The 141,191-nt window shown below is 49.9% G+C and overlaps 4 protein-coding genes and 2 long non-coding RNA genes across 6 annotated transcripts; all 6 read left to right on the top strand.

Moving 5' to 3' along the window:
* The first annotated feature begins 88,612 nt into the window (after window positions 1-88,612).
* On the top strand, window positions 88,613-93,616 carry LOC144247051 (uncharacterized). The gene is made up of 3 exons (XR_013340746.1): window positions 88,613-88,895; window positions 90,428-90,593; window positions 93,590-93,616. It is a non-coding gene; the product is annotated as an uncharacterized LOC144247051 (long non-coding RNA).
* Window positions 91,143-93,077, top strand: LOC144247083 (hydrocephalus-inducing protein-like). Its single transcript, XM_077786420.1, has 3 exons — window positions 91,143-91,185; window positions 91,882-92,091; window positions 93,048-93,077. Exons 1-3 carry the CDS (start codon window positions 91,150-91,152, stop codon window positions 93,075-93,077), a joined length of 276 nt encoding a protein of 91 aa, XP_077642546.1. The 5' UTR covers window positions 91,143-91,149.
* Window positions 93,617-100,684: 7,068 nt separating the features above from the next.
* Window positions 100,685-103,671, top strand: LOC144247092 (hydrocephalus-inducing protein-like). The gene is made up of 4 exons (XM_077786431.1): window positions 100,685-100,718; window positions 100,967-101,229; window positions 102,281-102,520; window positions 103,439-103,671. The coding sequence occupies exons 1-4, from the start codon at window positions 100,685-100,687 to the stop codon at window positions 103,478-103,480; spliced, it is 579 nt and encodes a 192-aa protein (XP_077642557.1). The 3' UTR covers window positions 103,481-103,671.
* Window positions 103,672-108,732: 5,061 nt separating this feature from the next.
* Window positions 108,733-118,317, top strand: LOC144247091 (hydrocephalus-inducing protein homolog). The gene is given in 16 exon segments (XM_077786430.1): window positions 108,733-109,110; window positions 109,593-109,751; window positions 110,157-110,326; window positions 110,923-111,042; window positions 112,295-112,454; window positions 112,560-112,732; window positions 112,889-113,087; window positions 113,783-113,882; window positions 114,468-114,567; window positions 115,050-115,096; window positions 115,099-115,217; window positions 115,494-115,732; window positions 116,045-116,117; window positions 116,745-116,949; window positions 117,302-117,534; window positions 118,162-118,317. Coding segments are annotated over 16 exon segments (2,631 nt in total).
* Window positions 118,318-119,820: 1,503 nt separating this feature from the next.
* LOC144247050 (uncharacterized) lies at window positions 119,821-121,207 on the top strand. Its single transcript, XR_013340745.1, has 3 exons — window positions 119,821-119,840; window positions 120,415-120,505; window positions 121,095-121,207. It is a non-coding gene; the product is annotated as an uncharacterized LOC144247050 (long non-coding RNA).
* An 18-nt stretch (window positions 121,208-121,225) lies between these two features.
* LOC116184065 (hydrocephalus-inducing protein-like) lies at window positions 121,226-122,997 on the top strand. The gene is made up of 3 exons (XM_031505893.2): window positions 121,226-121,343; window positions 121,688-121,830; window positions 122,482-122,997. Exons 1-3 carry the CDS (start codon window positions 121,226-121,228, stop codon window positions 122,815-122,817), a joined length of 597 nt encoding a protein of 198 aa, XP_031361753.2. The 3' UTR covers window positions 122,818-122,997.
* Window positions 122,998-141,191: the final 18,194 nt, after the last annotated feature.

Genomic DNA, 141,191 nt, shown 5'->3' with positions numbered 1-141,191 from the left:
TATTAGTAAAATTGTTTATAAATAGGATGTAGAATGTGCTGTACTATCCACTAAAAGTCTTGTTCATTATAATGTCCCTAGTGCTTTACTCAATTAAACCTTTGTTTTGCTTTAATGTTTGCAAGTTGTAGTTTTTAAAGATGTTAGAATCTGTAAATAAATACATTTGCCTTGTTTCACAAGTGGCGTACTCTTTGGAATTTTGTCCTGTACCCCAGCGGTGTAAGACATTTTTATAGGAAACAAAGGAAGCAATACAATTTCTTCCTTGCACCGAGAGCTGGTTTATTGGAAGAGGTGTTCAGCAGTAGCACGCAGAGCCCGTTGTCACGGAGCCGCCCCTCACGCCGTGAAGGGATGCGCTCTCCAAGGGCCCGAGGCTGCGCTCTCCCACCTTTCCCTCGGGCCGGCAGAGCCGCGGCAGCACGAGGCGCGCACTTGTCCGGCTCCTGCCTGAGAGGGGCCGGCTCCGGGCACGTTTCCGACGGCAGCAGCGGCGGCAGCGGCCCGGGAAGCCGCGTTCCCTCAGGCCAGGTGTCGGAGGGTGCCTTTGCCGAGGCCTGCGGGCAGCACGGGCCCGGAGCTGGCTGGGGCCCGTCTGGGGAGAGCGTTTGAGGCCGCGCAGCCCGGCGGCTCCGGAACGGCCGCGCGGCAGCGGCGGAGGCGGCGCGGGGCGGGAGAGGCGGCGGAGGCCGCGCTGAGCCCGCGCCGGCACCGCCGCGGCTCCGGGCGGGCGGGGAGGCTCCCGGCGAGGGGCCGCAGCTCCCGGGCAGTGCCCGAGATTCCCACCTGCGGCCAGAGCTGCTCCACGAGCTCCCGCCCTGCCGGGCTTCTCTTCTGGGCAAAGGCTGAGCCCAGCGGGGTTTGGCCGCCGCTCCCCCTCTGCCTCCCCACAGGCGGGGCCATCGCGGGAGGGGCTTGGGCCGGGCTTGTTCTCCTGGATCCGGGCAGGCCGCCGCGTTCAGCAGCTTTGTACCTGCTGATTATCGTTATTTAATGCCTGCTGCTCTTTCCTTTCCTTTCTTTTTCTTTTTTTTTTGTTTTTTGTTTTTTGTTATTTTTCCCTTGTGCCTACTCACATTCGCCTCTCCTTGTTGATAAAAAAAGATTGGATAAAATTGAAAGGGGAGCAAACCTCTTTTGGAGTGTCCGGCTCTTAAATTAAAGCAAGAGAGCAGATGAAATAATTTGTACTTTTCCCAAGTCCTGCAGTGAAGTCACAGAGTGCTAATATTGAAATGAATGTCTGCTTCTAGCACTAGAAACAGTTTTGGACTTGATACTATAAAATTGTGAGCAACTGCCCCCACAGTGCAATGAAGATGAATTTAAGGTTATAAATAAATATTACAGTATTCCTAGGTATTACCGCCAATCATGAGCAGGACTGTTGGATCAGAATCAGGTTGCACAAAAAGCATTTGCAGCTTCTGCTGCATTTTGGTTAGGACCATCTGCTGGTTTGGCTGGTGAGAAATGCAAATTGATGAATTTGGGTAGGAATTTTTCATAGCCTTTTTTCATGATGGGTAGAAGCTAGATCGTCATGTATAACGTTTGGGGAGGATTGGAGCAAACCTTTTCCACTTTGATGTCCTTTTTTCTCCCCTGTACTATATAATGCCCAACTTCTGCTTATCCTTTCTATGTTAAATGCATTATGTGCTTCTGAGCTATGTTTTATTTTTGGCTGTTGTGGTTTGACACGGAAAGAGAATTTTTTCCAGAAGGAAGAGGTCAATTTAGATATTGACCAATTAAAGGTGGACACGCCTCTGAGAACACAGAGGGTTAAAAGCAGAATTCCCAGGGGAACTCGCTCTCTTTGGTTCCGGTCAGCGTGCAGTGTGGGCTCTCCCCTGCCCAGCAACGAGCTGGGCGGGGCAGGGGAAAGCCCCATGGCCTGATAAAGGTAAGGCCGAAGGGTGGAAGGACTGGAACCGGGCTGGCCCCTGCAGATGGAAGGGTGGAAGAAATCTGGGATGTCTCCATTCCCCCCCAGCGGGAAGACAGCGGCAGTTTGTCAGCAATTCCACCGCGAGGAAGGAGGAGCGGGGTGGGGGGGGAAGCTGCAAGGTGCCCAGTCGCGTGGGAGTTGCTGGATGTCTGGGCATCGAGCCGTCCTGGGAGTTTGGACTTTTAACCCTTCCTTGAGAAATGAAAGCTTTGTGAATTTTCCTTTCCCCTCCTCGAATTGAAAGAGAGGAAAGAGGGACACCTTGGACCCTGGGATGTTAGAAGGAGGAATTCTAGATGGAAGGGGGACAAGGAGTGGCTTTGGCTGGACTTTTCCGTGTTAGCCACAACCTGAACCAATCTTCTCCTCCAAGAGGGACTGTGTTTTGGGAGGATGCCAGTGAGTCAAGAGACCTGCTTCAGCTGGGAAAAAAGACAAAATTGGAGTGAACAGAGAAAAGGTTAGGGGGTTTGTGGTGGCACCCCCTTGTCCTGGAAAGGAAAGAGAAGAGAAGAAGATCTCTGTTCTTGAGCCCTCGGCCCCAGGGGAAAATGGGGGGGACTGTGGTCCCAAACAATGAAAAACTGAACTGTTGTTTTCTCCCTTCTTGGCAGGGCATCCTTGAAAGGAAAAATCCTAAAAGCAGTCGGTCCATCCATGCATTTTCTGGTGAGAGCACTGTGCATGGAAAGGAGAAGGGTCACCATGGCAAACTTTTCCTCCGGGCGGTGCCATGTGTGACATGGAAGCACAGGATGTGGAGCTGTGTTTCCTTGGGGGGTCTGTGGCACAGGAGAGACTCTGTTCCCTCGATGGACTGAGTATTGATTGTTTGGGGGGTGGAAACATGATTGGGGTCAAGGATGAAAATTGGGAACAGTACAAGGTTAGGCAGGAGCAGGGGAAGGGACGCCCAGGCGAGTACCGCTGTTGCCGAGAAGATAATTCACCTCGCGGCTTGAAGCACCCGAGTCGGCGAGCGAGGCAGAGGGGAAAAAGCCAGGTCCCCCCCAATGGAATAATGCTAAAATGCTCCAACTATTGCCAACCGAGTACTAGGTTCCCCCAGATGACCAGTCTGATTGCTTCTGAAACACCAAAAAGGCAACAAACCCAAAAAGGGAAAACAGGATATTATGCAGTAAAAACAAGGTCAGGACCCCACCCTTATTGGCAGATTATAAGTATTTTAATGCTTTGTATCATACATAAAGGGGAGGGTTCCTCGGCTCTGCACCAGCCCTTTAAGTGGACGCTAACCAGAATAAATGGCAGGGTAATTCGGAGTCAGATAACATCCGGACCCCCTAGTTTCACCCCACAGTTATGTGAACTAGCCCCTGTAGAGCCCTGTTTTAATACCGCAGGATTTTACATGTGTCCAGCATCAAACCCAGGGAAAGGGTATTGCAATTACCCTGGAGAATATTTCTGTGGGTACTGGGGGTGTGAAACAATAACCTCAGACTGGAAAGCAGCAGGAGATAAATTTCTTAAAGTATCATGGGGACCCTATGGGTGTACACCTCCACAAAAAGATTCTAGTGGCGCCTTCTTGGGCGGGTGGAAAGGGACTTGCCAATTTGTGCATTTAAACATAACTGAGCCCATAGACCCAGGATGGATGGTGGGAAGATCATGGGGCTTTCGATACTGGGAACCTGGAAAAGACAGAGGGAGCGTATTTACCATAAAAAAAAAGGGCCTGTACCAGCAGACACACAGGCAGTGGGCTCTAATCCTGTAATAGTTGGGGATTTAACAGCTAGGAACCTGATAACGGATAACCAAACTACAACTCCTACAACACCGCCAAGTGGGGATTCCCAGTTTAACACTCTCTGGAAGTTAGTTGAGGGAGTATATAAAGTCTTAAATGCTACTCAGCCAGAATTAACAGAACACTGTTGGCTCTGCTTTGATATTAGGCCTCCATTTTACGAAGCTGTAGGGATATCTGAAAAGGCGAGACGTCTTAACGGTAGCAATCCCCCACAATGTAATTGGAAAGATTCCCGGGGTAAAGGAATGACTTTGGCTTCAATAACAGGAAGGGGACAATGTATTGGCAGAGTACCCACACACCTGGAGTATTTATGTGAGACTGTTACTAAAGCTAAACGGGAAGATACTCCAGCTAAATGGCTAGTTCCTGCTAAAAACACCAAGTGGATCTGCTCAAAAGGAGAATTCACCCCCTGTATTTCCCTAGAAATATTTAACAAAACCTCTTTCTATTGTATACAGGTAGCTGTGATTCCCAAAATTATCTATCACCCCAACGAATATATGTATAATGTAAAAAACATCCCAGAACACCACATAGGAAAACTAGAGCCTTTCACCGCACTTACAGTGGCAGTTTTAATGCTTGCAGGGGGAGCAGGTATCAGTACGGGAGTAGCCTCCCTAGTAAAACAAACAAAGGAGTTTAATTCCCTGAGAATTGCTGTAGATGAGGATTTGGAATGTATAGAACAATCAATATCAGCATTGGAAAAATCAGTAAGGTCTTTATCAGAAGTAGTTCTGCAGAATAGAAGAGGACTAGATCTGCTATTCTTACAACAGGGAGGACTGTGTGTGGCTCTCCGGGAAGAATGTTGTGTGTATGCAGATCACACTGGGGTGGTACGAGACACCATGACAAAACTAAAAGCAGGACTTGAGAAAAGGAAAAGGGAAAGAGAGGCCCAGCAGAGCTGGTATGAGACCTGGTTTAATCACTCCCCTTGGTTAACTACCTTGCTATCTACAATTGCGGGTCCTTTAATATTATTAGTGTTAGGATTAACATTTGGCCCATGTATATTCAACAAGGTAATTGAAATAGTAAAAAGAAGATTGGAAGCAGCACACCTGATGCTAATCAAAGCCAAATATGAAACTCTCCCTGGAGATCCTGAAGTAGAAGAGACTTTGATTCTAGCCCACCAAGAAATAAAACGATTTGATGAACAAAATGATAAATGAGAAAATGGGGGACTGTGAAAAACTGCATTGACTTGTTTGTTCATCAAAAGTATGAAATTAGGATAAAAGGGGTTGGGGGGGGGGGGGCGGTCAGGGCATGGAATTTGCAGGCTTGGGCAAGGCTGGTAACCACAAACAAAGATTGTGAAAGATCTTGCAGGACTGGCTGGAACTGATAACCACAGCGGAAGGAGACCCACCACCCCGACTTGTGAAACCAATTGCTGCTGGAACTGATAACCACAGTGGAAGGAAACCCATCACCCCCACTTGTGCTGGCTAAAAAGGGACTGAAGAGAAGGAAAGGTTGTCAGCTTTTGGTGGAGCCAGACTCCCCAGCTGCACCTAGCGCTGTTTGCTTGCTATCTCTTGCTGTAATTAATAAAATTATTAATTGATCTTAAAAGGCTGAATCAAATTATTTGCCTCAATTTATAACAACATGGAGCCCAAAGGGAGCGACCCAGAACGGGACTGGGGCAGTTCCAGGCCCGGCTGGAGGAAGGAGGTGTTCCTGTGGCATTCCCATGCCAGAGCCGGTGCAGGAGGGGCACGGTCAAGACGAGGGCATTCCTTCCCACATCCCCAGGGTGACACAGACAGAGAGGGGGCGAATCCAGGCTGTGTATGCATTTGCAAGAGTGATGGCGAACGCAGGAGTAGCTGAGAATGAGGGCGCTGGAGTCGGAGAGGCAAATGCCAGGCAAGAGCTCAGCACAGCGGACACCGGGCGTGAGCGAGGAGGGGGCGAGCAAGAAAGAGGCGCAGCCATGCCGAGGCAGGCGGAAGCGGGGCGTGACTGCACCAGAGACGCTCCTCTCCACACCCTCACGCCAGTGCAGACTGGGCCTGAACAGAGCCAGGGCAGGGATTCCCTTTGGTCACCGCCTCTCCACAGCGGGTGCGAGCGACGCACCGCCCATTTCCTTCCATCAGCGGCGGCGGGAAAACAAGAGAACTGCGTCGTGGCAGCGGCAGAGCAGCGATGCTGGGATTTTTCCACAGCATCGGTGAGTCTGCAGTCGCATGGTTCAGCTGCAGCGCACATCCAAAAATTAACAACAAATACACAGCAGTGCCCAGAAACCACAGCAGCCAAAGCAAACAACTTTTTACAAGCGCAGTCATTGCATCAAATACCCTGCGGCAACGCTGAGGGATTGGACCTCAGCATTCACCCTGAAATGAGATTCAATCAGTCGCCTTTTGAAACCAGTGCAACACAAGGCCTTTCCCAAACTTCTCCAATGTTTCTAACATCAACCCCAGACCCTTCAGTTAGGTTGACACGACCTGGCCAGCAGCCACACTCAGCAGGTGGGGCCGACAGCGTCATCCAATGACAGAACAGCCAAATCACAATGGTTGTTTCATATCATTAATAATGAACATATTTCCAGAGACACTCATCTGCCACATTTTCAGGAATAACACCAACGGAAAGACATGCAGAACTCATTACACTTCTTCTCAAGAGCAACAACAACCTGTGTCATCTGAGATTCCACCAGAATCTTTTCCATTTACAAGAGACTTTTTGCTACAATCTTTCCTCTGGTTAACAGGCTGTGCTCTGGAACTGTGTTTGCATTTGGCAATGCATTTTCCCCAATTGTTCCTTCCAGCAGAAGGTAGCCATACCCTTCCCATATCATATGTAAATATTCCTTCTTCATCAGCACCCAGGCTACCTGCTGGACCGACAGCAGTTTCAGCTGTGGTTTCCCCTGACTGTGCTGCACAGGGACTGTGTGCTTTAAGTAGTTTTAGCAGGCTTTGGTGGAAGCTCCTCTCAGACCCTCACATTTCACAGAAGAAAAGTCAATTTGCCTTTTGACCTCAGATTTGCCAGGGAAAGAATCAAAGCCACTCAGCTGCCTCAGCTTAGACAGCAGGTCTGTGCTGCATTCCTGACCTCAGCTCCTACAACAAGACCTCTGGGATTAAGTAACCCTCAATTCACCACCAGCCAACTGAACTGGTTTCCTTGCAGATACGGTGTAAAAATGCATTGCCCTCTCCAGTTCAGCCAACAGGAGAAACACTGATTTTTCTTCTGAGACTGACAGGACAGCACAGGCTGTCCACAGCACAGCTGACATGAGGCATCTCATGAGAGGACCACTGGAAAGCCACGTGCCTGTGGCCTCCCAGAGAATGGGTCTATTTGGCTGACAGTGGTGAGTAAGCATTTCAGAAGCTGCTTGTGCTCAGGAGGGTGCAAGCCAGCTACTAACATGTTCCAGCACCCTGGAGGAAATCTGGGACAGAGAAAGCTCAAAGGCTGCATGCTGCTTAAAACATAAGAAGCAACAGCAAACCCCACACATCCTGCCCATTTCCAGTCAGGGCTGCAGGGCAGTAGCTGTGATGCTCTGGTTCCTTTTGTTGCTCTTTCCCAGCCCTGTTATCATCCAAAGGTGTTTTGGACTGCCTCACCTCTGGGTGCTCAGCTGGAAATGAGCTGCCCAGTTACTGACATTGCAAACCAGCAGGGTCTTCTGGCTGCTGTACTTGGTTGGAAACACTGGGAAGTCCAGCTGGTCAGGGAAGTCCAAGATAGCTTGGGCACCAATGGCTCAAATTGGCACAGTGAAGTCTTCCCTTTTGGTGGTGCAGAGAAGCTGGTGGAAATAATCCTGCAATAAAATAAACTGTATAAGCACAGAGCATTTATGCCCATCTTTTGCATGGGCAAAGAGTATCTCCCAGTTCCAGATCCAGAGCAACTCCAACAAAACCAGCAGAGGTCCTCAAAACACAGGCCAGATGCCCTGAATCCAGCCTTACAGGTTCATGTTCCCCTGAAGTCACCAATCTCTTGGGACCTCCAGACTCACCTTGTTCTGCCCAGGGGTGAAAAGGATGCAGACAGTTGTATAGTAGCCCGGTGTTGGGGCGGAAAGGCCCACTGGTGAAGGGCCGAAAGGCCCAGTGGTGAAAGGGTTACAGCCCTCCCTTGGAGAGCCAGTCCTTAAGCCACTGACTTCCAGTTATGGTGAGAAGTGCTCACACCCAAAGTGCCTTGCACCTTACGTGGTAATTCTTTGTTACTCATTGGCTCAGCTTCTCTCATCCCACCTCCTAAGTTAGACCTGATTCACTACTGTGTTTTCCCCACCCGTGCCTTTCCCTATAAATACCCCATTCCCTTTGTGCTCGGGGAGCTGGCTGTCAGTGGCCCTTCACAGAGGTGCCCCTGCACTCAGTAAAGGCTTTCTCTGTGGAAGGCCACACAATGCTGTAGTCTCTTACTCCTCGTCGCCCCACAAAGAGCTGAAAATCACCAGCCGGGCTGGAACACGTGCCTGTGCAGCTGGGCAGTCCTTTTCAGGACAGCTTCTTCAGGGATTGGCGCGGCACTCCACCGTCAAACCCCGCCGTGGCAGCCCAGTGGCACCTTGCGATATACACCACTGGGGCCCACCAGCCAGAAACAAGGTGAGTTCTCCAAGGTGACCTTCACCAGCTGAGGAACTTGCGAGAAAGACCTGGTATGATGGTTTTGCCACTTGTGGAGACAGGTGGACATGCTCTGTTGCCATCCTTTGTGGAGTTGTGTTTTTATACTTTATTGTATTTCTTACTGTGTTTCAATTTTAAAATGGTTTGTCCCTTTGTACCCCCTGTGCCCCTTTGGTTTGTCCCTAGTTTTCCCTCCTCTCCTCATGTGTCCATCACCCTAAAAGTGCCAAGTCATTCCCCTGTCTCCACCCAGGTGCCTTGTCCGTCACTCGATGTCCCTTCCCTTACATCTGGAAGCTTCCATCCAGGGCGTTGGGTGACTGGATGAGGGCCTGGGGCCCCTCCCCTGTTCCTCTCTCATTGGATACCCTGTTTGTCAGTTCGTACAAGAGCCACGCCCTATTGTTCTCCCGTTGGCTAGTCGTTTCCCCTCCCTCTCCGTATTAATCTGTGGTTTGCACCTCTCTGGTGCTCTTGTCAGCAGGCTATGTTCGGGTGCAGTTGGGCTCTTTGGAGCTTCAATAAAGCTTTGGATTTCTACCCCTGTCAAGAGACTCTCCGTCATTCGCCAGTAGGGTCAGCTACGCCTCGGGACCCACGGAGGCACTCCCTAAAGCCCATCTGGGTCTAGCAGGGAGTGCTTCTTGCTGCCCTACTCACCCTTTGACTGAGTGGATTTGGGATCTTTGGTTGGGGTGAGGATGTGGCAATCCTTAACCACCCTTCTCTGCTCTCCTCTTCCAGCATAGTGTTAAGCCTCCACATCCTGGCACTTACCTTGTCCCTGTTCCTCAGAACCACCAGCACTTCACAGACCTCACCAGGAGTGTAGTTCCGAAACACCACCTCGGGTGGGCAAGGTTGAAATGAGCTCTGCTCTGGGTCAGGTGCTGAGAGCTGCAAGGAGAGGCAAGAGAGAGCAGGGAGAGCTGGTCAGCTGCTGGGAGGAAGGTTCACGAAGGAAAATCTTACACTGATCCCCAGTGAAGTACAGACTCTGGGTGAGTACATCTGCCCAGCCCACACTGGGCAAACAGCAGCTGATCAAACACTCCTGGACCACACTGAGCAGGCTCAAGCCAAGCTGCTCTTTCGGCACCCTCCTCAATGATCACGTCAAACAGCAAGGGCAGGGAAAGGCTACCTTGTGATGGGAGATCTCATGCTTGTCTTGAGGCTGGACAATCTGAGGCAGACTCAGCTTCTTAGCTCTGGCCAGCCTCTGCTTGGTAGTGAGAGACATCTTCTGGAAGGCAGAGGAAGTCAGCCTCAAAAAAAACCAAACCAAACCAAACCAAACCAAACCAAACCAAACCAAACCAAACCAGCAAGAGCCTCAGAAATGCCCTTGTTCCTAGAGGCTTTTCTTGTTCACTTGCCACTGATGAGTAATTTTATGATCACAGGCACTAAGACAGTCCTGGAAGCCCTGGAAGTTATCTGCTGAAATACTTAGCATCAGTAAATTGATAATACAGAGTGGAATACAAATGCTCCAACCACATGGCTCTGTCCTATTAGCTTGTTTGTGATCTGATGTGACATGTTTGGGGTTTTCTGCTCTTTGGTCAATTGTTTCCTCTTATGTTTCACTGGATTGAGGCAGTTGTTGCAGATAGGTTTTATGGGTAATTTTTTTTCTCCATAGGGAGAGTAGAAAAGAATACAGCAGCATGCTTAGTTGGTTTATTAAAATCAATGAGTTAGAAAGTAGTAAGCAGCTATGGAACTGAGGAAAAGAGAATATTAATAGACCATGACAAAACACTGTGGATGTGACAGCCTGGTCAGAGAGCAAGAAAACTAGATAAATTTCCCCACAATTGGTCTGAGAGACTTTAGGGAGTTAAAGAGAAACAATGATAGCTTATTATCATAAACAAGCTGCAGGTGGTGTTTTCCTACTCTCTGTTTCCTTGTTTTCCTCAAAGATGGTTTATAAGAAAGGCATCTTGTTAATTAGCCAATCAGGCAAAATGTATTGATTAATTGACCAACCAAGTCTATCTGTATTGGAACAAGGTATAAAAAGAGGATCCAAAGTAAAGACACACTCTTTGTGCAAGCCAGCCTTCTGGAGAGTCTGTGTCATTTCTCACTCGGAAGCGAAATCTGGTGACCAAGCCACGTGTCATCGGTCTGCCCTTAGTGGATCGCGGGACGGACGAAGAGACGCCCTGGAGCCCCGCCAGAACTCTGCCAAGACCCTGCGGCACCCACGTAGCCTGCCTCCATCTGGACACCCTCTGTTCCTCCAGAGAGGTGACAACCTTTCCCTGCATCCTACTAGAATGGACTGGGGTTGCGGTTTTGCCCTGATAGCTTGGAAGCACAGATGGGAACGAATTCCCCAGCAAAGCAAACAGTCCATACTTTTTGCTGGAGGTTGCGGGCCAGTGTTTTCATGATAGGGAGTCAGGCTTCTAAAGAAGAATGAGGAATTGTTTCTGTGTGGAATGACATGATTTCCTTAATGGGAGTTTCTGTGTCGAATGATTCGCTCTGCACTCTGTTAGCCTGGGCCAAATCTCATGACTTTCCACTAGATGTGGAAAGTCCACATCTCACCTTCCATGCTTGTGGGAGGCATTGGGCCACCAGCTCTTGGAAGAAATTTCTAAAGGGAATTCCACCATGCCTCGACTTATGCTTGTATGGGGACTCCTCTCCCATGTCTTCCAAGGCCACACCCAGGGGGACAACAAGTCGGAAATTGGGACCTTGGAGGGTGAAGATGCCGCCTATGGGGGCACCAACACCCTGGGGGAAGGATTGCCAGACTGAGTGACTGCCGGCTTTTTTTTGGCTCCATATGGACTGACAGGGGACATGGGGACCCACTGTGGAACCTATCTCTTGCCTAGAAATTATGTTCCGTGGCATATCCTTATCCCTACGACTCTGAGAGGCCGATGTCTCCTCCTCCCACAAAACCAACACCACCGAGAGCCATAGCTGCATCTTGGCTGCACCCAGGAGACAGCCCCTCCCCATTTGCACCACTTTTAGCCCCTTCATCACCACTGGCAGCACCAAAACTATTGCTGCTGTGGCTGGTGGGTCGGTCTTCTCCTGCCCTGCAAAACCAGCTGGCGAGCCGCTGCGACAGCTGGCTCCGCTCATGCCTGCCTCCATTTGGCAGGGGGCAGGGGGGTGGTCTTGTGCTTCCCAGAAGCTTCTTGGCCCTGCCGGCCAGTCCCACCTTTGCCCCCCCAACACAGTGGGGACCTACCCTTTCACGGCTGGCAGGGCTGTTATTCCTGACTCAAATTCCTTCTGCCACATCGCAGGTGAGGGTGGAGCCATCTCCATCGTTGGTGGCTGTCATGACTGTGGGTCTCAGATTCAGTCAAAGAGAGAAATGGAGAGTTTCTAACCAGGCAGAAGCCTGGGAAAGAGTTGGAGAAGAATGTAAATAATTTTTATGTCTCTTGTTCACATTGTTTATAGTGAAGTTCTATCACTGTGTGTCAGGCACTCTGCACCAATGGGGTGAGTTGTTTCCATTTCAGGACCAATGGAATTTGTCATAACAGAGCTCTGTATAAAAGAGCGGTTTATTTTGAATAAACGAGAGTTTCACTCTCAGCAGCCTTCTGAGTCAGTCTTCTCATTCCTGTCCTGCCTCAACAGTGACACATGACCACACTGGTCACTCTGTGATCTCCCTTCTTTTCAGCCTCAGAGCCTGCGCAGATGTCCCTGCCATGCCCATTGTCAGCACCTGCTGGTGGGTTTTTGTTCCAGCTGACGTCACAACCCTGCTGGCTTCCCCCTCCTTTTCCATGGTGCCTGCAGATGACAGCAGTTGTCATTGCAACATCAGCACTATCTCTCCGAGTGGTAAATTACACAACAGGAGCTGTGTCCCCTTTTGCCCCCCACCTTTAACTGCGGAACAACTGCCTTCTCCTCCTCCCTGTGTGGTGGCTGACTTGGTTGACTTAATGCCTTTTGCATCTTTGCCATGGCAGCGCACAGCGTCGCTGGCCATGGCTGTGTTGCCCACTGCTGCGCCTCCAGCCGGGTCATCTGCAGCTGGGCCCCCAGCCACCCCCACGTCTGGGCTTGTAACCAGCCCCTCAGCTCCGCAGTCGGCCCCTCAACTTCGGAGCCTTCGGGCAGCCCACCACTCCCTGCTGCCTGCAGGCTGTTCTCCCCATCCCTGCATGGGGACGGTGACAGTGATGAATGCCAACAGCCAGCCCCCCGGCAGGGGTGTGCCCTGGTGGCAGAATGCCAGCACTGACAGGCAGCATCATCGTCCCCAAGTAATCTCTGGACTTTGCCCCCCTGTTGGGTGACCGTATGACCCGAGAACCCTTGATGCTTTTGGGAAGCAGTTAAGACGCGAGCTTCAGAAACTGGGGGTGGCGACCTGTTGGACAGGGTGGGGATGCTGAAGTGTGAAGCTGACAGCACACTATGTCCGACAGAAGGAGCCACGTATGCCTGTCAGGCAGTTAATCTAGCATCAGTGGAGGAGACACAGGTGGTTCAGGAAGACAGTTCTGCCACAGGGAGAGGTTCACGCTTATCCCATGTATAAAGCTGTCCCAAACTCTGGACACGCTGACAGGCATGATGTGATTGCCTGGCGGGTGATCCAAGATCTGCAAGACAAGGTTGCAGAATATGGCCTTGGCTTTGTTATGCACATTCTCAAGAGTGCTAAACACAGACCTGTTTGCTTCATTTGATATTAGACGTATAGCTCAGGCACTGTTCCAGCCTGTGCAGTTTAGGGTTTTTCTAGATAACTGGGAGCAGGCTGCTGAAAGGGTTGCAGCAGGCTACAGGCATTTGCCTCAAGGAGGATCCTAGGTTTTGTGTGGGGGTGGACACTCTCCACGGAGAACAGGCCTTTTCCAATCCTGATTTTCAGGCTACCTGGTGCCACCATGCCCACCTGAAGCCCCCTGGCTTTGCCTGACCAGCTCGGGCATGGCTGGCTGCAGGTGACACTCTCCTGTGCCTTCACGAGGTTCAGGGAGCAGCTAAGGCTGAGCGCTAACGCAGTCAGCCCTGATGAGGAGGAGATGAGGCGATGATCTGTAGAATAAAGGAGCGGACTCACCGTCGAGGTAACAGTCCAGAGTTTATTACAGGGCTCTGAGGAGTCCTGCACTTCAGAGAATACAACTGGTGAAGAGCCCTCAACTAGCTCTTACCACAACTTATAAAGGGGGGGTGTAAACAGGGGGAAGGGATCACCCACCGACCAGTAAGGGGATTTAGGGGACTGGAAGATGGGGGAACAGACAGCTACAGAATCCAATGGGAAAGGTTTAAGGCAGGGACTCCTGGCCCTCACCCAATCACTTGATACCCAGGGTAAAAGTTCTGGAGAAGTGGGATGGTGAGCCAAGTGATGGACAAGGCACCAGGGAGGGGACAGGGGGGTGACTTGGCACTTTTAGGGTGATTGACATTAAGGGAAGAGGCGGGACATTTAGGGTACAACCACTGGGGAAAGCTGAGGGGTAAAGGGACAAACCACATACATAAAACATGGAATGTAAAAACACAATATAACATCCTGGGACTCTGCCGTTCTTGAGCAGACTCAAAGGGTAGCATTTATTATATTGTTAAGAACTATTGAAATGGCCTCCCCCAAGCCATGATATATATCAATAACTCAAGGAGCAGTTGAACATTTTTTGCCATTTGTCGAGAAGCTTACAGCTGCCCTGGAGAAACACGTTGACGATGATGACTTGAGACAGGTTTTATGCAAGCAGTTAGCTCAGGACAATGCAAACAATAAGTGCCGGAGGATCATAGATGTTCTTCCAGGTGACCCAGGCATGGTTTCAACGCATGTGCCAAAATAGGTGCTGTAGACCAAAAGTGTCTGCTCTGACAGTTGCTTTACATCCAGGCCAGAAATCCTCAGGAGGCGGACAACAGAAGAAGAGCAAAAATAAGGGCAAGAAAAAGCAAGGAATGCACAAGCAAACAGACCCAAGTACCAATTCCTTGTGCTCTAGATGCCTAAAGGCAGGTCATTATGCAAACCAATGTAAGTCTTAATATCATACTAATGGCTAATCTCTGGTAGGCCTGGGGAAATGGGAGGATGAGCACACAGAAGAATTGTGTTCTGACACAAGTGATTCCTCAGGGCATGGCACCGGCTCAGGCCCAGCAGCTCGGAGGCTCTGCCAGGGTAGATGTATGCACTATGACCACGGTCACCTTAGAATCCTATCGTGAACATAAGGTTCCTTTGGACGTGTTTGGACCTTTGGGACAAGGACTGGGTGCACTCCTTGTGGGAAGATCTAGTGTCACCCACCAAGGAATCTTTGTTCACTCAGGTGTCATTGACTCTGGCTTTTCAGGTCAAATTTATGCTACGGTTTCCACTCCCGCTCCCCCCGTCACTATTCCAGCAGGGACTCGGATTGCTCAACTTGTGCATTTTCAGTCGTGTCCCCAGGACTGGCCAGCAGATTCATGGGAATGGTGGCTTCGAATCCACGGGACTGCCACAAGTCTTCTGGTCTGCAGATGTTTCTGCTCAGCAACCACAGATGACGTGTACCCTGATTCTTCTGGGTGGCAGCCCACCTCAGATCCAGCTCCGAGGTTTGCTTGACACAGGGGCAGATGTGACAGTCATCTCCCTCTCTGCATGGCCTCCTAAGTGGCCTTAGGATCCCTTAGGGTTGGCCATCGAAGGGGTGGGAGGTGCAGCACATACCTTGGTAAGCCAGTGGTCTGTGAATGGGCAGAGAGCTGCAGTTCTGCCCTCTGTCACTCCAGCTCTGTCACTCCAGTTCCACTCAGTCTTTGGGGGCAGGATGTATTGGCAGTCTGGGAGGTATAAATTGGGACAGATTTTTAATTGGGGCCACTGCGTTGAATGGCAGAAGATATCTTACACTGCCTTTACGGTGGCTGGTGGACAAACTCATTTGTGTTCACCAGTGGCCCCTGACAAAAGAAAAACTGGTTGCCCTTCATGATTTGGTTCTGGAGCAACTTCAACAGGGATACATTGAGCCTTCTACTAGAATACTCCTATATTTGTGATAAAGAAAAAATCTGGGAAATGGAGGCTCTTATAGGACCTCTGAAAAATTAATGCAGTGATGGAAAGCATGGGGGCACTGTAGCCTAGTATGCTCACCCACCATGATCCCCGTGGGATGGGAGATCTTGATCATGATTTGAACGATTGTTTTTTTTACAAATCCTTTGCATCCTGATGACAAGCCAAAATTTGCCTTCACAGTGCTTTCAATCAACAATGCCAAACCTGTGCAGAGTGTCCTGGGTTGTAAGATAAGCTTGTATTCTATTTGCCATCTGTCGAAGGTTGGGCAGGTTTGTTATCTCTCCCAAAGACAATGGTTTGCCCCGTAGAGGTAATGGTTTGTTTATGCACCATTGACTGACTCACTGCAGGGCTGGTAAATGTAACACCATCCCATTGTGAGGGGTCCCACCCAGAGGGGGAAGCCAAGCACTCTATTATTGTATAAAGGGGTAACTTTTTGGGGAGATGAGGCAGCTCTCTCTTTGTGGGATTCCCAGAGAAGCAGCTCGCTCTCTCTTTACGGGACTCCCAGAGAAGCAGCTCTCTCTGTGGGGGGATTGCCAGAGAAGCAGCTCCTTCAGCGGCACTCGCAGAGAAGCGGCCGGAGCGCGGTGAGGCAGCGGCGGCAGAGCTCAGAGGCAGCTCCGGCGCAGAGGAAGACCGACCCGACTGCCACCAGATCTTCAGAAAAAAACTATACCCTTAAAAAGATCACCACTGCAGCTGCAATTCATCAGCCACTGCAAGAGGAGCAGCTATCATTTCCACAGGACTGCCACCACCACCCCGAATCCTCAGGTTGTGGACTTTTTCACTAGTTTTGTTTGTACTGATTGCATTTGCCTTTTTAAATTGTTATCTAGTTTTCTCCTAGTAAAGAATTGTTACTCCCATTCCCATATCTTTGCCTGAGAGCCTTTTAATTTAAAGATCCTGGTAATTCGGAGGGAGGGGGGTTTGCCTTCTCCATTGCACAGGAGGCTTTGCCCTCTTTCACAGACTCCTGTCTTGTCAAACCAAGACAGATTTTGGCGCATCAATGTGGGGCACAAGGGCATTGAGAGGGAAGAAGGATTAACAGTTCTTAAGTAATTTGGTTTTGTTTTTTGTTGTTGTTGTGTGTAGAAACATCTTAAGCATCACCATGTGGTCTAGTTTACCTTGGTTTGGGTGGCATGTGATCGTAGCTATACTTTTCCCATTTGCAGACCCTTATCTAAAAATGGGTCCTATAACTAAGGCTACGGTGTCTGTTATCAAGTTTGGCTTCTGGGTTAATTGGGTGAGGAATTCATGGATCTTTAATTTCCTCTGGAAGGCAGGTACATGGATTCATAGCTATCACACATTAACTGTATGTTTTTGGGGTTACTTTAATAACGGTACCTACTGCGAGGAAATAGCACATGGGCAAACTTTCTCCCAACCTTTTAACCATCTTTTTGGGTCTGCTCCACCAGTTCTCAAAGGGTTAAGATCCTTTATAAGTGCTAATGATACCATACAATGGGTGGTGTTGCTGATAGTCCTGTTATATTTAGCATTCAGAGATAAGGGAAGATTAACCTGGATAACTACCCTCACACCTACACCAGAGACTCGAGATGCTGCTGCTCCAGAGCCTGACCCTGCCCCACAGCCGACCTCAAAGATGAACCGCCCAGATTGGGTGAGGGTTCTGGTTAAGGAGATACGAGAGATGCTGAAGGAGTGCATTTCCCCAGCTGGTGAGAAACTGGCCCTTTGCCTTGAGGAGGGACAGTCTAATAGTACAGCTGTGGAACCCACAGATGTTACAACTGTCCAGGTTCCAGCTGAACCACAAAGGCAGTCACGGTCAGCAGCAGTTGCCCCGGTAGAAACAAGGAAGTCTAAGGTGAAAGCAGAGCACCCTGCAGATAGGGACAGGAATGGAGGAACCTCACAACCCACAGGGGAGCCAGAGATTGCTATCATCACCGAGTCCCTGACGTACGAAAGTCTTCGTAATCTGCATAAAGACATTGTGCGACGAGGGCGTTGGGCTTATGCTACCTGGCTACTCCGGATTTGGGATCTTATGGGTACAGGCGTGCAGCTGGACGGTGGTGAGGCAAGGAACTTGGGACCCTTGACCCAGGACTCGGGTATAAATCAGGTTTTTGTAAGGGAACCAGGGTCCCTTTCTCTCTGGGAGCGGCTCTTAATGAGTGTCAGGGAGAGGTTTGTCCACAGAGATAGAATGCAAGAGCACCATCATAGAATGCGCTGGAAGACCCTCGAGGAAGGGATCCAACAGCTGAGGGAAGTGGCAGTATTGGAGGTACTCTTTGGGAGGGATGGACGACACAATAATGACCCCGACAAGGTCAGGTGTACGGGACAAATGCTGTGGAGTCTAGCAAATCTCGAGCCATCTCAATACACCACCTTCATTGCAACAATCAATGCTGACGCTCACTGGGAGACAGTGGGTTCTGTTGCCAACAAACTTAGGAATTATGAGAGTATGATTAATGGTCCAATGCAAGCTCATATCTCAGCTGTGATTAAGGAGTTTAAAGAGAAGATGAGGGAGGAGATAAGGAAGGTTAATACAGCACCCGTGAGAGTCACAGGCCCCAGAATCAGCGCCCAACAATCCCCAGCTAGAGAGAGAGGATACACCCCAAGGGCTAATCTGTGGTTCTTCCTGCGTGACCATGGGGAAGACATGGGGAGGTGGGATGGGAAACCCACTTCTGTCCTGGCAGCACGGGTCCGTCAACTTAAGGAGGGAAACTCTAACTGGGGGAGTTCCACCAAAGTGAAGGTAGCCTCAACATCCCATGACCAAGCTTGTGGGTACGATCTGTCAGACCCCCTTGAAGGGACCTCTAGTATGTATGCCCAGGAAAGGAATGATAACCAGTGTTAGAAGGGCCCTGTCTCTAGCCAGGGAGAGTCACGGGAAAACCGGATCTTCTGGACAGTGTGGATCCGATGGCCTGGCACATCAGAGCCACAAAAATATGATGCTTTAGTTGATACTGGTGCACAGTGTACTCTGATACCATCGGGACATGTGGGGGCAGAGCCTGTTTCCATTGCTGGTGTGACAGGGGGATCACAACAATTGACTCTGGTGGAAGCCGAGGTGAGCCTGACTGGGAAGGAGTGGAAGAAACATCCTGTAGTGACTGGCCCAGATGCTCCGTGTATCCTAGGCATAGACTTCCTCCGGAACGGATATTACAAAGACCCAAAGGGACTCAGGTGGGCTTTTGGAATAGCCGCTGTAGAGGCAGAAGACATTAAGCAATTGAACACCTTGCCTGGACTGTCAGAAAACCCCTCTGCAGTAGGACTCCTAAGGGTGGAAGAACAACGTGTGCCAATTGCGACCTTGACAGTGCACCGCCGGCAGTATCGGACGGATCGAGATGCCGTGATCCCCATCCACAAAATGATTCGGGAGCTGGAGAGCCAAGGGGTGGTCAGCAAAACCCACTCACCCTTCAACAGCCCCATCTGGCCTGTGCGCAAATCTGACAAAGAATGGAGATTGACTGTGGTCTATCGCGGCTTAAATGAAGTGACTCCACCGCTGAGCGCTGCTGTACTGGATATGCTGGAAGTCCAGTACGAGCTGGAGTCCAAGGCAGCAAAGTGGTATGCCACCATTGATATTGCTAATGCGTTTTTCTCCATTCCTCTGGCAGCAGAATGCAGGCCTCATTTTGCTTTCACCTGGAGGGGCATGCAGTACACCTGGAACCGACTGCCCCAGGGATGGAAACACAGCCCCACCATCTGCCATGGACTGATCCAGACTGCACTAGAAAAGGGTGAGGCTCCAGAACACCTGCAATACATTGATGACATCATTGTGTGGGGGAGTACAGCGGCAGAAGTGTTTGAGAAAGGTGAGAGGATCATCCAGATACTACTAGAAGCTGGCTTCACCATCAAGAAGAGCAAAGTCAAGGGACCTGCCCGAGAGATCCAGTTCCTGGGAGTGAAATGGCAGGACGGACAGCGCCAGATTCCCACTGAGGTCATCAACAAGATCACAGCTATGTCCCCACCAACCAGCAAAAAGGAAACGCAAGCTTTCCTGGGTGCCATAGGTTTCTGGAGAATGCACATTCCTGAGTATAGCCAGATTGTGAGCCCTCTTTATCTGGTTACCTGAAAGAAGAATGATTTCCACTGGGGCCCTGAGCAGCAACAAGCCTTCACCCAGATCAAGCAGGAGATCGCTCATGCTGTAGCCCTTGGACCGGTCAGGGCGGGACCAGAGGTCAAGAATGTGCTCTACTCTGCAGCCGGGAACCATGGGTTGTCCTGGAGCCTTTGGCAGAAAGTCCCTGGGGAGACTCGAGGCCGACCACTGGGATTCTGGAGCCGAAGTTACAGAGGGTCTGAAGCCAACTACACTCCCACAGAGAAGGAAATCTTGGCTGCCTTTGAAGGAGTTCAAGCCGCCTCGGAGGTAATTGGCACAGAAGCACAACTCCTCCTGGCACCCCGACTACCGGTGCTGGGGTGGATGTTTAAAGGAAAAGTTCCCTCTACCCACCATGCCACTGATGCCACATGGAGCAAATGGATTGCCCTCATCACTCAGCGCGCTCGTATTGGAAACCTGAATCACCCTGGGATTTTGGAGATAATTACGAACTGGCCAGAAGGTGAAAACTTTGGTCTCACTGATGATGAGGAGCAGGTACAAGTGGCAAGGGCTGAAGAAGCTCCACCATACAACCAACTACCAGCAGAGGAGACCTGCTACGCTCTTTTCACTGACGGTTCCTGTCGCATTGTAGGGATGAACCGGAAGTGGAAAGCAGCCGTATGGAGCCCCACACGCCAAGTTGCACAAGCTACCGAAGGAGAAGGTGGATCGAGCCAACTCGCTGAACTCAAGGCCGTTCAGCTGGCTCTGGACATTGCTGAAAGGGAGAAGTGGCCAAAGCTCTACCTTTATACTGATTCGTGGATGGTAGCCAATGCTCTGTGGGGCTGGCTGGGAAGGTGCGGGAAGGCCAACTGGCAACGTAGAGGAAAGCCAATCTGGGCTGCTGATATATGGAAAGACATTGCCTCTCGGGTGGAAAAGCTAACGGTGAAAGTCCGTCATGTAGATGCCCATGTCCCCAAAAGTCGGGCTAATGAGGAGCACCGAAACAACGAGCAGGTAGATCAGGCAGCAAAAATAGAGGTGTCAAAGATAGACTTAGATTGGCACCATAAGGGGGAGTTGTTCCTGGCTCAATGGGCTCATGATGCCTCAGGTCATCAGGGCAGAGATGCCACCTACAAGTGGGCACGAGACCGAGGGGTGGATCTAACCATGGACAGTGTTTCCCAGGTTATCCATGACTGTGAGACGTGTGCTGCCATCAAACAGGCCAGGAGAGTGAAGCCCCTATGGTATGGTGGGTGGTGGTCCAAGTACAAGTATGGGGAGGCCTGGCAGATTGACTATATCACACTGCCCCAGACACGCCAAGGCAAGCGCTACGTGCTGATCATGGTAGAAGCCACCACTGGATGGCTGGAGACTTTCCCTGTACCTCATGCCACTGCCCGGAACACCATCTTAGGCTTGGAAAAGCAAGTCCTGTGGAGACACGGCCCCCCTGAGAGAATTGAGTCTGACAACGGCACCCATTTCAAGAACAGCCTTATGAACACCTGGGCTAGAGAACATGGTATCGAATGGATATATCATATTCCCTATCATGCTCCAGCTGCCGGCAAAGTTGAACGGTGCAACGGACTCCTTAAGACTGCCCTGAAGGCACTTGGTGGGGGAACATTTAGAAACTGGGAAATTAACATGGCAAAAGCAACCTGGATGGTCAACACCCGAGGGTCTGTCAATCGAGCTGGCCCTGCCCAGTCAGAACCCTTACACACAGTAGATGGAGATAAGGTCCCTGTAGTACATATGAAAGGTATTTTAAGGAAAACTTTGGATTAATCCCACCTCAGGCAAAGACCAACCCATTCGTGGGATTGTCTTTGCTCAATGACCTGGTTACACTTGGTGGGTAATGCAGAAAGATAGGGAGACCCGCTGTGTACCACAGGGAAACTTGGTCTTAAGTGAGAACTGGGTGTAAGATTTCATGGTGTGCAGATGGAAATAGAATAAGGGGTGGATAATGTCCTGAGTTGTAAGATAAGTTTGTATTCTATTTGCCATCTGTCGAAGGTTGGGCAGGTTTGTTATCTCTCCCAAAGACAATGGTTTGCCCCGTAGAGGCAATGGTTTGTTTATGCACCATTGACTGACTCACTGCAGGGCTGGTAAATGTAACACCATCCCATTGTGAGATGTCCCACCCAGAGGGGGAAGCCAAGCACTCTTTTATTGTATAAAGGGGTAACTTTTTGGGGAGACGAGGCAGCTCTCTCTTTGTGGGATTCCCAGAGAAGCAGCTCTCTCTTTGGGGGATTGCCAGAGAAGAAGCTCCTTCAGCAGCACTCGCAGAGAAGCGGCCGGAGCGCGGTGAGGCAGCGGCAGCAGAGCTCAGAGGCAGCTCCGGCGCAGAGGAAGACCGACCCGACTGCCACCAGATCTTCAGAAAAAAACTATACCCTTAAAAAGATCACCACTGCAGCTGCAATTCATCAGCCACTGCAAGAGGAGCAGCTATCATTTCCACAGGACTGCTACCAACACCCCGAATCCTCAGGTTGTGGACTTTTTCACTAGTTTTGTTTGTATTGATTGCATTTGCCTTTTTAAATTGTTATCTAGTTTTCTCCTAGTAAAGAATTGTTACTCCCATTCCCATATCTTTGCCTGAGAGCCTTTTAATTTAAAGATCCTGGTAATTCAGAGGGAGGGGGGTTTGCCTTCTCCATTGCACAGGAGGCTTTGCCCTCTTTCACAGACTCCTGTCTTGTCAAACCAAGACACAGAGATATCAATGGAAAGTTTTGCCACAGAGCTGTCAAAATAGCCTATTTGTCAATGGTATGTGGCTCAGGCCTTGTCTGGGGTCCGCAAGCAGTTTCCTGACACGTGTTGTTATCATTACATAGATGACATTCTGGTGGCAGCACCCACCCAGGATGAGTTGCTGCAAATGGCTCCAGAGTAGGTTCAACAGCACCCTCCTTGGAGATATCTGTGAGTCAGAATTTTTGACCAAACTATCCAGCATCAGAATGTGCAATTCTTGGATTCTATTAATATCTTGAATGATGCCCAGAAACTGATGGGTGTCATCAGTTGTTTGCATCCCTACTTGGGACTAACCAATAAACAACTGTCCCCACTGTATGATACTCTAAAGGGGGACCCTGACCTGAGATCACCTCAGGAATTGACTCCTGAGGAGCAATGAGTGCTTGGGGAGGTTCAAAAGGCTGTTTCCTCCCGTTGTCGAGTTCGTTGACTTGACCTTTCTATTGATATCACTGTCATTATTACCAATCCAGATTTTTATCCTATGGGGTATCATTGGCCAATTGAGTGACAAATGGTTTGATCCTTTGCACATTTTGGAACAGGTCTTCTTGCCCCATCAACTAAAAAAGACCACACCCTCATTATTTGAGCTGATCACTCATTTGATAATCAAATGCTGTCAACGGTGTTTGCAATTAATGGCAGCTGATCCCACAACAATCATTCTGCCGGTAAAATGAGAAGACTTTGAATGGAGCTTTGCTAACAGGGCTTCTTTGCAAAGTGTGCTTGTAAGAGGTCATCTGAAGCCTCCTTCATTCTCCTTTTGCCTTCTGATTGCCACGAGTAGGAGCCCCTTCCCCCACTGCGGTTCCAACTTGGAGGAGATGACAATGCAGGTGCAGCCACTGTACCGTCACGCTTGCTGTTCCAAACAAGGCCTGACAAGGACTTGGCAAGGAGTTGGCAAGGAATTGGCAAAGACCTGACATGGACCCAGCATGGGGCAGCCTGCTGCAATGCCTGCTTCACTCTCCACCTTTAAGCCAAATGAACTTTTGGGGTGACTCTGGTGGTCTCTCACTGAAGACCCCTCATCTACCTTGTTACCACATGACAGACCGAGATTGATGACCCTCCTCCTGAGGACTGAGACTGAGACCCCTACCACAGGGAATGAGGGAAATGGTAGTGTGACCACTATTGACATGACCTGTTCTTGTCCAGTAACTCCAATGGACTTATTCTTCATTGTGTTCGTCCTGCCTTGGTGGTTTCAGTGGACTCACCTGTTCCCCCGCAGCAATTTCAATAGACTCTCATTGTCCTGTATGTTCTCCCCTTTTTCCTTGGTGGACTATAACTAAACCAGTAGGTTGAGCAGGACTTTGGAGACTCTCCCTGACACAACAAGATGGATCCCCATCCCTCTGGACCAGTGAGGATCTTGCCTGTGTTGGTAGCTATTTCCATCCCCCTCTTTTCTCTCTCTTTATGCTTTTATCTCCTTTCTGACCCCACTATCACATTTATTGTTCTGGCTCCTAATAAAAGTGCATTTGTTGTGATTAAACTGATAGTCCCCTGCTGTTTGCCTTTTTGCACTTTTGGGATCGGTTAACGAACTATCACGACACCCCGCAACAAGCAGATCATGACAGTGCTGCAAAACTTTTCAGGGCAGATCTCCTATCATATGCCCAGTCACAAGTTGTTGAAGTTGGCAAAAAAGACCAATCTGTTGTTGCGGCCAAAACGCAGCTGGGTGCCAGTGCAAGGGCCCATTGTCTTCACTGATGGTTCTGGAAAAACAGTCAAAGGCATTGTTACCTGGAAGGATGAATCTGGATGGCAAATGCTGGAGGGCCATGAGCTTGGCCCAACTGGTTGAGTTAAAAGCCGTTGCCATGGCACTCCAGAAATTTTCTGACGTGCCTCTGAACTTGGCCACTGATTCTGCCTGTTTTGCAGACAGAACCAAGCGTTTGGATTGTTCACTTCTGAAGGAAGTAAATAATGCAGTTGTGTTTCAGTTATTGAGAGCTGTGTGGAGTGCTTTTCAGGCCTGAGTTCATTCATATTACATCTTGCACATTCGGAGTCACACCAAGTTGCCACATTTCGTAACAGAAGGTAATGCCAGGGCTGACAGGCTGGCTAACCCTGAGTAGGTAGCGCCTCAGCTGACAAGATTGTGCAAGCCAAAGCATCGCATGACTTTTTCCATCAAAGTGCACATACCTTGCAGAAACAATTTCACTTAATGCCAGCTGAGGCTCGTGACATTGTCAGTTCTTGTGCTAATTGTCATGGACTTGCTGCACCTTTACCAGCAGGGATGAACCCCAGAGACATAAAGGCCTTGCAGCTTTGGCCAACAGATGTTACTCACAGCCCTGAATTTGGCTGACTTAAGTATGTGCACGTGTCTATCAACACCTTCTCTGCCATGTGGGCCTCTGCTCACACTGGAGAAAAGGGTCACAATGTGACTGCCCATTGGAGGATGGCTTTTGCAATCTTGGGAATACCTTCTTCTGTGAAAACTGACAATGGCCCTGCCTATGTCTCACAGAAGATGCAGCAGTTTTTACGTTTATGGGGAGTGTCACACAAACTTGGTATTCTGCACTCTCCAACGGGCCAGGCCATTGTTGAAAGTGCTTGAAGCATGTTCTGTTCAAACAAAAATGGGGAATGCCTGGGGAAACCCCACATAGTCAATTCGAAAAAGCTTTATATACAATCAATCATCTTACAGTGCCACAGAATTCAGAGAATCCTGTTAGTCTAAATAATTTTCTCTCATTGCACTCTTCAGGTGAGATGCAGCTACCTTGAGTGAAAATCCAGATATGGTACCTAGTCACTAGTAAGTGGGAGGGCCTGTACGACATTATCACCTGGGGACGCAGGTATGCATGTGTTTCCACAGATACTGGAGTACACTGGGTACCTGCGAGGTGTGTCCACCCTGATTTGCTACACCAAAACCAGAATATGGCCAACAGGCAACCTCTGAACAATGATCGAGATGTTTGTCAATCATCAATCACATGGCCCCTCCACGAGTGGGGAGTGAACATTCCATCCTTTGTTTCTAAAAAGGACTGTTGACAGGCTAAGACTGTCAGTTCTTTGAACAAATTAATGATAAGTTGTTACTGTATTAGATTTAGTATTGAGATTGTATTAGAATAGGTAATATATTTTAAGATTAATAGTGTATTTCTTGTAAGAGGGAATCCCAAGATTTGATCTGTCCAACCATTTCAAAATGGTGTCCGATTGAGGTTCTGATTGGTAATTATCAACTGATAGAGGAACCTCTGGAGCTGTGTTTGTTTTGCTTTCTGAAAGGATCCTCACAGAGGATTACAAACACTGCCTCCTCCTTTAAACACAAAGTGGGACCTGTGGATGTGAGAGCCTGGTCAGAAAGCAAGAAAACTAGGTAAATTTTCCCAGAATCGGTCTGAGAGTCTTTAGGGAGTTGAAGAGAAACAATGATAGCTTATTATCATAAACAAGCTGCAGGTGGTGTTTTCCTGCTCTCTGTTTCCTTGTGTTTCTCAAAGATGGTTTATAAGAAAGGCATCTTGTTAATTAGCCAATCAGGCAAAATGTATTGATTAATTGACCAACAAAGTCTATCTGTATCAGAACAATGTATAAAGAGAGGATCCATAGTAAAGATTCGCACTTTGTGCAAGCCAGCCTTCTGGAGAGTCTGTGTCATTTCTCACTCAATAGGGACAAAACACTCCACAGAAAACACAATTATGCTAAAGAGTATCCTTCTCCTTTCTGCAAAAGGCCCATCACAGAGGGCATAACCAGGGTGGCACAGAAAGCTGCATCAAGAGCTTGTGGTGGGAAGGAGAATTCTTTGTTGAAAGGGACTTGTAATGTCTATGGAAATTCTGTGCAGTGACAGAGCTCTTGTAAGAGGTGCAAATTGGTACAATGCCTTCAGGTTTAAATTCAAGCTACAAGAATCCCTGCTCCCAGAGCAGCTACCTTTCTGTCACTGCTCTTGGACTGAAGCTTCAGAAATAGGCAAAACAGACCTTATCTTTGAAAACCTAAAAGCTCGTTTTGGGTTCCTCAAGCAGATTCAGGAACCACCTGAATTATACATGTAAATACTTAACATGAAAAGACAAGTGCCTCAAAAAGGCAAAACAGCTTGGTAATTTGTAGAACATAAATTTGATCAAAAAGAAAATGTGTTAATAGATCGTTCTGAAGATGACATTCACAATTTTCCTGGTGATATTGTGCACTGTACTGTAACAGTGGGTAACAATTGGACATGGCCAGTAGAATAACTGTATATGCTTTTCAAACTTATTCTTAGTATTCATTGAATTATTCATTGAATTCTCATCCTTTTGTACACTTGAGCTCTGCTGTAAATTTCAGAGACACTTTTTCACAAGCTTCTAACAAGTTACTCTGGATCCATAATTACTGAGACCAAACTGAGTCAAAATGCCAAGTGGGATTACTCTTTCTCAAAGCCTGGAGTCACACAGAATGAAGCAGTACTTAAATCCTTATGTGCATCCCATACACATAACAGTTCTGTTACTGATCATGTGCAGTAATTTTTTTACTTTTGCTACAAATGAAAGAATAAGCTACAAATAATATCTTGAACCTGTGTAAATTAAAGGATGGCTTTGCAATACTCTAAAATATTCCAAGGGCACCCAATGCTGGTGCAGTAATACAAGAGAACTGTAAATATGTATTATAGTTATTATTCATATTAGGTAAAAATGGCTCAACTCAGATTTACAAAGCAGGAAACAACTCATGGAGAGTTGAAATGATGGAGCTGGGACAATGTATCCAGTCTGCTTTTTGTGAGACATGCTCTAAAGCAGTGGCAGTAGCAATGTACTCATCTCCTGTAACTTTTCTCCTTGTGATCTACTATCCATCTCTCCAGATTTTCTGCTCTTTTTTTTCTTTATTTCTTCAGCTGAGTACCAAAAGAAAACACAGAACTGCAATGTTTCTACCAAAATGATATATATTTTTTTCAAACTAAAAAATACTCAGAGCTTTTAGAAAACACAACAGAAATCATAGAAAGTATAAACAGTACAAGATACTGAACGATATTTTTACATCATTCTACATTAGCCAAAAAATGGATAGTAGGGCTTGAGGAACAAGGATATAAATTAAGTTTTGTTAAAAGGGCTTTTTTTGGTCTCTGTGACAACTGTCATCACCATGATGTAAATACTTCACAGTCTATTTAAATATTCCTATGTTGTATTATTTCACGATCAGCTATGATTTATTTAATTTCTGTTGTGCCCATCACTGAATTATCTGAGCACAATCTCCAAACAAGACAAATGGTAAAGTAGCAAAGGGCTGCAATAACTGAGCAGCCAACAGGATAAGCCATATTGGCTTTGCTGAATCCTCTGTGAGTGCTTTCCTTCCTTTTCCTCTTTGGTTTAAAATGCAATACATTTTCATTACTTCTGATGACTCATTTCTGAAAGAAAAAGGCAGTAGCTGTTTTTGGCAGGGTAAGTTGCATTTACAAATTGGATCACCTTGTTGGCAGTAGAACTGCATTTTTTCTTATAAAAGCTGCTCATCAGCTTGAGTGGGGAGAAGGCGCAAAGGATGAGAGAGGCTGGTGGAGCTCTGATGGTCTGAGGATCCAATGGTGCAAAGAGCTGGAAGGTGAAATACCTTTCAATGAGTTCAGGGTCATTAGGGAAAGGGAGTGTGTGCCTGAAAGCTCAGTTCTGTCAGCCATATTCACCTAGTAAAAGGTTTTTTTCCTGCACCAGTGTGTGTGGCCAATGCCAAGGGATGGCAGCTCTTTCTGTTGTGGGGGCATTGCAGCCTCCAACTGCAAAGTACGCAAATGAGCTGCACTGAAATGTGTTCTCCAGTTTTGGGGCTGATCCTAGTTAACATCTTTATTGATGAACTGGGGGTGGGGATTGAGAGCACTCTCAGTAAATTTGCAGATGCTCAGTTGGTGGGAGTGTGGATCTGCTGGAGGACACGAAGACTCTGCAGTGAGACTTGGACAGACTCGATCAATGGGCCAAGGACAAGGGCGTGAGTTTCCACAAGGCCAAGTGGCACATCCTGCAGGTCACCAGCCGCCTCAGTGTGAGCCAAAGTGTGCCCAAGGGGGCAAGAGGCCAATGGCACCGGCCTGTCTCAGCAGCAGGGTGGGCAGCAGGACCAGGGCAGTGCCTGCCCCTCTGCGCTGGGCATCGCTGAGGCTGCACCTCGAGTGCTGTGCCCAGCCCTGGGCCCTGGTGGAAAAGGACATTGAGGGGCTGAGCGTGTCCAGAGAAGGGCAGCAGGGCTCACAAAGGGACTAGAAAACATGTCCCATGAGGAGTAGCTGAGGGAGCTGGTTTGTTCAGTCTGGAGAAGAGCGAGGGACCTCACCGCTCCCTCCCACTCCCTGACAGGAGCGTGCAGTGGGGGGAGGCCACTCTCTCCTGCTGGGCCTGCAGTGAGAACCAGAGGAAGTGGCCTCACATTGAGAGGAAATTCAGGTTAGATTTCACAAAAACAATTTTTCATTGTTCAGGTGTTCAGGCCTGGGAATAGGCTGCCCAGGGAGGTGGTGGAGTTGCCATCCCCGGAGGTGCTAAACAGGCCTCTGGATCTGACACCGGGAAATGGTTTTGGGTTTGCAGTGGCAGTGCTGGGCTGAGGTTGAACTGGATGATCTTAAAGATCTCTTTCACCCCTGCCGGTTCTACAATTCCGAGCGCTTCCCGCCTGGCTGAGGGGAATGCTCAGAGCTGTCCCAGCCCGGAGGCGCTCGGGCGGCGCTGCGGCTGCGGCGCCTCCTGAGGGGCCGGGCCGGGGGCTGCCCTCAGCCCCGCGGGATCCCAGCCCTCAGCCCGGCAGGGCCTCCGCTGTGCTCCAGCCTGGAGAGCCCGCTCCTCAGCCCGGGGATCCCAGCCCTCAGCCCGGCGGGGCCTCCGCTGTGCTCCAGCCTGGAGAGCCCGCTCCTCAGCCCGGGGATCCCAGCCCTCAGCCCGGCGGGGCCTCCACTGTCCCTCATCACGCAGATCCCAGCCCTCATCCCGCAGATCCCAGCCCTCATCCCGCAGATCCCACCCCTCATCCCGCAGATCCCAGCCCTCATCCTGCAGATCCCACCCCTCATCCCGCAGATCCCAGCCCTCATCCCGCAGATCCCACCCCTCATCCCGCAGATCCCAGCCCTCATCCCGCAGATCCCAGCCCTCATCCCGGCCATCCCAGCCCTCATCCCGCAGATCCCAGCCCTCATCCCGCAGATCCCACCCCTCATCCCGCAGATCCCACCCCTCATCCCGCAGATCCCACCCCTCATCCCGCAGATCCCAGCCCTCAGCCGGGCAGCGCTCGGCACTGAGTGCTCGCCTCGCCTCGGGGTCTGCCCCGAGCCGCCCGCGCCGCCGGGTCGCAGGTACCTGAGCTGTGCCCATTTCCCCCCTCGGGACTCCCCAGCCCTCTCACAGAAGAATGCAGCTGCTGTTTCATCTTTAGACTGTTGCCTCCCCCCACACCCCCCTTTTTATTTTCAATCTTCTATATGTTCTTTCCCTTTTGTATTTGGGCTGATCTGGAGTGGTTGCTAAGACTTCAGAGTGGAGCTCTGATAATGAGCTGTAAATCACACACGGCTCATCTGAGGGAGGAGGGTGCGAGGGAGCTGAAATAGGCCAGGACATTCCCGAGTCCTGTTGCACAGCGCAGCGTCCTCACGGCCTCCGCTGCTGCTGTGGGGTTTGGTTTCCACAGGACGCCAACAACCCGCACTTCTCCCCTCTGGGGTTTGGTCCCTGGGTTTCAAAGGACAAGTCCTGCCGAGGCTGGCTGGTCTACTGACCGTGCCAGCCATGTGCTCTAGGGCTACTGAGCACACAGACTGACAGATCTGCACTTCTCCAGGAGTGGTTTCTGCGGTTTGAAGCGATGTTACTGGGTTATTTTGCATAACTGATGGAGAAGAGTTTTATATGCAACATTTGTGCGATGTTTGTTGAAGCAAATTTACTTTCTTGTCTTTCTACCTAGCCCTGTGATGCAGCAACAGAGGGTGAGCTATTTGCATCTAATTAATGTAGGCTGGCTTATAAATACTATTTTGTGTACTTTCTGTATGTTGCAAAAGTAAAAACGATCCAGGTGAGGCCAGGATGTGTCCTTGTATACATTCAATTTTAAACCCTTTGTGCTTCCTAAATTGTATAATTGTATAAACATGTATTAAATTAAACTCTTCTGAAATGCAATTAGCTCCAGAGTGAACTCATTTTTACAGCCTTCCTTTTGTTTGGGTGGTTTTTGTTTTTTCTTAGGCTGGTGGGGTGGTGGCAGTAGGACAGAAAGAGGTGAGGAAGGCTTGCAAGCTTTTCCTTGATGTGGCAGGGTTGGATTTGCAGGAAAATGAAATGCATGTCTGTTCTCACTTCTGAAAGGCTGCGGGGAGATGAACTCTCTCAATTCTATGGGGGTGATCAGTAACTCTGAAGAGAAAGCAGGGCTGGCTGTCTTCTTTAAGATGACAATGATTCTGCTTTGAGCCTTTGCTCCACTTTGAGAAGGAAAACAAATCCATTCTTAAGCTGGATTCAGCATTGATTTAAAGTTCCTACCTGAACTAAGTAATTTTTTGAGAAATTGTAATAGGTTACTGTGATGCTTGCATCAACCTTCTGTGTTTGGGACTTGGGGCATGTTATGTATAGTAAATATAATTCGCGCCATTCCTTGTATGAAATATGTAATATTGGATGCTTGTTAAATCATGCCCGTTGTATTAGTTCCTCCCCCCTTCCCCCCCCTTTTTGTAGGTGAGACTTGAGTGTATACTGGAAACTGATTTACAAGTAAACAGATGTGGCTCGGCCAGGAGATGGGCCGTTGTCTGCTGATCGTCTGTGCTGATCGTCCAAGATGGATATCATGGAAATACTCAGACAGATCCATGTGAAAGAAGCCTTCCCGTAAACGCCCAACATTGAATTTTTCTCCTCATCACCAAAAAGAAATCCTTATTAACATATGGACTCCGAATAGAAGAAAGGACTGATTGCTAAAACCTTGGCCTCAGGCAGAATTTTCCCTATAAAAACCGCCTGTGCCAGGATGGAGGTGTGTGGGCATAGGGGAAAACCTCTGCTGAGGCTGACTCCTTGTTGCACACCCAGGGTCGACCCCGGGCTCGGCTCTGTCCTTTCTGTATGGCTGGCTAGATAGAATTTGACCGCTAATAAAATTATTTTTATTTTTTAATCTGGCTAAAATAAACTCTCGTTTATAACAATCTTGGTGACCCCGACATGATCTGGTTTGGGGGTATCCAGGAGTTCCCCTATCCTTGATCCAGGCGGTGCCCCGCTGATTTCAGCGGCCGGACAGGACTGAGAAACTCCACGGGACCAACCAGATTCCGAAAACAGCCGAAAAGCCACGTTAAGGAAAGGGTATAAACGGGCCCAGAGCTCTCGTAACTCGGAGCTAAATTTCCGAGGCTGCAGCAGGAAACTTTCACTCGTAAAATCAACATGCACGAAGAATCCACGCGGGAAAAGGAGCCGTGAGTATCGCGTGGTTGAGTGGGGTGTGAGTGGGTGTGTGTGAGACGTGACATAGTCATGGCGCGAGAGCGGACCCCAACGAGCCGCAGTTCCACTAGCCCGAGAGGGAGGTGGTTGGCCACGGGGGAAGCGAAAGTATTTCAGTATACTCACAACATGCATACGACCTGAAACTCAGGGAGTTACGGGGATCCACCCACGGACGGGTCGGGGGAGGGAAGGTACGTTCTCGTGGATTCGAGAAACTGGTAAACCTCACTGGCCCCGGGCTCGGGGAGCCCGACAAAAAGGTAAAAGAGAGCTCACTGTTCTTCCAACTGAAAACCCACGGATCGGTTCGCTGTGCAGTAACTAGGTTGGCAAGGTTCGGTCAGGAACAGACCGGTTTAAACACTTGGTAAGACTCGGTCCAGGACAGGACCAAAATACACATTTTAGCACGCGGATTGCTGACTTCTTGGAACGGCTGGCAGACACTGACTTGGAATACGGTAAGGAAAACTTTAATATGGGACAAAAAACCAGTAAGGTGCAGGGGGGACCAAAAGGAAAAAATCCTAAACCAGGAAAGGGTAAACACCTGACAGCAAGAAAAGGTAAGCACTCAAAACCAAGGAGAGGGGAAACAGAGGAATTCCCTGAGATTCCGAGAGAAAGTCCCCTGGGGTGGATGTTAGAACACTGGGAGGACTGCTCTGTGAGACGGAAAAGGTCCAAAGAAAAAATGGTACACTATTGTGTAGAAGTATGGGGAAATATGGAAATTGGAAAATACCAATACTGGCCCGTTTTTGGTACCTTCAAAAATAAGCTCTGCCAAGCACTCTCGGACCACTTGTACGAGGAGGAGGAGTGGGACGATGAGGAATTGGACTATGCCAGGCTATGGGAGTATGCCAGTGCATGACTGTTCCCTATTAAGACCTCTGGTAAAAGGGTAAGCTCGGAAAAAACCTGGGAACCCCTAGAAAACCTGCCCCCCCCATACCAGGTTCCCCCAGCTCAAGCACGGGTCCCGGCAGCTCCCCCATCAGCGCCCCCGGCTCAGCCTGCACCGCCACATAATGTACAAGTCCCGATGCAGGTGCTCTGGGACCTTCTCAGCCCCCAAACCTCCCTTCCACACAGCACGGGGACACACACACACACGCACACACACACACACCACAACGGGGAAAACACATCTCCTCCTGCCAGTAGGACCCGGCAGAAAACGAGGAGAGAAAGGGACAGACCTAATCTATACCCTTTAAGGGAAGTCCCCACAGCTCCCGGAATCATCGGGTTTGTAAATGTTCCCATCGACACCGGGGATGTAAGGGCTTTCAAAAAGGAAATGGGGAAATTAATGGATGACCCTTTGGGTGTGGCGGAGAGGTTAGATGAATTTTTGGGAAATAGTATATATTCATATGATGACATCTCGGCTATATTAAGATCTTTGTTTAATGCTGAAGAACGAGCTATCATAAGGCAGGCTGCCATAAAGGATTGGGAATTCAGAAACCCCCAGGGTGGGAGCGGGGTGGAAAAGTGGCCAGAACAAAGACCGTCATGGAACGCTCAGGCGGAGGCAGACCGAGCAAAAATGATCGGATTAAGGAACATGGTAATACAAGGTATTCGGGGAGCAGTCCCCAAGGGACAAAACATTAGCAAGGCATTAGGGGAATGCCAGGGGAAGGATGAAACTCCTACTGAGTGGCTGGAGAGGCTCAGGAAAAGCCTTCAAATGTATTCTGGTACAGACCCTGAATCCCCCGTGGGGGCGGTCCTTTTAAAAGCACAATTCGTGGCTAAATCATGGGAAGACATTCGGAGGAAGTTAGAAAAAATAGATAATTGGCAAGAAAGAAGTTTACAACAACTATTGAGTGAAGCACAAAAGGTATATATGAGGAGGGATGAGGAAAAACAAAAGACACAAGCCAGGGTGTTGGTGGCAGCAGTAAGGGAAGCACAAGCACACAAACGGCTGGGACGTCATCTCCAGCCCCGGGGCACCAGGGAAAGCCGGTGCACACACAAAAGACAAAGAAACGGGTAAGTGCTCCTGAATGTTTTTACTGTAAAAAGAAAGGACACCTCAAGAGGGATTGTAAGAAACGAATAAAGGATGAAATAGTCTTTCAAGAGGAATAGAGGTGTCAGGGGCTTTACAATCTGGGGCCAAGGACATCTAGAGAGCCCTTGATAAAATTAAAGGTTGGACCCCAAAAACAAGAACTAACCTTTTTAGTTGACTCTGGAGCAGAAAAAACCACAGTCAAACAACTACCTCCTGGGTGCATCAAAGGTAAAGATTTTATGACTGTGATCGGGGCAAAAGGAGAACCTTTTCAGGTCCCTATCCTAAAAAATGTAGAAATAGAATCGGATAATAAAATCTGTGTTGGAGATATTTTATTAGTGGAAGAAACAGAATACAATTTACTGGGAAGGGATTTTATGGTAACATTAGGAATAAGTATAATTGCAAAAGACTCACAACTCACAGTAAGTTTATACAACCTAACTACCGAAGATGAAAATAAAATTGATCCCAGGGTCTGGCACACTCCCGAGGAAGCTGGAAAATTAGACATGGAACCAATCCACATTGAAATTGAGAGACCAGAAGACCCCATATGTAAAGCAATATCCCATCCCTCTAGAGGGAAGAAAAGGATTAAAACAAATAATCGAAGATTTAATAAAAAGAGGCACCTTAGAGCCTTGCATGTCAAGACATAATTCACCTATCTTGGCAGTTCAAAAATCAGATGGTAATTATCGGCTAGTACAAGACTTAAGAGCAGTAAATCAAAGAACAGAAACCCTATTTCCCACGGTCTCTAATCCATATACTTTGCTGAACAATGTGTCCCCGGATGATAAATGGTATAGTGTGATCGACCTAAAAGATGCCTTCTGGACTTGTCCTCTAGCTGAGGAAAGTCGTGATTATTTTGCCTTCCAATGGGAGGATCCAGACACCCACAGAAAACAACAACTAAGATGGACTTCCCTCCCTCAAGGGTTTGTAGACTCACCAAATCTTTTCGGTCAGGCCCTTGAAAAGGTGCTCAGTGAATTTGTGCCAGTCCCCGGGACCAAACTATTGCAATATGTAGATGACTTATTGGTAGCCGGCTCTAAGGAGGAAGAAGTCAGGGCTGGAACCATAACTTTATTAAACTTCCTGGGAGGACAAGGGTTAAAGGTTTCAAAGTCTAAATTAAAATTCACTGAACCTGAAGTAAAATATTTGGGGCACTGGCTGACAAAAGGGAAAAAGAAATTAGATCCAGACCGGGTGGCAGGAATAATTGCATTACCCTCCCCTAAGACAAAAAGAGAAATCAGGCAATTGCTGGGACTTTTGGGCATTGCAGACAATAGATCGAAAGGTACAGTGAAATGGTAAGGTTTTTATATGACAAACTTACCACAGACAGACTTAAGTGGACTGAAAAAGACGAAGAGAGTTACCAAGGATTAAAAGAGACCCGCATAGCTGTGGAAAAATGACGGGAGACAAGTCCATTCTATAATGTCAACAAGTCTCAGTTTATTTCAAGCACACATGTATAGTTATACCCGTTATAATGAAGCTTATGCATATTGCAAAATTTAAGCTCATCCTTGGTGTATGAAAAACAGGTCAATCCTGCCTTTGGAGCTTTCTAAGCTTGCTTTGTTTTCCCTTACATTTATCTTTTTGCTGAACATTCTACTGTTGGGAACCAGCTTAGCCAAGGACATAAGATATTATTGCTACATCTGCTATTGCTGCACTGTGCAATTTTCAGCTACTGCTTCACTAACTGCACGTAGTCATGTCCTTTCTCACGAAGCCATTCATCCACAAAACTCTCCATATTTCCCCCGTTTTTGTTTTGGACCATTAAGTTAGTTGTCCACATCTTTTGAACCATGCGTTCTACCAGCTTCTGAAGACAGTTAAACAGGCAGGGCAAAATCAGCAAGAGTAGGAAAACAACAATCAAGATTCCTACTGCATACATGATAAAAGTTCTTAGCCAAGGACCGATCCCTAAACCTTTAAGCCATTCTTCTATCCCCAGACCATCTTCTTCTTTTAATTGATGAAGGCCCTGTTGTAGTTCTTTAATCTTAGCATGTATTGATACAGAATGATCAGAGAGATTCATGCAACACATTCCTTCAAATTCCTCACATCCATGTCCAATTGCTGCTCTGTTCTGTAGTACAGCATGCTTTACACTTTGTACATCCATAGCAAGCATAGCTAAAACCTCTGATGTTTTGTTAAGTTCATCTTTAGTCCAGCATCCCAATTGTTCAGCTAACACCATAGCCTTTTTGGCAGCTCCTCCTGGTAACAGGGTTGCCACTATTACCTGTTTTAAAGTACTCCAAAATTGAGGTTGTCCAACCTGATCACATTCTAAGTCATGCACATCACGTCTCTTCCTTGTCTTCCCTAGCCTGTCCCATTGCATTAGCAATGATATATTAGGATGGAACAGCGCTAGCTTTCCTAGGTAACAGGGTCCCCCTTGTGGTTTTACTGGTATTCCATTCCAAGCTCTATCTCCACAGATCAAAAATACACCCTTTGGCAACCTTAAGGGTTTCGTTATCTTGGAACCATCACAGTTAGAATATAACTGTGATGCTACCCTACCTGAGTCCAGTGAAGAGTCCAGAGAAGCCCATTTGTTTCTTGGGTTATTTACACTCTGCAAATTCAATGGAACAAAGCTAAACCATCCTCCTGTTGAAACATTCCCTAAACTAGCATTAGCACTTCCAAAGAGATCTAATTCTTCTGGTGGAGATTGCAATGTTTCTTTAAGTGACAGTACCAACAAACATTGCCTATAGCCATCTCGTTGAGCTTCTGTGTAACCAATATTCTTGTCTGGCCCTTTCACCTTTGCAAGATTTTTGCAAAGCATCTGATTCCTTATTAATCCACAAAATTCTTCTGGTCTCCAGACAGGAACACCTGTTAGGCAGGTACGAAATGGATTTGTCACTCCTCCCAAGCTAAGGCATAGCGAACTTTGATTAGTCATGTTAGCCAAGGTTACCCAAATATTTTCTCTGGGCTGATTAAATTGTATTAGTCCGTGACAAAGATTAGTCAAAAGAACAAGATAAATTATCCACCTTATCGCCCTCATGATTTCTTTTGCTTGAATTTTAATTTTAATGTCTGCGCATATTTAATAAGCTTATCTAATTCTATGTCTGGATTTCCTACTACTGGTTTTCCTAAATAAGATCTTATAGATACCTTCACTTGCTTTTGACACCTTGTTGATAAAACTTTTGAATTTGCTTGCTTAATTAATCTATCACAAGCGTGTTCTGCTTCCCACCTATAAAAAGCTAATATCTTTTGTTCTGGTGCTTCAAATAACTGTAAAGCTATAGCAACTCCTAAGCCTGTGTCTCGTATTAAATCTTTCTGCCAAGAATCTCCTCGTTTTCGAAAGTCACAATGTTTACACCAAAAAAGTCGTTTTAAAAATACTTGATCTTCCCAGTATGTTTTTCCACAACCCCCACAAACAAAAGCAATCCAACTGTTACAATTAAAATTCCCACAACTAAGACACTCAGGATTCTTTGGTCCTGGAATATGAACAGTCTGTAAAGCCTCAATAGCTGTAACAATTGCCGTAAAAGTTAACTCTGAAGGCAAAAATTGATCAATCACTGGGGAAAGTCCTCTTATCTCTTGAAGAATAGGTCCCACTGTGCGAATCAGCTTCTCTTCAATTCTCCTCTGGTCCTGATCCGTCAGGCGAGCTAAGAGACGACTCATCCAGAGCTGGTTTGGTCCACTTTGCTGGCACCCAGAGTGAACCTGTAGGGGTGGAAACACAAAGATATCCCCTTCCCCAATATAGGACCTTTGCTGGGTTCTGCCAAATACCTGTTTTAGGGTCCCTATACCTGACCCATACTTCTTTGCCCTTTTTGCTTATTTCTTTTTGTCCATAATGTACCATTGCAGGTGGTGCCTCTGAATCCCCAAATACACACAAATGATTAAGAACAAAGAGCACTTTCATTAATCTTTCCTGAACATCTCCAATCTCTCTATGTTTTTCCAGATATCTCTTCAAAGTTCCATTTGCCCTTTCTACAATTGCTTGTCCAGTGGGAGAATGTGCTATTCCTGTAATGTGCTTAATTCCCCATGATTTAAAAAATCTATTCACCCTGCCACCAATGTATGCAGGACCATTGTCTGTCTTAATCTGCTTTGGCACTCCCATTACTGCAAAACAACTACACAAATGCCTTATAACATGTAATGCTTTTTCTCCAGCTTGAGCTGTTGCCCAGATGTATTTACTATATGTATCTATAGTAACATGAACATATTTCAAGCGACCAAAACTATTTACATGAGTAACATCCATCTGCCAGAGTTCATTAGATGAAAGACCTCGTGGGTTAACTCCCCATCCCATGCCATGACCCCCATTATGATGACTACAGGTAGGACAAGCTCTCACTATAGCAGTAGCATCTGCATGGGATATTCCAAACTCCCGTTGTAACCCTTTTGCATTCTGATGAAACATAGAATGTGCCTCCATAGCAAGCATTTGCCCTGATAAAGGAGAAGTTTGAGTCACTGTGACGAGCTTATCTGCCCGGGCATTACCCTCTCCTAAGCCAATTTCCCATTTGTGACTTCTTATATGAATGATAGCATAAGGATGTTCTCGGATTTTTACTGCTTTTTGAAGTTGTATGAACAGTTCAAATAGTCTCTGATTTTGTACTTCCTTGATAGCAGCATCCTCTATTCTTTCCACAACACCAACTACATACAAGGAATCTGTAACAATATTCAAAGGCCCCTTCAGGACTGTTAGAGCCCAAACCACAGCTGCTAACTCCAAGGTCTGAAGGGTATCTGAGTCATTTGCAGTGAGAATTTCATGATTCCAAACTCCCTGCTCCTGCCATGTAATTGCTGCTGTTCTTGACCTCTTCCCTGCATCTGTGTATGCTGTTATTGCACCAGGAATTGGCTCCTTTTCTCGCTGTGGCCGAACCATCCAACTCAATTTTCCAATCCACTGTAATGGAGGATTTTTTAATACTTTCAGTTATGACAGCACCTCCTATTCCTAGCAGAGCTTCCTGCAGTTCTTCACTATTGAACAAATACCATTGTAAAGAGTCCTTTTTCATTGGAATCTGTATTAATTCAGGCTCTCGCCCATCAACCTGCAAAATTCTCGCACGACCTCGTTTTATCAAAGCTGCTAACAGTTCAATTTTTTGAATTAAAGTCTTTGTTTGCTGAAGTGGAGGGGATAGCCATTCCAACACCCTTATCTCCCCCGTTTTTGTGTCTAGCTGGGTTAAAGCTCCCAGCAAATGTTTTTCACCACACCATATAGTGAGATTAAGCGGGATTCCCAGTATTCGCCGATGTACACGACCCTGAACCACACAGTCTGTAATTTGCTGAAGAGTTCTTTTCTGCTGAGGATTAAGGGTCACTGGTGCTGTTGGGTCTGTGCCCTTCAATAAGGGTCTAAGAGAATCTAACAGTTCATTTGGAAGGCCCACTATAGGTTTAAGCCATTGTAAATCACCTAGTAATTTCTGAGCATCATTTAAAGTAACAATCTGTGTTTTCAGTTCTAATTTCTGAGGCGTTACCAAGCTTTGAGACAATGTCCATCCCAAGTATTTCCAAGGAGAAGTTAACTGTATTTTCTCTGGGGCCACAACAAGCTGAAAACGTCCCAGCAAGTTTTGTACATGTTTAACCTGTTGACTCGTAAATGATTTAGGCTGAGCAATCAAAATATCATCCATATAGTGATAAATGATAGCTTGTGGCCACTGTTGCCTCAATGGTTGTAATGCAGAATCTACGTAAAGCTGACATAAAGTAGGGCTGTTATGCATACCCTGAGGCAAAACCGTCCATTCAAATCTTTGATCTGGACCTTCTCTGTTCAGAGCTGGCAAAGTAGATGCAAAGCGCTTTGTATCCCTGTCATGCAAAGCTATTGTAAAAAAGCAATCTTTGAGATCTATTATCAATAGAGGCCATCCTTCAGGTAACATTGCTGGATTAGGCAGACCTGACTGTAGTGCACCCATTGGCTCCATCTGTTTATTAACCTCCCGCAAGTCATGTAACAAGCGATATTTCCCTGACTTTTTCTTTATTACAAAGATAGGGGTATTCCAAGGACTTGTAGACAATTTCAGATGCCCTTGTTGATATTGTTCAATGACCAAGGCATGAGCATGTTGCAGACTTTCCCTTTTTAAAGGCCATTGCTTTACCCATATAGGCTCATCACTTTTCCAAATTATGGGAATCGGGAAAGTCCAAGCAATGGCTATTATCCCAAAGGGTGCTCATTTGTCAGGACAACCCCTAACTGTGTTAAAATGTCTCGCCCAACTAGGCATTGCACCGTAGGTGGTAACTGAACAACAGAAAATATTGCCTTTATGACTTTACCATCTATTGAGACAGTAAGAGGTGGCGAGCGACTTGCAAGAGTTAAACCTCCAACTCCTGTTACTGCTGTAGCAGCTGGCTGTAAGGGCCAATGTGCAGGCCAACACTGGTGCAATAATACTTGAATCAGCACCCGTGTCCAGTAAACCTGTAAGCATGCATTTTTGTCCCTTATACTCCAACAAAACCTCTTTTCTTGGTCTGTCATTCAGATCCAAAGTTAATAGAGTCAAGCCTCCTGTAGATCCAAATCCATCTCCTCCACGGCTTTTCCGTGAGGATACAGCCTTAGTAACTTGCTCCAGAGGAACCAATTGAACGATCCTTTGTCCTTTATTAATCCCAATAGGAGGAAATGGAGTATGAACCATAATCATAATTTCACCAGTATAGTCTGCATCAATGACACCAGGCAGCACAAATAATCCAAGCATAGAGGCCGATGATCTTCCCAATAACAAAGCTCCCATTGTCCTGCCCTCTATTATAATAGGTCCATTAACTCCAGTGGGGACCTTCTGTGGCTGTGGTGTCATTAAAGTCACTTCTACTGCAGCTGCCAAGTCCATCCCGAGGCTCTCTCTTGTGGCTGGACGCAAGATGTCCTGTTGGAAAGGCTGGAGCAGCTATTTGTGTCGGAGCGCGGCTGCTCTTGTTCGCGCTGTTTCGGGCGTTTCCCGGTCTCCTCTTACAGGCAGCAATGTTATGAGTATCCGATTTGCACTTAGGACACCATATTCCAGCAGCAGAGCATTCTCGCCGAACATGTCCTGTCCCTCCACATCGGAAACATCTCATACGGCTGCCGTAAACATTTCCCTGGGTTGCTACTGATGCTTGGAGGGGTGCAAGAGCATCTAACACTTGTGTCTGTGAAGCTTTTGCCTGCTCTTTTAATCCCTCCCCCAGCTCTTTAATAGCCTCAACTAAAAATGCCTGCTGCCCCGTTGGTATAGTAGCCATCCTCTCTAGTGCATCTTCTATAGTCCAATTAGCTCCTAATGTGTTTAACACACTTCTTGTAGAAGCATTACAATTTTGCAAAGCACACTGCTTCAACAATGATCCACGCATAAACTCAGGCACTCCAGCTCTCTCTATTGCTGCCGCTGCCTTATCAATAAACGCTCCAAAAGTCTCATCCCTTCCTTGTTTAATTCCCATATACGCTGGCAAACCTCCCGGGTCTTTCACCTTATCTATAGCCCTTCGAGCCAGTCACATTGCCTCTCGACACTTCTCAGGTCCTAGCATAGCTTGTGCCTCAGTGCGAAAATATGGTCCTAAGCCCATCAATTCATCTACAGTTACTCCATGAAGAGGATCTCCAGGCTGCCTTTGTATAGCTACAGCTTCATTAACTTCTGCCTGCCAGTGTGCACCAAACAAAAGCCTCTGATGCGGCGAGAAAATAAGCTTAGCAAGACTTCTACAATCTCCTGGTAGCAATATATTAGTACTCCAAACATAATCCAATATCTGCCTAGCCGGTTCACTAGTAACTCCAAATTGACTCACTGTAGCTCGCAACTGTGACAACAACTTCCAATCTAACGGTGTAATCTGAGCTGTTAACCCTCCGCCTGCCTGCTGCTGAAAAATTACAGGACAAGCCAGTTCCGCTGCTAATTCCAAAGCCTGCCCATCTCCTTTGTCCAGCTCCTCTCTTGCCAAAGTCGCCCAAACTTCCCTCCGTTCCCTGGCCAGAGCCTCCGTTAGGTCAGACTCTGCCCTAGGGGTCGGCTTACTGACAGACAAACTTTGACAAACTGTCGATTTCTGTTCTGAGGGGGCTGGAGGAGCCGTGGGCTCACAACGTGACTCTGTTTCTGTGTCCTCAGAAACAGGTCGCAATGGAGGTAACTCCACTGTAGACACAGCAGGTAGCATGGAAACACCAGGCAACCAATCCTCCCTGCTAAAACCTCTATTTTTCTCTAGTGCTGAAGTTCTCTGCTCGGCAGCTTTCTTTTCTGACTGATGTTGTAATAACTCATTGTGAACTACCTTCCACCACTTTTCCAACTTTTTAGCTGTCTTATCATCATCTAAAACTTCCTCCCACACTTTATCCCCGAACTTATGCCACTCAGACAACTCATGTACTGTATGAGGATTTACAAAGAACCCCTTAGAATACCCATATGTTAATAACCCTGGCAGATCTTTTTGCAAATCAATGCCTTTAATCTGCCTTCTCTGCAAGAATGCAGTAAATAAATCATATGCTGCTTGCCTCTCCATACCTATATTGTCAGCGCTGTTGCAGCCCTCCGAGGTCGTCGGCAGCACGTATCGGCCAGGCTTGCCTCTGCAGTCACCTGGGGCACGGTGCACTCTATTTCAGTTCAGCACTTTTGCCGTCCTGGCTGCATCAGGACCCGAACCCTTTTTCGTCACTCCACCGTGGTGCCTATCACGTCGATCGGGTCACCATTTTGTGGAAAAATGACGGGAGACAAGTCCATTCTATAATGTCAACAAGTCTCAGTTTATTTCAAGCACACATGTATAGTTATACCCGTTATAATGAAGCTTATGCATATTGCAAAATTTAAGCTCATCATTGGTGTATGAAAAACAGGTCAATCCCGCCTTTGGAGCTTTCTAAGCTTGCTTTGTTTTCCCTTACATTTATCTTTTTGCTGAACATTCTACTGTTGGGAACCAGCTTAGCCAAGGACATAAGATATTATTGCTACATCTGCTATTGCTGCACTGTGCAATTTTCAGCTACTGCTTCACTAACTGCACGTAGTCATGTCCTTTCTCACGAAGCCATTCATCCACAAAACTCTCCATACATAGCAGCTCCAGTACTAAGTCTCCCTGACATAAAAAGGCCCTTTCAGCTCTTTGTGGCTGTTAGTAACCACACTGCCCACGGGGTTCTGACCCAGGACTGGGCAGGGGCCAAGAAACCAGTCGGATATCTATCCAAGCGCCTGGACCCTGTCAGCAGGGGGTGGCCCACTTGCTTACAAGCAATTGTGGCAGTAGCAATATTAGTGGAAGAAGCCAAAAAGGTAACGTTGGGGCTTCATTAACCATCTACTCCCCCCATAATGTAAGAAGCATCTTGCAGCAAAAAGCTGACAAGTGGCTGACAGATGCCAGGCTTCTGAAATATGAAGCCATCCTAATCCACTCCCAGGACCTGGAGCTAAAGACTACCCCGGCACAAAATCCTGCCCAATTCCTGTTTGGGGCAGTCCCAGGGGACCCCCTCCATAACTGTGCTGAGATAGTAGAATTACAGACCAAAATATGACCAGATTTGGAAGAAGAAGAACTCGAAGAATGGGAAAAATGGTTTGTGGACGGTTCTGCAAAAATTGTGGAAGGTAAAAGAAAGTCAGGATATGCAGTCATAGACGGGAAGACTGGAAGGGTGGTAGAATCCGGGCCCCTGAGTGCAGGGTGGTCGGCTCAGGCCTGTGAGCTGTATGCAGTATACAGGGCTCTGCTGGGACTTGAAGGGAAAAAGGGAACAATTTTCACTGACTCCAAATACGCATTTGGGGTAGTACACACCTTTGGAAAAATATGGGAAGAAAGGGGTCTGCTAAACACACGGGGAAAAGGGCTAATTCATGAAGAAATAATTAGACAAATCCTAAGAGCCATCAGGGGACCAGAAGCTACTGCTGTGGTCCATGTAAAGGGACATCAAACTGGGATGCAATTCAGGACTCGAGGAAACAATTTAGCCGACAAAGAGGCAAAGAGTGCTGCTTTGTTAAAACTGAGTACCCCAGAACTTGGGAAAGGAAAAGCTCAAGAATAATTCCCCCACCACCCCTCTGAAAAAGAGATAAAGGCTTATCAAGAGATGGGGGGACGGTTAGAAGAAGGTAAGTGGAAGCTATCAGACGGGCGGGAATTGTTATCAAAGGAATACACCAGGAAAATTTTAAAAAGATTACATCAACAAACACACTGGGGAGCCCGAGCTCTGGCAGAACAATTCCTAAGATTCTTTGGCTGTAGAGGTATTTATGAATTGGCTAAACAAGAGGTACAGGGGTGTATAATTTGCAGAAAAATAAATCGAGCAAACTCCCAAAAGTTAACAATGGGGAGTCGCCCAGCAGCTTACCGGCCCTTTGAAAGGGTCCAGGTAGATTTCACTGATCTACCTAAGGTCGGGAGATACAAATTCCTATTAGTCATAGTGGACAAACTAACCCACTGGGTAGAGGCTTTCCCAAGCTCTCGGGCTACAGCCCAAACAGTGTCAAGAATCTTATTGGAAGAAATTATACCACGATATGGGTTAGTAAGCTACATTGATTCAGACCAGGGAACACATTTCACATCAAAAATTATTAAGCAATTGGCATATGCTTTAGGCATTCGGTGGGAATACCACACCCCGTGGCACCCCCAGAGCTCAGGACAAGTTGAGAGGATGAATCAAACACTAAAAGCCCAATTAGCCAAACTGATGTTAGAAACAAGAATGTCATGGACAAAATGCCTCCCGTTGGCCTTATTAAATATAAGGACTATGCCTCACTCTGAAACAGGACTTTCACCTTTTGAAATGTTATATGGGATGCCTTATACCCACGGTATGCCTGTAGGGCATCCGAGATTAGAGGATACACAAATACAACCATACCTAATAGCATTAAATAAGAATCTTGAAGAATTGCGAAAGCAGGGGGTGATCATGCAGCACAGTCCTCTTAGCTTCTCGATACATAAAATACAACCTGGGGACAAAGTGCTTGTAAAAGCATGGAGGGAATCTCCATTAACGCCTCATTGGGAGGGACCCTTCATTGTTCTTTTGACCACAGATACTGCTATACGAACTGCAGAAAAGGGGTGGACACACGCATCAAGGATAAAGAAAGTCGAACTCCAGGATCAAGCACCAGAGTGGAAAATCACCTCCCGCCCTGGAGATATGAAGATAACCCTGCATGGCAAAGTAACTGACTGAAAACATCCCAATCAAACTTTCTGGGCCAGAGTGTAACTATTATCCTTTTTGTATGCTTCCCCTATGAATACTGTTAGACTGCTCCAACTAAGTGGGTTATGTGGGAGTGCTTTGAGCAGGAGTTAGAGCTGACTATCCGTTTTCTGGTAATAGCCACAAGGCTGAGATTGTTTCAAATTAAATTCAATAATCTGATGTTTTCCCATATTAGAACGGATTAAGGGAAAAATTACTTGGAAAATTAAAATTATTATTGTTGAGTCTCATAGGTTGAACAACACACAGGCTCTGCTGAACTACACCAGGGAGGCATTTCTAAACAGGTATGCAGCTCAGCCTGAACATGAAACCACAGACGAAGATTCCTGCTGCCAAGAAGATGGTTTGCCCCGCCGCTGGAAGCACCCCAGTGGGCGCCGGGAACGGCAGAGGGATCCTAGCAGTGGGAGTAGTCTTAGTGAGCCTGAGCCTAGCCACATGCCTCAAGGGGGAACTTAGAGATAAATACCCAGAGAAGTTATCCCTCACCTCATGGAACTGCAGCAGGGGTAAGCGTGATAAACCGTGTCTTGAGACAAACACTCAACAAGGGGTATACAAATTCAAGGGGAAATCAAAAACATACCGTGAAAACGGACAGTCAGCTCATCAACTGCATCGAAGGAGCACAGGGGAAATCTCAATTCCGGTTTGTAATGAATGTAACAGTACTGTATGGGTTGGGGGAAGACAGGAGTCTATCTTTGTTGCTTATTTCCAAGCTAACCCAGTGTGTTACAATCCGAATAAAATTAGTATGTGTATAATGGGGGGAAAGTCCTCACAGCAGGGCGGCTGAGGCTTTAGCAAAATTTGAAAGGCGAATAAAGGGAAAAGAACAAAACTACAAAAATTACCAAGATATCCCAAATGTAGACTAAAAGCCAGTCTCAAGAATGAACAGAGGTAGAAATTAGGGCGCAAATTAATTAATCAATATAAAAGGTGGGGGATTGTTATGTATAGTAAATATAATTCGTGCCATTCCTTGTATGAAATATGTAATATTGGATGCTTGTTAAATCATGCCCGTTGTATTAGTTCCTCCCCCCTTCCCCCACCTTTTTGTAGGTGAGACTTGAGTGTATACTGGAAACTGATTTACAAGTAAACAGATGTGGCTCGGCCGGGAGATGGGCCGTTGTCTGCTGATCGTCTGTGCTGATCGTCCAAGATGGATATCATGGAAATACTCAGACAGATCCATGTGAAAGAAGCCTTCCCGTAAACGCCCAACATTGAATTTTTCTCCTCATCACCAAAAAGAAATCCTTATTAACATATGGACTCCGAATAGAAGAAAGGACTGATTGCTAAAACCTTGGCCTCAGGCAGAATTTTCCCTATAAAAACCGCCTGTGCCAGGATGGAGGTGTGTGGGCATAGGGGAAAACCTCTGCTGAGGCTGACTCCTTGTTGCACACCCAGGGTCGACCCCGGGCTCGGCTCTGTCCTTTCTGTGTGGCTGGCTAGATAGAATTTGACCGCTAATAAAATTATTTTTATTTTTTAATCTGGCTAAAATAAACTCTCGTTTATAACAGGGCATGTTTGAGGGAGCATCTTTCTGCCTCCAAAGCTGAATGTCACTCTGCTGCTCTGCTCTCAGAGGCTGCCACGTTGGGTTTGTGTAGAATCAACGCTGTGGGGTTTTGTGGGTTACATGGTTCGTGTAAATGTGACAATGTCTTTGGTGAGTTTAATGAGTTCTCACTGTAAGGAATATGTCTCTGTGCTCATAGCCTTTGGTTTGATCAGTCCTGGCAGAACAATGCTGATGGTTTAGTGGCTCCTTGAGCAGCAGGAGGCTGACTGTTTTCTAGTGTTCACGCCCTAAGTAACATTACTTGGTCTTAGTGCCAGTTGTTGGCTGATGGCAAAGTTGGCCACTCTTGTAAGGAAAATTGGATCAGCTTTGTTGTGATCAGTGACACAGAGCAGGGGATATTCTTTCCTGACAGTGCCCCTCAATGGTAACATGGAATGACCTGATTTCTGCAGAATGTCCACTTTCAGATGATAACCTGGTAGTTAGAAATGCAGGGTTCTTATAAAATACTGTGATTCCAAAGGAAAACTTTGCCATACAAGAATACATGAAACTGTGTGTGTGAGATGCCAGAGTAAAAGCAGAAAACTGGAAAAAGTGCATTTTAGAAGAATGATGTCATTTATACTGCATATATCATCATTATTAACATAACACTGCTAATGTGAACAAAACTGAAAACACTTTTTCCTTGCTGTTGCAGAACAAGAACAGAGATAAAACAAAAATGAACACTCAAAATGTGCAGATAAATCAGTGTGGTAAGATAACCTAATATAAGTTGTCATTATAGTCTGCATCAGTTTTACAAAGTTTTAGTAGACTGTGATAGGCCTGTTGTGGGGTGGTGAGCAGTTGGGAAAATGTGCTTTTTCCTAGTTGCCACATTTTGGATACTGTGTTGGATATGCAAAGGGTAAATCAAATGACAAACCTACATATACAGTAAAGCACACCCCCATAAAGTCTTTTTTTATTTGCTAATATTTATCCACATTGTTATTGTATTTTAACTTCTCTAAGAACCCCCAAACCTTGTAAGGGTTTACAGACTAAGAAGCAGATTTTCCAAGTCTGTTTACCCGCCTAGGGTTGTATGAGGATATTTTGTGTTATGTCTCCAACTACCTGACTGAAGGCTCTGCTGCTGTGGTGCATGATTTATGTCTCCTGTAACTCAGTACTACGGAGCAGCCTTGTGCTCTTGGGCTCTTTCCTTACTACTCCATAGATTTTCAACTGTATTTGCACTCTGAATATTTTAATGGCTGTGTATTATTTACACTTAATGCACCTTGCAATTGTGAATTTACTATTTAGTAGTTGACATCTGACTTACTAAGAGTTACTAGTAAATAAAGGCCAGAAATGTTAAAAGGAGGCTGTTACTCTGCAAAGGAAATCATGCTCAACTAACAAACTATAGACAGAAATATTTCTTGGTTTGTTGTTTGTGGCTGAATAGAAGTGATGTAGCTCCATTTTGACTCCCTTTTCCCCCTTTTTTGAAATACATGTGCACACTACATTTGGGACAAGTTTGTTGTAGTACTGACTAGATTAACATATAGAAGATATAACAATTTTAATGAAGGTTTTTGTGTTTGCTCCTAGACATGAAAACGGATCTGAACTTACTGCTTGAATGCCTTAAATATCAGATGGACTGCCCTCTGTCTCAGAAGGAGGCTTTGATCACTATTCCATTTGCCAACAAAACAGTAAGGAAGGCTTTTCCTTAGAAACAATGCAGTCATTTGTGTTCACCATGTATGCTAAGAAACTGGTGGGCACTGTAAAAATGTCCAAAGGACATAAGGTTGGAGACGTTGGAAAATCTTAGAAGCCTTTCATTTTGCAGAGAAACAAAAGCAAAAGTTCCTGTTCTTTTTTCCTCTTGTAGGTGAAGCAAGTGAATACTTTCGAGAAATTGGTGGTTTGATGTTTATAAATGACCTTGCCAAGTCGAGTGCTCATTGCATCGTAAAGGAAGCAGCTTTGTTTACATTGGGGATTATTATAGAGAGTAATGGTAATACAAATAATAAAAATTAGTATTGTTAGTATTTCTGAGTGCACCACAGCCCCTGTCATTACTTGTGCTCATGCTTTGTCTCCATTTTCTTTTGGTCTCACAAAATGAGACTACAAGATTGTCAGTTGGAGCAAGGGCAATGAAGGTGTGCCAGTTGCCCTGTCCATCCCCAGATTTGATCAGTGCCTTGTTGACTTGTGCACACACGGTGTCTTCAAGTTTCCAGACACCTGCACTCCCCCTCTCCCTCAGCAGCAAGTGTTCAATGGCTGCAGGATTGTTGTAAAGCTTGCCAGGGTCCTGGTTGGTGTAGAGCTCACTGTGGGGGGAAGCCCTCAGTCACTTCATAGTCCTGCCTGCCTCCACTCCCCACATACTGGCCACAACTGAGACATAAAAATTTAGGATTATGAGTGGCTTACATAGGACTTAATGGTTTTCACTTTCTGTTTTCAGTGTATTGTCAACAGACTTTGTGTACTTCTGCATTGTTTGAAGACCTCATTTTATTTTTAATGAAAAAGGATTCTGGTGTGAACTTGAAAAGAATGTCTGTTTATGTCATCTTAGTACTGGTTTCAAATAATAGTAAGTTGGGTTTTTTTCTGTGTTACAACAGCACTCCTTTTCTGTTTTCCATTCTGCAGTACAAAATTTGGAACATTCAATAAGTAATGTTTTGGTGAAGTTAGTTTATAAAGATGAATGTTTGCATGTACCTGAACCTGAATTGTTGCAGTAGGTCATTGCTCACTGGGATTTCCTTAAACAGCAGAACGTGGTTTAGTTCTAAAAATATAGTTTGCCAATGCAGACCCATAATTTCTGAGAGTGTATAGAAAGAGAGAGACATAGAAAGGTTGTTTACCAATATGTTGATATGATTTTGTACTTCTTTCTAGGGAGGATATGTGCTTAGGAAAGGGAATGTATGTATGTAAATTAAACTTGATGTTAAGATTTTGTCTGCAATTGCAATTGTCTCTGGAGTCTTGTGTGTATTCTCTTTTAGAAAATGGGCAAACCTATGTCAGAGATACAGGCTGCATCAGCCTGCTGCTGCAGTTATTCAGGTAAAGAGGGTTGAAATTCAAACAGACAAATAATGGACTGGTTGGCAGCTATGTTTCCTTGACTCTCTGGGACTTGTTTGCATTGTCCTTAACAGAACAACTCTCTCCACCTCTGAGAAGAATGTGTCAGATGAAAACACTGATCCCTGCTATCAGCTCTGGTCCTCGGTGTGCAGCACTCTCTGTGCCTGTGTCAACAACCCCCAGAACGGTACGTGTTGCTCTGAACATTGTGAAAGAACTTCAAAGATATTCTCCTGTGGAGTTGTGTTATTATAAGTTTTATTATATAATGGTTTGCTCCTCTGTACCCCCATGTTCTATTTGGTTTACCCCCAGTTTTCCCGCCCTACCCCACGTGTCAATCCTCCCCTAAAGTGCCTACCCACTCCCTTGCCCCCTCCCAGGCGCCCTGTCAGTCACTCGGCATCCCCTCCCGGACACCTAGAAGCTTCTACCCTGGGTGCCGGGTGGTTGGACAGGGGTCTGGGGACCCCTCCTACGTCTGCCCCTCATTGGATCCCATACACATCACCCCACACCAGAGCCACTCCTGACCCCATCCCCATTGGTCAGCCGGTTCCCCTCCCTCCCCGGTTATAAGGCGCTGCAAGCACCTGTCAGCTGCTCTTGGCAGCAGGATTGTTTGGGTGTTGTGCGCCCCGGTTGGGCTGCAATAAATCTTGGCTATACCCCTGCCAGGAGCCTCTCTTCTCTCATCGCCGCGGGGTCCAGCAGCGCTCGGAAGACCCACGGAGCATTGTCCAAAGCCCCTGGGGGTCCAGCGGAGGGTGCTTCATTTGCCCCTCTCGCCCCACCGGACAGCTAGCCGGGGCAGGATCGGGGGGGAGCGCGGCAGCCCGGCGCCCAACTTGGGCTCCCCCCGCAGCGACGGACCCCACGGCAGAGGACCTTCTGAGTCTCCCCGACTCGAGGATTACAACCTCTTTTGGCTGTCGGGCTGCCCCGGTGGGAGCAGACCCTCGTGTTAGAGGGTGGCGCTCCCGGGGACAGGACCGGCAGCTCCGGACAGCACCCCCGGAGTCGGCTTCCTCCCGCGGCTGGATCTACTCCCGGGATTTTTTCGTTTCTGCCCCGACCTCACCGGACCCTCTTCGGTAAGTAAGGGGACCCCCGGGGCTTAGCCCTGTCCATTTTGGGTGTTTTCTTTCTCCCCGGGGTCTGGGGAAAAGATTCCTTTGGTGGGTGGGCATTTCTTTCTCCCGGGGTTTTGGGGAAAGATCCCACTTTCTTTTTTGGTGCTTCCTTTCCCGGGGTGTGGGGAGCATTTAGGACAATTTGGCTAAGCTGTCAGGGCAGTTTCCTATTTTTAGTTGGGTTTTTTCCCGGTGGTTGATTTTTGTGGCACACTTTTCCACTTGACAGCATGGGTGCTAAGCTGTCTGCGCCGGAGAAGAGATTGTTTTCCCAAGTTGTGGGTATCCTTGTTGTTGGGAAAAAAAAGTTTAAAAAATGGGACATTAAGAAGTCTGTCCGATGGCTGTCTCAGACCTTCCCTGAAATTTCGGCAGGTAAATTATATCAAGTCTCCTTTTTGGGACCAAGTGGGGAGGGAGATCCTTCGGCAGTCGGATCTCTCTCTCTCTAAATTGACTCACTTGGCTTTCCAAATTAGAGATATTGTTAAAAATAATTATGAAGGTCTGCCACAAGCATCTGCAGACAAACCCATCCCCAGTTCTAAAAATCCTACCCCTCTTTCCTCTCCCTCTCTCCCAAGGTCGGGTGTTCTCAGCTCGCAGGCAGATTCTGGCCCCTCTGTGAATTCCCTGGACCCCCGACAGGACAGTGCTGGCACTGTCCCGAATCCTCCCTGTACCCCTTCTTCCCCACAATGTTCCACCCCATGCCGAAAGCATTCTGTTGGGTTTAAGCTACCCCAGTTACATAGGAATCCCTTATCCCCTACTCCCTTAACCCCGAATCCCCAAAATGGCTTCCCTTCTCCCTCCTTCCCGAGGGCACAAAATGGCGGCCCGAGGACACAAAATGGCGGCGACCGCGTGGCTTTTCCCGCCAATTTTGCCTCTTCTTCCCATCCCCCCTCCTCCCGAAACCCCTTTCCGGACATTGTCCAACCCCTTCCTTTCCTGAGATTTCTCCGCCCCTCCCTCCTCTCCACCCCCTAACTCCTCCTCTAATTAATTATGCAGCACCCCGCCCCTCGGCTCCACCCCCGGGGAGGGGAGTTGCCCACACGCCACTCCCCTGATCCAGACCCCGCCCCTTCCGGCTCCTCCCCTGGTTCCCACGACCCAACTTCCGGTTCCCACGCTTTGGGTTCCGGGGCGGGGGGGAGCGTGGGAACTCCGGGCTGCCCCATTCCCTGCCTGCCTTCTCGGCTGCACCGGTCACCTTTACACCTCGGCGGGGGGCGGGCCCCTCGCACAGTGGTTCTCCATCCCACAGCAGACAAGCAAGGATCTCTGCAAATCCCGAAAATAATTCGGCTGCGAAAGTGAATATTTTAGAGGCATGTTGAAAGCAACCCTCTCCTCGGCCGAGTATGTTCCTGCTGCCTAATTACCCAAGCAGAGTTTTTAATTTGGGAATCCGAATGGAAGGGGGAAATCAGGGAGGTGTTGCCAGACTTATAGGCTGATGCAGAGATCTTGCGGGATGTGGATGGTGCAATTTTGTCCGTGGACCACCTGTGCGGGGAGGGGGATTGGCAATTGGGAACCAAGCAGGCAGATAAAGCAATGTCTCTGCTCCAGAAGCATTTGCTGCTGTTGTGTCATTCCAGACATGCCTCTATAATGGTATTAAATAAGATAGCAATAATTACAAGAAAACGCCCTTTTAAAGCACATGAAAAAAGAAGATACCAACTCTTATTCTACCAAAGTTGCCCAGAAAACCGCTGAATCTTACCCTCATTCAGCATTTACCTCATTTGTCTTTTTATTCTTGTTTTTCCCTCTGTTTGAAATGCACCATCTTTTAAGCACAATTAAACGGGACAAAATCATCCAAGCAAAAGAAAACTGTTTATTAGTACCGATTCAGCTGAGCTGGGCGTGTCTCCCATCCGCTGGAGACAAGCAAACACACCCTCGGAGAAAATGGCAATCTTTCTATCCCCTCTGTACCCAGCTGGGGCGGTCCCTGTCCCCTTTCCTATTGGATGGGTACTCAGGAGCTTCCATTCTCTACTGACCACCAACTTTCCTGTCCCCTCCCCTCTCATCCTACTTCCTTTTGGTCAGGTCTTCAACCCTGTTCTCACTGCAACACCCAACCTGAGCAGATCCAAACCATAAACAACACATAGAACCAACAAATTCCATTCTTTTGCTTAATAACCTTTTGGCTTTAGCAAGATATCGCCTCATTTCTCACACTTCCTCTGGTACTGTTTACTTCTTACTGATGTCTAAGCTCTAGAGCAAATTTATGTGGGCCTCGGTTTCCCTGTCTCAGAGTAAAGGACATCTCAGAATTGTTTCCCATGGAGACTCCTGTAAACCCATGGGTTTTTCTACTCCATGAGTGTCGCAGAGCTCTGTGACCACCTGGGCACAGGGCTGTGCTTAAGGTAAGTGCTACCTGGCATTGTGGAGAAGGAAACCTGGAGAAATACATGCCAAAAGAGCAGCTTGCCTTGCTTGCCTTGAACCTGCTCTGTGTTGCCCAGCAGTTCTTGATCAGCTCAGAGCTCAGTAGGTGAGCTACTGTTTGCCCAGTGTGGGCTGGGCAGACGTGTTTACCCAGAGCCTGGACTTCACTGGGGGTCAGTGTAAGATTCTCCTTCGTGAACCTTCTTCCCAGCAGCTGAACCTCTCTGTGTTCTCTCTTTCCTCTCTAGCTGCCATCAGCTCCCCTGAAACAGAGCTTGTTTCAGGTTTCCCCACCAGAGATGTTATTTCAGAACTTCGTTACCCATGAGGCCTGTGAAATGGTGGTGTCTCTCATTAATAACAGCAAGGTAAGTGCTGGGGTGTGAAGGTTTAACATCGTGCTGGAAGAGGAGGGTGGTGTAATTCCCCTAGTGTACAGCAAAGCAAGTTATCTACTGCAGGAGATACAGAAGAAAATATCTCAGCACCTTTGTTCTGCAAGATGGAGCCGAGGCATTTCCTGTGCAGAGAATTGTCCCCTGATTTTGGCCATGTATTGATGGTATTTATTCCAAAGGATTTTCCTTGTCTTGAAAGCTCTGGATTGATGGGAATGTTGAGTACTGTGCAGTTCTTACCTGCTCTCATGCTTTGCCTTGAGTCTGTACCACATCCTGTGTCTCCTTGGGTAATCTTGGCTCCTAAAATTTGTAGGAATCCCTGCCTTTCTCAGCTTGTTTGTCTCCCTTTGTGCAGCTCACAGTCAAAGCTCAGGGGCTGTAACTTCTCCACTTTATGCTAGAATCACTTATCATTAATGGCTTTGGCACTGCAGGAAATGCATTCTGAAACAGCCCTGGAATGAGACTGATATAGCAGAAGTAGGAGGAGGCCTTTAGGTGCCATTTCAGGCTCCTGCCAAACTTCATCCAGCTCTGCTCAGGTTTTCCAAAAGCAACATGGTGCTCTGCTGTTCCTTTGGAGAACCACAGCACATCCAAAGCCATGTGCTCCTGGAGGTTTTCTGTTCACTTGAAGAAATGGTGATTGTTTTGTAGTTTGCCAAGAGAGTTGAGAGAGAAAAAGTTGAAAAATGTCAGCAGTTGTGTTCCACTGTAAAGAGGACAACTGAGACCATTTGAATTCTAGTCAAGGAAACAGTTTCTCAAATAAGGCTTGTACCAAGAGTGGCCTGGTGGGAAGAGACAGGAGGGAATCAAAAGCATCTGGTTCAGACTTCTGGAGAGCATTTTGGTGCTCAGGGGTTGACATCTGTGTGCTAGAAAATGCATGTATGCTGTGTCTGTCTATCCCAGAGGGCAGAACCTGGCTTGCTGGCTGCAGGCAGGAATGCCCAACAGCCCAGCTTGCCTGCACAGGCAGCAAGAACCCCATGAGAGCCAAGATTGGCTTTAAGTGCTGGAACCACACTGTCAGTCACTGCTGGTCGTCTTTCTCCAGGCATAAAATGCTTTTGAAGCCCATAGTCGATAGGCACAGCCTGTCTGTGTTTCTGTCACTTTTGGCAAGTTGATTGCTGTCATAATTTTTTGATTCTTCCTTGCTGCTTTACTGCCCGTTTAAATTCTCTTTGTCATCTCCTTGGTTTAGGAATCGTCTTGCTGTGTTCCTTCCTTTGCTTTTATTCTCAGTAAGGGCACAGTGTTTGGTCTTCTCTCTTGCTGGTCTGTCTGCTTGTCTGTATCCCCAGAACTGCCCTACCCAAACCTGATCTGGTAGAAGAGATTTTCTTCCTTCCCACAGGATAATGTGCTGTTTTACTTTCAGGCAGCACCTTCCCCCTCTGGAACATGACTGCATGGCTGTGTGCTGGCAGAAGCCAGCAGGTTTTTTGATCTTGTTGAATATGCAGATGACTTGGTTCAGGTGCTGTGTCTCTATCCTAGTGCTGACCTGCTTGGCCCTTCCTTCCCACCAGGCACTGCCCTACTGCCCCTGGCCAAAATGCTGGACCCAGACAGAAAGGACTCAAGTTCACCCCTGTGAATTACGTGCCTGTACCTCCACAGCTGAAAGTGCTTTGGAAAAGGAGTCAAGGAGGGATGTCACAAGGGCACGGACAGGTCTTGTCTCATCCTGTTTCCACAAGTGGTAAAATCATCGTTTCATATCTTTCCTGCAGTTTCCTCAGCTGGTGAAGATCTACATGGAGAGCTCACCTTATTTCCAGCTCATGTGCTCCAACAACGTGTACCGTGTTGTGACGCCGGGTGTGCCTGCCCATGTGCGCATCCGCTTCACCCCTGACGAGAACAAGGTGAGACTGGAGGAGCCAAAACAGAATTATCTCCAAAGCCATTGTTCCCTGCACCCTGGGTACATCCCATTCCATGCTGTGAGCTTGGCTCCAGGCCATGGGCAGGCAGCTTGCTGCCAGTCACACCTTGGCATGTGCTGTCAGGCACTGCATCCAGGCCTGAGAGGCTCTGCTTCCCCTCCCTGCACATTCCTGAGCATTCCCAAGGGAAGGTGCACAGGGAACAGTATGAAAATGACAAAGGGGTGTTGACAGATGTTCAGTCATTTCTAGGTACAGTGAAAAGACCTGAATTACTATGGAAAATACTAGAGGAGTTAAGAGGTCAGAGAGCTTTCCTCCTTCCTGACTGGCAGCAGCTTCTCTGCCTCACCCGGGGCTGGAGCAAAGATGATGCTTTTTCACACCCTCTGTTCTCCAGCCTTGCAGCTGTGCTGTCCCAGAGCACAGCTGACCATGATACAGCTGCAGGGCCAGGGCAGAGGATGTGCTGGGCCTGTGAGCCCGGCCTGGCACAGGCACACTGGGCTCTAGGTGCCCTTAGTCAGCAGGAGGCTGGTGAGCTGCAGGGGACTTGGACACCTGCCTGAAAGAGCTCGTGTAGGGCAGGTACAACCTGCAGGCAGTCCCGTGAGCCCAGAGCCTGTGGCAGTGACGCTGCTGTGGCTCTGTCTTCATGCCTGTCACTGTGGTGGCTCTGTCAACTGGCACCCATTCCCTGCCAAACCTGCTTTTATGAGGATGTTTGAACACCAGTGCTGGGGCCCCGGCAAGTCTGATCTCAGTGCTGTGATCCAGAGGCTTGTTCATACAGAAGGGTTTAGGACATGGCATGGAAGGGAGGAAGCCTTGCAGGGAAACAAAGAGAGGCTCTTTCCAACAGCATCCTTCAACCTCTTAGCACTGTTCTTCTCCTGACTTGGTTGGAGAGGCAAAGTTAGAAGGGAGCCAACTAATGTTTCTACACCAGGTCAGAGGTGCAGGAGCTCTTTGGGTGCAGGAGCTCTTTGGGTGCAGCTGTTTTCTCATCTTCCTTTTGCTGCTTAGAGTCAGTTTAACACTTTGTCCTGTTCTCAGACAGCAGGAATATAGAAACCTAAAGAGGAATGTCCTGTGTTCCCTAGCTCCATGTTCCTTAGAAGGGACTTAGGAATTATTTAACATTATTAAAATGTAGAGTAAAAATTATGGTGGCCTAGGGTAGTTCTCTGTATGATCCAAGTGACACAAGAGCTTAATGCCACAGAGATCGGTTTTGCAAAGTGCCCTGGTGCCTTTAAGATGTGACATATTAGTAGGACTTAGTGTTCATTTTAGGGTGGGATAGGTAAATGGATGCCATTGATGAGTTACAGGAAATGGTTTTTCTTCTGCCATGGGGATGGCACTAAATATCCTGTGCCGAGCTAGTTTCTTTTCCTGCAGGATTATTTCCACGAGCTTGTGTGCAGCAGTGCAAGGGAAAGGATAGTTGTGCCAATTTGGGCAGTTGGTGCCCGAGCTATCTTGGACTTCCCTGACCAGCTGGACTTCCTGGTGTGTCCAGTCAAGTACAGCAGCCAGAAGACTCTGCTGGTTCGCAATGTCAGCAACCAGGCAGCTCGTTACCAGCTGAGCACCCAGAGGTGAGGCAGTCCAAAACACCTTTGGGTGGTAACAGGGCTGGGAAAGAGCAACAAAAGGAACCAGAGCATCGCAGCTGCTGCCCTGCAGCCTGGCTGGAAATGGGCAGGATGAATGGCATCTGCTCTTGCTTTCAGTGTTCTTAGCAGGATGCAGCCTTTGAGCTTTCTCTGTCCCAGATTTCCTCCAGGGTGCTGGAACATGTTAGTAGCTGGCTTGCACCCACCTGAGCGCAAGCAGCTTCTGAAATGCTTACTCACCACTGTCAGCCAAATAGACCCGTTCTCTGGGAGGCCACAGGCACGTGGCTTTCCAGTGGTCCCTGCATCAGATGCCCAGCTTGAGCTGTGCTGCAGGCATCTGGTGCATTCCTATTACTTAAAGCTGATCTGATTTCCCTTGTCAGCTGAGGACATCAGTCACCTCTTCTGTTCCATGATAAACCTTTGAAAGCCAGTTTAAAATTTCAAACAGATGATTTAAATCTCTGAATATGGTTGAGCCCCCTTTCACTGAGATTTATTTTTAAATATTCTGAAGTTCCTCTGTTTCTGCTGTTTTTTCTTTTTTGTTTTGTGTTAAATGTTTGCCAGAAGATCATGCATTCTTCATTGGGAGCTTCCATGAAGGTCGAGCTCCTCTAATGCCTATCAATATACCACATGCTCATAGCTACATGCACAGGTGTCTAGGAAATAAGAGATATTTGGGGAATATGTGAAAAGCAGTTGAGCTGATTTAGAAGTTAAAAGTATAGAATAACTTGCTGGAGGGGATCTCTGGAAATCATCTGAGCAGACACACTGCTCAAAGCAAGAGCAGTGTCTGGGGGTTGCAAGGTGCCATTGGGAGATCTGGACCTGTCTTTAGATGCCGTACAAGGAAACAAAGATACAAATGGACCTAGTTAAAAGGCAGAAGAAAGCAACCTGTTAAAACCCCCTCCATACCTTGTCTTTTTCTGCCTTTTGGGTACAGCAGGGATTCATTGAAAGGGCAGATCTAACAGGATGAGAACTGTCTTAAGGGAAAGCTCACAATTTACAGATAAAAGGCCAAGATTGAGCCTACCGGCCCCATCTCTTGGCAGTGGTTTTCATTTGGTTATTTCAGTGTCAGGGATGTCTTCTTCACAGCTCTTCTATCTGTGGGCTCGGGGAACAGCTTAATGATGTTGGCTGAAATTCAGAGAAGTTAAGTTTAGCTGTAGAGCTTGTGTCCTTGGGTCTTGGGGAGCCATGTCTGTGTGAGAGATGACTGCTACAGCAGTAACAGAGGAGTCTGCTGGGTACAGCCCAGGGTGGGATGTAGGAGATGCAGAGGCTGATTTGCACTCAGTTTTTCAGTCCTGAAACTGAATCCTGAACTTGGCTGGATACTCTTCTCCTGATAATTTGAAAATAAGAAGACACCTTCTTTCTCAGGCAACCCCTGAAGTCACCCCCCGGAGTGTTATTCCCATCCTGCCATCTGAGGGCACGAGCATGTAACATGTGGCAGCAGTGGGAAGGGAATGGCATGGAATGGAATGGCATGGAATGGAATGGAATGTAGTGCTGGAGTGTGGCCAGGGATTCCCTTAACTGGCAGCTTCTCTGTTCTGGTGAAATTCCTGGCAAAAGAATAGGAAAAAATCCCGTGCCTTGCCCACACCAGGCACTGATTGCCCCAAGCCCCAGCAGAGACCTGCAGCGGTCCTGGCATCACCCCTGGGGCAGATGCAGGAGCACGTACACTGGCCTGGCTTTGGGGAGGGTGGGGCCTTGTCTTTCCTCCCTTCCCTCCAAAGTCTCACATCCAGCACATAAACATTGCTGGCCCAAGGCTTCCCCATCAGCCAGTAGTGATGTTCTCACTAGTGGTAATGGGAATAGGTCAGGCCCATCATTGCAGCAATAGATCCTTAATGAGCAGAACCTGAAGCAAAGTTCATCAGCTGTCACTACTGACATGAAGTTCAGTTTGCCAGATGTTCTTTTTGTTTTTGTGTGTGATGCATTCATCACCCAACTCCCCAGAACGCACATTTTAAGTGACAGATTGGCCACCAGCAAAGCCCCACGGCCAGGAACTTTTGTTTTATCAGTGGGGCTGTAGAAGAGCACAAAGCCCAGCAGCTGCTGGGCAGAAGCACATTTCCCCTGAGCTCTCCCTGAGCATCAAAGCATGGAGTCCTGTGTTTGTCAGGCAAGAGCTGTTTACCTGGTGACCAATCCTAATTGCTCCTGTTAAATCCAAAGTGCACCAACACATAGCACAGAGTTTCTTTGCTGGGCCAAGCAAACAGTTACCAGCATGCATGACAACCCAGAGTGCCAGACTGCACTGCTGGTAAATACACCAAAACTTCCTGTTCCACTTCCTTGATGTGCTGCTGCTAATGGTGATTCATTTAGCTGGGATTGGATCCTTCAGTCTGCAAATGGCATCCTCCTTTTGGGTTTCCATGTCACTGTGTTGCTCTAATCTGCATTTGCACTCTTTCAGAGCTTTGATTGCTCCTTTTCTTAGCACAGCTTTCATCGAAATGCTGATAAAATGTGCCCTTTTTAGGCTAAATCAGCACATTTTCAAGGTAAAATAAACCAAAGAACCACACTGCAAATTGAGCAGTAATTATTCCTTGGTCTTCAAGGAGAAGTTCCCTCTCCCTGTCTGATTCCTAGGCTGTAATCTCAGAGGACAGGTAGTGCCTTAACATTTGCATCTCTTGAGATGAGGTTTATAGGCAGCAGGTAAAGAGAAATTCCTGAGGCAGTCAGTGTCAAGTTGTGCATGCAGATAGTTCTGAACCCTCTCTGTGCTTTTCACAAACCATGATGGGATTGCTGGCAGTCGGACCCTTGAGTCTCATTGCAGAGGGCTGAGTATGGGGGTCATGAAGTAATTTTATCCCACAGGATCTTGTGAGGGCTGGATCTTCTTAGAGGTGGGTCAGTGGCTGTTTCTGATTCAGTCTTTTCTGTCTGTTTTCTGCTGACTGTGGTTGGTTTTCTCCCTGCTTGCCCAAGTGAACTGAAGTGAGCTGCACTGCAGAAGGAATCTCATCCCCAGGTGTGCCCCCAGTCCTGATCCCTCTGTGTTGCAGTCTTTTCTCCGTGGTTCCAACCACAGGAATTCTGGGCGCTGGTGACAGCATGCAGGTGACAGTGAGATTTCACCCGCTGAAGACTGGTGACCATTCCGGGTCCCTGGTAGTGTGCTGCAACACAGGTGAGTGCTGGGCCCTGCACGGGGCATGGGACAGTTCTGCACCATCACTCCCTCTTGTCCCATCCCCCTCCATTCCCTCTAGAGGTCCCTCCCCTGTTCAGCTTTGCCCCAGAGAAAACTGAGAACTCCTTGGTGTTTAGGGAGTTGACAAAGTGGATCCCCTCTAACAGGGGTTTTTGGGAGTTGCTGAGTGGAAGAAGGAGGATCCCTAATTCTCCCCTGTCATGTGGTTATGCCTGGGTGAAGTTTTATTTTATTCCTGGGCAATGTGAGGTGTGAGGTTTCCATCAGACTCTCTCCCATAACAATGTGTTGCTTGCACACCTCTGTCCCATATGGTGCTTCTTCTCCACTGGCATGTCACAGACCCTTTTTCTTGTCACCCTCTACATATATATGTAGTTTTTGTCTAATAACATTTTCAAGCCCTCAAGTTCCTGATTGGTGACAAATCAAGACAGATTTTTCCTCATCTCCATTTCCTAGGCCATTCATGCTGTTGCAAACCTCTCACATCTATCTCCCATTTGATTTCTAGACTGAGGAATCCCATTCAGTGATCATACAGAAGCTGCTCTGTACTTACTAATCTTTCCCTTGTCCCTTTTTTATTCAATTTGCAATGCTCCAGCTTGGTTTTTGAGATCAGAACAATATAAAATATTTCAAGACTGATGTGGCTGTGGGTTTGGACAGGGAGATGATAATGATTTTCATGGTGTTCATTTTGTAGTGGTTTGTCATATTACAGAGCTGGGCTGCTTGTTTCCTCACCTGTGTCCCCTCCTGCTGTGGGCTGTCACTTCATTGGTTCCTCTGGGCCTCCTTTTGCTGCCCACATGCCCCCAGGTGCATTTATTTCTCAGTGTGTTTGTAGAGATTTGGCCCCTAGGTGACAGTATGTACACAGTGAGATTGGTCCGTGTGCTCCGATGACCCACTCAGATCACCAGGATTTCTGCATCAAAGTCCTTCAGGTGATGCTGAGGAGCCCTGTTCAGTCCTGGCCTGCCCAGGGTCTCCCCTGAGCATCCCATGAGACTCATGTCTCTCCTGATCCCTTGGATCCCTTATTGCTGACCAGCAAAGAGTTTAAGGAGATGCCCAGGACATCCTCACTCTGTACACCCAGAGCTGTCAGGATGTGCTAAACGTACTGATCCACAGAACTGCTCATTCAGCTAAAAGCTGTGACACCTTCTTCTGCGGCCTGTGGTTTGCTCTGTTCCTTCTTTCTGGCAGCCAGGAAGCTGAGCAAAGACTCCTTTGCTTTGTTCCAGGTGAAGAAAGTATCCAGACAAACCTCCATGGACAAGCTGTAGATCTCAAGATTGGATTGAGCACAAATTCCGTGGACGTTGGCAAGACTTTCATTGGCATGTCAAACCACACAACCGTGTTAATTGAAAACAGGAGTAACATCACAGCCCACTTCCAGTGGAAGACTTTGCCTACTGAGGAATACGAGAACGAAGAGAAGAGGAGGTTGGTTTGAAAGATGCATTTCAGTGAGAGACATGGCCCAAGACTGAAACTGGCGTGTGGCCGCAGGGGGGTGTTGGTGTTTTTGAATGGTTTAGGCCAAGTAAACCATCCCTGGCCCTAGGGTGTGTGTCCCTGGGCTTCTGGAGCTCAGCACTGAGCATTCCAGTTCCATTTATACTCCAGCCAAGGATGGCATTTTGGGAAGGAAAGGTTGATTGCAATGACTGGATTTCCTCAGGTTCTAATTGGGCTTTTGCCTCTCTAATCTTCTTCCTACATGACACAGCAATATCCTTAAACACTTCCTGAGTTGCCAGCCCCTCTTTCCAAAGGTGATGCACCCTCTTTTGTTCCCTTAGAAGCTCCATGCCCATCCAGGCTGGTTGTCTTCCCCATCAGCTCATCTTGCAGCACACAGGGACAGTTTGTTCCTGTGCCTTCAAGACTTCTTTCTTGAAGTCCATCCATCCATCCTGGACCCCTTTGTTTTTAAGGGCTGTTTCCCAAGGTACTCTCCAAATCCATCTCTTGAACAGGCTGAATCTGCCCTCCAGAAGTCCAGAGTGGAAGTTTTGTTGATGCCTGTCCTTATTTCACTGAATATTGAGAACTCTATTCTTTCACAGTCACTGTATGGTGAACAGATGAAGTTCATTTAGTCATTAGGGAATCTCCTGGTGATATCCAGTACCTGGACCCCAGGGAGGCAGCACGCTGCCCTGTGGAATGGATCCAGTCGATCTGCAGGGCCCTCAGCTCCCCTTAGAAGGGAGTCACCTACTACCACTACCCTTCTTCTTAATACTTGAGGCTGTGATGTGTCTGACAGACAAGTGCAACTGGGAGACTCTCCAGACAGAATTTTTTCTTTAGTGTCATCTGCCAGACACTCGAGAGCCAGGGCCTCATACCTATTCTCTCAGGGCACCTGGGAAGGTGATGGGCATCAGGACAGAATTTTATTACCTCCCCAGTAGAGACCCATTTCCATTCCCCACTTTCTCTTAGGTCTCCTCTTGCCTGATCACAAGAAGGGCAGGACTTCTGCTGAGCTTCTCTCAGGATTGGACAGGTGTAACTCCACCAGTTTATTTCTGTTTTGCTCTCCCTGATGCTCCTCAGCCTTCCCGCTTCTTCCTTAAGTTCTGACACTGGACAGAGCAGATCGTTCTCCTGCTGACACCACACACAGGTGTCTTTCACACTGTTCTCTGATATCAGTACCAGGGTCAGACCTCCCTGCAGCCAGGGGCCTGGACAGCTGCGTCCTTCTTGGGGGGTTCAGTATGAGTTAGTACATTCCTGCTGGCAGCAGCAGCAGCAGCAATGACTTTACATCGTTTGTAAGCCGTTTCTAGAGAAAAAAAAAAGGCAGGAAGAAGAAAGAAAAAAGGGGGAAAAAAAAGGCAAGCACCTCAAAACCAGCTAAAAGACACAACCCACTACACAAGGAGGGTGGGTGGCTGCACTCTTTCTGCTCAGCCACGCCAAAGCTGAAAAAACGCTGTGCCAAAACTGCCGTGGCAAGCCCCTGGTTGCTGCGGGCCAGGTTGCTCGCACTCCCCGGAGCTATTTTACTTTGCCTGCAATGGACCAGGAGATTGACCCTCGCCTGCTTGAATGGCTGGCGAGAGGGTCCTTAGGTGCCCTGGGCTTCTTGGTTTTCCTCTGTTCTCAATCTCCTTTCCTCCTTCTCTATCTCCTTAGTGTCTGATTTCCATACAAGCTCTGCGTGTTAAAGAAAACCCTTCTCTGGCTACTTCCCTGGGCTGTTATTTTCATGTTTTTCCCACTTGCCTGCCTCAGCCTGGACCCCAGGTGAGCCACTCTCCCCTCAGAAGCAACTATGTTTACCCAGAGTAAACTTCAACTTGGCTTTGGTTCTGTGGGGTTTGTTCCAATTACATGTGTTTTCATGCCAGTTTGTGTCCTAGAGTGCCACCAGGACATTTTGTTCTTCCTTACTTCTGGTCTTAGGGATGGTTTTAGCTCCAGGGCCACTGTCCTGCTGTCAGAGAAGCTTTTGAGATCTCAGAGCAGAGAGGACTTTTTATGAGAGGAGATAGTGCAGGACCCTTTCCCTCTCAGGACATTCTACTAGCATGCACTGGGATGGGACCCAAACAGCTCTGGATCATGAAAAGGCCTCTCCAGGAGTTTGCTGTTTCCTCCTGCACAACAAAGTCCCTTCCCCTTTCAGAGCCTCTGTTTTCATGCATATTGCATCTAAAACCTTGACTGTCACTGAAGGGATGAGGTGCCTGAATTCATCCATTTCCTTTGGAAGTGCTCTGGGATGCTCTTGTGAAAGCAGAGTAGGGAATAGGGCAGGTCCAAAATGGCAGAAAGGAAGAGTGATGCTGGTAACATGTAGCTGCAGCCCAGCTTCACCTCCCCTTCTGAGGAAAGTCCTGCTCCATGATTATTATCTGCCTCCCCCAGGCAGCTCAGTGGTAGGAAAAGCTAACTGAGGTGGCTGCTGGATTCTCCCTCAGCTGTGGCAGAGGCTTTGAGCCAGGAGGTTCTCTTGAGGGATACTGGCTTTGGAAACCTCTCCTGAGCTCGCAAGTGTGGAGTAAAACGACCTGCTGTGCCAGTGAACAGCAAGTTCTCCTCTGATCCATGTGGGACCCCCATGGCTTGGGGTCAGCCCTTGCTGGGGAGCTGCTGCTGCTCCTCCCCAAGTGCTTTCTCTCCTGCACTCACACTTTTCTCTGCAAATATGTGGCTTATTAAATGATCTGCTGGCCTTTTCTCTCCCTGTGGCTGCAGGCAGTACTTGCTCAGGCGCCGAAAAGCGGTGTGCCTGGAAAACTTCATGGAGGAGAGAAAAATGGAGAAGGGCTCTTGTAAAGATCATACTTCCCTCATGAGGAGTGTGGTCCAAGAGGAGATGGCAAAGATACAAGAAGACCCCATGCTGTTCTCCAGTGCCATTTTTTGCATTGAGCCATTGGTAAGTGATAGCTGAGAACCTCATTTTCCTCCTCTTCCTCCTCCCCGTTTTCCTCTTCTTTCTCCCACCCACCCTATCCCTGGCCCCTCAGCAGATCCTCAGCTGGCTGGGTGTGCTGAGAAGGAGGACATCAAGTTTCTGGTGCGGCTGCAGAGCTCCCTGCTGGAAGCATTTCTGCCCTGCAGGCTCAAGGCAGGGCTGGGAGCCTGACAGAGCCGAGCTCTGCTGCCAGGGCTCGAGCTCAAGGGCGCTCTGTGCTGTCATTGCAGTGTCCACAGGGAGCAGTTCTTGTAGGCAGGGGCTCCCCCGACATGTGGTGTGTGGGGCTCAGCAGAGGCTGTTGCAGCTCTGCCAGTTCACATACTGACCTCAAGCTTGCAATGGTTCGCTGGAGGCCCAATTCAGCCCAAGGTTAATTATAGAAATGCCAATTCCCATCCCCATGTCGTGCAGTATTTCTGAGTGTCCCTTCCAGTGTCATCTGAGAGCATGGACACAAGGGTGGAAGGTTGAAATGGGCCTTTTGAGTTCTCTTGCACACAGGGACAGAAAACCTTTTCCTTTTCTGTTTGTGCAAGCAAACTGCCAAGTCCTCCCACCAACCCGAGCCCTGATTCTGAGTACTGGCATTGTGAGAGATGATGAATGCCTGGTGTCTGCACAGTGCAAAATCCCTTCTCATTTTGGAGTAAACCCCAGAATAAGCCCAACCTCTGCATTCTTTCAAAACAGGTTAAACTAACATTTTTATTTCCAAGGAAGGGGATCATGTTCTCTTCTTGGTTACTCCTATGGCCTCTGTTGGCCTCCTATGGCCATCTAAGGCCAAGAGCCACCAGTGCACAGTGGCAGTTGCATCCATCCCACTGTAGGTGACAGCAGCATGATGTGACCAAGAGCTTGTGTCAGAGCAGTAGGAATATTGTGGAGAGTGGGAGCTGATCAGCTGAGCACTGAGAGCTTCCAGCGGTGTGCTGAGCTGGGTTTGGAGTGCTTCCTTGTGTTGTTCACTCATCGCTGATGCTCTAAATAAAGGCTTACAGGACTGTGGTTGAAAACAAGAAATGTGAAGTTTGAAGATAAGTGTTTTGCTGTCCCTTTTCTGTTCTAGGAGGGAGAAATTCAGCCATATAGTTGGGCTGAAATCAAGGTGACCTTCAAACCCTTAGAGGCACTGGAATACCAAATTATGGCTTACTGCAACATCTCAGGTACAGCTCCTTTCCCCTGCTGCTCTCAGCCACAGTGAAGCCACGGTGCAAGCCTGAGCCCACTGGGCTCCCCTGTAACTGCTGGGAAGAGTCCCTGGCCAGCAGGGCAGTGCTGGCATATCCCCACTGGCCCTGCAGCTTCCAGGGAGTCTCCTGTGCAAGGCCAGGGCTCAGAATCCTGTGTCTGGGTTACTGATCCCAGGACAACCCAGGCAGTGCAGGGAGAGGTTTTCCTGCCATGGCTTTGCCAGCATTCCCTCAAAGGCCAAAGAGCTGCAGAGCACAACAGCTTTAGTGAACAGGCACTGAGCCCCTCTAGGCCACTGACCTCCAGGATGGGTCCATTTGCCATGGCTCCATCATCAGGTGGTAGGAGCTGAGTTAGAAATGGGCTCCCTGACCCTGGATCGCTCCCACTGCCCAGGCACCACCAGACCAGAGTGGCTGAGCCCCACTGAGCCCAGGGTGTTTGTAGAAGGAGCACCCTTGGCCAGCACCTGCTTCTGTCCCTGTGTGGGAATTGTCACCTTGCAGCTCAGTCTGTGGAAGTAGAACACAATGCTGAGTGCCAGAAGTTGAGGATTTTGGCAACAAAGTTGTGTGCCACTGGGCCAGGTAGTTTGGTAATTGCCAAACTCTTGATGAGCTTTGTGCCTGCACTGAATGGATTTCTGAGCTCCTCTAAGTGCATGGGAAGGAAACCACAGAATCACAGTATGGTAAGGATGGAAGGGACCTTAAAGGTCATCTAGTCCCAAGGGCCCTGCCATGGGCAGGGACACCTCCCCCTAAACCAGGTCACTCCAAGCCCCATCCAGCCTGGCTCTGAACACTTTCGGGGCTGGAACCTCCACAACACTCCTGGGCAATATGCTTCAGTGTCTCACCACCCACACAGTAAAAAATTTCTTCCCAATATCTAACTTCCTAATATCTAATATTCCTAATATCTTCCTAATATGTAATAACCTAAATTTCCTTTCTTTCAATTTGTACCCATTACACCTTGGCCTATGACTACAGGACTTCAGAAACGTTTTTGACGCAGCAGACTGGTGGCTAAAATTGGAAACTAGCCCAAGGAATGGGTTAGAAATTGCAAGTCAGCCCCAAGGGATATCTCCTGAGGGAAGAGAAGGGTCCATATTTTCTCCTGCAGCATCAGGAGCTGGTTGCATCCAGCTCAGAGTCGGGGACTAGCACCTGAGGCAGCCTGGAAAATGCAGTGTAACAGATGGAATTATTGTACTGAAATGGACATCTCTCCCCAGGCCGTGAGAGCAGGCTGCCCCTGCACCTCAGAGGGGAAGGCCAAGGACCCTTGGTTGAACTCAGTTGTCCTTCAGGGAACCTTGGGAACATGCTTGCAACAACCCCCATATCTGTGAGGTGAGCAGCAGGGCTTGGGATGGATCCTGATAGCTCCTGAGGCAGCAGAAGCCTGGTGGAGCTGTGGAATTCCTGCCAACCTGGGCAGTTGTGAGCAGGGAATATTTGATATAATGGTCAAATCTGGTGGGGTCAGAAAAGTGTGTCAGTCGCTCATGAAGCCCCAGTCCCTGCTTTTGGGCAGCCTTCCTTAGGGATCAGCTGGGAGGCTTCCTGCAAAACAACCCCTTGGCACATGAGAGCAACAGCGGGTCAGACAGCTGCACCTTCAGAGGCTTTTGTGGCAGTGCCAGACACAAGGCACCTTTGTACTGGGCTGTTGAGAAGCAGCTGGAACAAACTGGCTGCGTTTGGACTCCAGTCCACTGCAAACAGCTTCCAGTCAAGTGTCTGCTGCTCATTCCTGGAAGCCACAGGAAAGCCATCCAGCCTCCTGGCTCAGTGCTGGCCCTTGCAAAGGGCTTGGGAATTCTTCCCCTTGCTGACCAATCCCTCACCACGCTTTGGCCTTAGTGTATTTCTGACTCCAGAAAGAGAAACGTGTTCTTGGGAATAAAGCAAAGGATTTTTCTACCTATTTTCCTCCCCTGACAATGGTATCAAGTTTACAAAAAAATCATGAGAGAGCAACTGAAAGAGGTAGAAAATGAAGCACTGCCTCATGGCGGACACTTTCAAAAGCCTGGCTGGGGAAGGCAAAGACACACAGATTTTTCTTACCAAAAGATGGTGCTGTCTATATATTTAGACACTGATGCCTCCTAATCAATGTATTGTTTTCATGGTGTGAGAAAAGGTGAATGAGTAGATGGTACTGTTGGAGCTGTGCTCGCTGGGGCAGCAGCAGCAGCTCTGTGGTGATTCACTACCCAGCTGCAGTCACCCCACGTTGCTGTCAGGGCCAGGTCTGAATGAGCTTGGTGGTGCTGACCAGAGGTGACTGCTCTGTGTCCATGGGATAACCCCAGGGTTCCAGCAGTTATGTGGAGTTACCACAGCTTTGCATGAAAACCTAAAGGCAGACCTTGTCCTGTTGTATCTTTTAACTTCTGCCATTCAGCAGCACATAGCACCTTCTGCCATTTCTGGGTCTTAATTGCATCATTAGAAAACAACTCTCACAAAAAGGCAAGATTCCATGTATATTTCCATTTTGCTTTCTTGCTGCTGCAGGTGAAGCTGATTAACCAAGGAGCTATTAATGCTCCCTTCACCTGTATTCCTTCAACTACAAATGTGGGCTTCTTCAAGTTTGCACCTGAGGAGGGCATCATTACACCAGGCGAGATCCAAACTATTCAGATCTCCTTCAGTGCCACCGTGCTGGGGAGGTTTGAGGAAGAAGTCCGGTTCAGTGTGGCTGGATCTCCTGTGCCTGCAATCCTGACCATCAAGTAAGGACTGTGGGAGCTTGGTGGGCACATCTGGGACATCCCCCACCTTCCTCATTTGGGGGCTGAGTAGAGAAAAAAGGTGTTTCCTGAGGTCTTAATCTCTGCTCTGATCCTGGCATTGCTTTAGTGTGAGGATGCTTCCTGTCCTGTGTGGTACCCAGGAGCTGGAATGACTCTTCCCTGCAGGGATCTCCCTCTGCCTTGGGCCATGGCAGGCAGTGGGATGGATCAGCTTTGGGCAGTAGCTGCTCTGGGATGTCCCCCTGAACAGCCAGCAAGGCCCCCAGGGCTTTGGAGGTGGGCCAGCCTGGGTGATTCTGCACCAGCAGCAGTGTTTGTAAAAACTTGTGTTAATAATCCATCCCAGATGGGCAGCAGCAGCAGCCTCACCTCACCTCTCACAGCCATGCTGTGGGGCACAAGCCGTGCTCCCAGCTCCTGTGCAGAGAGTGCCCTGGTAGCTCCTTTCCACAGCCAGGAAAGGGCCGATGTGGGAGACAGGGAACTGTGCAGCAGGAACTGTGCCAAGGACAGGGGCGTCATCCCATGGGCTGGTGCCAAGGCAAGAGATAATCCTGGCCCAGCAAAAGGGAGAAGGGCTGATAGCAGGGGAGGCAGAGCTCAGTCCTCAGCACCACAGCAGCATGAGGGCTTGTCCCTGCTAGCCTGAGCCATGTGCTGCTAGGATCATGTAGGGTAAGCCAGGAGAGTTGATGCTGGCTGCTCTGGAGCTTTGGAGCTGGGCTGCTGCTCTTGGGAGGCACTGGGTCAAGGCAGTAAAGAAATTAAAGCAATCTGCAGTCAATTATACCAATGAGATAAGGGAGATGGAAAAAAAAGAACAAGAAAGTTACTACTTAGCAAGAGAAAAGTGGTGAGTAAGTCTGCCTATAGTAGAGAAACAATCATGCTAGCTTTGTTTTTGGAGGAAAAGTGATGCTTTTTTATTTTGGAAATCAAGAGGGAACCTTTGACCATCACATAATTGATGCTCCTCTGTCCCTCCCCCAGATTGCTCATGGGATTTTATTACATAAGCAGCTTTCTCCTTGAGCAAGGGCAGGTGTCTCTTGTTGAGAGGTGTAGAGCAGAGCCAGTGGCAGTCCTATGAACACAATAGGAGGCACAGTTCACTGGTCCTTGATTTTTAACCAGAAGGCAGAGTGGGCATTGATTGGCATCTGCCATGAAATAAACTCGTGAGTGTTGTGCAGCTTCAAGTGCTGATTTTCAGTTGGTGACTTTTGGAGTCTGTCTGCTGAGGTCAAGGACAGGTGAGGTGCTGTGCTAGATGCAGGACACCCTTGTTTGGTTGTTGAAGCTATTGCTCTTGGCTGTGCCAGCTGGTGCACTGCTGACAAGCTGCTCCTTTCCTCTAGGATTCATCTGTCCACTGCGTAGAACTGTTGCTGCTCTTTTCAGAGGATGTTTGGGGCTCCCCTGGATTCATGTCTCAAAACTGTCTGTAATAATTGCATGGGTCAAACTCCTGAGAAAGCTCCTCCATGGGAGCAGCAGTTCCAGCTCAGAAGTAGCAAAGCAGGGAACCTGTGGCTGGAAAGGCTGGTTACAGAAGTTTGTGGAGGCACCTTTATGTCCATCACTTTACAGATGGGGAAACTGAGGCACAGGGCAATGTCTGGGTGTGTGTTCAGGGTCCTTCATGGGGCCACCAGCAACCATGGGGCTTTTCCTGCCTGCCCTGAGCCCAAAGCCCCATCAGTGGCTGTTGGCTGCTGGCCACTTGGCTTTAGCTGCCTCCTGTCCACAGGGGCCCTGTGCCGAGTACATGGTGGTGTGTTGATTTGAGCCCCGCAGTGCCCTGACACCAGGTTTTATGCCCCCAAGCCACAACACTGGACCTTTGCAATTCCCTTTAACCAAGCCATGTCCTCCTCTGTCCTCGCCATTGCAGGGGCAATGTGACTCGATCAACTTTACACTTCGACCTCGATGAGCTCAGCTTCGGGGACATCTCCTTTGGTGAGTGTTCCCTGGGCTGGGACACAGCGTGAGGGATCTGTGTGTTCCACAATGGAGCACTTGAACATCCAAAGCATCCCTCGCTCTTGTTCTGCCACAGCAGCCTCTTCAGGGTGTGAACTCCAGGGCTGGTGCCTCAGGTAGCATTCTGCCATTGTGAGATCAAATAGAACCAAGGTATAGAAAGTCAGTATTTTCTGGTGTCTCTGTCCTGCTTTAAAAGGCAGATGTCTGCCAAAGAAGGTGGGAATCCTCCTGGAATGGAAAGATGACCCCCCCCCCCCCCAAATTATTATACCTCTGAAATTACAGGGCTCACAGACAAAAACATGGGAAAAGGAATAGCAGTTCTTTACTAGAATATATCAGCACAAACAACAACACAATAAGCAGAAGTTTCCAACCTGTCAGTGTTTTTCTCCTTTGGTGTAATTATGATCACAGCAGGAGGAGGTGAAGGCTCTGGCAGGGCAGTGATCCCCTCCCAGCCGGCACTGGCAGGGAAGGAAGGAAGGAAATGGGAAATGCTCCTTTTGCAAACTCACGGGCAGAGGGAATCTGGGCACTGCCCAGCAGCAGCAGGCAGGAGCGGGGAAGGCAGGCAGGCTGGATCCCAGCGCTGAGCCGCAGCCCAGGGCAGTCCCGGGCCAAGCACACAACCTCCCGCAGCAGCAGCAGCCGACCTTCCATCCCGAGCGGGAGGAAGGGAAGCTCCGCTCCCTGCCGAACCTCGGCTCCGGCCTCACAGCCGCCCACGGCATCACGCCACAACTCCCAAAAACTCCGAACGGAGAAGCCCACCCCCAGAGCCAAAACCCCCCAAGACCCCTATCCCCCCTTTTCACTACAAAGCCTAAACCCGTAATAATGATTTTCATTAACTTTTTAAGAAAACTAATTGCCTTTCCTGAGCTGCTTCTTCTCCACCCTGCATCACCACTGAGGCACTTGTTAAGTTGCCTTTTGAATAAATGAAACAAGAAAGGCAACAGGTAGAAATATGGTTCTGAAACAAGAGCTTCATCCTGCTTAGTCCGATTTAATTCCTAAAGTCTCTTCAGCTAAGGCAGCTGTTGTATCTTTACTTCTTTTTAACTGCTGGCTGTTGTCTGCATGTGGTGACCTCAGTCTCATTTGAGGTTTTGACATCTATGTTTGTCCTTTTTGTGCCTCCCTTGCCTCCCTGCTGGAGTCATTGCTGGAGCTGGCAGTGGTCACTGTTGATGGGCACAGAGAAGCTCTGGGCTGTACCTGCAGTTGTTTTTTCTCCCCATCTGTGTTCCAGTGAGTCTGGGTGAGCAGGCCCAGGGAGAAGCCTCCTCCCCACAGGGCTGGCCAGCCCAGCCAGATGTCCACTGCAGAGCAGGTCGTGGCTGCTGTCCAGGCTCTGCAGGGCATCCCCACCATGCCTGGCTGGATCTGACTTTCCAGTACAGAAAGCAAATCTCAGAGCTAAAGTGGGGTAAGCCCTTGCAGGCAGCAATCACGGTGAGCAGCACGGGTGTGATGTCCCCGTTTGTTGGGTGAGGTGGGCCATGGTTCCCAATTGCTAATCTCAAAGCAAGGCTCAGGTTTGCCCCCAGCTGGGTGGGCTCTGAGCTGTCAAGTACTCAGTCTGTTTGGCCCAAACCAAGAGCTGCCTTAAGGGTCCTGCAAAGGAGAACTGCGTTAGGGTGCTTTGGATCACGTTCTAGTTCCTGACAGCATCCTCACTTTCTTTTGCTGTAGCCTCTTCTCAATGATGACTCACTGTTTATAGATCTTGAAAAGGGTGGGAGTGTTGGTAGCCTTAACAGGGAACTTTACAGCTTGAATTCTCAGTAAATCCTCGGTCTGGGTGCAGACCCATCACTGAGAAATAACTGGTGCTGGTTTGAGGCAGGTGAGGGAGCTCTTCCCCATCACAAAGAGAGAAGCTTGCAGTATTCAGCAGGGCTAGGAGTAGGCATTTTCAAGGCTGCAGTTTGGAATCAGTGTCAAAGGCAATTAAGTGATGATGAATTCTTCCTGCAGCTTCTCGGTGAGCTGTAGTTCAGACAATAAAGAGCTAAACTCCAGTCACACTTTCATCCTACCGGGATATTCACCCCAAGGGTTATGTCATAATTGGTGCCTAAATGGATATTTGTGTCCTTTCCTAGGCTTTCCCTACACCCAGAGCTGTCGCTTGACTAACACCTCCTCGGTGCCAGTGACGTTCAAGCTCCGCGTGTTGGATGATGGCACCCAGCCCGCTGTGAACGTCTTTGATCAGATACACAGCAACAGTGACCCGTCCTGGAGGGAGGGAATTCGTTTTTATGTGGAGCCAAAGGAGTTTACAATGAATCCCAGCCAAGGGACCATCCTGCCCCAGGGACACCAGGATATCGAGGTATGGGAAGAGCCCAGCCACAGACGCTTCAGCATCAGGGCTGAAGCTTCCCTGGAGTGTGGGAGGGCTTTAGCTCTGGTGCCAGCTTTGAGCACTTGGAGCCCTGTGTGAGAGATCTGCACTGGTGAAAGGCCTCTGCTGGCTGGCTTCCTTGGGATGTTCCTCAAGGAGCACCCTGTTGTTTCCAAAATCACAAGCTGAGATCACATACCATATGGTCAAGTACTGAAGCCATTCTTGTGCTTTTTGAGAGAGATTTCTTTGACTGCAAGTGGGCAGAGGGAGGATGAGGACAGAAGGTGGCTGTTAGAAGAATGTCATTGTAAAAAGCAGTTTGCTTCTCGGTCTCATTTCCCTTCTCCTGGGGAGCAGAATGATTTGTGCTCACTGCAGGGAACTCCAGTGGAGACAAAAAAATGCAGCCATGAACTGCCCAGCACCTGCTGGGCCCCACTTTGCCCTCAGCTTCCTGCTGTAGAGCTGAACTCATTCTGTTCAAGTCAGATTTCCTCTGCATTTATGTCATTGCAGTCAGATGAAAAATTGGCCTCTTAATTTGAATACAGTGGTCCATAGAGCTTTAGTCTAATGTTTTAATTTGGCTGACCTATGCCCTGATACCAAGGTGTGTTTAACAAATCTGGTCTTGCCAGAAGACTTTTGCTACTCTGAGACTGTGCTCTACACATGGGCCAGCAGAAGAATAAAGGCAAAATCTGCCCTTTCCTTACCATGAAACAAGAGCTGGAGGATATCACACGTGGGTAATGAGCTTTTGTAAGGAAGAATTCACTGCTCTTCCACCAAGTGACCCTGTGTTCCAACACAGTGATGGAATTCTGTCGGAGAATGCTGGTGGACCTGGAGGGTGTTGGCGAGGCAGTGGCATCACTGGTCATCACAGCCAGGTACCAGCCCTTCCCTGGCCTCCCCCAGCCGCTGCCTTGCACGGGGTTTGCCGGCTGCAGCTCCCAAGGAGAAGTGCTGTCTAATGACCTCCTGTTGTGCCCCGCTGGACATGAGAACAGCGGTGCTTGGACATCAGCCTGTGCTGAAAAGCACCCCTGCTCACTGCCCAGCACGGCTCTGGGCCCTTTCCTAAAGGGACCAGGAATGATAAATTTTATTGGTCTGGGTTTTGGTGCTTGAGCTGGAGCAAATTTCCTGAGGCCTCCTCTTCTTCTTCCTGCAAGAGGTGGAGTTGTGCTGGTTGTGACCACCCTGCACTGGTTTGGGACACACAAAGCAGCCTGCTGAGAGTCAGGGTCTGGTTCTGTCAATGAGGGCACATGGCAGGGGGAAGTGGCTCACAGCAAGAGTGGTGAGGGCAAGGTCTTAGGAGGGGAAAACAGCCCTTGATGAGGCAGGTCAGCTCTAGTTTTCCTCCTTCCTCTGCTTCCTGTTTTGAGCTTTAATGTTCTCAGACTCGACCCAAAAGTCGTTCTTGCTGCAGCAGACTTCCATCCTGCTATGCTGCTCTGGCTGTCATTTAAGGACAAGAGGGATGCAGTTCCCTGGTGCTGTTCCCTGTTCCAGGCAGAGCCAGTCAGTGCCTGGGCTGCCATTTTGTCAAGCAAGTGTAACTGGGGACAGTCAGTGCATGGAGCTGTGGAGTGAGGGACCGAGGGAGCTGTAGGACCTGGGAGGGGAGATCACCCACTCTGCAGGGCAGGGGGTGTCTCGTGCCCTCCAAGGCTGGGGCAAACAGCTGAGTTCTCAAGCAGGGCAGCAGCACCGTGGGAGAGAAGAGAATAATTTTTACTGAGATGCTAGAGTTGTGTGTTCCTTGAGCCCTAGTGAGCACTGATCCTTGTTGAGAAGGCTTCCCCAGAGATCACTGGGACTGTTACAGGAGTCCTTGCAAGCCCCCTTGGGAAAAGGAGGAGCTGAGGCAGCCCCTGCGGAACAAAGTGCTCTGCCTGGGGCAGTTGGCAGCCTCTGGCGCTGCCGCTCAGGGTTTGCCCCTCCTTTACAAGACATGTTTGAGCAGGAAGACTTTGAAGGCAATTTACCACTGTAGGGTTGTTAAATGTCCGTTTGACAGTGACAAATGTGTTATGCTCCATTTCACAATCTTTGGGGGTAAACATTCTCCATTCTCTCAGTGTCTCATTGCCCGAGGTCATCTTTTGCCCAGGTGTCTCGTTCCTGAGCTGCACGTGTACCCCCAAGTCCTGCTGTATGATGAGTGCCAGCCAAAGGTGCCATACCAGAGGAAGTTCCTCATTGCAAATAGCACCAATCTTCCTGGCTGCTACGGGCTTATTCCCCAGGTTTGGCATCGCATCCAACTCCTCCTCTCCTCCTCCTCCTCTCAAATATTATTGAGGAGACATTAGGGTAAAAAAGGGTTTGGATAAGGCCTTGCTGGTTTCTGTTCTGTCTTAAAGATCTGCTGAGAACAGGATCCTACCTGAATGTAAACTTCAGGATGTAGTTTAACTTCCTGAGGATAGTTGATGTTCCAGTCTTCAGGGTGTTTTCTTGTGGGCGATATTAGAGGGTTGTGAAAAGCTGCTGCATCCACAGACACCAGTGCCTGTGCTGGCAGCCTCCTTGCAGGAGCCCCTGAGAATGCTAAGCCTACAATTCTTGCATCTTGTTTGTGCCTTTTACCTTTGTCCTGGGGATGTTTAAAAATGTGTGTAAGTTGCTGTTGCGGTGGATGTTAAGGAGTGTAAAATTTCTTCAGAGGTCCCTCTGAAGCTGCATTTGATTCTGTCCCTGCCAGGAACACAAGGAGGACTCTCCTGTGTTCTACTCCAGCCACAAACCCTGTGGGATTGTCCAGCCTCACAGCATTGCAGAGATTCCAGTTACAATTGAAGTCCAAACAGTGGGCAAGCATCTTATCGGCGTGTTTGGGGATGAGAGAAACCCACTGGTGAGTGCAAGGGGAGATGTGTGCCTTTGTGCAACTGCTCCTGGCAGGGTGCAAGGGTACAGGGATTCTCCTGGGGAAAACAGGCACAGGCTGCTGAGGAGGACAGGAGGGATCGGTGGCACAAACAGCTCACACCTTAGATGTGGTAATCTCAGTGTCTGACACAGAAGGTAGTTCATCTAAGCAGCAATCAAGGATAATTTTAGTTAATTGTTCTTTAAAATGCTATTAACTTTGGAAATACCTGTTTTTAAATGTCATCTCTCTGAGCACAAAAGAGGATGTCAGACTTCTGGGAACCTTGAGCTTTCTGTAAAAGAAAAGAAAGCTGGCATTTGAAGAGTGGTTGCAAGGACTTAAACTTACATGTTTTAATATAAGACATGGAAATGATGGTGCCAAACATCTGAACCTGGGCCATTGTGGCGCTGCATGTAAATCAGCAGAAAGGACAGGCAGTGCAGGCTGTGCCAGGGAGCCTGAAGTTTGACAAAACAGTTGCTTTCAACTATCAGGCTGCTTACCTTAAAGAGGAGGGTTTCTCCCCACCAGAATAACCAGTTGTTTAACTGTCAGCCTGGTCTTAACTTGAGATTTCTTGCAAAGATTTTGCCTGTCGACCAACAATTTGTAGTTTAAAAGGTTCTCTTACTTTAATCCTTTTAAATTTGGAGGTGAATATGTATTTTTTTCCCCCAAAAAGCCCAGCATTTCAGGTGAAGAGTGGTAGCTGTCCCTAAAGAAATAACTTGAGTGGAGTTGAGCTGGTTAAGCTTTTTTAGCTGTCCCTGTTGTGGTTTGTTTTGTTTTTTTCAGGGTTTTTGGTGGGTTTTTTGTTTTTTGTTTTTTTTTTTTTTTTAATCTTTCTTGCCTGCTTCCTGGAATAGAGATCAGAATTACGGAGCTCTGGACAGCTGGCAAAAATCTACCCAAGTCCAAGGCTGATAGTGTTTGGCAGGATCCCAGCACTACAGCCTACTTCTCGAAATTTTACCCTCTTCAACAAAGGTCTCATCCCTAAAGACTTCAGGATAGACATTGTAAGCATCTGTGGGGCTGTTTTCCAGGGAAATAGACTGGTCAGTAGCAGCCATGACTTGGTTTTTAAATGTAAGATTTCCATATTGCCCTGTGTGAGAGGAGGCAAGATATTCCAATATTCTATCTGAGCGAGGCAAGAGGAACCTGGCTCTGGAGTGGTGTTAGCTGGGGCACCCCTCAATGAAATCAGTTGCAGAGATATTGGAGCAGAATCTAGTCTGGATTGTGTTGACAAGTTCTCCCTTAATTTTATCTTTTGTCTTTAGCTCTGATATCAAGAGAAACCTGTGGTCCTTTGCTCCCCAGAGAACATGGATTTCCCCATGGTTTCCCTGTTCCATCTTCACTTGCTTTGTGCCAGACTGCTGTTCATAGTAGAGAGCAGGGTGCGGGGTCTGTCCTCAGACTGCTCGTGGGGAGGCATTTTTCACACCTCCTGTGGGTCAGGCTAGCTGGGCTGTCCACACAAAGACATGTGGGGCTGTGCACCCCTGCAGCCTGTGATCTCTGTGCCATTGAAGAGCATCTTTGGGCACCAGCTGCAGAGAAAGGCAGTTTAATATTGGAGGCTGCACAGGGCAGAAGGAGCTGGGGCTGCTGCCCTGGCAGGGGGAGCAGGGCTGGTGCAGCCAGGAAGGCCTTGTAGGCTGGGCCTGCGGCTGGGTGGGATGTTTGCTGGATGGGGAGATCCATGAGGGGCTTGAGGTTTGTTTTTCTTCATGCTGGGTGTGTTGGACTTGTGGGGTTGGTTAAAACCTGATACTAAGGACTTGTTTGTGGCTGTGGGTAAAGCATTAGGCCATGTGGGAGAGTCCAGCCACAGCCTCCTGGGCCAAGGAGGGGCATGGATTTTCCTCTTGCTGCTATTCCCGCCGTTTGGGGGATAAATGTAACCTCAAAGTGAGGGATTTTTCCAGGACAGCTTTCTCTAACTCCACAATAGAATTCTGCTTTCAGCCTCTGCAGGGAGCAATGCACCTTGGCTGGGTGGTCGTGGTGTGTAAAGGATGGGTTGCACATGCTGGTAGCAGGGAGCTGTGTCTGCACAGCTGTGCTGGTGCAAGGCCTTTCCTCCCTTCTTTGGGCAGCTTCCAGCTCTTTTACCCAATCTGTGAAATCCATGAAAAACCAGATGACAAGAGTTTTAGGGAAGAGTGAGCCGTGCCCACAGAGCACATGTTGTCCAGTTTTCTTTCTGCTTCCTGTTTTCCTGCTCTGCTCTTACCATTTGGAGATGACTTTTCCAAAGCAGAGGGTACTGGGGCACCTCTCTACAGCTGATGATTGGTGGGAAGTGAGGGTTTCAGTCATTTAGGGGATGTTGAGAAGCACTGATGGCCCCTTGGGAAAGAATAGTTTGGTGCTGGGGATTTGCACAACTGGTTTTACAGAGATATTCTTCAGGCTCTCAGCATTATCCTCCAGCTGTGTGGTTTCTGGAGTGGGATTGGAGCAGTCCTGGCTTCCTCTGGCCTTGAGCCTTTGTGAGAAGCCAGGAGAGAGAAAGCAGCTTTCCTTGGCACACACTCCAGAGAAAGACTGGGGAAGGAACACTCTCCTGAGGATAAGCATCCCTTGGGTGTAGTAGATAGGGACAGGCGAACGGAAGATTTCGGGATGTGATGGAAAGAAAGACCCCCATCCCCCTGTCACCCTGCAACGTGTTATCCATTACCCCAAAGAATGTAACCACACCTAACCCAGTAGTCTTCCACTCCTGACTAACCCTAGAGACCCTGCCAACCCCCCTGACGTAGCAGAGTCCCCCAAGACTATTTAAACCCATGAGATAATAAACGCTTTCGACCGTCCACCACATTGGTGCCTGCATGTGTCGTTAGCCCGAGTGGTCCAGGGGAGACTGGGCTGCCGTGCTGTTCCTTACAACCAGGTCGCTGTTGTCTTCCATGAAGGCAACATAACTGGTGCTGAAGCCCGGGAATAATTCGCTCGGGTAGCGGGTGTCACTTGGACAAGAGCAGCAGCCAGACCGGTGAAACCGTGTTCTCGGCGAGGGAGACGTCCCAGGACCCGCGGTCGTCATGGATGCCATCGCCAGGGTCGTAAGTGAGGTTCATAAGCAATGGGGCATTGAGTGTAAGCTCAAAGACTTCTATCTTGCTATCGCAAGGCTGCTTGAGCTTGGGGCAATTGAACGCCCTGTGGATGTTTTGCATCCGGAGATCTGGGAAAAATGCACAGCTGTGCTGGCCGAGGACACGAAAACCTTAGGCAGTGGCAGAAGCCTTAAGGCATGGGGCAAAGTAGAGAAAGCCCTGTGCAGAGCAATAGAAGAGCAGGAGACATGGAGCACCGCGCGTACGTGTTTATTAGTTACACCCAAACTAGGCGTAGGAGCGGCAACGCAAACCGGCCCTCAGGGTGATCCGCCCGGTAGCGGGGATCCGGGGGGGCCCGGCGCGTCGCCCCCCTCCCCGGCCCGGGGCCCGGGACCCCCCTCGGAAACCTCCCAAAAATCCGCGGCTTCCCCATCCGCCCCACCACTGCCGGTCAGTGACCCGCTGCCGGAGGTGCAGCAGCGCGCAGAGTTCTTTTGGCGGGGACTGGCAGGGGAAGCCAGAGGCGCGGAGGCCGCGGCTCGGGAGGAGATCCTACCCACGCCGCCCCCGTATCCCTTTGAAAATGGCGCCGGCAGCCAAGGGGAGGGGCGGGGCGCGGGCAGTCTCGGCGCGAAGAGCCCAGAGGTGCGGAGTTTTGCTAATGCGCGTGTGCGGGAGAAAGAGGAGGAGAGCGGCAGAGGGCTCGGAGCCAATTGGCAGCCGCGCGTGACGCCACTACCATGTAAGGGAGGAACCCCCCCCTGCAGGAGGCAGGGCGAGCCCGGGGGGCGGCGGCGGCGCCACCCCCAGGGGGAGGAGCGGGGTCGGAGCCGCACAAAACGGCACCGAGCCCCGGAAGTGCGCTGGCATTCGACTTCCGACTCTGAGTCCAGCAGCAGCTCCGGCAGCTCGGAAGAGCTGCCAGGAGCCAGCTGGGACTCTAAGACGAAGAGAATAGAGCCAACACAATTTAAAACCAAACCAAGTAAAGCTTTAAGCCGCACCAAAAAGCAGCCACAATACGAACCAGCCCAGTTTACCGACTGGGGAGAAATAAAAATAGCCTGTGCTGAATGGTCCCCAGCGGCTGCCGTACAAACCTTCCCGGTGAGGATCACCGGCCCGGAAGGGAACCAGCAGAGGGTATATGCCCCGGTAAACCCAAAAGATGTACAGTCAATTGTCAAAGCCATTGCAGAAAAAGGAATTAATTCGGCCATGGTCTCCACATTAATCTATGGTCTTTTTAGTAATGACGACCTGCTTCCCTTTGATACCGAGCGAATAGGTCGCATGATACTTGATGGTGCCAGAATGATTGTGTTTAGACAGGAATGGGAGGATAATTGTACAAAGCTATTAGCCCAAGCATCTGGCGCGAGGCAGCCACTACGCGGATCGACGTTATCCAGGCTTATGGGAAAGCATGATGATATGATCACACTTCAGCAACAAGCCACACAGATGCGGGCTGAGGAGGTCAGGGCGACCACTCGGGCTGCTAGGGAGGCTATTCGTGCAGCCTCCCGGGTCGTGGCCAAGCCGTCGCCGTGGTCCACTGTGAGGCAGGCAGAGAGCGAAAGCTTCACGCAGTTCGTAGATCGCCTGCAGGCAGCGATAGACTCCTCTACCCTGCCGGCAGAGGCAAAGGGCCCCGTGGTATCTGACTGCTTGCGCCAGCAGTGCAACTCTGTCACCAAAGATATCTTACGTTCCCTGCCAGCCGGAGCCAGCCTGGCTGACATGATCAGACATGTAGTAAGGGAAGAGCACCTGACACCCATTCAGGCAGCCGTCCACACCCTCACCAGTGCCATGGCATGTTTCAAGTGTGGTGAGGCAGGTCACATCGCGGTGAGCTGTCCCCAGCCGGCACGGCAGCCCGCCGCGGCACCTCCACCCCAAGCACGCCCGAGAGGAGCCTGTTGGAGCTGCGGGAGGAAGGGGCACCTCGCTAAGGAATGCAGGTCCCAGCCCCAGGGAAACGGGAGAGGGAGGGGGCGTGCGGGCCACACTCAGCCTCCTCCCGCCACGAATGCAAGGCGGCCCATCTATGCCAATCCCCAGTGGGGTGGGGTACCCTTATACCCCACACCCCCACAGGAGGCAGCCAGCTTGGTACCCTCGCCAGCGAATTTCGCAACACAGCCTGCGGTACCTTCGTACCCACTACCACTGCAAGCAGCGCCTGTGTCGCGGGGTCAGCAGGGGACGCCCCAGAACGGGACCCCTGGGTGGCCCTGGCCATGAAAATAGGGAAGGAGCCTCCGAAGATGGGCGGGACGTGCCGTCTTTATGGCAGTCAGGACCCCCATGTCATAGGGCTTCAGTTTTGGGCAGACACAGGAGCAGACTGCTCGATTTTTCCCCAAGCACTGTGGCCCCAACACTGGCAATGCAAAGAAGTCCCCCCAGTGAACGGAGCGGGAGGGCCATCCCGAGCTTGGAAAAGCACCCAATTAGTAGCCATAATGCTTCATACAAAAAAGGGACCAGAACAAACAGTAGCAATCCACCCCTATATTTTGCAAAACTCTCCACCCCTGATAGGAAGGGACATCCTTGCTATATTAGGAGTCAGGATTACAAATTTATATTAAGGGCCACTGCCGTACACCCACTGCTGCCAATCAAACTGACTTGGAAATCACCAGACCCCGTATGGGTTGAGCAGTGGCCCCTGTCAAAGCCTCGAATGGCAGCCTTGCTGGATCTGGTCAACCTCGAGCTGCAAAAGGGTCACATAGAACCCTCCACCAGCCCGTGGAACACCCCTGTGTTTGTATGCTAGAAGGTACCTTTCTAACCCTAAACTAAACCAAACCGAACCTGACTAACTCCTGTTGGCTTTGTTATGATGTTAAACCCCCTTTCTACGAAGGCATTGCTTTAAACACCCCCCTCAGTTACTCCACAGCCAGTGCCCCCCACCAGTGCAGATGGGACACTCCCCGCAGAGGAATCACCCTGAGTCAAATCACAAGACGGGGCAAATGTTTAACAATGCAACCTTAGCAAAGCAGAAAGGCAACTTCTACACCGCAGTTGTCAAGCCCAACAGAAAAACCAATAAGTGGGTGGTCCCATCCACGTCTGGGATGTGGGTTTGCCAGCCATCCGGAGTGAGTCCTTGTGTGTTCCTTGCCAAATTTAATGACTCTATTGACTTCTGTGTCCAAGTTCTGATTGTTCCTAGGGTCCTGTACCACTCAGATGAAGAAGTGTACCACCTTTTCGAAGAACCTGACAGACTCCACAAAAGAGAAATAATCACAGGTATAACTATCGCAATGCTGCTCGGCCTGGGAGCAGCTGGTACAGCCACTGGTGTCTCAGCCATCGCAACCCAACAGCACGGACTCTCTCAGCTGCAAATGACATTTGATGAAGACCTGTAGAAGATCGAGAAATCTATGTCCTATCTAGAAAAATCGGTCTCTTCGCTTTCAGAAGTAATTTTACAGAATAAGCGAGGACTAGACCTCTTGTTCATGCAACAAGGAGGACTGTGTGCAGCTTTGAAAGAGGAATGCTGCTTTTATGCAGATCATACGGGAGTCGTTAAAGACTCCATGGCAGAACTCCGAGATAGACTGTCTCAGAGAAAAAGAGACAGGGAAACCCAGCAGAGCTGGTTCGAATCCTGGTTCAATCACCTTGGCTCACCACTTTAATTTCCGCCCTGGTAGGTCCGCTAGCAATACTGCTTTTAGCTGTTACCATAGGACCATGCCTGCTGAACAAGCTGGTCTCGTTTGTTCAAGCCCGTCCAGAACGGGCGAACATTCTGTTTGTGGGCCAGCAACAAATGCTGTAAACCAAAAACTGCGAACACAGTCAGTTGCAAAAGCCTTCAAAACTCACCTTGCGAGAGTTACTCAGGTTTACCAAACCCCTTTTTCCTTACCAAGTTACAAGTTTGTACCTCACTCCAGTGCCTATATCTACGACTACCTCATTTTATTTATGAAAAGGAGGGGGGAGATGTAGTAGATAGGGACAGGCGAACGGAAGATTTCGGGATGTGACGGAAAGAAAGACCCCCATCCCCCTCTCACCCTGCAACGTGTTATCCATTACCCCAAAGAATGTAACCACACCTAACCCAGTAGTCTTCCACTCCTAACTAACCCTAGAGACCGTACCAACCCCTCCTGACGTAGCAGAGTCCCCCAAGACTATTTAAACCCATGAGATAAGATAAACGCTTTCGACCGTCCACCACATTGGTGTCCTGCGTGTGTTGTTAGCCCGAGTGGCCCAGGGGAGACTGGGCTGCCGTGCTGTTCCTTGAAACCAGGTCACCGTTGTCTTCCATGAAGGCAACACTTGGGTTGGGCAGAACTGGGTTAATTAGGTGAGTCCGTTAAAGGAGGGGAAAAGACAAGTTGTAGGAGCTCTGCTGTTGCCCAATACTCTATTTTAGGGATTTTAAGCCTTTATGATTTTTATCATCCCTTCTTTAGTCTTTTTTTCCACAAGACACCAGGGTGTATGGTTCCCATCCTAAATGCATATTATGCTTGTCTTACAGCCTTGCAAACCCCATTGTTACACCATTGAACCCAGAGAAGGAGTGATCCCTGCTAGGGGTCAGGTGCCTGTGACTGTCACAGCAACCCTGGATGACACTGGACTCTTTGCTAACACTATCCAGCTGTTCACTGGGGACAGCCTTTGGACTGCCTGTCGGCTGGTGGCTTTGGGCACTGGCAGCACAATTGTCATAGACAAACCATTTGCCCCAGAGCTCAACCTGGGATGCCAATTCAGGTAGGAGATCTCTCCACTCCCACCTCTGCTCCTGTCTCAACAAGGAGCATTTTTGCTGTAGTCCTTCAGGGAAGGTCTTCAGTTTCCAAAGCCCTGACTCCCTGAAGGCAGAGAGATTCCTTTAGAAACATGTGATGGCCAGTTGAGAGTTGTTGGACACCCTCAAAAGCCACTGTCAGAGAAACAAGTCGCTAAATTGCCATTGAATTTTCTTTAGTTCTAGTGTCTTGATTATTACTTGATCAAGTGAGGACATAAATGTCTGTCAGCAGGACAGTGAGTAATGATCAAGTGATGATGGCAGGCTCACAAAAGGTTCCTGAAATGGTGCCCAGATGAGGTGGTCTCTCCTTGTGGCTGAGGGACCAAGGGAAGATGGCATCACACCAAAATGGCATGCAGGGGCCCCGGGAACAAAGAGACAGGAGGGTGACAGTTCCCACCGGGAAGGCAGGAACCCACAGAGCAGTCCCAGAGGCAGATGGAAACTCTCTGGTTTGTGTGGGGTCTGCACCGCTGCTTCCTCACGCTGTTCATGGGCTCTGCTGCTGCCCTGCTCTGCCCAGGACCTCGCTCAATTTTTCACTGCCAGCAGAGTTTGCAAAGTTCACTTCCAAACAGTTTCTTACTGCAAAATGAGGTTTCTACAGATGGCTACCAGTGCAAAACCAAGGCTGCTACCAACGAGAGAGGCCCTGCTTCCCTGGTTTCCTCTCCTGGAGCAGGCAGACAATTTTTATCAGCTTGCTGGGATCATCCAGAAACTGCCTCTGAGCTGGCTTTTGGGAATGCCTGCTAATCATACCCCCACGCACAAAGTCCCCAAGTGCAGGATCTCAAAACTCAGTTACAGTTTTGGGGCACAGATTAATACAAAGTACAGCAACAGTGTGAATCACCCCAGAACAAACATTTTGGAGGAAAACACCAGGTCCTGTTAGCCTTGCCTGGAAAATGCTACATTATCATTATAAACATATTTCTCTTTGCAATAATGACATCAGAAGGGCAGCTTATCAGATACTATTTCTGGTCCACATTAAGAGCTGGAAATGAAGACCTTCTCCAAGCTATTAACACCTCAGGTTGCTCACTGGGAGCAATCTGATGACCAGGGAAATAGCTATTCCCATAATATTTTCCATCCTGCCTTCTATTCTAGCTTCCTTCCCTGTATTCATCGGTTCAAAGTGACAAACGGTGGCCACCATTTCTATCAGCTCTTCTGGAGCGCGGGATGCTACAGCCCACCTGAGGAGGGGGGCCAGGGCATCTCAGCCCTCAGTAGCCCCAAAGATGATTCCCAGAGCCCCAAACGTGCTGCCCCCATGTTTGCGCTGGAGCCACCGTTGATGAAACTGCAGCCAGGCGAGTCTGCGGACCTGGTGCTGCGAGGCTTCTCCCGCGTCGCACAGGTGAGGTGCCCCCAGGGGCTGAGCCTGGGCAACCATCAGATCCCCTCTCCTGGGCTTGCTCCACAGTCCCTCGACGTTAGCCTGGGGAAATGAGCAGGGGCCTTCAAGAAACTGGTTTAAGACCACACGTTTTTGTGGCAGCACCAGCTGCTTTCCCTGCTGGCCACCCCCAGACCAGCTAAGACTTTATTGTGATTCCACAGCTACCAGAACCCAGTGCTGATACCAAAGTAGGGCTGGAAGGAAATACTGCTCTTTTGGGGCAAACAGCATTGCATGCTTAGTCAGCAAAGAAGGGCAGAGAAATAAATTACACTTAGACTAGGAGCCCAAAAAGAAAGTGAATTAAACAAGTGCCAAGTGGTTATTGGGGTGCAGTGTTGCAGACAATTGAGCACAGAATAAACAAGCTGCATCGCAGGAAGAAAAGGGGGCAGTGACCGTAACTCTGTGGCAGGAATGAGGCCTATGGTGGGTGCTGAGCCAATGTCGGGCATTTGCAGGGTGCCCTGCCACCACCCACTGGTGACAAGTGACTCTTGCATGCAGGAGGTGCAGGATTATGTGATGTGTGAAGCTGTCAGAGGGATAGCCAGCAGGAGAGAGAAGATAATAGAAACAGTCCTTATCTGCAAATATATTGATCCCTCCATAGACATATCAGCCAGACAATTTTCTTTCCACGTGGAGAAGGTAAGTTTTGGGATTGCATCCTGGCATTTAACAGCATGGCTGAGGGGGTTGTGTGCTTGTGTTAAAGCTCCTCTTTACCTTTCCTGAGACACTCTGTAAAGTAAGTGACAACGCTTTTAGAGGCGAGACTGGTATTTAACTTCCCCAAAGTAAAATTACAGCTGCACTGCCAAGGGGGATCGTGGCCGCTTCCAGAGAAATGCTACTTTCTTTGCTCACTGTAAAGGGAGGCTTTTGAGGATCCTCCAAGGCACGGCGATGTCTGTACACCGATGCTCTAAGGAAGCTGGGAAAAATGGAGATTCCTGTGAATTCCTCAGGCTGACAAGGAAAAACCCATCATCTCCTATGTCTCTTTGCCGCCTTTGCTGTGCATTTCCCTAAGCTGCACCTGCTTCAGAGGACCCCCCATGTTGCTGTTGAGGCAGGACAGGAATGAGAAGACTGACTTAGAAGGCTGCTGAGAGTGAAACTCTTGTTTATTCAAAATACACTGCTCTTTTATACAGAGTTCTGTGAGGACCAGTTCCATTGGTCCTGAAGTGGAAACAACCCACCCCATTGGTGCAGAGTGCCTGACGCACAGTGATAGAACTTCACTATAAACAATGTGAACAAGAAGAGAGATAAAGAATTATTTACATTCTTCTCCAACTCTTTCCCAGGCTTCTGCCTGGTTAGAAACTCTCCATTTCTCTCTTTGACTGAATCTGAGACCCACACCCCCAGACATCCTGCAGCTGCAGCGATGATAACACTGAAGCAGAGCAGGTGCCCTTTAGTCTCTGGATTCCAACTCCAGCATCATCTTTCCCTCTCCTGCAAGTTGTCTGAAAAAGAGACAATGTTTCGTCCTTTGGTTTCTGCAGTTTCAGGCCTCTCCTCTGGTTCCCAGGCTTCCACTGAAGTACAGAATCCCCCCTGGAACAGGCAGTTCAGATGTAATTAGAAGCTTTTCAGCTCTACCTGATTCTGCCTGGGTTCTGCTCGATGCCACACACACAAACTGATTTATTGCATGCTATGGCACAGCACCTGTTTGATGTCAGCACATCCAGAAGTAGTTTCCCAAAGTCTCTGGTTTCTCTAAACCATGCAAGAAGCCCAGCACAATGCATAGACAGGAAAAAAGAGCCTAGGCTTTTATGAGGCTGCTAGAGCCAATAAGGTTGTGAGAAATGACTGTATGTGAGTGAAGACCATCTAGTGCTGTTCTGCCCAATAGAAGGACAAAACTGGAGACAAATGGTCTGGAGTCACTTTCTGCTTTAGATTTTGTTGAAGCAGCCACCTCCTCTCAGGGACCTATTCCCTCATCTGTACATGGGAGTGTTTCCCTGTCCCCCAGAGGATGCTGTGGTTTCTAAACATGAGAAGTATCTTTAAAGAAAAACCTCCTGGAAGAAAGGGTAATAAATAGAAAGGGTAAATAGAAATGTATGCGTTTCTGGGGCTGAAAAATGTGAGATGCAGCAGAAGCAGGAGGAGGTCTGTGCCTGGTTGAGGCTGTTTTTCCTTGTCTCCTGTTTCCATAGAAACCCAGTGATGACCTGACTCGGCAGTACCAGCCTTTGTCTTTAAAAAACACCTGCCTGCTGCCACTGGACCTTATGCTGGACTTGGAGCAGCCGTTCCTGGTCTGTGATGAGGACCAGCAGCCCCTCCCAGATGGCCAGGTGAGCAGCCCTGGACTCCTGCAGTGGGGTCTGAACAGGAGGGATGTGGTGGTGCCTTTCTGGTGCCTTTCAAGGGAGCTCCTTGGGTCAAGAAGTTCATTCTGCAGCATCAGCAGTGAGCTGGCCTGAGCTGCATCAGCGGAGCTGCTGAAGGAATCAAAATCTTACCTGAATTGAGAAGATCCGTCCTGCCTTTAAGGCACAGGGAGAAGGGAGCAGGCAACTGTGTCTGGGCAAGCCATGCAGTAAAGGTGTCTCATGGAAAGCATGCCAGCTCTGCCACAGCCACCCCCTTGTATTGGGGCTGAGCACAGAAATGGCCTGAGGGAGTCCTGGACTAGACTGTGGTGCCTACAGACCCCTGCTGTAAGGAAATGAACCATGAACTGAGAAGCCCAAGCTGGGGTCACTTTGAACATTTATAGTTTTGTGCTGTCAGACCTTGGGACATCATCCCACAGGTGATTAATTCCTGTTTGTGTCCTGCAGCCTGTGACAGTGGATGTAGGGGAGACCTGTCATCTCTACATTGCATTTGACCCAGCTTATGAACTGGATTTTAAGAGCTGGAAAAAAGAGAAAGTTCTGAAGATAGGCATGGTCAGGGGCCATCCATTTGTGGAGCATATCACCCTTCGGGGAGAAGTCCTCTTCCCAAATCTCCAAATCCAGCCCAGCACCCTGGAGTTTGGCTGCATCATGGCTGGCACTGAAGAAGTGCGTTCTCTGGAGATCACCAACTGCAGCCCACTTCCTGTCAAGTATCACTGGTCATTCCATTCGGATAGCCAGGTGAACAAGTTGAGGTGTGTGCACCTTTGTCCTCTCCCTGAAGCTCTTCTTGCTGGTGTCCTGTTTGTACTTGGCAAAGAACAAAGGTGTTGGCCTAGGATCTGGCAAATAACATTGACCAGCCGTGGTCAGGCTGGATGCTCAGGGAATAGGTTTCCAGCAGTTTGGTGCTGTGCAGCCCCCACAGTGGTTTCCCCTGGGAAGGAAAGCTGGGGTGAAAGCTGCTTTCTCAGACCTCTGTGGCCTGAGGCAATGTCCACCTTGATGAAGGGCTCCTAGTGCCAGCTCCCACAGTGCTGCTGAGGGCCCTTTTGGTCCCTCTGCTTTGGGATGGGTCCTCTCTGCAGGAGCTGCTCTCTGCTCCTTGCCTTCCTCCCTTGCATTGTGCTGCAGGATACCCAGAAAGTCCCAAGACCAGAGAAAGAGCTACTTAGTGCCTGGGCTGATGCTGAACATCTTGTTACCTTCCCTTCCCTTCTTTGCTAGGACAACTCCTTTACTGCCAGGATGATTTCCCTCCCAGGGGTCAGCTTTCAGTGGACACCTTGGATTCTTCACTCCCTTGTTTTGTGGACACTTGTTACTTATTTTGACTTGTCCACTGTGCAACATGTACCTTATGGGTTGTGTTCTGTTTGACATCAGGACTTGTTCATCACATCATCTCCTATCCCTGCCTTCCAGAGAGTTTCTACGTTAGGGTGAAAAATGTCTTCTGGTCACCATGGTCCTGGGAAGTTGCCTCAAACCATTCATTCAACTAAAGACAGTAGAATAGATGATTAGGGGATCTCTTGGGGGTTATGATGAGAGAGCCCCTCATCCAGAAACGAAACCCAGCCTTAGATCACACACTACAAAGCCAAAGGCAGTGATTCTTTGGGGTGCAGGTCATTACAGGCCCTGAATGCCTGTCTGGGAATGGTGCATCCAGGTCATGTTTGACTGTGTGGGGAGCACTTGCAGCTCATCAGGGTGACAGGCAGGCACGGCTTGACGGTGTCCCTCACATGGCGTTAGAAACACAAGCAGAGTTACTCTAGGCACCTGCTTCAATTTAAAATGGGGAATGTGACCCGAGTCGCCTGGAGTGTTGGAAAATGTCAATCAACCCCCCCTACACTGTCAGGGAAACATTCCTGATCAATACCTGGTGGAGCTGCAGAGGTTCTGGTGTTGGGCACTGTGGGGGGCTGTGCTGGCTCGTCTGTGGCCGGGTCTGCCCCTCAGTGCCTCAGATCTCACCTTTTTGCTTTCCTCCCACTGTGCTTTTTGCATCCCCACAAGATGTTAATCCCTATCCTCTCTAGTTCCTCAACGTAAGCAATTGCAGCTGCTGTACCACTGCTACCTCAGTGTCATCCCTGGGCTGCCTATAGAGCAGACCCGCTCCAGCCTGGATTGGGAAGGGCTGGATCAAACCATTTCTCAGTTCAACGTGCCAGCACCCTGGTCAGGGGCTGCATCCTGACCAGGAGCTGTTTGTGCAGGTGTTGCTCCCTCCTTCCCACTGCAGGTCCCTGTTCATAGTTATGTTGTTTTCCAGATCTGAGCTTTACCTACCTACATTCAAACCTCAACCGCCAAAGGAGAAGAGAACCTGTTTGGATTCCTTGGCATCTCAAACAAGACGCTTCAAGATTAGAAATGTGGAGGAGGCAGTCATAGCCCTGAAAGAATCGCAGGGTCTTGCCCAATCTGTAGGAGCAGAGGTAGATTTTCTTGTACACCTAGTGCTTGTGCTGCCTCCCCAGCCTGCCACCAACAAGTCATGCTCGTGCTGACCTCTCTTTTTGCTGCCCTGTTGTCCTGTGCTCTGAAAGTTGGCCAGGCAGCAGGGCCAGTGGCTGGATGTGGGGTGTGTGAGAGGGAGAAATAGGAGAGTTTTTCTTGGAGGAGCACGCTCAGATTCTACAAGCCTGTGTTGAGTGTGGAATTTTTTTGCTTTGTTTTCTTCACAATGTGAGATGAGGCTTTTATCTGTATCATCATGGTAAGACCTCCAGCTTCCTTCCCAGAGCAAGCTGTGATGAGTCCTGATCTCCATGTACCCTTTTCCCAGCCCAGCCAGACTACCTGTTTCCAGGTGTCTGCTCTCACCCAAGAGCTGGTATTACACTGTTGGCCCTGGAGCTGTCTTACAAACTGAGACTTTGCAAAGTGGCCGTCTCTTCCTCCTAGCATAGAAAATGGCTTGTTTTTCAGGTGCCACCACAAACTTGTGCAGGGTATTACACCCCACTAGGGTTGACGGGATTCAGGTGCTCTATGGATGTACCGCACACTTCCCTTGAAGCGCAGGAGGTAAGAGGGAATCCGTCTCACTCATCCATCGCCAGCGCGGCAAGCAGGGCTGTAGCTCCCAGTCCCACTGGTGGCCCCCAGCACTGCACACAGAGGGGCCTCACGTCCCTCCAGGCCCATACAAAGTGCTGCTGAACCAACTGGCTGTTGGAGGGGCTGTGCAGGACATGTTGTAGGACACTCCAGGGACGCTGTGCAGCACCTATAGAGGGCATTGCTCCCCCTGGAACACATCAGGTAGTCCGTAGGAAATTTTTGCAGGACCTTTTGCTGAGGCACCTTGAGAAAGCAGCATTTAAATCAAAAGAGAGGGGAAAAGCCTCATAAGTCAGATTAGCTGGGCCAGAGTCCTTCCCTGAGCTCCAAGAGCTCTCACTCTGAGTCTTCCCCTTTTCTAAAAGCAGTAAGAAATGCTTTTGAAAGGCATTAAAAAGAACAAGTTGTGCACCAGAGAGAATTTCTGCTACCAGGAGACATCCCAGTTCACTTTAATGTAATGTGTTAATTCATGCATTGATTCCTGAGTATGGGAGAAGATTTTCCCCATGGTCCCTCCATTGGTCAGTGGCACAGATGCAGGAAGAGATTAGGGTGATTGTGGCCGTGTTTGTGCAGTGGCTACAGCTGCACTTTGGTCCAGGATGCTCTTCTGCACCCATTTCCATGCTCAACACCTCAATCTCTCCTGTCCTCCAGGCTTTCAGTATTGTGCCAGTGTCAGGTGTGCTGCAGCCAGGAGGGAGCCAGCAGGTCTCCTTCACCTTCTTTGGCCACCTCAACGCCATCTCCAGTGTCACGGCGCTGTGCCACGTGGAGGGAGGCCCCACCTACGAGGTGATGGTGACTGGGGAGGCCTCACGTGTCAGCTACTCCCTGAGCCTCCGGGAGATCAACTGCGGCTCTCAGGTACCACACGTGTCCCCTGGTGATACAGCCCACCAGAGCCCAGGCTAGCTCTAGAAACTCTGGTGCTGCCAGGTGTGAGGAACTGCCTTGGTGTGGGGATTTGCCAGAGACAGAATTAGAGCCACATGCTCTGCAGTGCCAGATACAAGCCACAACAGGGACCAGGCGAAGGAGAAAGGAGGAGGCTCTCTGTCTTAAGACTCCACAGGGAAGATGTTATTTCAAGTGAAAGGAGCAATGTAAAAGAGCCCTCCCTGCTGCATGGGTTTTTATACTGTTGCAACTTACGGGGAAGTTGCTAGCAGTTGTCCAGTGGGGAATCTTCAGGGGAGGAGTAAAGGGAATACATCATTTTTTTGGGGTAGGGCAGGGGGAGGAAGGGTAAAGTCACATGGGCCAAAGGGGCATCCAAGTTTAGGGGAATTCCAAAGGGGTGTTGCAGTTGGGGATTGGCCCAGGCTAAGAAGTGGCACAGGTTTGGGAATAAGGGGTTGGGTTGCCTTGACAGGCAGGGAAAAGAGCTGGAACAAGGGGTGGGGAATGGCATGAAAGACAGCATTGAGGCAGGGTACAAATCAGGGATGAACCAACTTGGGGAGAACATGGAGGTGCAACGGAGCAAATTATTTGACAATAAACTAATAAAATAAACAGGAACTGCAACACCTTGGCACAGCTGCCTTGGGACCACGGCCAGCAGGTTCCTGCCCACCTCGGTCCAGGGCTCCCTTCCCTTCCCAGCCTCTTTGTTGGCCCTGGGGCTTGGAAGTACAACCTTTGAGGGACGCATCTGGCATCCAAGCTGGTTTAAAATGGCCATCTCCAACCCTCTCCAAAATGTTGGGAGTGCCTCTTTTTCAGGGTACCTAAGACTGCCTCCTGAGGAAGGCAGGATCCCGGGGGGTGCTCTGAGGGGCATGTTCCTGAGACATGCTTCTGCTGATCCACTCTCAAAGCCTGACCTCCACGAAGATGCTCTTGTCTAAAGCTCTTGCTTAATCCACACAACAGTCAAGGGAAGAAGTTGGGCTTCCAGTCACTGTATTTGGGGAGACTGTCCCAGAATAATCCCCACATCACTCTTTTAACTGAAAGCCCACAGATATTTCCAGCTGCTGGCCCTGTCGGTGTTGCCCTGTGTGCATGTATGTTGCTTGCCAATACTTGCATGCAGGTGCCTTTTCTCCTGCAATGCCTCAGTGCTGTCTCTGTTTCTCCTGGCTGTTGGTGACCCCTCAGAGTGCAGAGGGCCCGTGTCCCCCGGTTCATTTATTGCTGCCCCTCACACGGTTGTTACCACACCACTGTGTGCTGCCAGAGCTCCCTGGTCCTGTGCAAGTGCCCTGTGTCTGGGGGTTCCCCGGGTTCCCAAGTGCCCTTATCTCCTCCCTGGTCCCTGCTCCCATGATGTGTCTGCTTCCAAGGCCAGGAGAGAGGAAGGAGATTCCCAGCAGCAGGCCTGAGTCTGTAACTTCCTGCTCCTGTGCCTTCTCTCCAGATATTTAATGAAATTGGTCACAGCACGGTCACCCTGGTGAACACTGGCAAGATTGAATTCATCTGGACCCTAAATCCCAGCGCTGCAGCCGAGCATCTGCCTGGTGTGTTTCTGGTCAATCCCACCACTGTAAGTAGCACAAGTGACTGACCCCAGCCCTGTGCCAGGTGGCCCAGGAGAGTGTTAAAAGGAAAAAAGAGGGTGGGGGGAAGGGGGAAAAAAGTCAGAGGGGAAAACCCCAAACCCAGCCATGAGAGAGACAGAGCTGTAAGCAATTTCTGCCGGGGGCAGAGGAGATCAAACAAGAGCTCTCCTGATAGACTCCCCCAGGCCTTGGCTGATGGGGGCTCTGCTGTCACAGGGCAGACACTGGCAGGAGGCACAAGTGTGTTGGTCACTGTTCTGCTGTAAGGGAAGTAGAGGAGAATTCTTTTTGATAGATTTCTCAGATGAAAATAAGGCACAAACGCAGCAAGTGTTACATCTGAAAACTGATTATTGATAAAGAAAGGGTATGGTCCCGACCAGAAGGGGATAGAAAAGAGAGCAGGGAGAGAAAATGAGCAACAGAGACAGCAACAGAGGACAGGGACGGAGCGCTACCGCCAGAGTGCTGGGCCGCTCTGTTGGGTCCTGCTCGGCAGATGGAGGAAGTGTGCTGCCAGCAGCACCGAGCGTGCGGTGCAGGGGCTCCATCCGCAGCGGCAGCAGGAGCGGCTGTCCCGGGGCTGCGGCCGGGCCGGGCTCAGCAGCTGCGGCTTGGCACCGGGCACTTGTCACCGGGCACTTGTCACCGGGCACTTGTCACCGGGCACTTGTCACCGGGCACTTGTCTCCGGGCACTTGTCTCCGGGCACTTGTCACCGGGCACTTGTCACTGGGCACTTGTCACTGGGCACTTGTCACGGTCGGGGCGCGGCGGCTGCTCCCTCGGAGAGGCAGCGGAGCACTGGGTTGCCGTGGCGAGCGGGGAAGCGGCGACAGCAGCGTAGACAGACGGGGAAGAGATGGCTCTGCAGGGAGCCGGACCCTCCAGGTGCTCTCAGCCCAACAAAAAAAACAAAAAATGGTGGGGAAAACCTGGCAGTGTTAACTGCTTCGATATGGTAAGATTCCTCCCATAACTCGGTCAAACGGGCAAAGTTGTTAGAAGATTGGTCAGACAGGCAAAAATTTCCTGGGCTTTGGGGTCTGCCTGCCTCCACGGGGGAGGTCTCTTGCAGCCCCCTAGACAAAGCCTGCCTGCATTGTCTCCCAGCAATCTCCTTTACACGTGGGATGTGTTAAGGCTCTCAGCACATCTACAGCCCCTATAGTAATTTTTCACCCCACATCAGAACGTGTATTTATAACATATGTTGTGGCATAATTAAAAGTGCAATTGGTTGCTCACAGTCACTCTGGGGACTCCCAACGGCTGAGATCTTGGGTTGTGTTGGCACTGGAGTGTTTCTGAGGGTCACCTTACCCTGCCTGTGTGATCACATATCCCTTAAGTAGGCTTGCTGGTCTCTGCCTCCTCCAGCTTTGTTGCTGTGCAGCAGCTTTTTGGGCCAGGGAGCAGCAGGGCTGGAAGAGCGGGGAGAAAAATTAACAGCATCCCACTGCTGTCCAAGCTTCTCAGTCCTGCCTGGATGCCTTTGAGGCGAAGCAGCACTCCTGCCTTTGTCCCTCCTTGCAGTGGGAAGAGGAAGCAAATTGCTTTCCCATTTCTTCATGCCTGTCTCCTACAAGGGAGGAGAGGAGCTGCTGGCCCTGCTCAGTGCGGGGACTTCCCCAGTGGCAGCAGAAGAGCCTTTTTTGATGAGGTGGGCTCTTGCTGGCAGAGGGCAAACCCCATTAGCAGCAGAACTGTGCTCACATCAGGCTGTGCTGGGGCTGCAGCCTTATGAGCCCTGGGGAGGACACACGGCACCCTAGGGTCAGAGGCTCGACTTTTTGGGCACAAGGAAGGTAGAAGGTGTGAGAAACGAAGGCCACTCCTTAGTTAAAATTTAAAGAAAATTTAATAAGAGACAGTAGGGGACAAAGTCAACAAAGGAGAAGTAACAGCGCTGGGTGCTTGGCTTGGGTGCTTAGGCACAGCCAGAGGCACCCAGGCAACACAGCAACACCCCTTATATACCCTGGGTATTGCATCAGCCTAATCCATATCTACAAATGCTTGTACATATTGAAATATTTTAACATAGTTCCTCCTCTGTCCTGCCTTTTTGGAGCATGTGCAGATGTCCTGGTCCCAGTCATTTGTTACCTTTCAGCACATTCAACAGGTTTCCATTCCTTCACTGGTTAAACGTTATTATTACAAGAGCTCTTCACCAATATTTATATCACAACACAACATTCACATTTAAAGAACTCTAAACCTTAGCAAAACTTCTTTTACAAAAGTCAACATTATAAAACACATGGTATTTATTCTAACAGTTGCGAAAGCCAACACTGTAATGTATTTGTCACAAAGGTGATGTGGTCTGATGGCTTCTTCTAGATGAGAACCTGTCTCCTCAGCCTGTCTGTCCCCTGAGCCATCCCCATCACTCTGATGCATTCCCTCCCTCTTCTCCTGTCCCTGCAGGGCTCCATTGCACCTGGTGAGAAGCAAGTGCTGAAATTCTCCTACGTGCCAGGATTACCAGGAGCCTTCAAGAGGACTTACCAGCTTAAAGTGGGTGACCTGGACCCAGAAAATATCCTCCTGAAAGGAGAAGCGTCCTGTCCCATGATCAGCGTGAACCTGCCCTGGAACATCACAGGTGGGCACTGCCTGTCTGGCCCCAGGAAGGGCTCCTCTGGTTTTGTTCCCTACCATATGCCCATAGGGCAGTTCGTGCTCACCTCTACCAAGCCTGGAGGGCTGCAGGACTCCCAGACTAAGTCAAGCCCCCTGGTTGCTTCATGAGTCTTGAGCAGAGGATGCCGTGTGGGCTTTGTCCCGGGAACCAACCTGCAGAGCTTGCCAGCACATCTGGCAGGGTCCTGAAGGATGATGGCTAGACTGAAGGGCTTGGGAAAGCTGTAAGAGAGGCTGGCAGGGCTTCTGGCAGGGTTGGAATTCTGTGACGTTGCAGGGGATGAGATGCTCCTTGGGGGGTGGGAGATGGGTGGGAGCAAACATGAGGATTCAGAGAGCAGCAGCAGCATCCACTTCCCATAGATTGCTTCAGGGATTTCTTTTTGGAAGAAACCAGTGCTGGGAGGCAGGGACTTCCCAGCTGAAATGGGACTGGCACTTTGCCCACACTTCTCTTTGTGGATATTTTCTTCCTTCAGGAAATGAAAAACATGAGAAGCCACTGAAACGGCTTGTAAAACCCCTGCATCAGTACAGTCGGAGGAGTATATCAGCTGTTCGGAAGAAGTCTCAGACCCTGATGACTGAGACCTTGAAGACACTGAATCCAAAGACTCGGGACCTGAAGCCCCGTTATCTTGGCTCTGGCACTGTAGTAAGAACAGCTACAGCCTTGTTTGGCACATGCGACCCTCCCCATGTCACCTGAGCCCCTTGCAGCCCACAGCAGCTCCCTGCTGCACCTGGGACCTCCCTGCCCACTTACAACCATTTGTCACCTCAGCATTGCCCTTAGGGCTGCCACTCTGCTCATGGCCTCTTCTGGGGCTGCAACAGCTCTACCCCAGGGAGAGATCAAAGGATGGAGTTCAGATGGTGCTCTGAAGGAAATGCAGGTCATTTCTGGGGAGTTTCTTGGTCCCGACCCAAGCCCTGCTAGATTTACAGACCTGAACAGCGGCTGCCTGATTGTGCCCTGGGGCTGTGCTGGTGGTGCTCATTTCCAAGAGGCACCAGCTTCATTCTGGTTCCTTTTCAAAGCAGTTTTTGTCCAAGCTGCCTTGGTACTAGCTGTGGGCAGGCAAGCACCTGGAGCTGTGGAAGGTTCCTGGCTGGTCTGTCTGCCTGTGGCCACAGGGCAGGTGTCGGTGGGGTGGTGCCTTCCCGAGAGCGAGCTCTCTGGTCAGTGCGGATAGCTCCCACAAACCACCAGATGCTCTGAGGGCTAGATGTGGTAATAATGGCAGACCAGTAAAAGGGAGAGAGGCTTGCTGCTTGAGGGTCCAACTCTGTTTATTGGAGGGTCCAGGCGAAGCGAGGTAAAGAGATCAGGTAGCAGGGTGGCAGGTTGAAGAGGCTCAGAAGCAGCAAGCCCTGAGTGAAGGAGGGTCCAGGGTATATAACTGGGAAAGGATAGGCGGGGTAACTGTGGAAAGAAACCAGCTAGAGAAAGGGTAATGGGAGGAGCAGGGATGGGGTGATTGGAAAGCAACCAATGGAGGAACAAGGGATGAATGACAAGTAATAGGGACCAATGAATGAACACAGAACATTGAACTTTCTGGAACAGGGGATTGAACTACAACTTGATGGACAGAACAGTATTTGCATCTGAAACAAGGAACTATGGGAAAAAGGTTCATTCTCTCTCCCTAAACTACACAGTTGTTTCCTCCCAAGGCATTTCTGCCTCATAACTTCCCATCCAACATCCTATATCTGCCTGACCAGATCAGTTTTCCTAACAGTGTCTGGGCAGGCAAAGATGCTGGAGTTGTGTCCCTGGAGATGAGGTCCTGGCTAAGAGAGCAGGAGGTGTCACAGACACTGAGCAGCCAGCCAGGAGGACCCCCACACCCCCTCTCAACAAGAGCAGGGAGGGATTCTTTCTCAGGTGCAAGCTGGGCCTTGGGAAGGACCTTTGCTAATCAGCCACTGTCTTCCCTTTCCTTAGCCAAGCTCTCAGCTACAGATAGACACGATGAGGACGCTGATAGAGAAGGCTGATCTGGAGCTGCAGCAAAAGCTCACATACTATCCCCCGAAGAGCAGGTTCCCTGACAAGGAGCTGTGCCAGAGTCTTGTCAAGTGAGTAGGGACTCCCATCCCCAGGTGCCCCATGGGGAACACCCAGCCATGTCCCCTTCTCCTGAGAGCTCCTTGTGTCTGCAGAGCTGGGAATAGCCTGGACTTCAGAAAGGGTCTGGTCCCGGTGGCTGTGACACACTACATGGGAACAGCAGAGTGTCCTCCCTTCCCCAGCACCACGCTGAGCTTTGGACTGCTCAGCTCCCCACAGGTGTTGGGGTTCTGTCCCTAGAGCTGGGGGACCCAGTGCAGACCTTCAAGCCCTTCCAGACAGCATAAATTCTGTTCCTGCTGATTAGCTCTGAAAGAGACAGCTCCCAGCTGATGTCTTGGTGCCAACTAACAGAGCACACTAAACAAAAGGAGAAGGGAACTGCACATGTCAGCAAATCCTTTAAAACCCAAAATCAGATGGCTTGAACCCTGGTGGGGTGGCAGGGCTTATCCAGGTAACTTGGTCCCTCTCTTTGCACCATTGTGATGCAGCACAAGCACAGGAGGCTTCAATTCAGGAAGAAGATGCTCTGCAGAACAGATCATGTGATCTGGTTGCAGAGCAATGAAGATTTCCTGTGGAGGCAAATCTTGTTCCTAGGCCCCAAAGCAATGTCAGGCTCAGGCTATATACCAGGCTAGGCAGTTTCATTGAGACCAGTGGAGACCCAGTGTACTCACACTGGCTTTTCATGGCAGAGCAGCTGTGGCCAGTGTCCATTTTAAACTAATTTTATTTTCAGGTACCATTAGAAGTTGATAAAACCTAGGACCTGCACTCCTCCTGACTTCCCAAAGTCATTGCCAGGTGGTCAGGCCATGGGTTTCATGGGCTTGAGCTGAGTTTTTACAGCAGTGAATAGAGAAATAGCCACTGTCTTTGTATCCTCCATCCACTTGGATGTGTAGCCAGGCTGTGGTTTAAGGACTGTCCTTACTCCTCCTTGCAGAGTTGAGCTGCCCGAGTATGTCCTGGACATGGGCCCTGTCCATAAGGGTCACATTGAGAGAAGCACTGTGGAGATCACCAACCCAGGGCAGATCCCAGTGTCCTTCCAGGTTGATGTATCTGTCCTGCCAGACACAGGTAAGCGTGTAGAGACACTTCATGAAGCTTGAAGGAGGTGTCTCAGACAGATTAGCTTAAGCCACTGAACCTGGGGAGGTTTCTGAGCTTTTTCTTCTCAGTGGCCCTGCTGGGAGCTTTAGAGGCAGAACTCTCATGCCCAGGGACTTGGTCTGCCTTGTGACTGCCCAAATGCTTCTGTGCAGGGGCCAGATGGGCTCATCACCCTGGTCAGGTTTCTGAGCTTTTTCTTCTCAGTGGCCCTGCTGGGAGCTTTAGAGGCAGAACTCTCATGCCCAGGGACTTGGTCTGCCTTGTGACTGCCCAAATGCTTCTGTGCAGGGGCCAGATGGGCTCATCACCCTGGTCACCTCTCAGCATCTTCTGCCCTTGGCTCCCACGAGCAGCAAGTTTCTTTGGGCACTCTATGGGCTAGTTTTGTCAACCAGTGGGGTCTGCTGTGTTTTGGAAGTGCTTTGTTTGGAGTTCACACTGTCGCAGCTCCTGTATTCAGCCTTTATTGAGGAAACAGCCTGTGAGATCCTCTGGTGGATCAAAAGAGGCTTCCAAAAGAGGCCTTGAGGCAAGGCTGCACTTCCATCACACAGTGGCTCACTGCATCTGAGGTGTGTTCAGTGCAGTCTGAAGTTTTTGTCCAGGTCACAGCACAGTGTGGGGCTTTCCCCAGACCTCTCAGCCAGGACACCTGTAAGGCCTTAACATGCTTATGACACATTTTGTGTTTCTCATGCATCTCAGCTGCTCTGTTTTCACCTCTTCAAGGTTTCAGTGTGGACCTGGACCAGGTGCAGGGCCTGGCCCCCAACCACACCGTGGTGCTTGAAGTGCGCTTTGAAAGTGCCCACCAGCCCCAGGGTGACGTGGATGTGCTGCTGCCCATAGAGGTACCACAGCTCTTGGGGCAGCCAGCAGGCTGGGCACAGCAGCAGATGTCACTTGGACCCTCCACTGAATTCTCTGTCCTTCTCCAGGTGACAAAAGGCCCCACATATTACATCCGCCTCCATGCCACCGTGTCTGAACTGTCGCTCGAACTCTCCAAGAACAGACTGCACTTCTCTGACATCCTCATTGGGCAGTGCCAGGTTGAGACCATCCAACTCCACAACTGGTTCCGAGTACCCTGCAAATGGTTCATTACTGGCACCAAGCCTGTTCTGAAGGTAAAGCACAGGCGACATTGAACACGTAACTTCTTGGTTGTGTTTTCTTTCTGTCTCTTACCCTTTCTGCTCCTGTGGCTGCCTGAGCATTTGGGTCTACAGTGCATTTGAGGAAGCTTCTGAGGGTCTGGATCCAGGCTGGTTTGCCTGGACCTGTTCCATTAGCTGATGCTTTGCTTTTCTGCCATCTTTGCCCATTCCTCCTCCTCTGACGACAGTAGTTCCCTATCTGCCTGCCCTGTCTACAGGTTTGAATTCCAGCTCTAGGCTTTGGGGCCACACTTGCTTTGGCTGTGGGTGCACCATATCAGTGTCTCAGAGCACGAGGAGACCTCACACAATTGATTTCTGTGCCCAGAACAATCACCTCAAATACACGACACCAGCCGTACGTCAGAAGCAGCAGGCGCTGGAGGATGAGCCCTGTCCCTTTGAAGTGAAGCCCTCCAAAGGAATCCTTGGTGCAGGAAAGTGGTGGAACTTGCAGATCCGGTTTACACCCAAGGAGGAGGTGAGATTGGCAGGTGTCAGCCCAGGAGGCCTGTCAGGGCTGTCTGGAAATGAGGGCTTGGTGCAGAGGGTGTGGTATGAGCTCTGCCTTCACAGGGAGCTTTCTGCCAGGCCCATACTCAGCGTGGCTCAGTTCACCCCACAGAGCATTCCCATGAGATGTGCTTTGAAATGCCCACAGGGACCTTGCACAGAGAGCATCAGGGCTGCCTCTCAGCATATGGGGGCAATGTGCCCAACTCTCCTCAGCCTCCCCCTTGCCTGGCTGTATTTGCAGCTGCAACACTCAGTACAGAGCAGCTGCCCACTTACAGAGGATAATCCTGGAATGGCCAGTCAAGGCTCATCCTGCTGCAGGACTGACAGACAAAACAGCCACCACACACCTTCCTGGGCATGATGGGACAGTCTCCTGTAGTGGTGTGCTGCCAGCAGTCACTGGGGCTCTGGTCTGCCTGTACACTCCCATGCATCTGGGGATTCAGCTTAATGGATGGAGCGTTCCAAAAGTAGTTTGCCTGTGGCCGCTGGGTCTTGGAAACTGGTAGTGTGTAACAGCATGGACACAAGTGCTTCTGTGCTCACAAACAGTCCTAGGGATCTTTTAATTGCTCAAGAGATGTAACCATCTTTTGTCTGGCTTGGACCAGAGCCAAACACTAAGCAGAGATGTTGACCCTTATTTCTGGCCAGTGAGAGCTGATTTGCCTCTCTCCTGGAGCTGATGTTTGCCTGATGCAGCAGTGCCAGGACAGTGTCTGGACACTGTAACCCCGAGGGCCCTTCCCATGAGCATTGCACTCCTGCATGACTAGGGGAAAATGTCTTGACAGTCCATTGTACATGCATCTGCTACCAAATACCCAAATACAGTGCACACCAGGATTCATCCCAGTTACTCAGACCAGGACACAGATGCTGTAGTCCCTAGCAGAAGTAAATATCTGGTTTCCATTCACCTTGGAGGGACTGATAACACCCTGACCTTGGGGCAAGAGTTGTATTTGGGGTCCTGTCACCTGGATGAGTTTTCTCCACTTTTCTCTTTTCAGAGGTCTTACAGGAATGAGCTGGAGTTAAACATTTGTGGGAGCAGCAGTCACTTAAAGCTGCACCTCTCAGGACAAGGTCTGGAGCCACGGTTGGAGTTCAACCCCCCAGCACTAAAGATGGGATGGGTGCTGGTGGACAGCGATGGGGTGGAGGCCACAGCAGTGGTGAGGAACCCATGCGACTTCCCCATTGAGTTTTGCTCCCTGGATTTTGATGAGCAGTACCTTGAGGAGAAGAAGGTGAGAAGGCAGGTCTGGTCCCCATGTACGTGCTGCCCAAGCTTCACAGCACTCCAGCATTCCCAGGCTTGTGCCAGGGAGATGGAGGCAATCCCCAGGGCAAAGGCAACTCTGCTGACATACCTTGGGAGGACTTAAATAGTTTTTGTTATTGGGAGGAAGGGAGAAGACAGAAATCGGGTTTGTTGAGTCTGTGTGATCAAAAGGCAAGAAAAGGAATCTTGTGTGTGGTTTCTCTTCCCTACACACACAGATCCTGCGGATGGCAGTGGGGTCTGAGTATCAAAAGAGCTTTTTAATGCCTCCATGTGCTGTGGGTAAGACTCTGCCTCCACAGGTGCTAAAAGACCATGAAACAGAGAAGAGAACAAAGGCCCAGCAGGCAGAGCTCAAGGCCAGGACTAAGACCAAGGCCAGGACTGAGGCTGAGGCCAAGGGCAAGGCAGCACCAGGTCAGAAAAACAGTGAGGGTTTGGCGGTGTCTTTTGACTGTGGTTACAGCTGGGACTCCAGTCCATACACCCGGAACTCTCTGTCACCTTGCTCTCCAGGGAAAGTCCATGCTTTTAGCAGCTGTCTGTTCCCCAGATGGCAGAGGAGCTCTTGGGTGAAGGGCTGTGGCATCCTCTACCAACCCTGTGTGTAGCCAAAGCAAACTCCTATCTGCCTGCCACAGACTGGGGAAATAATCAGGATATTCCCTTGTGTCCCTTAGCCACAAAGACTAGGATTGTATGAGTTCTTCAGCCAGTAGGACCAAGTCTAATATCAGTGGCTCTTTGATATTTGCACCTTCCTAGCAACAAAAGAACAAGAACATGTTGCTTTCACCAAGTTTCCTTTCCTGGGATCTGAGGGGATGGGGAGGATGGTGAGGATCAAAGGTAGGCCGGAGGCTGACCTGGTTTTGCACTGCAGCACATCACAGGACTCTCACGTTCTGTCCTGAGTCCATGGTGAAAGGGACTGGCAGTCCTGTCTCTCGGGCTGTCATGCGCCACCTGAGCATTGATGCATCTTCAGAGAGGCAGCCCAGAGGGATTGTTGTCATCATCCATGGGCCACCCCGGGCAGGTACGTCAGCTGCAGCCCAGGGCTGCAGGGAGAGGGCGGGCAGGAGGAACGTATCCTCGTGGGCCATGGTGCTTAAGGCAAAGTCCTCAGCTGAACAGGAGGTGGAGATGATCCTCTTGGCTCTAGAATTCAGAGCTTGTACCCACGCTCTAGCTGCCTCCCCCATGGCCTCTCCTGGAGGGACACTTGATTTCCCACTGCCCTTTTAACTTTGAAATCTTGTTGGAGATTTTTCCAGGGCCTGTCCCTGCAATGCCTCCTGTGCCAGTGTCACCAAGCATCTCCTTCTCTCTCTCAGGAAAGACGGAGATAGCAGCAGGCCTGTGTCAGTACTATGATGCTGCTTACATATCCATTGACACCGTGGTGAAAGAGGCCATGGCCAACGATGGGAGCCCAGCAGGGCTCAGTGCCCGGGAGCTCTGCACCAACGCTGCCATGGAGCCAAAAGGCAAAGATAAAGGTAATGCTGGTAAGGAGAAATGCTGGACCCAGAGCTTGAGAACCCCACCTTGAATGTCCACTTCTGCTTACTCAGAGCAGCAGTTTTGCAGTCCTTGAGTCTCTTAGGGAACATGGCTGAAGTGCATCTCTGGCTTGTCTAAAAAAAAAAAAAAAATCAATTTTAAGGGCTCAGTCAGAGGTTCTTTTATAGCCCCTTTTGCTGCCATTCTTGGCATGTGGTTGTTTTTCTAGGGGTGGTGAAGCACACCTGTCTCTTTCCCAAGTATTTTATATTTCCTCAAAGCTGAATTGAGCTTGCTCCTCGTGGGCAGCAGTTCTGCCCTGCACTTTAACAAAGAAAAGTCTTCTGAAGTGGCTCATTAAGCCACAGGAAGACTGACTGTGAGTGTAACCTTGCAAGTGAGAGGAAGGGAAGGACAGCCTCCCAGAGGAATTTCTAATGAGAGACATGCTCCAGATGAGCTCTTTTCTCCAGAGATTTACCTATGGCCACTGTCAGGTCACACAGCTCGTTGGGTGTTCTCCATGTGAGACTGGAGACTTTCATGAAACTTCCTGGGCACTTGGTACCCTGAGCTCTGCAGGGTGAGGCCAAACCTGGCTCGGTGCAGGGGGAAGTTTTGCACTGCTCAGTGTTGAACCTGGCTGGGTTGGGAGCTGGTGGGAAGGAAAAGAATCTGGGTCCCAGCCGGACTTTTCCCATAGGAGGATTTAGCTTCAGTGGAGACAGGTGATGCAAGTGTGGCAGGGCTGCAGGTCTCCACAGGAGAATGCTGGATGGGTGCAGTGTATGGAAAAATTACTCCTGGAGGACGAATCTTTGGTTTGATCTGCAGGGGAACTGCTGTGCAAGCAGCGTCACCTGTGTGCACAGTTGTTAGGAGGGACATAGTGCTGACTTTAAAATCAAGTATGGGATGGTGTGCTTTACCTGCTGGTAAGAAAAGCAGGGAAGGAGGTGCTTCTGGGAAACAGTGCTCCCAGTGCCCAGCAGACTGGGGAAAAAGTGCCATGTTCCTTCCCAGGGTTGTGCCTGTTGTAGGGAAAGGTGCCTGCTTGCTTTCAAAGCCCCTCTGAACCATCTGTCCCCTGTGCAGGTAAAAAGCCTCACCTCACTGCTCAGACCAAGAATAAACAAGCCCCTGGGGGAAAAATCAACAAGAAGGATGCCAGAGGCAAGAACCCTCTGGCACAAAAGAAGGTGCCAGCCAGCAAACCCAACATAAAGGACACCAAGGTAAACATGATCTGCCCTGTTTGATGCCTGGGACCTTTGCATTGTCTTTGAGATGAGCAGGGGCTGCTTACAGTGGAGGCTCTGTGCCAGCCACGGCCTGGTATGTGGGTCCATAGTGCCACGACTTGGGCTGGGAATGTGCTCTGGCAGACAGCTCCACTGCTTCTCAGTGGTTTGCTGGCAAAGTGCAGTCCTGGCTAGTGTGGCTGCAGGCAGTGAACAAAGTGCTGGAAGGCTGCACTGGAGGCTTGCAACCTTGGGTGTCTGCTGGCCAAGGGATGGGCCCTCCAGGACCATCCCCTGGAGCCCCCAGCCTGCACTGCAGGGCTGTTCTAGTTTGCACTAGGGAGGAACCCCAGCTCCAAGCCCAGCAGTGGGAGTTGTTCAGGGCTTTCCACCGTGGTTTCTTTTCCTTACAATGGTCCACATTGCAGTTCACAGTTTCCACTGCTCCTGCGCCGCAGCAGCTGAACATCACCAGCAGTGGTGGGGAAGAGCTGAACTTCTTGAGCTGTGTGCTGCCCAAGGACCTGCTGGTGGACATCCTCAGTGAGAGGCTGAAGGTGTGTGGGGTGGGGGAAAAGGAGACATTCCTGCTCCAGAGAGACAGCACTGGGGTACAACTCAGAGAGGAGGAGAAGGAGGAGGAGGATGCTGGACTGTGTGCAGGGAGCCCTGGGGGAAGCTGCAGCTGCCCTTATTGGCAGAGCCCACGGACAGGTCCAAGCTGCTCTTAGCTACTGCACTTGGAACAAGGATGGCTGGTGACATCTGGGTTTGCAGTGCAGCTGCGAGCCCCCTGTGTGCAATGGCTGACTTACTCTTCCCTTTATTCACAGGGTAAAGATTGCTACAAGGGAGTGGTCTTTGATGGCTTGGAGACCCTCTTTGCAAGCAGCCTGGAATCTTCTTTGCTCTGTGTACTCAGAGCTGTCAAGAATTGTCATCATATTTACATGGTGAACCTGCATCAGGATTATGCTTCTTGGAAAGCCAAGGAGGAAGCTGAAAGAAAGAGGAAGAAAGCTCAAACAGAGAAGGAAGGTGAGATATCTCCTCTCAAATTATCTCTCTGAAGCCCTCAACCATATCTCTGTGTATCTGGATTTGCAGCAGAGCTTGTAAGAAATGTTTTTATTAATCTTTTTACCTTCTGCCTCAGTGTAACCAGCACTCCTGTTAATCTTTTTACCTTCTGCCTCAGTGTAACCAGCACTCATCTCAGAGCTGCAGGAGATCTGAGGTTTAAAGACTCACCTTAATCTCTAACATTAAATCTTGGGCACAAGTGCCAGCTGCTGTAGCTCAGTGACAACCAACTGTCCTCAGCCTCGGTGCACTTAAGCCAGGCAAAGCCCAAGAACCACACTGCCCGGCCATAGTTTGGGGGATTGTCTGAATTTTGGAGCAGGGATATGAGCTCCCCAATATCTCCTGGTATGATAGGCTGGGTCAGGAAAGGCTGTGAATCCTTGCAGCTGACACAGAGCATCCAGCTCTGCTTGCAGTCACTCACGGTTTCTCCTCTGGTTTAAAGAACTGCAGCAGTAAAAAGCTATTCAGAGGAACAGAGAACATGTCTTGCAAATGGATGAGGATGAGTATGACACCCTCCCTGAGGAGAAGAAAGCAGAAGTGGATAAAATAATACTGGAAACGAAGACTATACAGACGGAGGGGTGAGTAAGCCGTCCATGGGTTACTGCTTAGGGTCCCTTGAGGGTTTCCAAGGACTCTGAGCTCAGAGGTATTTGATAGCAAAGGCCAGAAGCAACACAAGGATGGCCACTCTCTTAGCTCCCTGGCTCCCAAGAGAGGAAGCACCTTCTTCTGTTGAGCTAGAACATCATCTTCTCTATTTTAGTGGTGAGCCCTCCTGGCTTAGATGCTGCCTGCAGGGAGCTGGGCTCTGGGCTTGCCTTGGCACTGCCTGTAGAAGTCTCTTCAAGTCCATGATGTTGATTTATGCCTTCTTTATCATCTCCCTTCACCAAAATGGTGGGATTGTGCTATGGGCAGGTGTGGGGCACAGGGTCCTGGTCCTGCCACAGATGAAGTCCTTGCAATGCTGAGCTGCCAAGGTTCTCCTTATGGTGGGACACCACCCATAAAAGCTCACGTCCTTTAGGCTCCCCTTCCGCTGCAGCAGTAGGCAAGCTCTGCTCCAGCAAGGCAGCCCAGCTCAGGACTCACAGGAAAATTGTGGAGCTGGGAGTGGAGGCTGCTTGAAGCAAGCCTGTGTATCAGGGCTCCTTTCCGCCCAGGCTGAAGTTGGTTTCATGGCGAGGTGACAGACAAAGCTGCTTCAAATTGTTTGCATGGCAGATAGCACTGGTTTGCTTGGTCACAGCTGATTCCAGCAGGAAACCTGGCTGACAGGAGCCTGTCTTGCAGGAGAGGATTCCTGCAGCCTTTGCTTTCTGACTAATAGGATTATTCACATGAAGGGGCAGGCTGTGCCCAGGGAGAAGGGGGTTGAATGAGCGGAGGATGAATTGTAGGAGGGATAAGCAGATGTTAGCAATCTGTGTTCTGCTTTAAACTGGGAAATCAAGAGACAAAGAGCGTTTTCAGGCATCAGCACAGAGAGCTGGTGGATCAGCCTTTGGCATTGGGCTGGAGGTGTCTGGGTGTGCCTTAAGAGGGAGGTTGCAGTCGAGACTTTACGATGGCAAGGCGTAGGTTTGGCTGGTCCTGGAGGTCCTCTTCCACCATGGCACTCACTTGGGATGTTCCCAACCTCTGTGGGTTGAGGAAAATCCACATAAATGGTCTCATGATTCTGCCTGGCCTCGGGGTCAAGGAATGAATTGCAGGGCCAGCCAGGACTAGTGAGCCCAAGTTTCTGGTGGTGACTCTCCGCGATGTTTTCTATTTTGTTTGCTGAAGGGAGCTGAAGGAGGTGGCTCAAAAGCTTGAGAAGGAGGCAAAAGACTTAGGGGAGGAAGAGAGGCAGAAGGAGGAAGAGAAGCAGAAGAAGGAAAATATACATATCTCCGTGGGGAAGCAGCCTGAAAAACCACAGAAGGAAGCCAAAGCCCCAGAGAAGAAGGAAACCAAAGCCCCAGAGAAGAAGGAAACAAAAATCCTAGAGAAGAAAACCAAATACCCAGAGAAGGAAACAAAAATCCCAGAGAAAAAAGAAACCAAAACCTCAGAGAGGAAGGAAACCAAAATCCCAGAGAGGAAGGAAACCAAAATCCCAGAGAAGAAAGAAACCAAAGCCCAAGAGAGGAAGGAAACCAAAGCCCCAGAAGAGAAGGAAACAAAAATCTCAGAGAAAAAGGAAACCAAAGCCTCAGAGAAGGGGGACTCCAAAGCCCCAGAGAAGAGGGACTCCAAAGCCCCACAGAAAAGGGGAACCAAAACCTCTGGGAAGGAGGAAACCAAAGCCCCAGAGAAGGGGGAAGCCAATATCCTAGAGGACCCAGCTGAGATGGAGAACTTGATCCTGAGGTTTCAGATCTACGAGTCGTCACAGCAGAACATCGCAGAGGTTTTCTCCTCCTGGGACAGAGTTCAGGGTACTATGCAGTTACCTATGATCCAAAAGGGAAACAAGTCCCAGCCCTCAGGTGAAAACAAAGGTCTAAAGAAAACCAGTAAGCCTCAGGAGAAGGTGAAGAAGCCTGAACGTGAACGTGTAGGCCAAAGGAGTCTTCAGTCATCTCAGCTGGGGATGCAAAGTGAAGCTGCAGAAGGGGCAGTCAGTGACAAGCATGTTGGGGTGCCATGCCTGGACATCCAGGTCTCAGATCCTAAGGCCATGATCAGGGAGATCCTGAGGGATGGGAAGCTGCCAACGGAAGACCAGGTAAAACCCTGCAAGGCTGAGATCTTGATCTTGCCGTGGTGGTGGGCCCTGGAGCATTGTGTCCCCCAGGTGATAATGGCACAGAGCCTTGTCCAGGCCCCTGATGATGTTCCACAATGGCTCTGTACCATCTGTGTGGATGGGGAGGTTATCACCATCCCTCAGATGGGCAGGAAGTGTGAGTGCTTTGTGTACAAGTGTCCCATCTGTTCAGAGTTTCCCAGCCCGGAAATCATTATAAACAGTCCCAAGACAGGGCAGCTCATAGTCATTGTTTTCTTCCGCTGAGTCACTTGGGAGAGGTTTCTCTCCTGGTCCCACTTGGTAGCTCTTGATTCTGCTCTGGAGCTTGCTCACCCCACTGGGCATAGCAAAGCACTTATACTTCATATAAGTCAAAAAACCCATTGCCAAAAGCCCAGTGCCTTTGAAGAAGGATGGAGGAGACAGAAGTATAAGCAGGATTTTCTCTTCTGATTTAGATGCTGAAACATCTGGGACTGCGTCCCGACGGCCCTCCCCTTGCCCCTGCTGCTGTGCTCTCCATGGTCAAGTACCCAGAGGAGCGGCTGGGCCGGGCAGAGCGTGTGGAGCCCTTCACCATTGTGGCACCGCGAGGTGCTGCTGTGGAAGACAATCTGGTGGGTGCTCCAGTGGTGCCAGGGCAGGGACCAGGCTGGATGGGGGCATGGGGGACAGGTTGGATGGAAAGAGCATTGTGGAGAGGTAGTGAAGATGTGATGGGGCCTCGTGTCTGCAGGTCTCCTTTCTGTCAGGGATGGGACAAAAGAGACAGCTCTGTGGAGACAGAGCAGTTCTGTAAGACAAGAGGTAAAAAATCACTTAAAACCATCAACTTGCTTTGAGGAGAGTCCTGAGTTTGAAGGAGTGTCCTAGGCAAAACACCAATAAGGAAGACCAAGTCCATGGGCAGGTGGACTGACTTATTTATTCTCTCTTCTGTTGGTGAACAAACCCTCATTTTGCTTTCCAGGATGGGGATGTCTCAGGGCTCACCTCTCCCTCCCTTTTCTCTCTCCCCTTAGGCCAAGGCCCCAAATGTGAAGGGCAGTTCTGCTGAGGGCCAACCAAAGACAGGTACAGCAGCCAGCAGAGACAGCTCTCTAAAGGAGAAGCAGAGAAGTCCCCAGGATTCCTCTGCAACAAGGTCCAAAAGTATGCTGGAAAGTGCCTCAAACCCCACAGAATTCCTCAGGTGAGGCGCACAGGAGGAAGTGATGCCTCTGCTTCTTTGGTCCTCTGGCCAAACAAGGCCCATCATCCCCAGCTCCACAGTGACCCTGTGCCAGTGCCTCCACGGGATGGCGAGTGCACCCTCCTTGTTTCGTTTGCTCCTCAGCAATGTCTGAAGGCTCCTCTTTAATTGACAGGCTGAAACGGTACCAGTGGCTAGTGCCTGCCCACGGTGAGGTGAAACTGAAGGTCCACTTCTCCACCAAAAAGCCAGGGAAATTTGAGCAGACACTGAGGTTTGAGCTCATGCAGACAAAGCACCCGTACGAGCTGCCCTGCTGTGGCACCGGCCTGTACCCCAGCATCAGCCAGGACCCACGGTAAGGCTGGCCCCTGGCAGCCCCCACAGCACAGCTGCCCCTGAACTCACAGCCAGGGCTGACCCCTGGGGCTTCTGCCTGGGCAGATCGTGCTGCCTGAGGTCACCCAGCACCTCCTCCTGTGCTGGAGCTGGCAAGGCAGATGGTGCCTCAGCCACCAGGAAGGGTTTTGGCTTTCTGACTACATTTCCTACTTGGAGCATCTCATAGCTCCTCCTTCCCCACTTTCTCTGCCCAGGCTGGTGTTTCCACAGTGGAGGGAGACCATGGAGGCAGATGACATCATCTTCAAGGAATATGTTGAGAGCACAAAGCAATTCCATTTTGGACCGCTGCTGTGTGGGAAATCAAGAGACTGGTATGTGCTCCCTGCTGGGCTTTGCACTTCTGTGGACACACCTAGGGAGAACAGGCTGTCCTGGTGGCACAATCCAGGGCAGTCCCCAGCAGAGTCCTGGGAGACACATGGGTTTTGAAGGACCACAGATGTGTGAACTTGAGCAGATAAGAGGCAAATGAGCCTTGGAGGAGCTGCTCTGCCTGCCCAGTGGGTGTCTTGGTGGCCGCCTTGGTGGCCAGAGCCACAAGCTGCTGCCAGTCCAAAAGTGATTTGGGGGCAACTTCTGTCCCCCTCCACATCTCAGCTTCACCCCTTAGAAAATGAACTTTATGGTGATTTTTGAAATGCTTTGAGCTCTGCAAGTAGCCTGATCAAGCAATTATTCTGTAGATGGTTTTGTAAACCTTTTATTAATCTGGAATTATTAATAAGATTTTATGGTTGACCTGCCAATGGGTATCAGGAGGAACGTACAGCAGGAATTACATTTTCCTGTAAAAACGTTGCATCCTCACTGCTGGATAAAGTTTGCCTAAACACACTGTCATTGAAGCTATTGTGTATTTCTACTTTTACTGTCACTCTTTTTTTTCCAGTAATATTTCAGGTCTTGTCTCCATAGGAACTCTGGAGGGCTAAGTCTATTTTGACAGCCCAAGGAAATGAAATCAAAATAGTTTAAAATAGCAGACAATCATTAGCCAGATTGATGGATGGTCTGGGATTTGTGTTTGCTTCTTTTACCCTTTCACTCCAAAGTCATTTCCACACCTGAGAGAAGGGTCATTTGTTATATTTTTGCATTTCTCTTGAAAATTGATGCTTTATATTTCTTTCTCAGACTTTGAGCTAACCCATGAAATTCAAACCAGTTTCATGACTTTGATGAAAAAGATTAGCTAAACTCTTTTTCCAAAAGCCTTTCTTTATACCCTGCAGGGAAGGCACACCAAGAAAGAAGGGGAAAGAACCCATGTGCCTGGTGCACTGTTATTTTTCTGGGCACCTTTGAATTTGCATTGTATCAAAAACTCTCAAAGTGGCCTGAGCATCATCAGGCTTCTGGGCTGGAGGCACCAAGTCTGGGGGAAGGCATCAGAGTAAGGCAAGGCTGAGCACACGGCCATGCCCCTGACTGGGATCCATTTCCCTCACTTGTTTGTTAGAGCAGGGTCTTCCAGCACTGCTTCCTCAGGTGCACACGGTGCTCTCCTCTGTGTGTGACAAGGGCAGCAGTCTGCTCTGCAGCCTTTTCCCCTTTTGTGGACAGGTACAAGTGCCAGAACTGTCCCAGCAACTCGGAGAAAATAACCATCCTCAACAACTCCCCCATGAACATAGAGGTCCAGTTCTCCTTTGAGAATGCTGGGAAAGCAGCGACGTTCCTCTTGAACTCTCGCAGGATGGCGCTGAAACCAAAGGAGAAGCAGGTAGGAGAAGGGCAGGCGGAGCAGGCACCGTAGAAGTGCCCAGGGGCTGCTCCTCCTGCTCACACACAGAGCTCTTTCAATTTCTTCTTGTGGGGCCGTGTCCAGGAGCTGACCATTTGGGCATACCCCACTTCCCCTGGCTTCCTGCAAGACAAACTCATCTGCAGCATTGGGAAGAACCCAGAGCCAGTGGTCTTCAGCCTGTGCTGCCATGGGGTGCACGTGAAGCTGGAGGTCAGCCCCCTGGAGCTGTCTTTTGACAAGCTGCTTCTGCACAGGTCAGTCATCCCACAAGCACTCCAAAACCTGTGACAAAGAGAAAACATTTGACCCTGGTTTCCAGGGCATGGATGGAGCTGCTCCAAGTTGCATTCAGTGGCCAGGCTGGTGTCACCATCCGGCAGCTGACACCAAGTGCCTTCCTGTCTCTGCAGGACTGACAACAGGACCTTGGTCCTGAGAAACAACACCCTGCTGCCCGTGGCCTGGCAGCTCAGTGGGCTGGATGACCTTGCTGAGGACTTCCCCTTGTCACGAGATAACGGCACCATTGATCCCTGCTCAGAGTTTGAAGTGACAGTGCATTTCAAGGCCGGGCAGCCTGGCAGCATTGAGAAGAGCCTCCAATTAGAGGTGAGAGGGGCTGTGCCCTGCCTGGCAGAGCGGGGCACAGTGAGCAGCTGTGTGCTGCTAGGGACAGAGCCAGGAAGAGCTGCACCTGACAGACACAAGGGTGCTGTGACCCCAGCTTCTGCCTCTGCACAGCGTTTGCCAGAATGTGCAGTGCGTCCACATCCCCCCAGATTACCAGACACTGCATCCTGAGCCTGTACCACAACCACCTTGTCCCTGTGAGTGGTTGAAGGTTGCTGTGTGGTTGTACAGACTGCAGCGTGATCTCTACATTCCTCCTGGACGTTCTCTGAAGCTCTTGCATAGTGCAACAAACTCTCCCCCTGGGATTTTGTTCCCCGTGGATTAGGGACTGCATTTCAGAGAGGGTGCTAGGTGATTGGAGAAGGTTGTCAATGCCACCTGCTCTGAGACACCTCACACTTCTTGTGGTTGTTCTTACATCTCTGTGCCTCTCAAGGATGCTTTAGCAGCAACATTCCCTGCTGTGGGAGTGCAGAGTTGGGCTGACAGGGTTTTTTACTGCAGCAGAATCCCACTGGGGCAGCCCATGAGATAAACAGCAAAGCTTGGGAGTCCTCCAATGCTTGTGAAGCCAGGGAGGCCGTAGGGGAAGCAGCCAGCAGAGACAAGGATTGTCAGGCTGTCTACCAAAAGAATAATTAATGAACAGTGTCTGTTTCTTGCTGCCTTAGGTTTCAGATACAGAAAACATCCTGGGGATTGTTCAGACTGAAAACATCAAAATCTCTGCAGAAGTCTATGACATTCCTCTGAGCATCGACATCCCTGAAGGTCAGTGGATGCCTCCCAAACAAAGCAGTCCAGGTGCACTGCATTACCTTGGGAGGTGGGCAACCAAAGCACGATGGGATGGGATGGGATGGGATGGGATGGGATGGGATGGGATGGGATGGGATGGGATGGGATGGGATGGGATGGGATGGGATGGGATGCAAGGATGGCATGGACACATAAAGCACGTACCCTGCAAGGTGCATGGAATAAAGCATTGTCAGCGCACTGACAGCCTTAACTCTCTCCCCTCTGAACTCTGAAGTGTGCAGCTTCATGTGCAGATTGGATTTTGGGGCTTTGAAAGAACAGTGATGTAAACAGGCAGTTGCAACTCCCACAGGCTCAGCACAGCATATAAAGCAATTGGATTTGTGTTTGGAAGCGAGGAAATGGGAGACAAGCTCCTTAGGTACTAAGCCTGCAGATATTTTGAGTGGGAAGAGAAAGGGTAGACAAGTAGCTGGAAAACACTTCCAAGAATGGAAACTTGCTGAAAAGGGTTTTGTGCCAAGACCTCCATGTAGTTTGGGACCTGGTATATTCTGCAACCATGTTTGACTTTGCTCTGTGGGTTTTCTGCAGGTCCAGATGGAAGCTTGGAATTTGGAACCATTAATGTCCTGGATAATGTGAAGAAAGTCCTGAGTCTGAAGAGCAAAGGGGTATACAACATTGAGTACAGGTGAGTCCAGCTGCCTGGTAGTGAGCATTTCCTCAGGCTCCCAAGCCTGTGTTGTCCCTCTGTCAATGGCTAGAACTGTTTCCATGCTGGCTGCCTCATGGTAAATAAAAAACTTGGGCTCTCTGATCTCAATTATTCTACCAGAGAATCCAGACACAAACCAGCAGTTCTTCACAGCTCAGCTGGAGCCCAAAGGAGAGCCCCAGAAATGTCAGCCACTGAAATGCTGAGATTCATTGCCTTTCTTTGATGGTCACCTCCTTTCTCTTTCTGAGACTCTGTAAAGAGTGAATGAAAAATTTTGTCTTAAGGTTTCTTGCAGTAACCTCATGACTGACTGCACTCTGTCAAGATCCAGGATTCCCTGAGCAGAGCTGGACTCTCCCTTTCCTTTTTTTCTGGTCCAATGCAAAGTCCTGGCTGTGCTGGTGGTACCTATATTTTTAACTGCAGAGATCTCCATTCCTTCCCTTTCTCCCCAGTTTCATGCTGAAGGATGCAGGTCCCAGGATGCAAGACTTGGCATCCCACTTACTGTTGAGCCTCAGTCAGGCATGCTGACTGCCTCCCAGTCTGGTGTGAATATTGAGATGCTCTTCCACCCCACAAGTGAAATTGTCCTCAAGAACAAGCCCATCCTGTACTGCCAGGTGAGCTGCCTGGGCCAGGCTGTGTTATCACACGGTGTTCTGGGAGCATAAACAGGATAGGTGTCTAATGGAAGGAGTGCCTTACTGGAGAATCCTCTCTGCTACATACACAAACAAAGCCTTTCAAAACCATTTGGGAGGCTTCCTAAGTGGAGCTGAGCATCTGACTCTGGAGGAGGTGCTTAAACAGGGAGGGTAAATGGATGGATGTGGAGGCTGGGACTGGGGTAGAGGCTGGCCTCTTTGCTTTGGTTACCTCCCTTCCTGTGGACACAGGTGATAGATGGCAGCTCAAGGGAAGGAGGCCAGGCTGTCGCCAACATCCCATTGAAGGTGTCAGCAAGAGCTGAGTACAGCAAGTACAGCGTTGAGCCTGCCTCACCCACCGACTTCGGTACCATGATCAAGGGCACCAGGAAGAGCCGGACTCTTGTGCTGAAGAACAAAGGCATGGTCAACTTCAAATTCCACATCCGCCAAGCAGACGAGGCTGCATCTGCATTGGAAAGAAAAAGGTATGAGAAGCCCTGCACCACCCTTCCTGTGAGGAGGCACCACCCCACAGCTGGTATGTGGCAGGCAGCCACAGCTATCATCCATTTGCATCCCTGGCTAGGGGAGAGGGAACAAAAAAATGTCTCAGTATCCCCATGTGTAGTACAAAGCTGGTGATAAAGCTGCTCTGTCCAGCAATGGGTGCTACAGGCTGCTCTCTGGGAGCCATCAGGAGCAAGAAGGCTTTCCTCTGTGAGAAGGAAGGCCAGCTTTGGCCTCAGAGAAAGGCAGGGGAGCTCAGCATGACAAATATCTTTGCTTTCTCCCCTCAGTTCAAAGCAAGGGGAATCTGCTCCATCAGCTACAGAGCTCTCAACAGGAAGGAAATCAAGCTCCTCAACACAGGTGAATGACTCCTGCTCCCCAGTAGTGCTGCTGCAAGGGATGTGAGAAGATGCTGCTGTGCCCAGGCCTGGGGGCTCATCGCCACAGGATGGAACGTGGTCTGCAGGATGGAGTCCAGTATCTGCTCAGTCCCACTGAACGTTCTGTACTCTGGCTCTGACCTGGAGTTGTAGGGTCAACAGAGGGGGGAGCAGGTCCTGTGTTTGGTAGCTGCGAGCCAGCATAGGTCTGTGAACACCACAGAAGCAAAAACATCCCCCACTGAACTCCCAGTCCACAGAGCTCAGACAACATTGCTTTTTCTTCTTCCCAGTCTCTACCTCTCTCCCATCATTTCTCACAGATATTTCTGCTCTCCTATGTTACCTCTGGAGATTGAAGGATCACAGCTACCACCTTCATTCTTTACACTCGGACTCCTTTCTCTCTGCCACTTGGGACAGGCTTGCAGCGCCTCTTGGCTTGTTGCTCTCAGCCTTGAGCTGCCTTTGGGCCATGCAGTCATCCTTCCCTGCCCTGGGACTGGGTGCTTGGGCCCAGCTGGAAGCCAAGGCAGGACATATTCCTTGCTGGGGTGCTGAAGGCACAGCTATTAGCCATCAGCCTCTCCTGGAACTTTTTCTGCAGGATCGCCTCATTCTTGGCATGTTCAAGGTGTCCCCCTGCTCTGGCTCTGTCCATCCGTGGGGCCAGCAGGTGATCAGAGTGGAATGCTTCGCCAGGCAAGAGGGGATATATGAGGAGCAGCTCTACATTGACATCACAGGAAGAGACCCCAAGGACAATCCCCTCGGCATTCCCTTTACCCTGATGGCCGAGTCCTACTTCCCAGGTACCTACTGCCCACAGTCACACCTGCTGCTGATCAGCACCTAAACTTGCTGCTTGGATAGAGAGGCACGCTAGCCCTGGTGTCCCACCTTAAAATCCTCAGAGGTTCCAGCCCTCTTCAAGTCCACCAGTGGACTCATCCCTTCCAGGCTGAGAGGGATGCATGGAAGGATAAAAGGAAAGCAATGCTCTCTAAGACTGAGGTTGACTGAGCTCCATCCTCACAGCCAGCTCCCCCACCCAAGGCTGGGTTTAGCAGTCACCCAGGCAGAAAGGGCTTATCAAGGCTTCTGAGAGGCCAGCAGGGTCATCAGGGAGGCTTCTCCATGCTCACCCCTCTGGTCTGTCCACAGCACTTGTTAAAGATGTCAAGTTAATCTTCAAGGAGTACCCGATCTGCAGCAGCACCAACTTCTGCCACGAGCTGCAGTCATTGAAAGGCGCGGGCCTGTTCATCAGAGATGAGAACAAATTCGTCTTCCACAAGGTTGTGGTTGGGCAAGAGGCTGAAGCTCATTTCAATATTTACAATGCAAGCCGTCTGCCATGTGATGTGGCCCTCTCCATCAAACCCCTGCCTGGAGAGGTAAGAACGGAGGCCAAGGTGGTGGTTGTCCTCTAAAGGCCGTGTGAGAGCCTGTTTTGTTCTCCAGATGCATTGCTTCCTGTGGCCCAGACTAGGCTAGCTCAGTGCAGCTCAAACTGCAGGAGAGAGCAGCAGAGCCAGGGAACAGTTGTGTGGAATTCTGCATGTCTGGGGCAAGGTTTTGGCTCACACCTCTGGGTCTTCAGTGGGAGAAGTGAATCCTTCTAAACCTCTCTTGGAAGCACACTCGGAGACGGGCTGTTATGAACTGACATGTCAGGGCTCAAAGCAGAGCATTTTCTCAGTTACGAATTGACATGCCAGGGCTCAAAGCAGACCATTTTCTCAGGCTCCCTGGCTTTTCCTTCTCTTTGAATGCCAGTTCTAGGTTATTTGCAGGATCTTCCATGCAGTGCCCACCTCCCATATAGGCTGGGGCAGCTGCCAGGACTCAAAACACACAATGCTTTAGCACAAGGTCAGCATGCCCTGGGAGGGAGGGAGCCTGTCCAGGGAAGCAGGAAGGAAGACACTGTCTGGGGCTGTTCTCAGTAATGCATTTATGAATAAAACTGTGTCATGATGAAAGGTATTTTCTCCTAACACTGCTCTCTGGGTTCCCCCAAGGAAAAAAACCCTATCGAAAGCATTTTCAAGGTGGATCCAGTCAAGATGTCCATTGCCGCCTCATCCTATGCTCTTGTGAAGGTGACCTTCACCCCACCAGACGAACAGGACTACGACTGCATTATCAAGGCTTCCCTTGTCATCCCAAAATGGTAACTAACCCTGTGAAATACTGGGGGAGGCCTCACTGACAGCTGCCTCTCCCCTGGGAAGGCACAGACCTCTTGTTAGCTCTAATGCTTTCGGTAGCCTTAGGCAGAGTTCTTGGCATCAGATGATCTAGGAGTAACTCTTAGAGCAGAAAAATGAGGCTGATGATTTATTCTCTGTGAGAAACCATGAAGACAGGGAAATACTCCGTAGCGAATTGGAAGCTACTGAGATGTGCTGCAGCTGAGCTCTGGCCGTTTCCAAGTACAAAGGTTTAGATGAAGCAGTTTCTGTGCCAGCAGGTCAGCAGGCACATTTTGCTCTTTGTTTCCGTACAATTAAGTGATCCTCTGATTCCCTGGCATTCATTAAGTGCCGCCGTGCCAAGCTGCAGCCGCCGGGCTTCCCCTGCCCGGCAGAGGCACGGCCAGCTGCGGGGAACGCTCCCCTGGATCTCCAGGAGAGCCGGGGAGCGGCTGAGGCAGAAGTTTCACTGTCTGCCTTGGGTGGCGGAGAGGCGGCGTCCGAGGAGATAACGAGGGAGCCGACTCAAGGCTAGGGAAACAATTTCAGGTTTAATCCAGGCTCCGGGGAACCCAGTGCCACGGAGAATCCAGCAGCCAAAAGCGCCCTCGAGGCTTTTGCAACGTCTTAAATAGCGGGGCGGTAGCAGGGGGAAGGGAACGCCCATTGACCCGTGCGGGATTTGGGGCAGTGGAAGGTGAAAGGATAGACAGACACAAAAACCAATGGGGAAACTGAAGGGAGGGAGCCCGGGCCCTCATCCAATCCCTCGAGGCCCAGGGAGCAGATCGGGAGGAAGGCGCTGGGAGCCGAGTGACGGACCAGGGAGCGGGGAGCGGGGAAGTGCCCGAGCGCTGTGAGGGAGATCGGCGCTGAGGGGGCGGCGGGAAAACGCGGGGCAGAGCCGCTGGGAGAAAATGGCGGGTGGAGGGGAGAGCCGCTGCACAACTGTTACAGGAATATAAAAACACACTACAACAATTAAGCTATGCTTTTGCTTGTTGCATGTCTCATCTCACTGCAGCCAGGGGATTTGCCATATCTCATCTGATGCCTCGTTTTTTACCTGCTGCACTGCTTGATTCAATTAAGTGGAATTAGTTTTAACTGTTATTGTGGAAGGCTCTGGCTCTTTGGAGCAGATTCCTCTTGTGAATGGCCCTGAGTGGATTGGGAAGAGGCTGGTGGGGGCTGTGTTGTGCGGTACATGAGCACCAAGCAGGGAAAACACTGTGGGTGGCCCTTGCTGCTTAACTTGCCCGTGAGAAATGGGTTAGTGCCAGCTGAAATTGTTTCTGCGTCTCTCCTGCAGCTCTGTGAGAATTGAACCTCGGATCGTGACCTTCCATATCAGCGGGAAGGGGCTCGAGCCACAGCTGACAGTCGTGTGCCCAAGTGCTCGCAGCAAGAGGGGAAACGCCGTGCTGCGCTTCAAGAGGCTCCAGGTGGGGGATTCAGAGACGCTGCCCCTGGTCGTCCGTAACAATGGCATCGCACCTGTGGAGGTGAGGAGGACCTGCTCGAGGAATGGTCTGGTTTGGGAGCAAGTGCTTGTGGCACAGGGGAAGGGTCCCAAAAAACATGGCACACCTGGGAAGAGGTGTCAGAATTCTTTTTAAGCAAGTGACCGACATCTGTTCTCCAAGAAGAGAGTTCTTGGAAATTTTCTATCCAGTCTTTCTTCTTTTAAGTTGAACACAAGAAAAGTGGTGTTTTCCCCCGTCTCTCAGGTCACCCTCTGTTCTCATGGACATGTGTGATTTCCCACTTCCATTAGATTGTATTTGATCCTAGCTTACTACCTTTTAAGTAAACTTAGTTGTGCTTTAATTACATTCTGCCCATTACTTTCTGTCCTGTTTGGTTCTGTGTCAGTTCTATCCAGATGCTTCTGAACACCCTTTTTTCCTGCTGGTTTGACTTAACTTTTGTGCTAAATGCTGTTTGTAGTGGGAGAGGTGCTGGGCTCTCATGCAGGACCAGCAGCACTATGGTGTCAGTCTCCCTGTGCCATCCTGTACTCACACCAGTATCACTGTGCTCTGGGTTCCCTTTTCTCAGTTTATGTTATGCCTGGAGGATAAGCATGGAGTGTTCTTCTTGAGAAGCAGGGCCTCCACACTCAGGATATTCCGCACTGGAGATGTGGAAGAGAACTCCGTTGGAAACGGTAAATCCATTAACCATGAAGTGTGATCATGCAAAGAGGGAAAACCTGTGCCCTGCTCTTGGCTTCTCCGAGCAGCAGCCAGATGTTAGGCACAGTTTCTTTTATTGGGCTCTGTCTCCCAAGCTTTTCTTGGGGACTTTTTGCAGGGTCTCCTCCTAGCAAGTTGTAGGAAGTTCTTCTGTTCTTCTAGACATGGTGGGTTGAGTTGTGGGGGGCTGTCACTACCTCAGTGGACCCTCTGAAGTATTTGCTGCATGTGGGACGGTACCAGCCTGAACACACACAGCCCTTGAGCACAGAGACAGCCAGCAGAAGCCAAAAGCACTCTTTGGCTCAGCTTTGCATATGGCTGGAGCTGGCTGGAAGCAAATGGAATGAGGGCTGGGCATCAGCCTGAGGTTAAGCTGCTTAAGTGGTGCTGTGTCTGGAGGTGGCAGTCCTGTGAACAGAGGAAGAGGTTCTGGGGCTACTGGGGGTAGAACCTGTGCTTAGAAGGCAGCTGGTTTCAACCTCTTATTCCTCATCTATCCTGTGGAAATATTTCCTCTGTACAGCTGTATCACTTAATCTGATTTCCATTGCTGTGCAGAGAGCAAGCCCCCAAAGAAGCTTTTCTTCCTTCTGTGTTCTGGGCAATCGACAAAGTTTGATGTCATTTTTAAACCCACTCTGGCTCAACGTCTGGAAGAGAAGATTTGTCTGTTAGTGGGGGACATCTGCATGACCCAAATAGAGCTGGTGGGTGAAGGCCACAGGGATGAATTCACCCTCGGTGGATTAGAGGAAGACATCCAGGAGAGGAATGCTGAGAGCAGTCTGAAGAAAGACATCATTGATGGTAAGAGAGGACAGGCTGCCAAGGTGTAGCAAGGAAGAGGAAAATGTCGGATCATGTGTGTCCTCCCTCTATCCAGGCCTGGGCTGTCACCCACAGGGCTTGGTGGCCTGTGGGCATGGCAGCCATGCGTGCAGAGCAGCGTGTGCTGTGCTGCATGTCGCTGGCTTAGGGACGTGTCAGGGTGTTTCCCTGGAAGTGGTGGGATGGGGAATTGCCTGGGGCACTCCCTCCAGAGGGAGGAAGGCTTGGAGCAAGGAAGCATTGAACATGCAGGTGTCTGTGCACGTGAGGGGGGCAGGTGGAGCTTCCTGCATGCTGAGATCCCTTGCTCTCCTCCTTTACAGCTGTCAGAGTGAATCACCTCCAGTTTGGGTACTGTCCTGTCAGGAAGCCCTGCCGCAGGACCTTCACCATCACCAACCACACCCGTACAAAGGTCATGCGCTTTGAGTGGGAGACAGACGCCCCATTCCAGTTCTTCCCCAAGGTGAGCGTGGACTGCTCTGCCTTTCCCCATTGCTCAAGCCCTGCCCTGGTGTTCCCAGGAGCTGGCAGGGAGTCCTCACGTACCAGTGATAGCCTGTTCCAGTGCCACGGAGGAGATGCAGCCCCTGGCTTGGCTGGGCCATGGCTGCCAGCCTTGCAGAAAAGGCTTCATGTTATGGGAGGTGGCACCTTCTGTTCATACTTTTGGATATCCAACTTTGTGTACATCCACTCTGAGGTGCAGATTCCTGGCATAGGTGTTCACCACATCAGTCCCTTTTGCTGTCAGTCCTGGCCTACCGTCCGCAGGGGCTGGCCCAGTTCCAGTCCCTTTGCCCCCTGGCTGACCTCTCCCAGGCCGCATGGCTTCCCCTCCCGCACGCAGCCCGTGGCTGGGCAGGGGAGGTCTGAGCTCTTCACTGACTGGAACAAAAGAGAGAGTTGCCCTGGAGTTCTCCGCTTTTAACCCCCTGTGTTCTCAGACATGTGTCCAGTGTCTTCAGTGGTCACACCACATGTCAGCATTCAAATCTGACCACTGATTGGTTTGACCCCAACTTCCTGAGAAAACTCACTTCCTTGTCAAACCAGGATACCTTGGCAGGGACCAGGCTTCCAATTTGGTCTTGACTCCCTCTCTGATTCTCCCTAGGTGGGACACCTCCATCCTGGCTGTGCCAAGGGCATCACAGTGATCTTGAAATCAGATGTCCCAGCCACCTTCAGGAGGCACCTTGTGAGCTGCAAGGTGACCAAGATTAACTTTGAGCTGCCACAAAGGAAGGTTCCTGACTGGGATGACCAAATATGCATCGTCACATGGAAGGAAACCACCAAGAAAGACCCGGCAGCCAGCTGGCCTCAAAAAGAAAAGGTTAGAAGCAAAATGGCCAAAAAAGCCAACCCAGCTTTTACACAAAGAACCACCATAACACCATCACTGTTGGCTGAGCAGCTCCTGCTTTCTCTGGACATTGGACAGCCGTGAGGTTCACCAGCAGTGCATTCCAGGAGAGAGGTGGAAACACAGTGACTGGATACACTCACACGAGAGGGGGAAGCCTTTTGGCAAGAGACCTTTAGCCACACACAAACTGCATCAGTCTGTGCCACAAGCACGAGTGTTGCAGCCTGTGTTGAATGGGGAACGTTTTCTTAGTTTATCCCATTTTATGGTGTTAGAAATCTCTTCACCTCATTTCGTGTCTTTTTGCCAACAAGGAGTTAAGTCTGCTGCACTCTGCCTCTTCTTTCAAAGCGGAGAGAAATCCACTTCTCCTGCATATGAACCCCAAGTTTTGTCTGCCTGGATACCAGAGAATTTGGTTGTCTCTGTATTGTGTGGGATATCTCATCATGGAGTAGCTCAGGCACCAATGACAGTATGGAGGAGTCCAGAGAAGGATCATCTCCAGAGCTTCTTGCTTTTATTGTCATTATTTCCAAACACACTTATCTTGGGTGATGGTTCTTTCTGAGTTTCTGGACCATTTTAAGGCCTCTATACCATCCTCTTTTCTATCAGAACATGTGAGGGTGGAGACTTTCCTAGTGAGATCTTTCACATCCCAAAATGCACATCCTCAGCTCCCAGCAACGTAGCTGTTGCTCCACACAAGACATCTGGAAAGCACTTTCTCCTAAGACAAGAAGAAAAAGGTGCTTTCTAGAACTCTTCAGTCTTGGGGTTCTCCATCCACAGAACTCCAGCAGGGGAACTGAAACCAAATTTTGAGACCTGCTGGATTTCAAGGGGACCAGGAAAAGAGTCAGTGCCTCTACAAGGTTGAAGTACAGGACTAGAGCACAGCTATAGTCTCCATTGATATATTAACAGCTGTGCTAGTGACTGCTTTGATCCGTGGGTAGAAACAACTACTGTAGCAGAGCAGTCTCAATGTTGTCATCTTTCCAGGGAAGTAAAAGTGAGTGGTCCTTTCTAGTCCCTCCGTGAGGCTGATCTTGGAGGCCAGAAGATTCCTTTCTCAGCCTGACTTTCTGGGCTCTGCTCAGTGATTCCTCCCTTCTCTGTTTGCAGGTGATCGAGATAGCCCCGGAGCCAGCTCACACTGTGGTGGAGGAGAGCAGCCAGGAGTTGGAGGTGTACCTCAGTGCCGTTGTTGCCTACACCCAGTTCAAGCTGAACACGACCGTGGTTCAGTTCAAGGATACCTTGCCCTTCCAGACAAGGACCACCACGTGAGTGCTGGAGGCCAGGCAGGGCCCTGCGAGCAGGAGCTGCCTTTGCCCAGGGCTGGCCCAGTGCCGTGTTCCCAGAACTCTGCCCCAGCCAAAACCAGCACAGGCCCATTTATGTGCACACAAAGCCAAGCAGCTGGTGGTGGTCAAGAGAAGGTTCAGTGCTGCCATACCTTTCTGCTGAGAACAACCATGGATTTGCTTTCACAGCATGTCTGCATCTGCTCAAGAATAAGTTTGCAGTCAAACCAAGACCTAAAGGCCAGAGTAAGCCCCTTAGCTTCAGTGTCCTGGGCATCATGTTGGCCCTTTCCTCTTAAACTTCCAGACTCTGAAATACTTTTTTGGGCCACTCACGACAGCAGTCTAAGCATGGCAGAGTTGCCTGGCGAAGAAGATGCTCCTCGGCAGAAAGCAGTACCATCAGACAGTGTTACTGTACTATTTGCTTTATATTTATTGGACATTTTTTGTTACTCCTCCTTCTCGCTTTTCAGTTTCAGGCTATGCAACACGGGGAAGGTAGCCCTGGAATACTCCTGGGAGAAAGCTGCAGATAGTGAAGCGGTGAAGAAGCCATTTGCAACTGGTCAGATGAGTAAGGGCATTTCACTTGGTAGCTGAGGGCCTGGGAGAAGACTGTCACTTCACAACATAAATTGCTTTTTCATCCTTGTCCACATGTCCACTTTCATCAGCAGCTTCCCAGCTGCAGCTGGAGAGTTTTCTCCTTGTCCCCATCTGCCTTTCAGCCCCTTCTGTTCTTGCTCTGCCACTTCTGCTCTGCAAAGGAGCTGAGCCAGGCTCTGGGGAGAGCCATGTGCTGGGTCAGGACTGGGAAGGGGGATGTCATGTCATCTCTTTGAGAAGTCTGAGACTGTGAAAAGCAATGGTGTAACAAATGAGCTGCCCTGCAGCCACTGTCTGTGTGCAGTTCCCCACTCCAGGGCAAATGCAAAGTCACTGTCTAAAACCAACTCTCCTGCTTTGGCACAGGAGTGTGTGCTGCAGGCAGAGACTCTGCTCCCAGACACTCTTATTTCCTGCCAGAAGTATGAGGGCTTCTTGGTCTCTGACCACTCTGCTTGTCAGAGAGCCGAGTCCTCAGAAGCCGGATAGCGTAATGAAATCTTCCTCTATGAAGGCGGGACGACTCACAGGCGGCTTTAATTCCAGGAGGGTTTATTGAGGAACAGCAATTCAGGGAGCAAAGGGAAAACAACCTCTCCGGGAGGGAGCTCGCTCTGAGAGCCCCGAACAGGGGGCGGAATCGGGATTATAACTGGGACAAGAGAGGGAGGGTCCAGGCATGAAGCGTTCAGTGAAGGAAGGCTTCGGGGGCAGAGTCAGGGTCGAGTGACAGGGTTATAACCAATGAGGGTAAGGGGAAGGAGCGGCTTCAGGGAAGGAACCAATGGGGGTATAAAGAACAAAGAACTTTCTAGAACCAAGGGATGACAGACATACTGATTAACAAGGGGAAGGGATGACAAAATGATTGACAACAGGGGAGGCGGGGAACTACACACCTGTCACCTCCCAGGGTAGTTCGGGGGGACAGTTTCCCAAGTCCCCTCCCACATCTCCCCCGTTTTTGTTAATTAAATAAATATTTGCCAAAGTCTTGGTAAGCGTCTTTTTGAAGATGGTTAAGGCAACTGAAATGAGAAGGATAATTATGAAAATCTAAAAGAGTCCTTTTAAAATGGAGGCTGCCCACCCGGGAATGCCCCACTGCATCAATAGTTTGTGGACGGGGTCCACAGCCGAAGTTTCCGTTTTGATGTCCTGTACTTCGGTCCGGATCCGCTGGATGTTGGCTTGGATGGAAGTGCTCCGTGATGTTAAATTGAAGCAACACAATCCTTCGAAGTCCTCGCAGCTGTGGCCATGGGCGAGCAGCAGGAAATCAATAGCCGCTCTGTTTTGTAATGTGGCTTGCCTGGTGGTTTGCTGGTCTGCCAGAAGATCGGAGAGGGCGGCAGACGAGGCGTTGGCATGCTTGCTTATCCAACACTCCAGGTGAGAAAGCTCACCGAGGGCCTTAGCTGCTGCATACCATGGTAAAAAGATGGATACAGCGACCCTCTTTGTTTTTCCCCAATCGTAAATTTCGGAGTCACAATTTTCGTCGAATTGAGCATATGATCTTTTGGTGCGTGCCAATTGTCTTTCTTTTTTCCAATCTAGAATTTGAGTTCTGTTTGGAGTGAGGGTAGCAAGCTTGCCAAGGCTGCATGGGCCTCCCTGGAGCCGAGATGGAATTCCCGACCATACTCTCTCCCCACAGATAAGAAACATCCCCCTGGGCAATGTCTTGGGACGAGTGGATGAAACCGAAATCACCTGGCTAGTATAATTGCACCAGGTTTGGCTGTTATATTTTTTACATCTTTCCGGTATGTGTCTTTGGCCAAGTCAATTCCATGCCAATTTTGACTTGGCCTCCTATAATAGAATTTGACACAATATCTAGCTGTGGAGGACCCCAGTAAGTCCAATTCTTGGGGTTCCTCTTTGCTGTTGGGCAAAATTTTGGTCCACTCATCCCAAGTATCGACCGGGTTAGGCCTCCTACCCGTGGTTCGGAGCAGGTCGGAATTGGATACCGGCCAATCATCAGCTACCAAGGGGACCCCCACCAGGCAAGTGGACAGGGGATTGTCCACGTTGCCCATGGCCAGACATAGGTTATCCTGCTGCATGGACTTTGCCAGCGTGATCCAGACGTTTTCTTTCGGCTGTGGTACCACCCAGCCATCTGCTACATGCAGCCACAGGAGGATGGAAAGCGTGGCTGCAACCAGCTGGGCGCAGTGGGACATCTTCTGTTGTTCCTTTTGGGTGAATGATGTTCTGGCAGCCATCCTAGTACTAAAATTAAACAAAACAATATTACCAACATACATTTGGTTCCCTCCCCTCCCCCAGCTCCCCCTTTTGGGTTAAAATAAAAATAAATTTCAGGACGGAGGGGTAAAGGGATGACGGGTTAGGTATGAGGGTAGAGGGAACGGCACAGGAGGGGATGGGGTGGCGGAAGTTGTTAAGTCCTGCAGAGGTAGGTATGTCCTTGTGATGAGGACCCGGGAGACAATGTTGGGTGGTCTTCCGGTCCTCCTCTTTTTTCTCCGTCGCCACGCCACTGCATTATCTGGTGGTGATCGTGATGGGGTCGCTGGGTTGCTCCTCGCTGGGGGGTCCGTGGTAGTGCTCTCCAGGTACGGTTTGACGTATTTTCCAGGAATCCATTTGGGACCCTGGGCTGTGGAAACACAAGCGTACCCTCTCCCCCACGTTATCAGAGGGTACGGCCCTGAGATGATTTTTGATTCTGGGTCTCTGATGAGGACTGGCGGACGCTCTTTCAAAACTGCCCTGGTGTTATTGCAAAAGTGTCTGAGTGCAGGGGGATTCGGCTCCCGGTCAGAACAATTTAAGAAATTAAGAACATAAAGTGCCTTGCATAATCTTTCAACTGGTGTCATGGCCAGAGCCGAATCGTGTTGTTGTTCTAGCAGCCTTTTTAACTCTTTGTGGGAGCGTTCCACTATTGCCTGTCCTGTGGGGTTATGGGGAATGCCGGTGGAATGGGCAATTCCCCATTGTTGTAGAAATTGTGCGAATCTTGTCGAGGTGAATCCAGGCCCATTGTCCGTTTTGATGGCTTTTGGGACTCCTAATGTGGCAAATGCCATGAATAGATGTTTGATGATATCTTTTGTTTTCTCACCAGTGTGGAGTGACGCGAACACGGCCCCAGAAAATGTGTCTATGGACACATGCAGGTATTTCAGGCGGCCAAAAGGATTATAGTGAGTGATGTCTGTTTGCCACAGCTCCAATGCTGCCAACCCTTGGGGGTTTATCCCCGTTGGCAGCGGTGGAAGGGCGAAGGACTGACAGCTTGGGCATGTGGCTAGTATGGCTTTGGCTTGTTCTTTTGATATTTTAAATTGTCGGGCAAGGGCAGGTGCATTTTGATGGAAAAACGCATGGCTGAGCCTTGCCTGTGCAAAGATGTCTGGTAAGGTTAATGAAAGTGCAGGTGCAGAGTAATGAGATGTCATTGCAAGGAGGTCGGCCATCCGGTTCCCCTCTGCAATAGCTCCTGGCAGGTCTGTGTGAGCCCGGACGTGCATAATATAATAGAGTTGCTCTCAGTGGGAGATCAGCCAGATTAATTCCGTGAGCAAATCGAATAACTGTTTGTTTTGAACTTCTTTGAGCAGGGCGTGTTCTGCCCGTTCTGCTACCCCGGCAACATAAGCCGAATCTGTTACCAGATTGAAAGGTTGCTGAAATTTTTTGAATGCTCTCACGACCGCAGCAAGTTCTGCGATCTGAGGGGAACCCTCAACCAGTTGGATATCAGACTCCCACTTCTGACTCTCCGGGTCCTTCCAAGTGATCACCGATTTGTGGGATTTTCCCGACCCATCGGTGAACACCGTGAGAGCACCTTTAATAGGTGTTTTATTTTTGAATGACTTTGGGGCCAAATATAACGTGTCTTTGAATATTTTATGTTTAGGGTAATGAATGGAAATCTGTCCAGGGTAACTGTCTAAAGCAATTTGCAAACTTTCGTTTGTCTGAAGCAGGGATTCCAATTGTTCCAAATTAAGAGGTAGGTAAATGCACGCCGGGTCACACCCTGCGAGGGTCCGGAGGCGTTGTCTGGCCTTTATTATTATCCTAGCCATTAACTCTGCAGGAGTTGAAATAGTTTTCGCTGGCTGGTGCGGGAGAAACAGCCACTCAATGATAAGGAGTGGGTCCTTCCGCCCAGCGTCCCATTGAAAAAGCAGACCATGGAAGTTTGGGCACTTACCCAGTATGGCAAGGGTGACGGGAAGGAGCCGATCCACACGGTGGGCCTGACGGGATCGTATGGCCTCAGCGACTCTCTCCAGGGCTCCTTTGGCGGCAGGTGTTAGCTCGCGAGGGGAAGCTAGGTCGCCATCTCCTCGTAGCAGGTTGAAGAGCGGCGCCAGCTCCTCCGTGGTGAGTCCCAGGAGAGGTCGGATCCACGTGATGGTACCGCAGATCTGCTGGAGATCCCGCAGGGTCCGTGGGTCGTCTTTGACGGTGACAGATTGGGGCGCGACAGTCCTTCCCGTAATGTGAAAGCCCAAATACTTCCATGGCGCTGACAGCTGGATCTTTTCTTCAGCAATTTCAAACCCTGCAGCTTTAATGGCCTTAACAGTCTTGGAAAGTGTGATCTGCAGATAAGCTTGTGTTTCAGCGCAGATCAAGACATCATCCATATAATGCAGGATGATCGCTTCAGGGAACAGCTTCCTGATCGGCGAAAGCACCTGGGCCACAAAAGTTTGGCAGAGCACCGGGGAATTTTTCATTCCCTGGGGCAAAGTGGTCCATTGGTACCTCTTATAAGGCTCCGCCCTATTGATGGAAGGGACGGAGAACGCGAATCTGGGGGCATCTCCGGGATACAATGGGATGTTGAAAAAGCAGTCCTTGATGTCAATGACTGCGAGCTGCCAATCCCGGGGAAGCATGGAGGGTGAGGGAAGGCCAGGCTGCAGGGGGCCCATGTCCTCGATTACCTCATTGACCCTGCGCAGGTCTTGGAGCAGGCGCCATTTGTCTTTGCCAGGTTTTTTAATAACAAAGACAGGAGTGTTCCAGGGGCTGGTGGAGGGTATTAAATGCCCCAGGCGGACCTGCTCCTCTACTAATTCATGGAGCGCTTTTAATTTCTCCTCCACAAGGGGCCACTGGTCCACCCACACTGGAACATCGGTCTTCCAATTCAGCGGTGGGGAGGTGCGCTCCGCAGTGGCCCATACTAAAAATCCCATGCAGGGCTAGGGATATCGAGGCGGGCACCCCATTGGGACAAAACGTCCCTGCCTAATAACATGATGTTAGATGAAACAACAAAAGGCCGAATGGTGGCAATCTGTCCCTCAGGGCCCTCCACACTTACCAGGTGTTTGCTGCGCATGGAGTTGACAGCTCCTCCCACTCCGGAGATTGTGCCACAAGGGGGCACCAACTCCCAGTCGCGGGGCCACTTTGACCGGGGAATGATGGTGACATCTGCCCCGGTGTCCGCCATCAGGTCCAGTTTGATGGACTTTCCCTGAAGCGATAAAACAGTCTCAATCATTGGTCTGGATTTGCAAACATTTTGTGTGAGGAAGACAAAATTGTCTTCCCCGGAGTCATGTCCAGCGAAATAGTCCTGTACTGGTGGATCGGTGAGGTCGGCCACGTCGAGGAGGTACATGGCAGCGAAGGGGAGCCCCTTGGTGATGGTGCAAGGTGGTTGATGGCAGACGACCAAGACGGTGACCTTGGACCCCGGCTGAAAACACACCACTTCAGGAACGACGGTAACACGGTCTGGTGTGAGCCTGCAATCTCCGAGTATTAACACTGTCACCTCACAATTGCGGTAAGGGGGTTCCAGGAACCCAGCGGGAACTCTCACCAGGTCCTCATCCTGGAGAGTCACAGTGATGGAGCTTTTGAGGACCCGGTGAGTGTCTGAATCTAAGTTGCGGGTTCTACGGAAGAGGCGGAGCCCGTCGTCGTGGCTCCGCCAACCCTCCGGAACTGTCCGCTGGGCCACCGGTCCTCCCGGATGGTGGGGAGGCCTGGGCGCTGTGAGGGGCCACTTGTTGTCCTTGCGCGGCCCCTCCCCGCACTCCGTGACCCGTTTCCCGCCTGCTGATGGTAGGGCATCGGGTTCCTGGGTATTGGTCTTGGGGAGGGTGTGTACGAGTAGTGTGGTTGCTCCGGGGGCCAGTATGGGCAGTTGGCTTGTATGTGGCCCATCTGGCCACACCCGAAGCACCGGATGGTGTTCATCGTCAACATCGCCTCCCCAATCCCCTTACTTACTGCAAGGGCGACAGTGGTCTCGGTGGAGGCGGCTTTCGTGCAGGCCTCCACCATCTGTGCGATGGTGGGTTCGGGGTCCTGAGGTAAAGTCCTTAATATCTTCTTTGTCTCGGCTGTAGCGTTGGTCATGGCCATCTTTCTCAGGAGCTCTTCCCTCGCTGCAGGATGGTCTATCTGCCGGTCGATGGCCTCCCTCAGCCGGTCCACGAATTTTATGAAAGATTCCTCTGGGCCCTGGGTAATAGCTGAAAAGTTCTGGAGGGGGGTTTTCCCATCGGGGATTTTTAACAGTGCCGCTCGGCCAGCCTCCTTGATGTCATCTAGGACCTCCGTGGGTAACAGTATTTGGTCCTCTGGCTGGCTGAACTCCCCCTCCCCTGCCAGGGCTTCTATGGCTTCCTCTCCCTCTCCAATTGCCTCTGCTAAATTGTGTTTTTTCAGAAGAGGCTTGAGGAGCTTTCTCCATTGAATGTCCCACAATAAAAGCTCGGTGGGAGTGAGCAGGGACTTGGCAATATATTTAACGTCATGCTGGACCAATGTATGGCCCGAGAAAGCGAGGTCCAATACATTCTTAAAGAAAGGAGAGTCTCGACCATAGTCTTTGGCAGCCTTCCTCAGTTCTTTAATCTCCACATATGGGAGTTGCTCCCAGTGTGGCCGCTGCCCCCTGGTCCTCACCACAGGTGCTGCGAACGGCCCCAGATCTTTTGCGAATTCCAAATCCCCATCCTTAATTGCCTCTGCTCTGATCCGGGCCCACCCACCTCCCGGCCTATGTGTGGGCCGGGGGCTGTCGCTGTCCTCATCCTCATCGGAGGATGAGGCAGGACGAGCAAGGGCTCGGACCTTCCCCTTGGCCGGTGGGCTTCGGTGGCATGAAGCCCGGCAGGCCAAGATGGCCTGCTTCCGGCCAGGCCGACTTCCGGTTCCGGTGGCGTGGGAACCAGCAGAGGCCTGAGGGGAGGCGTGGCCAGGCTCACCCACCGGGGCGTGGCCTTCCGGCAGGGGGTTCCCTCCCACAGGGGCGTGGCCTTCCTGCAGGCCGGTCCCTCCCGCCGGGGGCCCACCCAGGGGTGTGGCCATGGGGGCTGGAGGGGCGGGTCCCGACGACGTAACAATCGACACGGTGGTAGGGGCGGGACCCGACGCAGGGGCGGCACCCGACGGGGGTGGAGCCTGAGGGGGACTGGCAGGGGCCCGAAGGGAGTGAGGAGGTGGAGAGGAGGCGCCATTTTGTCCCTCGGTGGCGGGCTGCTCGGCCATGTGGCCGGCGCCATTTTGTGAGGTGTGGTGACAGAGATCAGGAATCGAATAACATGGTTTTAAACTGGGTACAGGGGTTTGAGGGCTTTGGGGAGAGGAAAGACTCGCACTGGGATGGCCAGTCCCAGGACGAGGAGAGGACAGAGTGGGGTGGGGAGCAGCAGGGAGACGGTGGCAGCCCTGTGCCTGGTTATGGCAGGGTCTGCTGCCCGACCCACCCTTAGGGGAAACCGAGTTAGGAGTGGGGGGGGCGGAATGAAGGTTAGGAGAACCGGGGACCCAACTCTCACCCTTTTGTTTAAATAAAGTGTAAATAGAATGAAAAAGTGGAAAAAAATGCCCCACAGAAAAATTCCCCTTTACTTGTAATACGTATAACAGTTTCCCAATATTTCCCCAGAAAATAAGAGAAGAAAAATCATCCCTGGAGGTGTCAGGGAAGTTATCGAAAATAAGATTAACAAAAGCCTTAAGGTCCCTCTTTTTAAAAGAAATGTTCCCCAAAACAAGGGAGGATTTAACGTGGAGGTAAAAATCCCGCCGGGCAGGAGACAGGCGATTGCCCATTCTCACTGCAGAAAAAAGGAAATCCCCAAAGAGACAAAGAGAGAAACGAAAAGGAAAAGAGACAGGCTCGGGTGCCAGACAGGGCACCAGGAACTCACCACAAAGAAGACCGCTGTCAAAACGAAAAGCCTCTGAGGGGGAGAGGAAGCGCTGCAGGTCTCGTCCCGTTCGGAGTCTGCTCCCAAACTCGAAGTCGAACCAGGACGAGGTGTCTGCAGCCCGCGAGGTAGGCGATCTTCTTCAACGAAGAGCAGCCGCTTGTGGAACTGGCGGCGAACGGCGCTTTTAGTCCTCGGGCAGCCGGATCGCAGAGCCGATGGAGCCGAGGAGACGCTCTGCAACTGACTCCTGAGAGGGGTCAGTCTGTTCGGGCGCCAGTTGAGGGCTTCTTGGTCTCTGACCACTCTGCTTGTCAGAGAGCCGAGTCCTCAGAAGCCGGATAGCGTAATGAAATCTTCCTCTATGAAGGCGGGACGACTCACAGGCGGCTTTAATTCCAGGAGGGTTTATTGAGGAACAGCAATTCAGGGAGCAAAGGGAAAACAACCTCTCCGGGAGGGAGCTCGCTCTGAGAGCCCCGAACAGGGGGCGGAATCGGGATTATAACTGGGACAAGAGAGGGAGGGTCCAGGCATGAAGCGTTCAGTGAAGGAAGGCTTCGGGGGCAGAGTCAGGGTCGAGTGACAGGGTTATAACCAATGAGGGTAAGGGGAAGGAGCGGCTTCAGGGAAGGAACCAATGGGGGTATAAAGAACAAAGAACTTTCTAGAACCAAGGGATGACAGACATACTGATTAACAAGGGGAAGGGATGACAAAATGATTGACAACAGGGGAGGCGGGGAACTACACACCTGTCACCTCCCAGGGTAGTTCGGGGGGACAGTTTACCAAGTCCCCTCCCACAGAAGTACTTGGTCAGGGATGCTCCAAGTGCATCCCAGCTCTCTTCCAGCTACCTGCACAGGAGGCAGAGTTGCTGGGAACACAGGATTTTGTCATTGAGAGGTGTTCTCTTCCTCTATGCAGGTCAGTTCGTCTCTGCTACTTTAAAGCGTTACAGAAAGCTGCTGGATCGTTTTAGGTGGCAGCAGGAGCATCCTTTCCAAATTCACCCTTCTGAGGCCCGGCGGCTGCAGCAGCCTGCCAAGCAGGAGCAGGATTTCAAGCAGGAGCTGCAGCAGCCCGAGGAGCAGGACTGTTCCAAGAGGCTACTCTACTCAAAGCGTGTTGGTTCTGCCCTGGAAATCTTCACAGATTTCACTCATGGCCTGCCATTGTTCTCCATCAACCCCTGCCATGGCATCCTTGCTCCTGGCCAGAAGCAGACCTTTCATGTGCAGTTCTCTCCAAAGTTCATGGGGATGTTTCAGACCACCGTGCTGTGCAGGTGGGAAACATCGACACACTTGCCATCTCATGCTTCTGATGGGTACCACTGGGCGATCACAGGATGGGACAGGGTGGAAGGGACCACAGTAGGTCATCTGGTCCTACTTCCCTGCTCAAGCAGGTTCATCCCAAAGCACATGGCACAGGGTTTTGTCCAGAGGGCTCTGGAATAATTCCAGTGAGGGACACACCCCACCCTCTCTGGCAGCATGGCACCTGCACAGGAAAGAAGTTCTTCCTCAGGTTCAGGTGGAATTTCCTGTTCCTGTCCTCCATGCAGCGAGTACAGCTGTTAAATCTGCTGCTCACTGCTTGCACAGAGAGAGGATGCAACACTATGTGCTCTGCAAGGAGACAGAAAAGCAGCTGGCCTGGAATGTTTGTCTGGTTAATACCAGTCCCTCTCTTCCTAGGATTCCTAACCTGAATCCGGCTCAGAAGATGGGGCAGGTGATTGTGAAAGGCAGAGCCCAGGAGCAGAATAGTCTTGGTGAAACTTTAGAGGAGACAGAGGAAGACCAGGGACTCAAGAAGGAGGTGCTCTGGAAACCAATACCCAAAGAACACCATTTGTGTCAGCTGGTGCATCCGCCTGGAGCCGGCACCATCGTGCCTCCTGCTGCTGATGGTCTCCCACCTGGAAACCTCTGCAGCTACCCTTCCAAGCTCCAGTGAACACCTCCAGCTTATCTTTTAACTACCTACTTATAACTTTAATTACCTACTGAATAATTTTCAATTAATTGTTAATAAACAATTGTTAATAAATTGTTAATTGTCAGCTTGTTTGATGGATATATGGGCTGAGTCCAATAAGATGGAGTTTATCAAGTCCAAGTGTAGTAGATAGGGACAGGCGAACGGAAGATTTCGGGATGTGACGGAAAGAAAGACCCCCATCCCCCTCTCACCCTGCAACATGTTATCCATTACCCCAATGAATGTAACCACACCTAACCCAGTAGTCTTCCACTCCTAACTAACCCTAGAGACCCTGCCAACCCCTCCTGACGTAGCAGAGTCCCCCAAGACTATTTAAACCCATGAGATAAGATAAACGCTTTTGACCGTCCACCACATTGGTGCCTGCATGTGTCGTTAGACCGAGTGGCCCAGGGGAGACTGGGCTGCCGTGCTGTTCCTTACAACCAGGTCGCCGTTGTCTTCCATGAAGGCAACATAACTGGTGCTGAAGCCCGGGAATAATTCGCTCGGGTAGCGGGTGTCACCTGGACAAGAGCAGCAGCCAGACCGGTGAAACCGTGTTCTCGGCGAGGGAGACGTCCCAGGACCTGCGGTCGTCATGGATGCCATCGCCAGGGTCGTAAGTGAGGTTCATAAGCAATGGGGCATTGAGTGTAAGCTCAAAGACTTTTATCTTGCTATAGCAAGGCTGCTTGAGCTTGGGGCAATTGAACGCCCTGTGGATGTTTTGCATCCGGAGATATGGGAAAAATGCACAGCTGTGCTGGCCGAGGACACAAAATCCTCAGGCAGTGGCAGAAGCCTTAAGGCATGGGGCAAAGTAGAGAAAGCCCTGCGCAGAGCAATAGAAGAGCAGGAGACATGGAGCATAGCGCGTACGTGTTTATTAGTTACACCCAAGGTAGGGGTAGGAGCGGCAACGCAAACCGGCCCTCAGGGTGATCCGCCTGGGAGCGGGGATCCGGGGGGGCCCGGCGCGTCGCCCCCCACCCCGGCCCGGGGCCCGGGACCCCCCGCGGAAACCTCCCAAAAATCCGCGGCTTCCCCATCCGCCCCACCACTGCCGGTCAGTGACCCGCTGCCGGAGGTGCAGCAGCGCGCAGAGTTCTTTTGGCGGGGACTGGCAGGGGAAGCCAGAGGCGCGGAGGCCGCGGGTCGGGAGGAGATCCTACCCACGCCGCCCCCGTATCCCTTTGAAAATGGCGCCGGCAGCCAAGGGGAGGGGCGGGGCGCGGGCAGTCTTGGCGCAAAGAGCCCAGAGGCGCGGAGTTTTGCTAATGCGCGTGCGCGGGAGAAAGAGGAGGAGATCGGCAGAGGGCTCGGAGCCAATTGGCAGCCGCGCCTGACGCCACTACCATGTAAGGGAGGAACCCCCCCCTGCAGGAGGCAGGGCGAGCCCGGGGGGCGGCAGCGGCGCCACCCCTGGGGGGAGGAGCGGGGTCGGAGCCGCACAAAACGGCACCGAGCCCCGGAAGTGCGCTGGCATTCGACTTCCGACTCTGAGTCCAGCAGCAGCTCCGGCAGCTCGGAAGAGCTGTTGGGAGCCGGCTGGGACTCTGAGACGAAGAGAATAGAGCCAACGCAATTTAAAACAAAACCAAGTAAAGCTTTAAGCCGCACCAAAAAGCAGCCACAATACGAACCAGCCCAGTTTACCGACTGGGGAGAAATAAAAATAGCCTGTGCTGAATGGTCCCCAGCGGCTGCCGTACAAGCCTTCCCGGTGAGGATCACCGGCCCGGAAGGGAACCAGCAGAGGGTATATGCCCCGGTAAACCCAAAAGATGTACAGTCAATTGTCAAAGCCATTGCAGAAAAAGGAATCAATTCGGCCATGGTCTCCACATTAATCGATGGCCTTTTTAGTAATGACGACCTGCTTCCCTTTGATACCGAGCGAATAGGTCGCATGATACTTGATGGTGCCAGAATGATTGTGTTTAGACAGGAATGGGAGGATAATTGTACAAAGCTATTAGCCCAAGCATCTGGCGCGAGGCAGCCACTACGCGGATCGACGTTATCCAGGCTTATGGGAAAGCACGATGATATGATCACGCCTCAGCAACAAGCCATGCAGATGCGGGCTGAGGAGGTCAGGGCGACCACTCGGGCTGCTAGGGAGGCTATTCGTGCAGCCTCTCGGGTCGTGGCCAAGCCGTCGCCGTGGTCCACCGTGAGGCAGGCAGAGAGCGAAAGCTTCACGCAGTTCGTAGATCGCCTGCAGGCAGCAATAGACTCCTCTACCCTGCCGGCAGAGGCAAAGGGCCCCGTGGTATCTGACTGCTTGTGCCAGCAGTGCAACTCTGTCACCAAGGATATCTTACGTTCCCTGCCAGCCGGAGCCAGCCTGGCTGACATGATCAGACATGTAGTAAGGGAAGAGCACCTGACACCCATTCAGGCAGCCGTCCACACCCTGACCAGTGCCATGGCATGTTTCAAGTGTGGTGAGGCAGGTCACATCGCGGTGAGCTGTCCCCAGCCGGCACAGCAGCCCGCCGCGGCGCCTCCACCCCAAGCACGCCCGAGAGGAGCCTGTTGGAGCTGCGGGAGGAAGGGGCACCTCGCTAAGGAATGCAGGTCCCGGCCCCAGGGAACTGGGAGAGGGAGGGGGCGTGCGGGCTGCACTCAGCCTCCTCCCGCCGCGAATGCAAGGCGGCCCATCTATGCCAACCCCCAGTGGGGCGGGGTGCCCTTATACCCCATACCCCCACAAAGACACAGCCAGCTTGGTACCCTCACCAGCGAATTTCGCAACACAGCCTGCAGTACCTTCGTACCCACTACCACCACAAGCAGCGCCCGTGCCGCAGGGTCAGCAGGGGACGCCCCAGAACGGGACCCCTGGGTGGCCCTGGCCATGAAAATAGGGAAGGAGCCCCTGATGCTATGGGGGACGTGCCGCCTTTATGGCAGTCAGGACCTCCATGTCATAGGGCTTCAGTTTTGGGCAGACACAGGAGCAGACTGCTCGATTTTTCCCCAAGCACTGTGGCCCTGACACTGGCAATGCAACTTTAGCAAAGCAGAAAGGCAACTTCTGCACTCAAGTTGTCAAGCCCAACAGAAAGACCAATAAGTGGGTGGTCCCATCCGCAAAGGACCGGAACAAACAGTAGCAATCCACCCCTACATTTTGCAAAACTCTCCACCCCTGATAGGAAGGGACATCCTTGCTATGTTAGGAGTCAGGATTACAAATTTATAATAAGGGCCACTGCCGTACACCCACTGCTGCCAATCAAACTGACTTGGAAATCACCAGACCCCGTATGGGTCGAGCAGTGGCCCCTGTCAAAGCCTCGAATGGCAGCCTTGCTGGAACTGGTCGACCGCAAGCTGCAAAAGGGTCACATAGAGCCCTCCACCAGCCCGTGGAACACCCCTGTGTTTGTAATCCCCAAGAGATCTAGAGAAGGTTATCATCCCATCCACGTCTGGGATGTGGGTTTGCCAGCGATCCGGAGTGAGTCATTGTGTGTTCCTTGCCAAATTTAATGACTCTATTGACTTCTGTGTCCAAGTTCTGATTGTTCCTATGGTCCTGTACCACTCAGATGAAGAAGTGTACCACCTTTTCGAAGAACCTGACAGACTCCACAAAAGAGAAATAATCACAGGTATAACTATCGCAATGCTGCTCGGCCTGGGAGCAGCTGGTACAGCCACTGGTGTCTCAGCCATCGCAACCCAACAGCACGGACTCTCTCAGCTGCAAATGACCATTGATGAAGACCTGCAGAGGATCGAGAAATTCATCTCCTTTCTAGAGAAATCAGTCTCTTCGCTTTCAGAAGTAGTTTTACAGAATAGGCGAGGACTGGACCTCTTGTTCATGCAACAAGGAGGACTGTGTGCAGCTTTGAAAGAGGAATGCTGCTTTTATGCAGATCATACGGGAGTCGTTAAAGACTCCATGGCAGAACTCCGAGATAGACTGGCTCAGAGAAAGAGAGACAGGGAAACCCAGCAGAGCTGGTTCGAATCCTGGTTCAATCACCTTGGCTCACCACTTTAATTTCCGCCCTGGTAGGTCCACTGGCAATACTGCTTTTAGCTGTTACCATAGGACCATGCCTGCTGAACAAGCTGGTCTCGTTTGTTCAGGCCCGTCTAGAACGGGCAAACATTCTGTTCGTGGGCCAGCAACAAATGCTGTAAACCAAAAACTGCGAACACAGTCAGTTGCAAAAGCCTTCAAAACTCACCTTGCGAGAATTACTCAGGTTTACCAAACCCCTTTTTCCTTACCAAGTTACAAGTTTGTACCTCACTCCAGTGCCTATATCTACGACTACCTCATTTTATTTATGAAAAGGAGGGGGGAGATGTAGTAGATAGGGACAGGCGAACGGAAGATTTCGGGATGTGACGGAAAGAAAGACCCCCATCCCCCTCTCACCCTGCAACATGTTATCCATTACCCCAATGAATGTAACCACACCTAACCCAGTAGTCTTCCACTCCTAACTAACCCTAGAGACCCTGCCAACCCCCTCCTGACGTAGCAGAGTCCCCCAAGACTATTTAAACCCATGAGATAAGATAATAAACGCTTTCGACCGTCCACCACATTGGTGCCTGCATGTGTTGTTAGACCGAGTGGCCCAGGGGAGACTGGGCTGCCGTGCTGTTCCTTGAAACCAGGTCACCGTTGTCTTCCATGAAGGCAACATCCAAGTGCCGAGTCCTTCACATTGGCCTGCATGTTGACTGGGGACAGAGTGTCTGGACAGTGCTCAGGAAGAAAGGGATCAGGGTGTACTGGTTGACAGCCAGCTGAACATGAGCCAAAAGTGTGCCCTGGTGGCCAAGAAGGCCAAATGGCACCTGGCCTGGATCAGGAATAGTGTGGCCCGTGTTGTAGACAGGCTTACAAAGAAAACTTTAACAAAAAAGGAGGCCAGTTAATAAACAGGCTTGCTTGTATTTAATTACAAATTGAACGACTGGAAGGAAACGCCTTGGGCTAGTCCAGAGACTGTTTCAACAATTTAGTAAATGTAACCTCGGGGTGTTTCCAAGGAAACCAGCTCCCAGGAAAGACCCGGGTGTCAGACACCCCAGGCCTTTTAAAGTCTCTTGTCTCCTGTCCTGGGTTGTAAGATAAGCTTGTATTCCATTTGCCATCTGTCGAAAGGTTGGGCAGGTTTGTTATCTCTCCCAAAGACAATGGTTTGCCCCGTAGAGGCAATGGTTTGTTTATACACTACTGACTGACTCACTGCCGGGCTGGTAAATGTAACACCATCCCATTGTGAGGGGTCCCACCCAGAGGGGGAAGCCAAGCACTCTATTGTTGTATAAAGGGGTAGCTTTTTGGGGAGACGAGGCAGCTCTCTTCGCGGGACTCCCAGAGAAGCAGCTCGCGCTCTCTCTTTGCGGGACTCCCAGTGAAGCAGCTCCCTCTCTCTCTTTGCGGGATCTCGCAGCGAAACAGCCAGGGAGGCAGCGACGGCGGAGCTCGGAGGCAACCCCGGCGCAGAGGAAGACCGGCCCCACTGCCACCAGATCTTCAGAGGAAAACTATACCCTTCTAAAGATCACCACTGCAGCTGCAGTTCATCAGCCACTGCAAAGGGGAGCAATCGTCCCAGCAGGACTGCCACTGGCACCCCGAATCCTCAGGTTGTGGACTTTTTTCACTGGTTTTGTTTGTACCGCTTGCATTTGCCTTTTTAAATTGTTGTCTAGTTTTCTCCTAGTAAAGAATTGTTACTCCCATTCCCATATTTTTGCCTGAGAGCCTTTTAATTTAAAACTCCTAGAAATTCGGAGGGAGGGGGTTTACCTTCTCCATTGCACAAGAGGCTTTAGCCCTCCTTCGCAGATTCCTGTCTTGTCAAACCAAGACAGATTTTGGCGCATCAACGTGCGGCTCGAGGGCATTGAGAGGGAAAAAGGACTAACAGTTCTTAAGTAATTTGGTTTTTTTGTTGTGTGTAAAAACATCTTAAGCATCACCATGTGGTCTAGTTTACCTTGGTTTGGGTGGCATGTGACCGTAGCTATACTTTTCCCATTTGCAGACCCTTATCTAAAAATGGGTTCTATAACTAAGGCTACGGTGTCTGTTATCAAGTTTGGCTTCTGGGTTAATTGGGTGAGGAATTAATGGATCTTTAATTTCCTCTGGAAGGCAGGTACATGGATTCATAGCTATCACACATTAACTGTATGTTTTTGGGGTTACTTTAATAACGGTACCTACTGCGAGGAAATAGCACCTGGGCAAACTTTCTCCCAACCTTTTAACCATCTTTTTGGGTATGCTCCACCAGTTCTCAAAGGGTTAAGATCCTTTCTAAGTGCTAATGATACCATACAATGGGTGGTGTTGCTGATAGTCCTG

Source organism: Lonchura striata, chromosome 13, assembly GCF_046129695.1.
Source record: "Lonchura striata isolate bLonStr1 chromosome 13, bLonStr1.mat, whole genome shotgun sequence".
In the NCBI taxonomy this organism is placed as follows: Eukaryota; Metazoa; Chordata; class Aves; order Passeriformes; family Estrildidae; genus Lonchura; species Lonchura striata.
This window is presented reverse-complemented; position numbering and strand designations above follow the sequence as displayed.

Excerpts from the sequence above, each read along its gene's own strand:
- LOC144247083 (XM_077786420.1), top strand. The coding sequence starts at position 91,150 with ATGGATGTACCGCACACTTCCCTTGAAGCGCAGGAG. Across the intron at positions 91,186-91,881 it reads CTTCCCTTGAAGCGCAGGAG|GCTTTCAGTATTGTGCCAGT; the intron begins GTAAGAGGGAAT and ends CCTGTCCTCCAG. Across the intron at positions 92,092-93,047 it reads AGATCAACTGCGGCTCTCAG|CCTGACCTCCACGAAGATGC; the intron begins GTACCACACGTG and ends CCACTCTCAAAG.
- LOC144247092 (XM_077786431.1), top strand. The coding sequence starts at position 100,685 with ATGGTTCATTACTGGCACCAAGCCTGTTCTGAAG. Across the intron at positions 100,719-100,966 it reads GCACCAAGCCTGTTCTGAAG|GTTTGAATTCCAGCTCTAGG; the intron begins GTAAAGCACAGG and ends CCCTGTCTACAG. Across the intron at positions 102,521-103,438 it reads AGTACCTTGAGGAGAAGAAG|CACATCACAGGACTCTCACG; the intron begins GTGAGAAGGCAG and ends TTTGCACTGCAG.
- LOC116184065 (XM_031505893.2), top strand. The coding sequence starts at position 121,226 with ATGACCCAAATAGAGCTGGTGGGTGAAGGCCACAGGGATGAATTCACC. Across the intron at positions 121,344-121,687 it reads GAAGAAAGACATCATTGATG|CTGTCAGAGTGAATCACCTC; the intron begins GTAAGAGAGGAC and ends CCTCCTTTACAG. Across the intron at positions 121,831-122,481 it reads CATTCCAGTTCTTCCCCAAG|GTGGGACACCTCCATCCTGG; the intron begins GTGAGCGTGGAC and ends GATTCTCCCTAG.